The sequence below is a fragment of the Podarcis tiliguerta genome (genome assembly GCF_965153285.1).
Source record: "Podarcis tiliguerta genome assembly, chromosome: 14".
NCBI classification, from domain to species: Eukaryota; Metazoa; Chordata; class Lepidosauria; order Squamata; family Lacertidae; genus Podarcis; species Podarcis tiliguerta.
In genome coordinates, this window is record NC_139547.1 from 41,799,454 (window position 1) to 41,943,632 (window position 144,179).

The 144,179-nt window shown below is 46.0% G+C and overlaps 1 protein-coding gene across 2 annotated transcripts; it reads right to left on the bottom strand.

Annotated features, from left to right (window-relative positions):
• Window positions 1–9,087: 9,087 nt before the first annotated feature.
• Window positions 9,088–116,433, bottom strand: FAM20C (FAM20C golgi associated secretory pathway kinase). Of its 2 annotated transcripts, XM_083413535.1 has the most exons (12): window positions 114,277–116,432; window positions 95,598–95,776; window positions 71,115–71,193; window positions 28,147–28,239; window positions 25,512–25,627; window positions 20,900–21,080; window positions 17,921–18,030; window positions 17,191–17,272; window positions 16,144–16,203; window positions 11,402–12,173; window positions 10,511–11,365; window positions 9,088–10,338 (listed from the first exon to the last, which is right to left on the bottom strand). In XM_083413535.1, exons 1-10 carry the CDS (start codon window positions 115,074–115,076, stop codon window positions 11,921–11,923), a joined length of 1,953 nt encoding a protein of 650 aa, XP_083269661.1. In that variant the 5' UTR covers window positions 115,077–116,432; the 3' UTR covers window positions 9,088–10,338; window positions 10,511–11,365; window positions 11,402–11,920. The 2 variants fall into 2 exon arrangements, with proteins under 2 accessions (XP_083269661.1, XP_083269660.1); XM_083413534.1 differs by having other exon boundaries at window positions 10,511–12,173; window positions 114,277–116,433.
• Window positions 116,434–144,179: the final 27,746 nt, after the last annotated feature.

Below are 144,179 nucleotides of genomic sequence, written 5' to 3' on the forward strand. Positions count from 1 at the left end.
ATTTCCACCACATGTGTGGGGGGGGGGGGCGTATTTTCCTTTCAGACATTTCCAACATGTGAGGGAATATTTATTTATTTATTTATTTGGATAAATAATAGACCACTTGCACATTATTTTATAACAATTTCCCCCTCCTCCCTGAATGCAGGGAGAACTGTGCAATTATCTGCAGCTTCTCCCAAACCTCCATTGGTATATTTCCCCCAACTTTATATATATATATATATATATATATATATATATATATATATATATGCAATTTCAACATAACAACTTATCAAAACATATCATATTCATTATTTTTCCCCACCCCCTCAAACCTTCCCTCCCCCAGAGACTTCCCTCAGCTCCTCCCTCTTGATTTCTCAACACTTATTATTCTCTGCATGTTATAAAATTATGCAGATCCTTACATTATCTATCTAAAATATTATCAATCAATAAATTTGTGTATGTTTATTCAAAACCTGCCAAGGAGTCCAATTCATTTTGTTGTCTTTTTAAGTAATTTGTGAAAAGTTCCCATTCTTCACAGTTGTCCTTATCTCGCAGTTTATATGTCAATTTAGCCAGTTCTGCATAATTCACCAGTTTCTCTTGCCACTGTTCTTTTGTCGGGATTTCCTCATTCTTCCAACTTTCTGAGCCCATTAAACCATATATACAGTAATCTTTAACCTGATCTGCTCTGTGTCATATTTCAGCAGCAAGTTGTATATTTTCACTGATCAATGCTTACCTGAGACCATTTCTTTTGTGCCCCTGCCAGTTCAGTGGGTGGCTATCTGAGAGGAGTACTTTTTCCAGGATGGCATGGAATGCCCTTCCCAGAGGTTCACCTGGCACATAAGCTGCAGTCTTTTCTATGCCAGGGGCAAATGTTTTTCATTTTCCTGGGCTTTCAGATCTGGAAAATGCTTTCTGTATCTCTTGGGAGTTTAAAGAGCTGTTGAAACTTTGAGGCAGGGGTTGGGGGCTGTTGGGAGTTTTGCTATATTGCTATTATCCTCTGTTGCTGCTTGTATACTGTAATGTGCTATGTTAGTCTTTTATGGTTTGGGCAACTTGTCGTTTCCTTGAATTTTCATAGCCCATAATGCATAAAACATGAAACAATGATCCCCCTTACTTCCCTGAAAATAACAAAAATAATTATAATTACCCTCCCCAGTTGCAAACTTTTATTTGGGTTCACTTAGCGTAAAACAAACCAAAAGCAATTTCTTCAGAGGCAATTAGTACAAATATATCATGCGCTCCTTGTTTCCTCGTCCCAGTTCATAGGCTCTGTTTCAAAATATGTGATTGCTCACCAACTTTCTTCCATAAAACGATCCCTTTTGGAGTCCTAATTTGCCGTGCTAATTTATCTGTCCTGAATAAACCCCAGATTTTTTTTAAAAAAACCCAATCTAATTCTGTAGGTGTTTTGATAGATTTCAATTTGCCGTGCTATCTGCACTGATCGGGCAGCTGCTAGCAAAGTATCAATTACACTTTTATGGTTTGGGTATCTGGCAGTTCGTACTTCTGTTGTAAGCCGTCCAAAGAACTGCCTTTATTGGGAAACATATACAAGCCATAAATAGAATCCATAAATTTGTGTGTGTGTGTTGTATTATTTATTTAGCAGACTTCTATCCCATCTTTCTTCCATTGTGGAACTCAAGGTGAGATACTAGATGTTATAGTTACTCTATGTTTATCCATCACTTCTTGCCCTCCATAGGGTCCTTGGAGAGCTAATATAATCCTACTGGATGAGACTTTTTCCACAAGAGCTCACACATCCCTTTTCATCCCTGGACTCCTCCTCTGGGCTTGTCCTTTCCCCATTTTCCTTCCCCTACTTCCATGCCCCACAGTTCCCTCAAATAATAAACACATGGACACAAATATTTTAGGTTAATGGGATAAATTAGGCCACAACTTTATTGGTTACAGATGTGAGCAGTTTGGCTTAGGCATTGGGTGAACCCCGGCTATATCCCGACTCCTGCCAGTCTTCAGGGAGTCTCATTAAGGGTAAACCACCAGTAGGACAGCCTTGCCGCAGGATCACATTCCTTCAGTGCATTACCAACTGCACTGGCTCCCGGTGGAGTATAGGGTCAGGTTTAAGGTGCTGGTTTTGACCTTTAAAGCTCTATGTACATATGGGACCACCTCTCCTGGTATGCCTCATGGAGGACCTTAAGGTCCACAAATGACAACATTTTGGAGGTCCCAAGTCACAAGGTGGTTAGGTTGGTCTCAACTGGGGTCAGGGCCTTTTCAGTACTGGCCCCAACTTGGTGGAATGCTCTGTCACAAGAGACTAGGGCCCTGCGGGACTTGACATCTTTTCGCAGGGCCTGCAAGACAGAGCTGGTCTGCCTGGCCTTTGGTTTGGACTCAGTCTGACCCTTATGTTCCCCTCCCCTTATGGTTTTGATTTTTAAAATGACGCTGCATTTTAAATTGCATTTTAACCTGTACAGTGGTACCTCGGGTTAAGAACTTAATTCGTTCCGGAGGTCCGTTCTTAACCTGAAACTGTTCTTAACCTGAAGACCACTTTAGCTAATGAGGCCTCCCGCTGCTGCCGCACCACTGGATCACATTTTCTTTTCTCATCCTGAAGCAAAGTTCTAAACCCGAGGTAGTATTTCTGGGTTAGGGGACTCTGTAACCTAAAGCATCTGTAACCTGAAGCATATGTAACCCGAGGTACCACTGTATTTTAAATTTTCTTTTTCTTTTTTTCTTATTATGTTTTTACTGAAATTTAATTGGTGTTAGCTGCCCTGAGCCTGGCTCTGGCTGGGGAGGGCAGGGTATAAATAAATTATTATTATTATTATTATTATTATTATTATTATTATTATTATTATTATTATTACATATGTAAAATTGGGGCATCTCATGGGGTCCCCATTGGGTTCGTGGCATGGCCCTAGCCAATGCCCAGGCTTCGGACGGGATCCACACCCCCAGATCCCTTTAACAGGATACCCTTATTGGGGAGGGGCTGGCGGAAGCTACAACCTCCTCGCCCATAAACAAAGGCTAACCCAATGTCTGACCTTACAAAGTTGTGGCGATTGCTACAAGGGTGTGACACGGCCGGGAGTCAGTATGACACGGGCGGCATCCCTCCACCCCACAGCCGGGTCACTGAAGGTCCTGGATGCCCCGCCGCAACACCGCCCACTGTGGAAGGTGGGCAGAGTTTCCTTATGTTCTATCTCCTGTTAGAGGCTCACCACAGGGACTTTGGGTCCCAGACCCTGACTCCAATGGCACTATTTCTTGTTCCCTAATTATTTGCTCTAAAGTGTGAGGGCTCTCCCCTCCAAATATATTTTCTCCTTTCTATCTTGGCCGGCACAAACGGGGTGGTGTGTGTGTGTGGGGGGGGGGGGTTGGTGACTCTTTCCCCACAGATTTTCCCTCTCCCCCACACTAATAGGATTACTCTGCCCAACACCTCTTTCAAAAAGCTGCCCAACTTTGAGAAACCTCTGATGTTGAGAGGTTTATAAAGAAGCATAGCTTCTTTATAAGGAAAGAATAAATATATATATATATAAATTAAAGGAGTAAGATGAATGTCAAGGCATATCACAATAATATATTTTTTTTGAACAGCATTAAGTAAGGAACCCAGAGAAACGGTAAAACCATTCAGCGGTGAATAGGACAGTCAGAGAAATATAATGGACTTAATCTGGCTTTTATAAAACTGCCACTGACTTTGCTGATTAATAAGAATTATTTAAAAATCAACAGAATGGGCTATTTATAGTGGGAATTATGCCTGAGACAGTGAGAGAGACGTTCAGCTTATTTATTTATCAAAGGCTCACAATAGCAGGCTTTGAGGGCTAGGGGAAAAAAAGATTTTAAGTGCCTCTTAGCTTTCTGGGGAATTGTTAACACTGATTATACGGAGAGTCTGGAGAGAGTTCTCTTTGCAGTTTAGAACGGAACCTGTCAAAAGGCCTTGCCTTGGATGTGACCCGTTGATCTGGCATCTGCCAGCCTCTGGTTTTTAAAAATAAAATAAATACTGGCCTTCTGGTGAGTTGAGGGGATGGAGCTGAGTTAGGGAGGAACTTGAAAAGTCAGGGGTTTGGGCTCTGAAGAATCAGAAGTCAGGGCTGGATGCATCTGATCAATAACTGATTATGAAGGTAGTCCTTTTGTGGGCTTGGCAAGCTCTTATTTGACCAAGAACTGCAAGGCAGGAGGGGTATGAATGTTGTTCCTTGGTTGGTCCTTAGCTTTGGGTCTGCTTTGCTTCCTGACTCCAGCTGCATGGAAGATGGGCAAACTAATGTCAGTGTAAGGTAAAGGTAAAGAGACCCCTGACCATTAGGTCCAGTCGTGACCGACTCTGGGGTTGCAGCACTCATCTTGCTTTATTGGCCGAGGGAGCTGGCGTACAGCTTCCGGGTCATGGGGCCAGCATGACTAAGCTGCTTCTGGTGAACCAGAGCAGCGCACGGAAATGCCGTTTACCTTCCCGCTGCAGCGGTACCTATTTATCTACTTGCACTTGACGTGCTTCCGAACTGCTAGGCTGGCAGGAGCAGGGACCAAGCAATGGGCGCTCACCACATCGCGGGGATTCGAACCGCTGACCTTCTGATCGGCAAGTCCTAGGCTCTGTGGTTTAATCCACAGCGCCACCTGCATCCCTAATGTACTTGAAGCAGTGTACTTGAAGCAAAGATAAGCGGTGGAAGATGCTTGGACACCTGGGGCGGCACGCCCAGGGGTGGTGAGAGTCGTTCATAGGGGCTGGGCGAGCTGTCCATAGGCAGGGTGTGCTGTGGGGGCTCCAGAGTCTGCCTGCCTCCTCCCACTCAGCTGCCCCACAGCTGGTGGGGGGGAGGCAGCGGAAGGACCGTTTGGGCAGCACAGAGCCTGAGCGCACCTAAGCCACCAGATATCTCCCAGGAGAGACGTGTGGCTCGGGCGTGCTGCAGGCCCCATGGTGAGTGCCGCCTGGCATTTTGTCACCCCCTTTAGTGGTGACACCCAGGACAGCCCACAGCCACTGCACCCCCTTCCTCCACCCCTGGCAAAGATCACCAGTGTCAAAACAATGATTCTTCAACATCAACTTCGTTGGACTGGCCATGCTGTTCAGGTGCCTGATTATTGTCTTCCAAAGCAACTACTCTATTCCCAACTTAAGAATGGAAAGCGAAATATTGGTGGACAACAAAAGAGGTTTAAAGACGCTCTCAAGCCAATCTCCAAATGGGTCCAAACTTCAATGTCTAAAACTCCTGGTAGAGGACAAGGATCTAGAGATCACGCTAAGGGTGGCCAAATTCTGTGCGACTGCCATAAAACTTAGGGAACAAGCTGTACTACCAAAATGATTAAGGTTTTAAATGACAATTTCAGGTTATATTTTAGTGATCAAGATTTAATATATATTTTAACTGCCGCTATAATCTGAATTGTCTCTGTTATACCCAATTGCAATTCAATGTATTCCTGTTGTGTTTTATGATTTTCATGATATTGTAAGTGAGCCAGAACTGGTCTGTGACCGTAATAATAAAATTAAAAAACACTCGCAAGCCAAATCTTTAAAAAATGCAGTATAAACACTGATAACTGGGAAACACTGGCTTGCGAGTGCTCCAGTTGGAGAATAGTCTCTACCAAAGGCATCATAGACTTTGAAGAAGCATGAACTCAAGACCAAAGGGTAAGATGAGCTAAGAGGAAGACATGTTTGGCAAACCTTCACCGTGATCAACTCCTGCCCAGAAACCAATGTCCCCACTGTGGAAGGATGTGTGGATCCAGAATTGGCCTCCACAGTTACTTATGGACTCACCGTTACGACCGTGTTCATGGAAGACAATCTTACTCAGCTACAAGCGATCACCAAATAAGAAGATGCAACTCCCAGTTTGTCCCCCCCAGTTTGTCTCTTGCCTTCTTGCTTTTTGTCCCAAGCCTCACTCCCTTTTAAGGAGGCTGCAGGCAGTTCACACAGTGGCTTGCTAAACCACTGAGTGAAGCACTTCCCTTCTCCGTTAAAACTCACTAGGTAAAGGTAAAGGGACGCCTGACCATTAGGTCCAGTTGTGACCGACTCTGGGGTTGTGGCGCTCATCTCGCTTTATTGGCCGAGGGAGCCGGCGTACAGCTTCTGGGCCATGTAGCCGGCATGACTAAGCTAAACCAGAGCAGCACTCGGAAACGCCGTTTACCTTCCCGCCGGAGCGATACCTATTTATCTACTTGTACTGGTGTGCTTTTGAACTGCTAGGTTGGCAGGAGCAGGGACCGAGCAACGGGAGCTCACCCCGTCGCGGGGATTCGAACCGCCGACCTTCTGATCAGCAACTCCTAGGCTCTGTGATTTAACCCACAGCGCCACCCCCGTCCCTTAAAACCTCACTATAGGCACATTAAACATCTCACCTGGCCCTGCCTGCCATTTCTCATGCTGTGGTTAGCTTGGCTGCCAGAACATGACGACACCTTACATTTTCACATGTATTGGAAGATATTCTTAGAATATCATCTCTGCAATTGACATTGTATATGATATTTGATTTTCCGATTTGATATTGGGACAGCAGGCATGCAATGCTCTTTAGCCTTTAATCCCGACATGCAATGGCAGCAGCCTGGCAGTGTTTGACTTGATGGCATTGCAATGATATTTAGCACTGGAGACAGTATTTCTTAGCTGATGTACAATGGATCTTAGTATCTGACAGCATCTGAAGGTCGGTGTGCAATAGTGTTTAATATTCAAATGTTATTTGACAGCTCTGTGAAATATTTAATAACTGACAGTGTTGGACAGCTTATGGAGGTTTCATATTTGATGTCTGCCAAAACACAAAGCCATAAAGCCAAAACCACTCTGGGAAAGAACCACTGCTTAATGTCAGAGCATCTACTTTGCACGTAGAAAGGCCCAGGATCAACCCCTCACATTTCTAGATAGGTCTGGGAAAAGACTCAATTTTTTGAGACCCTGCAAAACCACTGCGTGTCGGTGTAGACAATACTGAGTTAGGACAAATGCTTTTGACTCGGAATATGGGCAGAGACATCTTTTTTTTATTGTGCGTTCATGATTATTTGTGTTCAGGATGGTATTGGGGCAGTTATACTCAATCCCACTTTCCACTGTTTTGCCTGCAAATGTTTCAGGGCACAGATTTCACTTCTCTTCCTTTCAGTGCAAATCTCGCAGCTGCCTGCTGAAATTCTGTAGAATTGTTTGCACTGCAAAACCTTCCATCGCAGAACAACTAACAGAGCCTCAATGGCATGTTGCCGACATTTCACATTTGAAGTGTAAATTCAGATTTTGAATCTGAAGAGGCACATCTAAAACTCAAGCAGCGACACCAGAACATTTGCCGAATTTGAAAGAACTGTGAATCCCAACTTTCGCTTTATTGTGTGCTGGTATGTGGAGGAAATTTTTCACCTCTATAATAATAATAATAATAATGATTTATTATTTATACCCCAACCATCTGGCTGAGTTTCCCCAGCCACTCTGGGCGGCTCCCAATCAAGTGTTAAAAACAGTACGGCATTAAATATTAAAAACTTCCCTAAACAGGGCTGCCTTCAGATGTCTTTTAAAGATAGGATAGCTGCTTATTTCCTTCACATCTGAAGGGAGGGTGTTCCACAGGGCGGGCGCCACTACTGAGAAGGCCCTCTGTCTGGTTCCCTCACTTCTCGCAATGAGGGAACCGCCAGAAGGCCCTTGGCGCTGGATCTCAGTGTCCGGGCCGAAGGATGGGGGTGGAGATGCTCCTTCAGGTATACTGGACCGAGGCTGTTTAGGGCTTTAATGGTCAGCACCAACACTTTGAATTGTGCTCGGAAAAGTACTGGGAGCCAATGCAGATCTCTCAGGACTGGTGTTATGTGGTTCTTGATCTGAACAACTAACAAGCAACTGTACTCACGTTTTGTGATAGCACACCTTATTGAGAAGCAGTGTGGTGTAGTGGTTGGAGTAGGACCTGGGTTCGAATCCTCCCACTCAGTCATGAAGCTCTCTGGGTGACCTTGCAACAGTCACAGTCTCTCAGCATTAACCTACCTCACAGGGTTTTTGTGAGGATAAAACAGAGAGGGGATGCATGCCCCCTGGAGCAAAGGTGGGGTGTAATTAGAAATAACCAGTTCTATTTTTCTAGAAAAATAGCTGCCAGAATTCACCATGAATGCCTTCCTTGTTCTCTTAGAATGGCAATGGCACCCACCTGAAAGCTCCAGTCAGTTCTGGCTGGAAAAATGCCCTGTAAATAACAATAACCATTGAAGCCCTGCACCTTTTCTTCTTCCTATGGAAATTTCCTCCCCCTGATTTAAGGTGCACTCAAGCAACCGTCCCCCTCCTTTGGAAGGATGTGTGCTGAGCTTCCAAGAGGACATTGCGCTTCGTCATGTTAATTCCCCTGAGCTCTCGGATTCCTGATCTAATAAACAGTGACACCCTTTCAGAGCCGCTGAATCTTCTTCTGCTAATCTGGCTGTCACACAAGCAGAAAAAGGTGTTTCGACCTCCCAGCCATGCACGCACGCATGCAATGCCCTCAGCATGAAGTGCCGCTGCCAGAGAACACTTAAGGTGAAATTCAACCCTGAATGCAGTCCCGGGACTTTGCACCTGTGACTGAGGGCTCCGTTTGCACCCAAGCTGTCAGGGCTGAGCTGTAGGTAGCTGTCGGAGGAGAGACGATAAGTAGGAACCCAGAGAGGAGCCAAGAAGTCACAGCCAAGAGAGGCAGAGCCAAGAAGAGAATCTCATTGCTGGGACAAGTTCCCAGTCCAACAGGAAGCCCTTCCTGTCCAATGGGGACACTGGCTGGGCAGGGCCAGCTCAGAGCCTGTATCCATAGGGATATCTCTCTGATTATACAGCAGGGTGGAGACCCTGGAGCTCTCCAGATGTGGTTGGCTGGGGTGATGGGAGCTGTGGTCTAGCCACATCTGGAGGGGGGAAGCCCTACTACACAGTGAGTTCGTTCTCCCGAGTTTTCGTTCTCCCTTATTTCGTTCTGCTGAAATGGACAAAATAAGCATCGCATAGACTTTCTGGCTACACATTTGCCATATCTTTATTGCACTGGGACCACATTGCAAACAAATCCACCAAAAAAAAAAAAAATTGCTGCAAAAGTAAGTCTATCACTGCCAAAAGCAGCCTCTTTTTTTTTGTCTGTTTTTTTAATCTTCAGGTTGTTGTTTTTTTTAAACTCGTATATGTATATATTTACACAAAAACTATCAAAAGCAAAGTCTGGAAAGCAGCTGCTCTGCTATGACAGTCTAGAAAGATAAGAGCCGCTACTTTTCCTTATGGATAAATAGTACAATTTGTCATATATCTTTTTTTACATCACTTTGTAAAACCACATTCAAGTATTCCTGTCAATGCACAAATTATCAAAATCCGCTTCTTGACTATGTTGCTGTAGCTTTGACTATGTCTAGGCCGGTTGCCGTTTATCGAGTGGGGCTTTCTGCCTTTGAAAACAGTTTCTGAGATGTCTCCATCCTTGAAGCGCTGAGCAGACATGGGTGGGGTTGGGGCGGAAGCAATTTAAATAAAGTGAAGGAAACAACCCGAACACAAGAATCTTAATGGCACATTGAGAAATAAACGCAGAAGGCATAGCTAGGGATGGGCGGATCTCTCAATTTCGGTTTCTCCTCATTTCTCATTTCTGCCAGTGCTGAGTTCATTTCTTCACATTTCCACACCAGTTTGCAATTTTTAAAAAATAAGTCCTCATGAAAATCCACCAGCATCTTAGTGCAAAATTCTTCCTAGTATGCACATTCTGGTTTGCAATTTTACTTAATGCACATGTTTTCCCAAGCGATTTGGACCAATAAAATGCTAGACTAAGGTGTTCATTCTGACCCAAGCTTTATGGGAGCATACGTATGTTTTTTTGCACATTTTGCACTTGCTTAGAGGACTGCCCTGCAAAATGCAGAATTTCGAAGGATGGCTGCATTTTGGTTCGTGTAGCATTGTGGTAAGTAGGTTCACCTTCAAATATCAGCTGAACCAAATTTCTTCCCCATCAAGACAAGTAAATAATAGTACCATTCTAGTCTGCCTTGGTCAGACCACACCCAGAGTACTGTGTGCAGTTCTGGCGCCACAATTTAAAAAGCTGGAACATGTGCAAAGGGGGATGGCCAAGATGAACAAGGGTCTGGAAACCAAGCCTTATGAGGAATGGTTGAGGCAACTGGGTATGTTTAGCCTGGTCAAGAGCAGACTGAGAGGAGATATTATAGCCATCTTTATATGGAAGATGGAGCAAGCTCCAGCAGTGGCGTAGCGTGGGTTGTCAGCACCCGGGGCAAGGCAAGTAATTTGCGCCCCCTAACCCGTGGATTTGCGCCCCCTAACCCGTGGATTTGCGCCCCCTAACCCTAACCCCCAGATATTGCGGCCGGTGCGGCCGGCCCCCCTGCACCCCCCACGCTACGCCACTGAGCTCCAGATGGTAGGACCCAAACTAACAGATTCAAGTCACAAGGAGATTCAGGAATAGCTATCTGACAGTAAGAGCTGTTTGACAATGGAACGTACTGCTTCAGAAAGTGGTGGACTCTCCTTCAATGGAGGTTTTTAAGCAGAGGTTGGATGGCCACATGTCATGGATGATTTTAGTTGAGATTCCTGCATTGAAGGGGGTTGGACTAGCTGATCCATGGGGTCCCTTCCAACTCTGCAATTCTCTGATTCTTTGATTCCTAAGCATGTTCTTCTATAAGACTGTACCATTTAAATATGCGTCTGTGGGTGTGGAGGGGGAGGAGAAAGCTTTTTCCATGTCGCCAATTCTTTTGCACTTTGAAAGCTAGCATGCCAGGGACAATATTTATAGGCCAAACCTTCCCCTTGACATGTTACATTTCCTATGTACATGCAGTTTTGAACTTGGGGAGCACATAATGGTTCGATTCTCTCCCTGCTTGGGATTCCTAAGTGGAAAGGAATCCCAGGATAGTTGCAAACAGTGTTGAATTATTTCTGTATGGCCCTTCTTTGACAGTAAATCGTGAGCTGTGAACATGAGGCGGTTGCTTTCTCCTTCCCTCCCTCAGGCTTGCATTTTTTTAAAAAAAACAAAACAAAACAAAAAGGACAACTTTTCCCATATATAAATACAAAATATTAAATAAAGATCTGCTTTCTGTACAAACAAAATAAGCTCAAAAGGAAAGGAAAGAAGTGCATTTTGCCACCAGGCAATTCGTGTTCTCAAAATATTTTTCCAAATCACGTTTTGGGGATCGGCTCTTTTTAAAAGTGTGGCAATGAGTGCATTTCTTTTTCTAATCACTTAATCCGGAGATAGACAACTATTCCTTTACCCACCTCAAAATTTCCCGCAAGCCCTTCCCCACATTGCTGGTATGCTTCGCCCATGTGCCCCGCATGCCTGTATGTCTTGTGTCTGCGCATAGGTTGGAGGGGGCTTGGCCACAACCACATCGCAGGATCTACAGCAACACCACACAAGGCGGGGCTTGCCAGAAGCTCCGCCCACAAGGTGTAACCCTTGCGCCGCCACGGGCAACGGGAAGAAATAATTTAGGGCTGAAGGGAAGAAGGACTGCATGGAGGCCGTGGCAACTGGGAGGCCGCATCTGCCAAAAAACTTGTAGATTCCCCAAGGGGCATCCAAATTGGTCCATCTGGTTGCGCCCGAGCCCCAGGGCTAAATCCTCTGCAGAGTCAACGCCTTAGCTACTTTGAGAATGGTTATTATCGCAATTTCTGAATTCACTGAATTCACATAGCGGCATACACAGTCCCTCGCAAGACTGTTCCTCCCTCCCCGGCTCCGGTTCTTTCTTTCACGGAACCAATAAAAACGTGGTCCTGCGATCTCCACTACCTCTTGGTAGCCATCGTGTTCACGTCGGAAACAAAGTCATTTTCGACGACATTGCTGTAGCCATCTTTCTCTATACAGTCACTGACGGCCTTGAGGACTATCCGGAGCCTTCTGTCCATTGCTTCCAGGTGCAGCTTGTACAAGATGGGCGCGATCTTGTCCATCAGCAAGGATTCTTCCATCAGGTGGCTGAGCTTGTATTCCTCCTTGGCTAGCAGCTGCAACCGCAGGTAGGTGGACTTCCGTATTCTAAGGAAAGGAAGAGGCAAGGTGAGGAAAAAGGACCGCATTTAAGGTTTGCCTTGGCGAGTGGTAAATGGAGTTCTGCCAGCGCTGCTGGCTCTGGCGGTAGCAGGGGAAGAGAGGCATTGCGGTGGATTGGTTAGAGCAGCAGTTCCCAAAGTTTTTCAAGCCACCTCCCCATGAGTTCCATAAACTCATCCCCTGGCCACCCTACCTGATAAAAACATTACAGTGGTGCCTTGGTTCTCAAATGACTTGGTTCCCAAACGGCGAAAAGCCGGAAGTAAGTGTTCTGGTTTTTGAACGTTTTTCAGAAGCGGAATGTCTCTTGGCTACTGCTTCTGGGGCACCTGCACTAATCAGAAGCTGCACCTTGGTTTTCAAACATTTCAGAACCAAACAGACTTCCGGAACGTATTAAGTTTGGCGCTTTTGTTTTTGCTATTTATTTGCATTTTTGTTTGCGAGGCTTTTTCGGTTAGTTTCTTTTTGTGACTGTTTGGAACCCAGTTCAGCTACTGATTGATGGTGTGACTGCGGAAATGGATAACAATGACTATCATCAGTGCAGTTAACGAAATAATTAATTTGGATTTTTTATCATCTGCAATACTGTCTTATTTCTTTTATAGTACAGTACATTGTTTATTACTTTAATTTTATGGATCAATGGTCTTGTTAGATAGTAAAATTCATGTTAAATTGCTGTTTTAGGGTTTGTTTTTAAAAATCTGGAACAGATTAATATTTGTTTTGCATTACTTTCTATGGGAAAGCACGCCTTGGTTTTGGAACACTTTGGTTTTGGAACGGACTTCTGGAACGGATTAAGTTTGAGAACCAAGGTACCACTGTATTCAGAACAGGGGTCTGTATGACTCACTAAGGACGATCACAACACAATAAAATGCAAGTTTTGTTGGCATCTGTCTGTCTCGAAGGACAATGGAGTGCACCTCCAGGGGTGAAGTCAAACGGCTGGAGAATCACAGCGCCTGCTGTGGCTGAAGACCGGTAGCTTGTAACTGCTGCACATTCATTTGAAATTCAATTAAAACACTTTAATTTAATTAATTCAACAAAATGAATACAGGCTTGAGGCTGAAAAAGCTTCCCCATTCTGATCTGATCCCAGAAAGCAGCAGAGGCCTTGAAGTGGCAGCTGCAGGCAGTTGTGGTCTCTGGAGAGCAACCAAGCCACCAGCATAGTCTGGGATCCAGAGCTTCTGTGTCAACGGCACCCAAACATTTCTGAGAACTGCTGATAGCCGTAATGATTTTTCTGCCTGTGACAGATGCCGCACAATTTTTAATTGCATTTTTATGGTTTCTCTTATTTCTTATGCTGTGTTGCAATTATTTGCATGCGGCAGAATTGAAACTGCAGCGCTGTGAAATGCAATAGAAGAAACGGAAGAAGCAATAAAAATGCAATTTCAAAATGATCCGGGTGTTTACTGTGAACATGCCACGGGCCACCGGAGTGAAGCTTGCAGATCACTGGTGGTCCATTTTGGAAGCCCCTGCTCTGTGCTGTATGCCACTGAATACTAAACAGCTTAGGAGCAACAGCAGGAAAGAGCTGTTTTTGTTCCAGTCTCCGCTTGTGGCTCTCCTGAAAGCCTCTGGTTAACCACTGTGGGAACAAAATGCTGGACCTTTGGTTTCAGCCAACAGGGTTTTTCTTACATTCTTCGCTTACGGACCTCTTTCTCCCTCACCCTTGTGCTCTGTTCTGTAAAAGCCAGATTTAATTAAATGTCAAGTACTAGTCATCTAATTCCGGGGACTGGAATGCACTGAATCCAAGGTACATTTTGTGCCCTCAGAAAGAATCAGGTAACCTGAGATCTCAAAGGGCTGTTTCATTTCTCAGTAGGCATCACCTTGGTTTTCTAACGGCTGGGCCAGGAAGGACAACACAATGGAAATTGGGGGACGCTGCAAGGGTAAGGAGGGAGGGAGGGGAGGATAAACTAGGCATGGAGCTGGAACAGCTCCAAAATACCAAATGGATATGAGTTTCTACAGGGCAGAGAGAAAGAGGGGCTTTCACAAACGTGCTTCTCCCCCCCCCCAACAGATTCTCCGGGCCATGAGTCTCTGACAAAGTTTAGATTTCCATGGTGGGTGAAAACTCCTCCTCCATCATTGGGTGCAAGCCAAGTTTGCTGCTTTGATGGAGCGATGTACAAAGGCCCTATTTTGCAATTTTTCTCTGGTCAGTATAACTCTAGGTTGGGAACCTATGGCCCCTCTAGACGTTCCTGGACGACACAGACTATTGGCCATGCTATTTGAGCCAACATCTCTATTCCAGCTGAAGGGCATTTTAGTATCCCTGTAGGATAGGCTTGTACCTTAAAGGTAAAGGTACCCCTGCCCGTACGGGCCAGTCTTGACAGACTCTAGGGTTGTGCGCCCATCTCACTCAAGAGGCCGGGGGCCAGCGCTGTCCGGAGACACTTCCGGGTCACGTGGCCAGCGTGACATCGCTGCTCTGGCGAGCCAGCACCAGCGCAGCACACGGAAACACCGTTTACCTTCCCGCTAGTAAGCGGTCCCTATTTATCTACTTGCACCCGGGAGTGCTTTCAAACTGCTAGGTTGGCAGGTGCTGGGACCGAACAACGGGAGCGCACCCCGCCGCGGGGATTCGAACCGCCGACCTTTCAATCGGCAAGCCCTAGGCGCTGAGGCTTTTACCCACAGCGCCACCCGCGTCCCATTAGGCTTGTACCTTAGAAGGGGGCCAAATATGAGAGAACGGCCTACCCAGTGACTTGACGCCTGAGCAGATATTTCTAGGGGTGACTTGAAACATAGAAACAATGGCTTGCGTCTGATGTGGTGCTAAGTAACCATGCTGCACTGACAGGACGGTTACCTAAGTGTTTTTGTTTCTATTATGTATTTTTTTTTATCTTGTATTTTTATGTTATGACCCAACCTAAGATCTGTGGATAATCAGAAGTTTATTTTATTTATTTCATCTTTTATCTTTTATTTTCTTCTTTTTCGTCTCTTCTCTTCTTTTCTTTTTCTGTAAAGTATGTGTATGTATAAAGGTAAAGGGTAAAGGGACCCCTGACCATTAGGTTCAGTCGTGACCGACTCTGGGGTTGCGGCGCTCATCTCTCTTTATTGGCCGAGGGAGCCGAGGTACAGCTTCCGGGTCATGTGGCCAGCATGACAAAGCCGCTTCTGGCGAACCAGAGCAGCACACGGAAACACCATTTACCTTCCCGCCGGAGCGGTACCTATTTATCTACTTGCACTTTGATGTGCTTTCAAACTGCTAGGTTGGCAAGAGCAGGGACCGAACAACAGGAGCTCACCCCGTCACAGGAATTTGAACCGCTGACCTTCTGATCGGCAAGCCCTAGGCTCTGTGGTTTAACCTTTGTATATATTGTACTATTGTGTATTGTTGTGTAAGTTAATGTTGAATGTTTAATAAGGATTTTTTTTTTTTTAAAAAAAAGAGAGATCTGTGGATAAAGGGCAGTACAGTGGTACCTTGGGTTACAGACACTTCAGGTTACACACTCTGCTAACCCAGAAATAGTACCTCGGGTTAAGAACTTTACCTCAGGATGAGAACAGAAATTGCACGGCAGTGGGAGGCCCCATTAGCTAAAGTGGTACCTCAAGTTAAGAACAGTTTCAGGTTAAGAACGAACCTCCAGAATGAATTAAGTTTTTGACCCGAGGTACCACTGTATATAAATTTAATAAATAACAACAACTACTTTCCCCTGGTGAAATTAAAATGGCTTTTGGGCACGTGGTTCATGCCTCTATTACTCCCAGGTGTTTGGGGAGGTCCAGTTGTTTCTTCAGTGCCTTAGAGACCTCCCACCACCACAGACCAATCCTCAAAACACTTACAGTGTTTCTTGAGACATTGCCCACCCCGGTAAATCATTCCCCATGAGGCTGCCACAGGGCTCATGACTGACAAGGGAAGGCTTACCTGCAGCACTGATTTAAAGGCACCAAGATGGATAGCTCGTCGTGGGAATATTTTCCAAACCTATCACAGAGACAGAAACAAGAGAAGAGAGTGTCAGGAGGGCATCTTGAGGCATCAGTTTTGCAACTGAGTTTTGTTTCACCGGGATAAACGTAGGCGTGCAGTGCTGGGTTTGGAAAACTGCACCTCTTTCTAATGATGCCCCCTGATGGTGGGTGGCTGGAATAAGCTACCACTTCTGTGGGCACAACATCAAAGTGTGTTTTAACAGCCTGTGAGGAAGAAGAGTCTGCCACCTTCTGAGGGGGTCAAACAGTCCTTGCCCTCAGAAAGTTCTTCCTGATGTTTAGTTGGAATCTGCTTTCTTGCCATGTGAATTCACTGGTTTGAGTCCTGCCCTCTGGAGCAACAGAAAACAAGCTTGCTCCATCTTCCATGTGAAAGCCCTTCAGATATTTGAAGACAGCTATCTATCCCATGCGCTCCAAGTCTTCTCTTCTCCAGGCTAAACATGTCCGACACCCCCAAGCATTCCTTGTAACTCTTGGTTTCCAGATCCTTTATCATCTTGGTTGCCCTCCTCTGCAAATGAGTCCTTCTCAGCACTCATTGGAGATGCTCTGAATACAAAGTATATGCCCTACCACTGAGCTATGGTCTTTTGCCAGCGCAAAAATCTAAGAAGGCCCTGTAGCTTTAAGGGCAGCTTTTGCTGTGGGAAATCTGTAGTAAGCAGAGTTCCCCCTCCTGTGCAATTCTTAAAGTGACAAGAACTTTCTCAAGATCTACGGCATGGCCAGTTTATACGCTGGTCTGCAGGAATGATAAGGTGACTGGTTGTGGACTTACTTATTTATTGTGACTCCTTACGCCTCAGCTTTTAAGGAAAAGGTGGCAAATAAGTAACTTAATATTAATAATAATCATCAGAACCCTTCCCACGGGGCAGATGGCGTCAGATGGTTCTGTGAGGGGAGGTGGGTAAAAATGTTGGAGGAAATTAAACAAATATATTGGTTTAAAAGGGAAAGAAACACCAGCAATTACCCTCTTCCGTTGTCTAAGTGGATAATAAATGTCTCATTTCCAAACTTCTCGAAGGTTTCATAATGATGGCGATCCATATTGCCTATAAAGGGGTAAAAAACGCAGGAGGGATAAACACAAATGCATACCAAATACTTATTAAATGGCTCGGAAAAGCAACACAGCACATATTTCCATCAAACTTTGGTTGCATTCACACATGACAGTAAACCATGGATAGGTAATGGATCCCTAACTCCGCTGCCCCCCACAGGAACATCCACCTGTCAATCACAAGACACCATAATGATATCAGGTGATTGGCACCTTTCACAGTTGAGAGGAGGTTGTGTGCAAACACCAGTCTGGTGGGCTCCCTTCCAAGTCCATATTTCTAGTCTATGATTTATGGAAGATCATCTTTGCAGAGGGGGAAAGGCTCTTTCTGGAGTCGAAAAGGAACATTTCCCCCTCTGCTGAGAAAGCCCTTTGCATTTGAGCCGCTTGCTCCAAATAGAGCACCATTCCCTCCACAGCAAGCCCGTTGCCTTGCCCCACGATTGATGGGGCCGCAAATCAGAAGAGTAATTACATGCCAATCTATGTATCAGTGCAGGCTGTGTATGTGCGTGTGTTTGCTTAAAAATGAAATGAATTTTTCCTCCATCCACCCCAAAGGCCTGCTAACATGTGCAGGATTGAGTTGGGATTCACACAGTGCCATTTTTATTTCGAGATCTAGGAAACCTACCCATGAGAAAGTCAAAAATGGTCATGTCCATTATATCCAGCACTCTGGTTCCCCTGTCGTAGGGCGGTGTTTGCTTGACCTCTTCGCAATAGTCCGGGTCAACTTCCCACCTGGGAAAAGCAACAGCGTTAGGAGAATGTAGATGGAAAAACACACCGCTCTTATCTTTTCAATATTAAAGTCAGCAGGAGCTTTCTCCTTGAGTTCAAAATAAACAGGAGAAAATCTTCAGGGCTTTCTGGCATGCGTCCCAATTTTATTTCTCTCTCTCTCTTTGTGTGTGTATTACAGTCACCCTTACAAGAAGCTGACAGCCAGTGTGGTGTAGGGAACAGTTTTAGACTTATTTATTTAGCAAGATCTGAAGGAGAAGGAACTGATTAGTCATCTTTTCACAGTGAGAACGACAATAGCTAAATACTGAGGCAGGAGAGTTAAGTTCAAGAATCTACAGTATTGGTACTTTATAGAGTTTGGCAAATAGTTATATTGGAGACATCATCTCACAGACTTCAAGTAATGAAAGGTCAAAGGAAGATGGATGTACTTTTGACAGGGGTGGCATTTGCCTATTTATTCTATAAATAGCCAGGAATCTAAAAGATCACTTCCAATGACATATAAAATGGTTCGGGACTTTGGTACCAGAATCAGCTCCCTAGGTGGGGCAGAGTCACTATACTGGGTTCCCAGCAGGCAGAAGGCTGTTGCTTTCTGGGAGACAGATGAGGTGATGAGGAGGTCAGCATGGTGCAAACACAACGGAGGGAGGATCCAATCCAGCACTCCTGCTCCTGCTTTTCCACCACACTGACCTCCCTGCTCACCTCTTGCTCCAGGTAAGCAAGCGAACCACCTGCTGGTAAGGTAGCGTAGGAGAATGTCCCCATTTTATTTCATCTCCGAATTCATTTTGTGCATTCAGAACTTTGCAGTCTGAAATCTGTGCATGAGCTTTACTAACAAACTGGCTGCTTTTAAGGAGACGTACGGGCAAGCTGTGGTTCTTTTATAGTTCCTACCCCAACTGGAAGGGATAGAATACAATCTGGGAAGATGTGACACGAAGAACTAAACACTAGGAGGTTGGCTGAGCAGAGTAAATACACTAAATTTTAGGTCAAGAAGAGACCCCAAATGTCAACATAGATAACTGACAGCAGACATTTGCTGACAGATAATACACAGAGCTATTAGAGGACAACAAAGAAAGACGTTTAAAGATGGTTATGTGTATTCACATATTAAAATGAGAAGGTTGGGGTAGGCTAGTCAGAAGGGTCTAATGATCACTGAGTGGTTTAAGAATGACAACAATGTGTTGTAACTGTTTAACTGTGGTGAAGACAACTGCTGTGATAACTGTCTGATTGTTTAAGTGGTAATCACTTGTGCAGCTGGATATATACGGTGGTACCTCCGGTTGTGCATGGGATTCGTTCCAGAGCTCTGGTTGGATCCTGAGGAATTTGCAACTGGAGGTGCCTGTTCTGCGCATGTGCATGGCACAGTAGAGCGCTTCTGTGCATGCATGCATGCATGCATGGTGAAACCCGGAAAAATACTTCCGGGTTTGCCGCGTTCGCATCCTGAAGGATATGTGACCAGAGGTGTGCGTATCCAGAGGTAAAAGTAAAGGTAAAGGGACCCCTGACCATTAGGTCCAGTCGTGGCTGACTCTGGGGTTGTGGCGCTCATCTCGCTTTATTGGCCAAGGGAGCCGGCATACAGCTTCCAGGTCATGTGGCCAGCATGACTAAGCCGCTTCTGGAGAACCAGAGCAATGCACGGAAACACCATTTACCTTCCCGCCAGACCGGTACCTATTTATCTACTTGCACTTTGATGTGCTTTTGAACTGCTAGGTTGGCAGGAGAAGGGACCGAGCAACGGGAGCTTACCCCATCGCGGGGATTCGAACCGCTGACCTTCTGATTGGCAAGCCCTAGGTTCTGTGGTTTAAACCACAGTGCCACCCATGTCCAGAGGTACCACTGTATAAAGGTGATGCCTGGCAGTAGTAAAGGACAACCCCTTTCTGATTTTTTTTTAGGATTTATAAAGGCCTAAGTTTTCACTTAAAACCTGTGTCTATTGGTGCTCCTCTTGGAAACCCCAGTAAAGGTGCACTGTTTACTAATTTCCCCAATACTAGCTTTGTGGCCCCACTTCACCTAGAAAGACACAGCTGTTTGATATAGATTTACTGACGCTTGCACTCATTAGAGTCCTTCTGCACCACAATGCAGGTGTACAGAGATGTGAATGTCTGGGTGGCACGGGGAGAAATCTGGGAGGAAGAAACAGAATACCTAGAAAAAGCAGTGTGGGGCAGGGACACACAGATTTCTCCCTTTCACATCTCCGTTTTGGTACAGCTGCATGTTGGTGTAGAAGGAGGCAGATTCTTTGTCATTTCTAAAGAATGCAAGGGAAAAGGCTGCAGCTCAGTGGTAGAACATGTGCTTTGCATACAGAAGGTCCTGGGTTCAATCCCCGGCATCTCCAGGAAAAGCTGGGAAATATCCCTGCCTGAAACCCTGGAGAGATGCTGCCAGTCAGTGTAGACAATACAGAGGTAGATGGACCAATGATCTGAATCAGTATAAGGTACCTTCCTAAGTTTGTAATTCAGTACAGCTGCAATAGAGTCCAGAAGGTTTGATTTTGAAGCTTTTCAAGCAGACTCTCCTATGGAGACTATGACATCGGCAGGGGGGAAAAGAAGATCACTTAATTGAATTAAATAAAAGTGGTGTCCAGATGGGTGAACATGGGTTGGAACGGTTTATGGCTTTGCTCTCCTCAAGAGAGCCAACTGAAGCCGATGGAAATGTGCCAGTCATTCTCAGCAGGTTTTGAATCAAAGTCTGGCTACGAAACCACGGAAAACTAATTGCCTGCTGCTCCTAAGCAGCCCAGCAAAAACAGCCGCCGGGGTGCCAGGAAGCCTTTTGCCTAAATGGGAGGAGGACTCACTCAGCTTTCTTGCGCTTGTGGTAGGAACGTCTCCATGGATTCCTCCATGTTTTCCTTTTGGCCAAGGACAGGTCTGGCAGAAAGGCAGCGAGGGAGCCTTCGATCTGGTCTGGTTTCCCGCAAAGAGCATGCTCCGTGGAGCAGTAGTAAGAGCACTCGCCGTAGAAACAGATGTTGTTGGCTGAGAAGAGAGAGAGAGAGAAAGAGAGAGGTGGTGAGGGAGCATCTTCCATGTATTTGATGTTAAAAGAGAGCAACGGAATGACTAGCCAATACAAGTGGGACCTGCTACAAAATGTTGCGGTGAATCCTCAGCTCCTAGCCAGGCAGACGTGTCCTTATCCAGAATACTCCATTCCGTTCACCACCTGCTTTCCTGTTTTTATGGCTACTGAGCACATATCTTCAGCTCCTAAGAGGAACGTTCGGCTTCAGGGTTCCTGCTAGCTGGCCAGCCAAGCTCCTTTTCCAGGCTATGCCATTCCAACCACCTCCCATTTCCTTGTTTTTATTTTCCAAACTGACAATCAACACCCCAGTACTCATGTTCGGCTTGCTCAGTCCTCAGTGAGCTAGGTTTTTCCTTCTTTTGTCTCACCATATATATATATATATATATATATATATATATATATATATATACACACACACACACACCAGCCTCAACATCTCCCTGAGCATGCCGATAACTTCCTCATATTTTTCAGTGGCCCCATTTTGGCTACAAATCCTAATCAGCACTCACCGACTGAGTTTGCCATTAGAGGGAATTATATATATTTAGGCAGTTGTAAGGACTGAAAGTCCCCGCTTTCCTGCAACTGCCTAAGTCCCCTCTTCTGCAGGGCTTTCCTCAAGCAACTGGGAGACTGCATCTGCACAGAAGCATTCTCTGCTCTGCTCTCTTCATTTCTCTGTGGGTTCTGGGAGACATGGGGGCATAGCTGTCAACGTTTCCCTTTTTTAAAGAGAAATTCCCTTATTCCGAATAGGATTCCTCGCAAGAAAAGGGAAAAGTTGACAGCTATGCGAGGGGTGAGCTGGCTGCAGCAGGAGGGGGAGACTCCCTGGCTTCTTCAGCAGCCTTCCTCATCTGTGTCTCCCACCCCCTCTCCTACCTCTGAGTCTGGACTGCTCTCTGCCACAGCCTCTCCCTGCTCACTAAACCCCGTTGCCTCTTCAGCTTCCAACACCTCCTCTTCCTAGTCTGCTCCCTCTTCTCCGTCTGCCCACTCATTGTCATCCCACCACCAATCCCCAGGCTCCGAACCTTCTTCCCCTGGGGGTTCCCCAACCGTAGCCTCCCACCAGTCCTCTGCATCTAGCCAGTCCATGACAGTAGCCATCAACAGCCCTCTCTTCCTGGAATTTGTCTCCTCCTCTTTTAAAGCCACCCAAGTTGGTGACCATCATTGCCTCCAGTGGCAGGTAGTTCCAACTTTCATTTATCTGTCCCAAATCTTCCAACATTCAGCTTCACTGCATGCCCTTGAGCTCTACTGTTAATGGGAGAGGAAGGAAAAAAGCTTTTCTCTATCCACTTTATCTTGCAGAATGGAGAGGGAGGCATCATCTTATATTTTGCCTCAGGCAGTCATATTTTAGGCTTGCCACAGGCTGTGGTGCCCCGTTGGGTAGCTGGGAGAAAACCCTGGGCCTCTTGCTGTGTAATCTGTGGAGAGAGTCCTCTGTGTCTTGGTAGGGTTAGAAATATGGTCTGCACAGTTAGTCATTTATCCTTCTGCACGTTCAAAATCCTGGAGAGCGATACTCATCTAACACACATTCAAAGGAAACACAGAGAGATCTTAATCTATCTCTCCTGGGTAACAGGAGCAGATATGCTATTGTTTGCTTACTCGGAGGGAGGGGTGGAAATCCATAATCCCCTGTGATTGGTTAACATGAACAAAAGCCCCAGCACTTACTAACTATGTAACATTGATTTCGGTAAACTGCCACTTCAATTACTGTGGAAACTATGGCAGACATTGTTAATATGTCTCTTTTTGCTGCTAAATTACCACTCATTCGTCCAGGGCCTGGAGTTATAGCAGTCGGCCCAACTGCAAAAGGACGTATCAGTGCATTTAAATAATTACTGACCTATTTCCATTCCTCACATTTAGTCTAAAGTGCTCCAGTCCTCTTTTTCTTTCCAAACGTAGCATTGTGTTATCGACTTCCCGCCTCCCCCCCCCCCCGCCACTTTCAGGCAGGTTTCTTCGAACAAAAGGCTGGTGCTTTCGATGGAGAGTAATTCTTGAACAAAACTGCGATGGCCATTTTTCAGCCCCAAACACCCTGTAGAAACTCCAAAACAGCTGTGTGTGTGTTTGTGTGTGTTTAAGAGATGAGGATGAGGAACCGCTTGCCTGTGGGGCAGCCTCAGGCCCATAAAGGAACTTCTAGCTTGTCAGGGGATCCAGTTTGATGCATGAGGTCATCTTCCACAAATGGAGTCCAACTGTCAATCAGCTGGAGGAGGTGGGTTTTCATCCTGCTGGGTGCTCCAGTTCATGCATTGTTTTGGAATTCAATAGGTTTGCCTTTAAATGCAACTCAATCAAATTTCTTTCTCATCCTTACAACCAACCTTCAGCAAAGGTTGCAAAAGCTCTGCCATTATTATAACAACCCTGGTTATATATTGAAGCCTAAGGAACAACCTGAGTAATTTCCAAAAGTAAAACTGCAGAGGCAACTTGGGAACTTAAAACAACAGAAGCCCAGGAACTCACTGTTCAGGCTGCCAGCTAAGATAACAGTCTCCTTACAATCCTTATATAATTCTAGACGTTCATAGAACGGTGCAGCCTCTGTCTATTTTTGTTAGCGAGAGGAGTCCAGTTAAGAATTTAAAATATCTGCAAATCGCTTGAAATATTTACGTGGAGGTGATCGAGCTCCCCCTGCCCATTTCTTTGCCAGTCAGCTGTTATTAACAAAACGTCACCAGGGGTCTTTCTCTGTGAATGCTGAAGTTCATTAAGCCTCACCAGTGTAAGCAGATAAATGCGTTTTGATGAACGCTGGCATCAAATGGCAGCGATTCAGGGAACAGGATGGACACAAAAGGTTTGGACCCTGCAGGAAACGGAGAGCCGTAAACTCCATCCTGCATGAAACGTAAGAAGAGCCTGCAGGATCAGGCCAAGGGCCCATGTGCTGGGCCTGGGGGTAACCCAAGTAACGCGGTCCAGGTCCGGTCCCGAATCCAAGAGTTCCGCGAGGAGTCAGTCCGACAGGGCCAAGGCAGGACACAAGGAAAACCAGGCAAAGTCAGCCACAGGATCACAGGCAGGTTCTGGCAAACAGCAACGTTGCTCCCGCAACCTGGGGCGGGGTCCAGCAGCCTTTTATCTCTGTCGGGGTAACGGCCGGTCGCGATCCCCTTGATCCCCCTGTCTCGCCCAAAGGTGAGCACTCCTCCTGCAAGTACTCAGGTCTCTCCTTCTCTCAGACCTCAGTCTCTGCAGCTCAGGAGATGTCGGTGGGTTACTAGACCCAGAGGCCGCCTCAGCCTCTCCTGACCCAACTGGTAGTGGAGCAGCTGTAAGTGATGGCCCAGCTGAAGGCAACAAGGTAATCCCCGCATCTGGAGCCAGGGCGGGCTCAGGCCCCTGACTCGGCCCAGCTGGTCTTGTTGCAGGGGAACCTGTGCAAACTGGGGCTCTTCAGAATCAAGTCCCAGACTAGGTTCAGATGCCGCCTAAGGCAAAGGATCTGGTGCGGACTGAGACTCCTCTGGCTCCGAGTCTGAGCCTGAGTCCCAGGCCATCACAGCCCACCTAGTCTAGCATCCTGTTCCCACAGTGGCCAACCAGATGCATGTGGGAAACCAGGTAGCAGAATATGAACACCCTCTCCCCTCCTGTGGTTTCAGGAATCATTGATGCCTCCAACTGTAGAGGCAGATCATAGCCATCACAGCCAGTAGCCAGGGATGATCCTCTCCTCCATGAATTTATCCAATTCTCTTTTAAAGCCATCCGAGTTGGTGGCCATCACTGCTTCCTGGGGGAATGAGCCACCATAGTTTGAATAGAACATCCACACCATACATTTACAAATCATGGCTTTCCTGCAAAGAATCCTGGGAACTGTAGTTTACCTCCCGCAAAGCTTGGCACCCTTAAAAAATGGTGGTCCCCAGGATTCTTTGGGGTAAGCCATGTGCTTCAAATATAAGGAGACCTTAGGGGAGATTAACCAACTCTGGGCAGAAAGATGTATTTGCAATGTATTTATGTTGTAGTCCACTATATCTGGAAGGCTGAAGATTTGGTTTCCCTCTTCTAAAAGATGCAGGACTCGGTGGGAACCATCAGCCTGACCTGCGCCATGTTAAAATAAGACCTGTTTTTATGGCAGTAAGAAAAATATTCCCTCCCCTGAGAGGCTCGATTGGCGCCAACCTTGCTTTATTTTCCACGTATGGCAAAAAAGCTTATTTTAAATATTGTAGGTTTTATCTGTGCTGCTAGATGGTTGATTGCTTTATCCAGTTTGTAATTTTACTTGCTGTATTGCTGCAAAGCCCTCTGGAATATATTGTCATAAAGATTTTTTAATAAGAAAGCGAACTACATTTCAGAACGGAAGTACATACCTGGTGAGATGAAAAACGTCCTCCATAGTTTCTTGTCACGCGTAACGTCCCTTATTTCTCTTGTCATGTTAACTAATCTGCCTGCGACTGGTGGGACACGCCGGAAATCCAGGATTCTGAGCGGCAGGGTGGGGAGGAGGAAAAACAGAGAGACAGTATGGCATTGAAATGACAGTCCTGGACATTTCAAGTTTCCCATTTTTCCTGTCTTGAAATCTGTTTGACCCACTTCTGTACCAGTCTGCATGAAGAAGAAGAAGAGTTTGGATTTGATATCCCGCCTTTCACTCCCCTTCAGGAGTCTCAAAGTGGCTCACATTCTCCTTTCCCTTCCTCCCCCACAACAAACACTCTGTGAGGTGAGTGGGGCTGAGAGACTTCAGAGAAGTGTGACTGGCCCAAGGTCACCCAGCAGCTGCATGTGGAGGAGCGGAGATGCGAACCCGGTTCCCCAGATTACGAGACTACAGCTCTTAACCACTACACCACACTGGCTCTCAAGTTCTAGGTGTTTGGGCAGGCAGTTCTTTCAATAGATGCACTTTTGCAAGCCATTTCCCCATATGTAGTGCATTTTTGGTATACAGTGGTACCTTGGTTCTCAAACGCTTTGTACTCAAACAACTTGGAACCCAAACACTGCAAACCAGGAAGTAAGTGTTCTGGTTTGTGAACTTTTTCCAGAAGCCAAATATACTCCATTTTGAGTGTCACGCTTCTGTTTTGAGTGCCACACTTCCGTTTTGAGTGTTAAGCTGAGGTCAGTCTGATTTATTTTGTGTTTTTGTTTTTGTGACTGTGTGGAACCCAGTTCAGCTACTGATTGATTGATTGATTGATTGATCGTGTGACTGCAGTACATTGTTTCTTGCTTTCCTTTTATGGATCAATGGTCTCATTAGATGGTAAAATTCATGTTAATTTGCTGGTTGTTTTTAAAAGTCTGGAACGGATTAATCCATTTTGCATTACTTTCTATGGGAAAGAGCACCTTGGTTTCGGAATGCTTTGGTTTTGGAACGGACTTCTGGAATGGATTAAGTTTGAGAACAAAGGTATCCCTGTATCACTATCCCAAATACATACACTTTTGGGCACATTCCCCCCCCCCTCAAAAAAAAATAATATATGTGCTTTTTAAACACATGTTGTTTGCTCATTTGAAGCACTGAATGCAAACATTCGGAGAAGTGTTTTGAAGGATTGCTATGCTCTGGTTTGCGGATTGCTTAGGAAATGTAAAATAGGTTTGCATGAATGTGCGAACTAAACAAACTCACTGCCCTCAAGCATTGTACATACTACTGAATTCAAAGGCAGCTTTTTTGCTTGTGTTGTTTATAGATCTCAGCAAGAGGGCAATCTGGTGCCCTGCTTTACAATGGACAGTACTATATCTGAATGTGTCATCTGTTTGAAAGGTTGCCTGGCCCAAGTCTTGTTTATTTATTTAATTTATACCCCATTCCTTTTCTCCATGGAGCTCAAGGTGGTGTACATGGTTCATCCCCTCCTCAGGTAAATCCCCACAGCAACCCTGTGAGGGAGGTTAGGCTGAGAGGCACTGACTGCCCCGCTCCCAGGGCCGGATTTAGGTTTGATGAGGCTCTAAGCTACCGAAGGTAATGGGGCCCTTCATATGTCCAGCTGTCCTTTTGTCAACAACAAATTGTCACTGTTTTTCATGTTGAATATATGCTACATGGTAATTTATGGACCTAATAGGTGTCTAAAGTCGCATAACAAACAGGAGCCTACATGACACAAAACATTGTTGCTGTATGTGGGTTTTATTTTATTTGTTTTTTTTTATCCTATATTTTAGAAGTGTACATCCAGGTTTTTTTCCTTTAATTTTTTTGGGGGCCCCCAAGAGAGTGGGGCCCTAAGCTAGAGCTTTTTTAGCCAGTGTGGTGTAGTGGTTGAGAGCGGTAGTCTTGTAATCTGGGGAACCGGGTTCGCGTCTCCGCTCCTCCACATGCAGCTGCTGGGTGACCTTGGGCCAGTCACACTTCTCTGAAGTCTCTCAGCCCCACTCACCTCACAGAGTGTTTGTTGTGGGGGAGGAAGGGAAGGGAGAATGTTAGCCGCTTTGAGACTCCTTAAAGAGAGTGAAAGGAGGGATATCAAATCCAAACTCTTCTTCTTCTTCTTCTTCTTCTCTTCTTATATGTAAATATGGCACTGCCCCCCGCAACGAGCTTCATGGCCCAGTGGGGATTCGAACCCTTGTCACCCAAGTCCTAATCCAGCACTCTAACCACTACACCACACTGGCTCTCAAAGAAAAGGAAAGAGAGCAGACGGGGGCTTGAAGTTACCCAACAGCTCGGGCATAGGCAAACTCTGGCCCTCCAGATGTTTGGGACTACAATTCCCATCACCCCTAGCTAACAGGACCAGTGGTCAGGAATGATGGGAATTGTAGTCCCAAACATCTGGAGGCCTGGAGCTTCCTATCCTTGCAAAAGCTGTTAGCACCTCAGACAGTGGACTGAGCAGGCACACAGTTCACCGAGTCAGACTTCACAAGGGTTTTAAAAAATATATATATACATGCAACATACAAACCTAAAACTCAGTAGGTGATTCCCTGTCATTTTTTTTGTTTTAATTATTGCTGCGTGCTCCTTACCTGTCCAGGTGAAATGCTGCAATTTCCGCATTGTGCCGCTCGTAGTCCGAGAAATAGAAAAAGTCTGGGGGAGTTTCTTGCTCTCTTGTTTGCCTGTAAAAAGAAAGACAGGAGAAGATTTCACACTTGAGGCTAAGCAAAAAAAAGGGTTAGTAAGTCTCTGTGGTGGGTTTCCTGATGAGAAGCCCTTGGAGCCTTTTAAGCAGGGATGCTTGAGGTACATGTTAAGTTGTGGGTGAACATATCAGACGACACAGCGATTCTTCAACAGCTCTTGTTTATTCACAGGCCCAGAACAGAACTGAGCTGAAGGTTTCAGCCAACCTGCTTATATAGAGCTCAACTACAAAGCAACAGTAACAACTTTCTGTAACTATCCAATCACTGAACGTCACTTTCATTTCCTTATTTGCATATGTGGACCTGAGTGAAAACTATCTACAGTATCCCCCTGCTGGCGCAGGGTGAGAACTTCAGTACATAACAGTACATGATTCCTGTGACTGCTGGTGCAAACTTACCTTAGCCAGGCTCCCAGGTTAAAGACCCATCTGGTCTTTACATTGAAAGCATTATGGACATGGCTTCTCGCAAAGAATCCTGGGAGCTGTAGTTTCTAAAAGGTGCTGAGAACCCTATTAGGAGACCCCTATCCCACTCACAGAGGGACGCGGGTGGCGCTGTGGGTTAAAGCCTCAGCGCCTAGGGCTTGCCGATCGAAAGGTTGGCGGTTCGAATCCCCGTGGCGGGGTGCGCTCCCGCTGTTCGGTCCCAGCGCCTGCCAACCTAGCAGTTCGAAAGCACTCTTGGGTGCAAGTAGATAAATAGGGACCGCTTACTAGCAGGAAGGTAAACGGCGTTTCTGTGTGCGGCTCTGGCTCGCCAGAGCAGCGATGTCACGCTGGCCACGTGACCCGGAAGTGTCTTCGGACAGCGCTGGCCCCCGGCCTCTTTGAGTGAGATGGGCGCATAACCCTAGAGTCTGTCAAGACTGGCCCGTACGGGCAGGGGTACCTTTACCTTTACCTTTATCCCACTCACAGAGCTACAGTTCTTGGAGCGATTTAACAACCAATCTCTCTTTCTATGGAACTCTGGGAATTGTAGCTCTGTGAGGGGAATAGAGGTCTCCTAATAGGGTTCTCAGCACCTTTTAGAAACTACAACTCCCAGGGTTCTTTGGGAGAAGCTATGGCTGTTTAAAGTGGCAAGATACTGCTTTAAATGTAGAGTGCAGATGGGGCCTAATTTGAGGGTGACAAACATTTCTCCTTCAACATTTGCATTTCCTCAAAATCTGCAATACAGTAAGCTCGCAACTTGCACAAGGGTTACATTCTGGGGGTCGTGCCTAGAGCCAAAATTTCATATACAGTTGTACCTCAGAAGTTGAACGGAATCCATTCCAGAAGTCCGTTCAACTTCCGAAACGTTCAGAAACCACAAAAGCCCCAGTGGACATTTGGCTTCCAAAAGAACGTTTGAAAACTGAAACACTCACTTCCGGTTTTTGATCATTTGGGAGCAGGAACGTTTGACTCTGAAGGCATTTGGGAGCCGAGGTACGACTGTAGACACAACCTACTGGGTTCAATGGTAAGTGGGATTGCCAAAGTCATTTTCCCCGGAACCCTGCCTCCTTCCCACTCCCTTTTTAATTTTAATGTATATTTTTTTTGCCACGAGCAAAAGTTTGAATGCACACAAGTTAATGCACATAAGTTGCAGGCTTCCTGCAAAATTATTAGCTCGAAAGCTGCTACGAAATATGGGTCTTGGGCTAAAATACATATAGAAATGCATATATTAAGCTAAAATGGATTTGCTATGTATTTTGAGACGAGATACTACTTAAATCTGAATTTCTGTGCGATTGATATTAAAAAGCTGCAAATTAATTTATATTAGTAAAAAGCAGCAAATTAATTTTTATTTATTTAAAAGCATTAAATAAAAACCAGTTAATATTTTTAAAAAATCTCTAAGTGGTGCTCAGTCTAAAAAATAAAAATTAAAACATCAAACAGAAAGGCATCCTAGAAGACTCAAACACATGAAACAGGGTCCCTGTTCAAAGTGGAAAAAAACGTGGAATAGGCTTAAGAATCAACACATGGAAAATGGGGCTGGAAGTAGACAGTCCCATTCATTCCTAATTCAGAGTGGCTTTGAACACATTATTTCAGTAATCTTACAACAGCCCTGCGAGATAGTCCAATATGACCACCCTCATACTGCTGATGGAGTTGCAACTTCAGTTACGTCAAATGTGCCATATGACTGCATTGTACATCATTCTCACATCTACAACTGTGCAAACAAGGCCTAATTATGAGAAAATTCCAGGTTCCAAGCGACGGATGTGTATGGAAAACTTCCCCCCCACAAACCGTCCCTTCTCAACACACAAACACTCTGTCAAACAACATCTAAGAAGAGCAGCAGCAAAGATGGTTGCTTTATTAGACCCTTGTGAATCCCAATTATAACGTTTCCGAAAGTCATCGTGCTTCTCTTTCAACTTTGGCTGCTGCACTGCTTCCGCTGTAAAACATGACAGTTCCGTTTTACATCTGAGCTCCACCAATGTTCTCTCCATCTCCGCATTTATAGTCACTTGGCATGTGCAGTGCTCTCCTGCATATTAACAAGCTCAAGAGAGGGATGCATTGTAAGAACCTGTAGTTCCTTCATCTCGGGTGCATTTGGGGGCAGGATCGATCCGGAATTACTATTATTATTTGCTTAAAATCAAAAGCTTATGTGCGTTCGAAGAGGGGTGTGTGGGTCGGTGAAGGCTCATCCCACTCCTAGCATTACTGTGCCCTGAAGCTCTGCCCCACAGCCTGTGGGTACCCAGAAGAAGACGCTTTATGTCATGTTCAGGTCCCTTCCAGAAGGAGTCACTACTAAGCTGAAGTATTGCCAATGTGGATGGAGAAATGGCCAAGCTTTGGCTACTAACTTTTTGGGGTCCATGGGCCCAAACCAACAGGAGGGGCTGTTGTGGGCTCCATTTGCATACAGACTGCAACGGGCCACCAGGAGCCACCTAGGGCAGCTGTGGGGCTAGCTGATGGAGAATTTCTGAGAGAAAAGTCTGCAGCTAGACCATTTCTCCTTTCTGGAGTGGGGCCAGATAAGGAAGAACTGGGGAGAGATGCAGAGTTCTAGTAAAGCAAAAGCCCAGCAGGGAGAAGGTGCTGGGAAGGATCTCAAGGGGTTCCACAGGGCCTGTGGTGATATCTCCAACTGTAGATAAAGGTAAAGGACCATTAAGTCCAGTCAAAGGCGACTATGGGGTTGTGGCGCTCATCTCACTTTTAGGCAGAGGGTGCCGGCGTTTGTCCACAGACAGCTTTCCAGGTCATGTGGCCAGCATGACTAAACTGTTTCTGGCGCAACAGAACTCTGTGATGGAAACCAGAGCACACGGAAATGCCATTCACCTTCCCGCTACAGTGGTACCTATTTATTTACTTGCAGTGGCGTGCTTTCAAACTGCTAGGTTGGCAGTTGCTGGGACAAAGCAATGGGAGTTCACCCCATCGCAGAGATTCAAACTGCCGACCTTCTGATTGGCAAACCCAAGAGGCTCAGTGGTTTAGACCATATCGCCACCCGCATCCAAGTATACCCAACAAAGAGCCAGTGTGGTGTAGTGGTTAAGTGCGGTAGATTTGTAATCTGGGGAACTGGGTTCGCGTCCCCGCTCCTCCACATGCAGCTGCTGGGTGACCTTGGGCCAGTCACACTTCTCTGAAGTCTCTCAGCCCCACTCACCTCACAGAGTGTTTGTTGTGGGGAAGGAAGGGAAAGGAGAATGTTAGCTGCTTTGCGACTCCTTCGGGTAGTGATAAAGCGGGATATCAAATCCAAACTCTTCTATCATGAGAGTAGAGCTATCTACCGAAAACATTAATTTTTCTTTGCTGCTGCCTCTCGGACATTGGGAGTGGTCATTACAGCACTGCTGGAATAATATACTCTTGGAAATGTTACTTTTCTATTAACTCCCCACAGCTCTACGCAACAATATAGATGGCTATTACTAATCTTGACAACCCCGCAACCCACTGCCACCTGTGCCTTAGTTTTGCATTTTTATGTGTATTGTATTTAAGAATACAATATACATAAATTCAGAGGAGTCACATGGAAGTTAATGCACTAAGATAGCCCCAGCTAACTTGTGACCTTCCACCATCCCTGACCATGTATATAATAGAAAACAGAATTATATATACATTCTATAATTTCCCCCCTTACATATCACTCTCTTACATTTTCTAGAGTTGGTCCTGCTTTTGCATATGCAACAGAATCCCTCCTGTGAGGGAGGCTCAGAGGAGGATGACAGGAGACAGGGCCTTTTCAGTTGTGGCTCCCCATTTGTGGAACACCCTCCCCAGTGAGGCCTGCCTGGAGCTTCCACTGACACCTTTTCCATGCCAGATGAAAAACTCACTTTCTGGCCTGCCCATTGTTGGATTGCAATTTTATTGTTTGCTCTTAGTTGTGATGCCAAAGCAATTTCATGTGTTCTCTTTCCTTAAATGTATTTTTTTACCTATGCTTGTGCTCTTAAACATGTTTTACATTGCTTGGGCACATTTTGTTTGTGTAACAAGCAACAAACGAGCTGTAGCAACAACAGCAACCATTTCTTAGCACCTGAAAGGAAGGCTGCCAATGTCTTCCAAGCTATTTCCCTGCATTCCCTGATGTTGACTCTGACTGTGCAGAGACTGAATCGAGATTGCCCCAAGGTAGTGTAAACCTGATTTATCCTAAATGAAAGAGGCAGCCTGTAGACAAAAGGAATGCCTCTGAGGCTGTCGCGCCATTGTCCCTTGCACCAAGCTTAATAAATTTTGCACATAGATTAGAATCACTTGCAAGATTCTTTACTAACACCACTTGGCATGCATTTCGGGGGCTTAGTGCGTCCTTGGGAAAATGAATGGTACTTGCTGTACTAATGCATCAATGGGTACACGGTGCCAAAATGACCCAACGCCTTTCTCTAGCACCGCTGGAATCTGGGTGCTTGAATTCTTTGGCGCAGGCAGGGGCATATCTGGTTACACACCAGCCATTTCTAAGAACAGGATGTCACCGACAAATGTAATAAGGAAGGGAGGCCAAGTCAATGGGTTAGATTTGACATGGACAAGGTGTAGAAGTCAAGCTCACACAATGGAGCTTTCTACTTCCCTCCTCCTGCCATCAAGAGAGTTGGTGCAGCCAATGAAGCAGACCAGCCACAGCAGACTGTGTTGAAGGGGCTGCATGGAGAGTCGAGAATCCACTGATATTAGGCAAAGGAGACTTTTGCTCCACTGACCTAAGATTGGAGACCTTTAGATTGGAACAACCTATGGACAACCACCTCCAAAAATTAACATCAACCTGCATTAGAGAAAATTCTTTTAAGTTAATACATAGATGGAAGCGGGTGGCGATGTGGTCTAAACCACTGAGCCTCTTGGGCTTGCGGATTGGAAGGTTGGTGGTTTGAATCCGCAAGATGGAGTGAGCTCCTGTTGCTCCGTCCCAGCTTCTGCCAACCTAGCAGTTCGAAAGCATACCAGTGCAAGTAGATAAATAGGTACCACTGTGGCGGGAAGGTGAATGGCATTTCTGTGCGCTCTGGCTTCCGTCACAGTGTCCTGTTGTGCCAGAAGCGGTTTAGTCCTGCTGGCCACATGACCTGGAAAGCTGTTTGTGGACAAATGCCGGCTCATTCATCCTGAAAGCGAGATGAGCGCCGCAACCCCATAGTCACCTTTGACTGGACTTAACCGCCCAGGGGTCCTTTACCTTTTACCTAGATGGCATCTAACATCTGTAAGACTCAGCTATATGGACAAAGCCATCCTCTTCCACATGGTGGAGAGGGGACAAGGTAACTGGCACAACTTTCCACATGTGGTGGACATGTGACTTGGTACAACCATTTCTTGTCTACACATCACACAATGGAAACAGAATGTATTGGGAATTGCTTTATCTGAGAAACTAAGTACCTGCCCTGAATGATGCCTATGATACAGACGAGTTTGTTGAACTATGGTATTCTTTTATAAAATACTCAAATGAACACCTTTGTGACTGGCACTCACCAGCTATGTATATAGGTTTATGGGGAAAATTGATGCATTAGTCTTCTGTTCTGGGGGAAGGGATGGGAGCGGCAGGAAACCAATTGTTTTGATAATGTTTATGTTCATGCTTAAATCTTTTTTCTGGAAAATGAATAAAATATTTAACTTTTTAAAAAGAGACCGGCGACCTTTGTCCTGTTCTCCCTGAGCTCCTGAGTCAGTAGTGGACTTGCCAGAAGCAACAGGGTAGCAACCGAAGCAGCATTCAAGGGCAGGTCCAAGGTCAAAGTCCAATCCAACAGATTCCACAACAAAGGATCAAGTGAGAGGCAAAATCTGAGCAGCCTGCAGTCAGGTTTGGTGCAGGCAGATGATCCAGTAGCAGGCAAAGCCCAGAAGTTGTTCCAGGAGCAAGTCCAGCCCAGGACTGGGGTTTCTCAGCTGGAGCTGCTCGAACCCCACAAAACCTCAGCTGACTCCTATCCCTTGTCTTCTGAGAGGAGGAGTTTACTTCTAAAGAGTCCTTTCCTGATGAGGAATAGGACTGGGCGGTATATTGTTTTCAACATCGTGATATATCACCAGCTAAACATCATGGTATACTGATATAGCACGATGTCTGAAATAAGGATGGAACTATAAAGACTAAGGGCATTGTTTTTCCTGCATGATGGCTATTGCATAGCACACACACGCACACAACATGATTTGCAATATGTATTGCCAGGACAAAAATTATGAAACTGATATCATGATACGGACTTTAAACCAGTTTCGGACGATATGTAACCCAGTGCAGACACGCATCATGATTCACAATATATTGACAAGTCAAAAATTATAAAGCCGATATTGCAATACGGATTTCAAACCAGTTTTGGATGAGATATTAATATATCACCCAGCCCTAATGAGGAGTCTTTGCCTGTCGTTGGGTGCTCCTCTGGATTGGCTGGGTTTCCACCTGGAGCTAAAGGGTTTCCCTCAAACTTGAGTCCCATTCCTCCTCGATGTCAGAGGCCAAACTCGCCCTGGGTGCAGATGGCCCATCCTCAGCCTTGTCAAAGGATCCCAGCTCCTCACCTCCGTATGGAGCTTGATCTAGGGCTTGGTGTAAGCTGGGACCTTCTGGCCTCCTCTGATGAGGAATCTCCCAACTGAAACGGGACAACTTTCCACTGCAGCCCCGGAAGACAAATCCTACCATGTTTGGTTGCCCCCTCCCCAACTTGTGGAAAACATTTTTTTGGGGAAAGGGTATTGGAGGACTGCGGGGAAATGAAAGATCCATTGCACGTGCATTGTTCAATATAGCCGAATATATCAACCATGCACTAAATGGATGTTCTATTTATGCATGAGGAGGGCCCACAGAACAAAGCCAGAATTCTGTACTATACATTTAAAGCAGTCTCACTTTAAGTAGTCTTGGCTTCACCCCCAAAGAATCCTAGGAACTGTAGCTTGTTCAGGGTGCTGAGAGTGGCTAGGAGACCCCATTCCCTTCATACAGCTACAACTTGCAGAACAGAATAGCTGTTTCTTCCCAGGGAATTCTGGGAACTGTGCCTCTGTAAGGGGAACAGAAACCTCTCTATTTTTTAAAAAAAGAGAGTTCATTTGCCTTCAATATTCTCAAAAAGGCACCTACACTGCTGCTTTGGTCATGCAGCAATTTATTTAAACTGCGCTGATTTAATTGAAAGCCGGTTGATGAATCAACTAAATAATCTTTAATCGGCTGACAGCCTGACTATATATAATTCCCAAGTCAACCATTTCCAATGTACATTGCTTTCTCTCTCCCGATATAAAATTGAAAATCTGCTGACACCAGTGTCATCCAAATGGGCTTCTGTATTCCAATAAGGGAATCAGTTTGGCGGAAAATTTATTGACAGATGAAGACTTCTTTTTCCCTTTCCCTTTTTTTTTTAAAAAAAGAAGAGGATAAAAAAAGCTTTTATCTACCCCGAAATAAAGTGATGTTCAAAAGGGAAATGACATAAGCCGCAGAAGCAATTAAATCAAAGTAGCAACAAGAAAAACAACACTGCAGTAATTTGGGGGGGCTCCTAACTGAATGGTTCCCCCCCCCCCCCGTATTCTGCAACCTGTTCTTAGCACCACAACGGTGCAAGTGGCGGATCTATACTGGGTGGTCCCCATGCCATCCTACTTTATTAGCATTGTGATGTTCCACCAACCTCACTGAATTATTGCTATCTGGATGTGAACTCTTGCACTCAAAGTGCAATAAAAGTGGGTCAAAACAAACAAACTGAGACATTTGGTGATAAGAACAAGAGCCTCCTGGGTCCAGCCAATGGCCCATCTAGTCCAGCATCCTGATCTCACTGGGGCCAAGCAGATGATTTAGAGCAGCGGTACTCAACTGTGGGTCCCCAGAGGTTGTTGGATTACAACTCCCATCATCCCTGAGCTCTGGCCTTGCTAGCTAGGGGTGCTGGGAGTTGTAGTCCAACAACATCTGGGGACCCACAGATTGAGAACCGCTGACTTAGAGCATGAGTCGGCAAACTAAGGCTCAATTGCCTTCTGGATCTGGCCCGTGGACGGTCCATGAATCGCTGCGTGAATCGCCAGCATTCTTTCCCTCTTTCTCCCTCCCTCAGTGGCGTTGCCTCCTCCTCCTCCCTCCCTCCTCCTGGCTTCTCCCTGCCCTGCCTAGAGGAGGAAGGGGACTGGGCTTTGTTGGTGCCAGCAGCAGCAGCAGCACTTGAGCGGCCACCATTTTAAGCAGCCCCTCTCCAGAGCCTTTCCGCGCACTGCTCATCTTCCCTCTGCCACCGCCAGCCCCTGCCGCTTGCAAGATGTAGGTAAGCAACCACTGGGACTCGTGGTGCTCTTACATCACCCCCCCCCCAGAATATACCGAATTTTTCGCCCGATAGGACGCACCGCCCTATAGGACGTACCTAGGTTATTGGGGGGGGGGGAATAAAGGGGAAAAAAATATTCCCCCCCCCCCAGGCATGGGGCTGGCGCGGGGGAAGCCCAAGCTTCCCGCAACCCCAGCCCCCAGAACAACCTGCTATCCGCAAGCCTAGGGAGCCGTGCCGGTCTCCCCAGGCTTGCGGACAGCTGTGCGAAGCCCGGGCACGCTGAAGAGGCTTCGAAATGCAGGCAGCTCTGCGCAACCCTCCGGAGGCCGGCGCAGCTTGGCGCCAGCTCCGGAGGGTCGTGTGGAGCCTGGGAGCGCAGGCAGCTCTGCGCGACCCTCTGGAGGCCGGCGCAGCTTGGCGCCAGGCTCCAGAGGGTCACACAGAATTGTGCGGACCCCGGGAGGGCAGGCAGCTCTGCGCGACCTTCTGGAAGCCTGCACGGTTTGGCGCCGGGCTCCGGAGGGTTGCGCAGAGCTGCGTGGAGCCCGGGAGTGCAGGCAGCTCTGTGTGACCCTTCAGAGGCCGGCGCGGCTTGGTGCCGGGCTCCGGAGGGTCGCGCAGAGCTGCGTGGAGCCCGGGAGCGCAAGCAGCTCTGTGCGACCCTTCGGAGGCTGGCGCGGCTTGGTGCCGGGCTCCGAAGGGTTGTGCAGAGCTTCCTGAAGCCTGTATTCGCCCCATAGGATGCACCCACATTTCCCCTTCATTTTTGGAGGGGGAAAAAGTGCGTCCTATAGGGCAAAAAATACGGTAATCTGGCCCCCCACAAGTTCTAAGGGTCAGTGGATTGGCCCCCTGCTGAAAAGGTTTGCTGACCCCTGACTTAGAGAAACCTGCAACACAAACCATGCTCCCCTCCTGTGGCTTTTCAGAAACATTACTTTCAGAAACATTACTGCCTCCAAATGTGGAGGCAGAACATAGTAGCCATCGTGGCCTGTAGCCGTTGACAGCTTTATCGCACTTTGCACATGCGCAGAAGCACTGCTCTGGCTATGGACTTTTCGGGGTGCGAAGGGCACTCTGGAATGGATTGTATCCACAACCAGAGGTACCACTGTATTGGTTATGTCCAGGAAAGCAGAGCTCATGGGTCCCTGCCCCACTCAGCCCCCTTTGCCTGCATGATGGCACCATAGGGAGGGGAGGAGGGTGGTAAGAATGGCAGGCAGCTGATTTGATTCATTTTCATGCTGCTTTTCAGTCGAATGAATCACAAAGTGGCTTCCAAACAATAGCTAACAACAGTGTGATTGAACGCAATAAAACATCACAAATACAGCATAAATCATATTGAATAATTAATTGAATAATTAACAAATCACCAGAGAAGGAATTAGCATCTATAAAACACAAAGCAACAGAGCAACAAAACTGAGAACTCAAAAATCCAGGGAGGAATTTCACGCAAGCCTCCCGACCACAGACCCAAGAGTTCATGTACTCATGCACCACATCAAATGCAATGCTCTTTCTATGGCAGCTTGCCATAGGCTGGTTCAGGTATGCATGCTCCCAACAGATATACTTGCAATGCTTCTATATCAGCATCCAATATGTATTCACCAAAACTATTTTTTCCTTCCTTCCTTCCTTCCTTCCTTCCTTCCTCTCCCCCCTCTTTCTTTCTTTCTTTCTTTCTTTCTTTCTTTTTCAAAAACGACGACTCACAAAGCAGTTTACACACACACACACACACACACACACAACAGGAAGAAAACTGTCCTGTAGTTTATTTTTCACAAGACCTGAATAGCTCAGCTGGTTAGAGCATGGTGCTGATAACGCCACGGTTGCAGGTTCGATCCTCGTAAGGGACAGCTGCATATTCCTGCATTGCAGCGGGTTGGACTAGATGATCCTCAGGGTCCCTTCCAACTCTACAATTCTATGATTCATGTGTGAAATTTGGTGGCTTTGGGTTTTTTTGGGGGGTGGGGTGGGTTGTTTTTTTTTTAGCACAGGCAGATTGACAGTGCAATCCTAGGCTTAAACTTCCCCACTGAGTTCAACTGGGCTTACTCGCAAGTAAGTGTGCATGTGATACAGAACCCTTTTAGAAAAGGAAGAAGGCAAAACCAATATTATATAATATTCAACATCATCTACTGAAGCACAGGTAGAGAGCCTGTATCCCTCCACATGTTGCTGGACTCGACTCCCACCAGCCACTGACAGAACAGCCAATTGGATTTGTAGTCCAAGAATATCAGGAACGCCACAGGTTTCCCATCTGTGTTCAAGCATTTTCTGGACTATACTTCATCAAGCTCTAGTTGGGGGGGGGGGGGTTTGCATGTCTGAATGCTCCACAAACCGCAGGGGGTTCAGTGGGCTAGGGGGACTAGGCTAGCCTCGTAAATGTTCACATGGCACCTCTTTCTCAAAGCTTGGGGAACTTCTGCCTGGCTTAGAGAGGGAGGTGCGATGCTCACACATCACCCCCTAGCCCAATCACCCTCGTGAGCTGTTCCCCTATGAAAAATTTCACTGCACTCCACTTCGGGGGTTGGTCACCATGCAGCAAGCTAGCAAGGCAAGGCAAGGCAAGGCAAGGCAAGGCAAGGGTCCTTCTGAGAGAAGCAGAAAAATGCAGGAACCCAGTGAGAGCCAGTGTGGTGTAGTGGTTAAGAGCGGTAGTCACATAATCTGGGGAACCGGGTTTGCGTCTCCACTCCTCCACATGCAGCTGCTGGGTGACCTTGGGCCAGTCACACTTCTCTGAAGTCTCTCAGCCCCACTCACCTCACAGAGTGTTTGTTGTGGGGGAGGAAGGGAAAGGAGATTGTTAGCCGCTTTGAGACTCCTGAAGGGGAGTGAAAGGCGGAATATCAAATCCAAACTCTTCTTTCCCACTCAAACAGGCCCATTGGTTGGAAGCCACTGACTGATGAGTTGCTGAGTCATTAGCTATTAAAGGGAGTACATGGATGTATAAATTGTTCTTCAGAACTTGTGGATGAGCCATACGTTCTTTTCATTTTAATACTTTTAATGCATTTTTACATTTCCACGTCTTTCGATTACTTTGTTTTATCTGCTGCTGCTTGTCCTAAGCCGTTGGGAACAAGGAGAGTGGAAAAACCCGAATAAAAATGTTTCGTTTTTCTCTCACTCTCCCGCCCCTCCATTTTAGCACAGGGAAGACAAAGAGGTTTGATAAAATGATGTGCAGAAGAGAGGAAATTGATAAGAGTGGTTTCTATCCCTTTCATAACGCTAGAATTCAAGGAGTGTGTGTCCGCCAATGAAACAGATTGGCAGGAGATGTAAATCAGACAGAGAAGTGCTTCTTCACACAATGCAAAATTAATTTATGAAATCAGCTACTATAAGATGAGGCTGCCAACTCAGATAGCTTCAGAGGGGGAGTAGACAAATTGGTGGAGAATAATGCTACACGCAGCTCCTCATCAGGATGGAGATATACTGTCTCCAGGACAAAAAAGCTACAAAGTGTTATGACAATGTTACATGCTCTCACTCGCATGACTCTAGCCAAAAGGAATCACAGTGGTACCTTGGTTTACAAACTTAATCCGTTCCAGAAGTCCGTTCTTAAACCAAAGCGTTCTTAAACCAAGGCATGCTTTCCCATAGCAGCGGGGGACTCAATTTACAAATGGAACATGCTCAACAGGAAGCAGAACATGTTCTGCTTCCAAGGCAAAGTTCCCAAACCAAAACACCTACTTCCGGGTTTGCAGCGTTCTTAATCCAAGTTGTTCATAAACTAAGCTGTTCTTAAACCAAGGTACCACTGTAAGGCTTTGCAAACAAACAGGGAAGAAGGTAAAGGTAAAGGACCCCTGGACGGTTAGGTCCAGTCAAAGGCGACTATGGGGTGTGGCGCTCATCTTGCTTTCAGGCCAAGGGAGCCGGCATTTGTCCACAGACAGCTTTCTGGGTCATGTGGCCAACATGACTAAACCGCCTCTGGTGCAACGGGACACTGTGACGGAAACCAGAGTGCACGGAAACGACGTTTACCTTCCCGCCGCAACGGTACCTATTTATCTACTTGCACTGGCATGCTTTTGAACTGCTAGTTTGGCAGGAGTTGGGACAGAGCAATGGGAGCTCACCCCGTTATGTGTATTCGAACTGCCGATCTTCTGATTGGGAAGCCCAAGAGGCTCAGTAGTTTAGACCACAGTGCCACCCGCATCCCTATATAAACAAACATAGGGAAAGAGAAGAAAAGGAACTACAGCAAACAACTCAAACCAGCAAAAATTCTTTTTTTTGGGGGGGGGGATATATTGCCCTTTAATGCAGTACAGTGGTACCTCGGGTTAAGTACTTAATTCGTTCCAGAGGTCCGTACTTAACCTGAAACTGTTCTTAACCTGTGGCACCACTTTAGCTAACGGGGCCTCCTGCTGCCGCCGCGCCTGATTTCTGTTCTCATCCTGAAGCAAAGTTCTTAACCTGAAGCACTATTTCTGGGTTAGCGGAGTGTGTAACCTGAAGCATATGTAACCCTGAAAATCAGCAGACATTTGGCCCAGTGCTAGCCTATCGGCAGGCAAGGTGCAGCAGCTTTTTTGCACAGACCACTGTTTTATCTAGCTCAATATAGCTGACACTGACTGGCAGCAGCTCTCCAGGTCTCAGGCAGGAATTCTTCCCAGCCCTAATTGGCGAGACCAGTGACCGAACCTGGAAACTTTTGCAATCAAGGCAGATGTTCAGCCCCTGAGCTGCGTCCCTGAAAAAGAGTGCACCTCCTCTCCCAGACTGTCTCTGCTCAAAATCCCAAAGATATTTAATAATTATCCTGGCCGTGATAGGAGGCATGTGGTTACAGCGCTATAATCACACCCTAGGGCTAAAAGTGTCTGAATCTTCAGAAGTGCCATTTCCTAATAAAGAACACACACCCTTGAACTTGTTTTACTGCTGCAATTAACATTCTTTAATGCACAGCAAAGGGCGAGGTGCCTCCAAGAGCCTGGTGGGGCGAGAGTTTTAATTGTTTCAGGTTCTGTTTTGCAAGGGGGGGGGGATAAATGTAATGGGATTCGCTCTGATACAATATGGTATTTTATTATGTTTCTTGTGCTGCAAAGTTTCCTTTCTCGTTTTCCAGGCCTTTTGCCTACTAATTGCAAACAAGGTTGCAGAACGTTCCGAATTGTAATCATAGAATGATAAGAGTTGGAAGGGACCCTGGGGTCATCTAGTCCAACCCTGCAATGCAGGAATCTTTTGCCTACTATGGGGTTCAAACCCACAACCATGAGATTAAGAGTCTTTTGCCCACTGTGGGGTTCAAACCCACCACCAAGAGATTAAGAGTCTTTTGCCCACTGTGGGGTTCGAACCCACAACCATGAGATTAAGAGTCTCATGCTCTACCAATTGAGCTATGTTGGAGAAGGAGTCTCGCGTTGCTAGAATAGCCAGGTTCAAGCCCTACAAAGCAGAGGTGGGGAAGTTAATTTTTCTACCCACCTCTGGTTGATTTCGACAGGTGTCCAGGACCACCCACCTGCCAATTACCTGATGTCACAATGACACCAGGCAACTGACAGCTGTCAGAATTCGGGAAGCACCAATCCAGTGAATCCCCGCCCCCGCCCCCCATCCATAGTTGTGAGGCAAGGGAAATTGATGCATGTGGCCTGCTGAATGGACCCTCCTTTCCTCTTGCCGTGTGCTCTCAACAATCAGAAAGCTATGTCTATATAAACACTTGCCATCCAGCAAGGAACACATCTGGAATGCAGTCATTCCCACAGAGCAGAGATGCGGCCACAGGGAACCAGGATCTTACAGCAGACCCAGATATCAACTCTTCCCCTGTGTCTACTCTGGCAGACCTTTCACAGGGCCTAATGATGTCACCTACAACACTAGGGATTCAAGTCATTTGCGGGTCATTCCATCAAATCAACACAAAAAACAAGGGTTTCGCCACCCACTGTCTTGGATTTTGGTGAAACTTTGTGTACACCCTTCCCTTATGGTTGAAAGAAACCCCCTTAAATTTCCCCCCTCTATCTCAAACGGTTTAAATTTTATAGCACTTCAAAGGTTCGTGAAATCTGTGTTTCTGTCCCTCTTGAGATTCCTGGCCTTGTGTGCATTTTATTTTTTTTCCTCCATAACCAATGATCAGATCTCTTTGAAATTTTACAGAGAGATCAATAACATGATGAGGATTTCAGGAAAAAATACACCAGCACTCAAAAGATTTTATAAATGCCTTAAAAATGTATACATGTAGCTTTCTTCGGTGGAAAAACTAGGTTTAGGAAACCTAAATTTTCAGCGTTAGTGAACGATGCAATCAAAAGTTTTTGATGGTGAAAATTATTGCAAAGACATGCTCTTTCTCAACAAAGAATAAAATTTATGGGTCTCTTATGTCTTGTAACAAAATTTTTCGTTTCTTTGACATCGTGGGGGGAAAATGGCTACTGGGTACAACTTTCCTACAAGCCATAGCTGTAAAAGAAAAAAATAATGAAACAAAGTTGTTCATCTTAAAATCTAAAATAATATTGATTACAGGGTTGTTGTTTTTCAAAAGTGCAGACTTGTTTTTCAGTTTTGGGGTATTTAAAATTGGCTATATTGTGAAATCAATCTAAATCTAAATCAATCTTAAAAAAAAAATCGGTCAGAAACTTTAAATGCTGACATTTATTTTGTTTAGATTGATTTTATGATATAGCCAATTTTCATAGTTTTAAATACCCCAAAAACTGAAAAGCAGGCCAGTCTCTACACAAAAAGGGTGGTGGTAGACACAAATCTGGATATCAGAAGGGGGAAATACAGAAAAACCAGGAGGAGGAGGCATGTTGACCTTCTAGGGTACTCTGCAAGTGACTTTAAGGTAGGCAACCTCAAGCAAAAAGACGTCCAAAGGGAGACTGTAATGTGAAAGCGCTGAATGACAAATATAAGAAGTTCATTGCTATCACTTCTCCTCTGAGTTTATATTATTTTATAAAAACCCAACCATAGTCATATTCATATTTGTCTAAACCAGGGTTTCCCAAACTTAGGTCTCCAGCTGTTTTTGGACTACAACTCCCATCATCCCTAGCTAGCAGGACCAGTGCTCAGGGAGGATGGGAACTATAGTCCAAAACCAAAATCAACCAAGTTTGAGAAACCCTGGTCTAAACTGAAGGAGCGTCTCCACCCCCATCCTTCAGCCCAGACACTGAGGTCCAGCGCCAAGGGCCTTCTGGTGGTTCCCTCATTGTGAGAAGTGAGGTTACAAACAGGGAACCAGGCAGAGGGCCTTCTCGGTAGTGGCACCCTCCCATCAGATGTCAAGGCAATAAACAACTATTTTACTTTTAAAAGTCAACTGAAGGTGACCCTGTTTAGGGAAGTTTTTAATGTCTGACGCTGTATTGTTTTTAATATTTGGTTGCAAGCTGCCCAGTGTGGCTGGTGAAACCAAGCCAGATGTGCAGGGTATAAATAATAAATTATTATTATTATTATTATTATTATTATTATTATTATTATTAACCTCCTCTCCCCCTTCCCAAAGGATGACCTGCTTGAACATTCTGAGTCTTGCATTCAAAGTCCCATAGCAGGTAGAGAAACGGAAGCACTCAGGATAGCTGACGAAAGTGCGGGCCATGATAACTGTGCGAGCCTTCAAGGTGCCCCAAGGCTGTTTGGCGTTTTTGCTGTGAGAGGTTAACAAAGGTGCCCTCCTGGAAAAGCGAACATCCCAACCTTGAGACATGCACAGCGTCACCGGGAGGAGCAACCAAGGGATGTGTAGACTAGGAGAGGGATGATGCATGAGGAAGGGCAGAGGGTACCACTTTTGATGCACTGTGTTAGCTTTAAGCAGCCCTTGGAGAAGTTATGCTGTCTCCAGGAAGGCTTGCAGTGCTGTTTATCAGCAAGAGGTGGTGACAGCAGAGGCGGGTTAAGAGGGACAAGGAAACAGTCACTTAAATAAAGCTAGATGCAGCCTGGTGGTGGCATCTGGAGGCGGTAGGAAAAAGTGGTCCTATATTTTTGACAGGAAAGCATAGGGGGGACAGTTTAGCATGTCAGTGGCATCGCAGCCTGCTGTGCGAAGGGGCCTGCAAGGCATGCAGCCATCAGTGCAGGATGTGGCCTTGCAATGCTTTAGCACAGAACCAGAGGGAGGTGGGGTACAAGGAAGAGCAATACATGCAAGTCCTGCTTACCAGACAAAATAGGTTCCCTGGAAATTGTTTGTTAGGTGTGTGTTTGCATAATGAGTCCATGATTCCCACTGATTCTGAGGCAAGGAAGAAGGGCTACCCCTATGCTATCCATATAATCAGTTATCAGTAATCAATATATTCATATATGCTCACACATAATCAGGGCTTACAGTATTTTATAATCCATTTTGAATCAAAGGGAAGCTGTGCCTTAGCTAACTGCATACTGCTTGAAACAGCAAAATTAGGAGCCAACCTTTCCCCTACAAACATCCGTGTACCCTGGACAAGGGGGAGACGTGAATCAGAGATTCTGGTACAAAATCCCCTCAGATACAGGCTAAATTAATCCACAGAACAGGAAGAGCAAAACCACAAAATCTCCAAACTCCCTCTCCTGTCATAACTAGGGGAGAGGTTAGACAGAGCGTCACTGCAAGCGACGGAAAGCAGAACTAGAACTCTGTGCTTGACCAGGAGCTGGAAGCATGGCAAGGAGCTTGCTAATTGGCTAATTTCGCTGGCGATATTGTGACTGCCTCATGGTTGTCTCATGATTTGCTGTGATCTGTTCAGGTATAAAGACCTCTGGATTTCTGTCAATCGGGGTCCCAGTTCCTTTTGGAAGAGATTCCAAACTGGGTCCTTATTGCCTGGCAATAAACTTCACCTTCTAATTCTCCATTTGCTGAGTCTGCCTGATCCTTATTGACGCCAAGAGGGTACCTGCTTATGTTCATTGCTTCAATTCCTATGGGAATGTTTCCAATTTGTGATTTCCCCCCTGTCTCTCTCTCCCACCTAAAATGGCTGCTTTTAGCATCCAGGTCTACGGTTCACTGCGGTATCGAGTTCAGTCCGGATTTTGTAACTGGTTGGATCTGTAACTGGTTGGTTTGCACGCTGACCAGAGATGGGGAACCTGTGGCCCTCCAGATATTGTTAGCCATCCATGGCTAAGGATTGGGGATGACAGGAACTAACAGAATTGGGAGAGCTTTGAGTTTCCCCATCCCGGGCACCTACAAGCAGCACATGGTGGCAATACTGATTTGCCACAAGTGTGCACAGCTAATTAAGGGCTGTAAAATTGTCGCCGCAAAGCACACTTTCAATTAAAATAGCCAATCGATACTTGAATGTCAGCCCGGATTGGCACAGATGGCAGCTACATCCCTTGGCAGGTCGGTTGTAGCCTGTTGAAAACTGCCCTGTCCATATCTTCTTGGTTTGGAGCTTCCAGAGCAAGGATCTCATGAAAGGCCTGGAGTCTAATCAATCATTCATCCATTCATTCTTCCTTTTTCATTCATCTGAATGACTTATACAGTGGTACTTCAGGTTAAGTACTTAATTCGTTCCGGAGGTCCGTACTTAACCTGAAACTGTTCTTAACCTGCAGCACCACTTTAGCTAATGGGGCATCCTGCTGCTGCCGTGCTGCAGAGCACGATTTCTGTTCTCATCCTGAAGCAAAGTTCTTAACCTGAAGCACTATTTCTGGGTTAGCGGAGTCTTTAACCTGAAGCGTATATAACCTGAAGCATATGTAACCTGAAGCGTATGTAACCTGAAGCATATGTAACCTGAGGTACCATTGTATACTGCTTAACAGTCCACGCCGACTGCAACCATAAAACCGCAAGCAAAAAGATAGAAACCGTGACTGAAACCCACCAAAAGGTTCAGTAAGACATCAAAACAGAAACACTGAAATTATGTCTGTGGGCTGTTGCAACACTCCAAAGGCAAGACATAACAAGAACTTAAAGAGTATTTGCAGTGCTAGGCCAGGTGCACTGCTCGAGACTTTTGGCTTCTGCTGCTGGTTTCAAAAACTGCATCAAAAACTGCACATTTCCAGGGCAAAAACAACCTGTCCCACTCCAACTTTCCCTACTCAGCAGAGGCAAGTTTTCCTGACCCTCAAGAATCACTGCAAGTTGTGGACCTGCTGTTCTTCTCTCCCATTCAATGCTCCCAGATTCTGGGGATGTTAATGCGCTGCCCCTCCTCCCATTTATATATAAAAGCCTTTCTATACCGCCATTTTAAAAAATATAGATTAAAACACAGATAATCACTATAGTGACTGGCTAATCAATATAAAAAATTGCAGAGCTGCAAAGGCACCCCTGCTTTTAATAATAATAATAATAATAATAATAATAATAATGAGTTCTACTAACCTATACTCAAATTACAGGGGAAGGGCAGGAGATTCCAGACTCCTACCAATTGATTTGAATGCTTTTTTTTGGGGGGGGATACAAAGAGCATTATTTTGTTAAAAATTGTTGGGGGTCGGGAGGTGGGGCTTGTGCAAAGCCTTCTACTTCCTTTCCCCTCCCATATTCTGAGCACTGCCCTGATCCTTAACCCAATTTGTTGGAGAACAAAGCCCTCAAGTGTGAAGGCGGCTTCTCTATGGATCTTTGTGCAACATGGATGGATGCTTGGGGGGGTGGAGTTAGAGTGTGTGATGCTGGGGCAAGTGCTAGGCAACATGCCCCATCTCCTGAATAGGGCTTAATTTCCCTTGATTTCCAAGGACTTTACTTCAGCTAATCTTTCAGCTTCAATTTTCAGCTTTCCACTTGCAGGGGGTTGGACTAGATGACCCTCGGGTTCCCTCCTGACTTTACAATTCTATGAGTTTTCACCAGCTATGAGTCAGTGCGGTAATTAACACCAGCAATTGCCAGTAAAACTACCTGACTTGGCACTTGCAGATACAGGCATCAACTTTTCCCTGCTTCCAGGGCTGCTGATCACTGAAAACAATCTCTCAAATCTCTTTTCATGCCGCATGTCCCTAGCTGAAAGAACAGCAGGAGATTTTTTAAAAATGGCATAATAGATGTGGAAAAGCTGGGCGGTGGGGGTGGGGGAGAGATTACCCACCCCCCATCACGCTTTGCATTATTTATACGCGGAGATCTACTGGCACAACAGCCAGAAAATATTGTGGGCTTCTACGATGATAAATATATTCATTATGAGGAAGACATTCAGAAAATACACCGCGTGTCACCGAAGGAATTTAATCACCACCTGGAAGATGTATGCATGCGCCCAGATTTACGGGAAGAAAAAATCGGTTATGATGAGATGTTTCCTCCGATAAATTCAACTTATAAAACAATCCCGATGCATCTCCAATTACGAAAATACCTGTGTTGACTGATCCGTCGGTAGAGGCGGAATTGGAGCTTGCTAATCGGGAGAAAATGCCTGCCTTTTTTTTGCTTTGGTTTTAACGGCATCAAATAAATCACAGGCCAACGTTGAATCTAAAAGACTAGCTATATAAAGCATTCGGGAACAGCAATTAAAAACAGAAAAGGGTAAGGAGCAGTATGTTATAGGTCAGCGGAAATACAGAAAGGAAGAGCCAGTAGCGAAGTACCGTATTTTTCGCCCTATAAGACGCACATTTCCTCCTCCAAAAATGAAGGGGAAATGTAGGTGCGTCTTATGGGGCGAATGCAGGCTCCTTGGCTTCAGCGATAGCAACGCGAAGCCTCCGAAGCCTGCGCTCCGGAGGCTTTGCGTTGCTTCCGCTGAAGCCAGGAGAGTCTGCTCTTTGAGGCTGGCCGTGGGGGAAAGCAACGCTTCCCCCCTCGTCAGCCCCAAAGGATGGGGGGCAGCAGGAAGGCGCGCAACGCCTTCCTGCTACTCTCCATCCCGGCATTGAGGCTGGCGGGGGGGAAAGCAGCGCTTCCCCCCTCGCCAGCCCCAGAGGATGGGGGGCAGCAGGAAGGCACGCGACGCCTTCCTGCTACTCTCCATCCCGGCATTGAGGCTGGCGGGGGGGAAAGCAGCGCTTCCCCGCTCGCCAGCCCCAAAGGATGGGGAGCAGCAGGAAGGCGCGCGACGCCTTCCTGCTGCTCTCTGACCCGGGTTGGAGGCTGGCGGGGGGGGAAAGCAGCGCTTCCCCCCTCGCCAGCCCCAGAGGATGGGGGGCAGCAGGAAGGCGCGCAACGCCTTCCTGCTACTCTCCATCCCGGCATTGAGGCTGGCGGGGGGGGAAAGCAGCGCTTCCCCCCTCGCCAGCCCCAGAGGATGGGGGGCAGCAGGAAGGCGCGCAACGCCTTCCTGCTACTCTCCATCCCAGCATTGAGGCTGGCGGGGGGGAAAGCAGCGCTTCCCCCCTCGCCAGCCCCAGAGGATGGGGGGCAGCAGGAAGGCGCACGACGCCTTCCTGCTACTCTCCATCCCGGCATTGAGGCTGGCGGGGGGGGGAAAGCAGCGCTTCCCCCCTCGCCAGCCCCAGAGGATGGGGGGCAGCAGGAAGGCGCGCGACGCCATCCCGCTACTCTCCAACCATCCTGTGGGCTTTTGCGGGAGATGGGGGAATTCCCCCACCTCCCACAAAAGCAGGCAAAAGCCGTGCGCTCTTTAAAGGGGCTCCGCGGCTTCTGCTGGCTTTTCTAGGAGGTGGGGGAATTCCCCCACCTCGTAGAAAAGCCCGTAGGAGCCGTGCAGCCTTTAAAGAGCGCGCCGCTCTTGGGGGCTTTTCCCTGAGGAGGGAGAAGGGACTGACTGGCCGAGTCCGTCCCTTCTCCCTCCTGTGGGCTTTTGCAGGAGATGGGGGAATTCCCCCACCTCCCGCAAAAGCAGGCAAAAGCCGCGCACTCTTTAAAGGGGCTCCGCGGCTTCTGCGGGCTTTTCTAGGAGCCCGCAGGAGCCGCACACCCTTTGAAGAGCGCCCCTCTTGGGGGCTTTTCCCCGAGGAGGGAGAAGGGGACTGACTGGCCAAGTCCGTCCCTTTTCCCTCCTGGTCGAAAAGCCAGTAGGAGTCGCACACGGCTCCTGTGAGCTTTTGCAGGAGGTGGGGGAATTCCGCCACCTCCCGCAAAAGCAGGGAGAAGGTCTTGGAGTAGCGCACAGGCTGCGTGCAGCCTGTCCGCTGCTCCCAGAGCTGCGGGGGGGAAATCATATTTTTTTCCTTGATTTCCCCCCCTGAAAACTAGGTGGGTCCTATGGGCCGGTGCGTCCAATAGGGCGAAAAATACGGTACCTTACATGCAGAGGGTCCTAAATTCAATCCTCAATGGTATTTCCAGGCAGGGCTGGGAGAAGATAACTGCCTGAAACCTTGGAGAGCTGCTGCCAGTCAGTGTAGACAATACTGGCCTCGATGGACCAATGGTCTGACTATGGATAAGGTAAGCTTCCTATGCTCCCAACTGCGGGTGCCTTAACCATACAGAAACTACGGGAATGATAATGTGTGACTTGGAAACTGGGACTAATCCAGAATGTGGCTGCCAGACTGGTGACTGGGAGCGGCCAAGGGGACCATATAACTAGGGCCAGGGCCTTTTCAGTACTGGCCCCGACTTGGTGGAACGCTCTGTCACAAGAGACTAGGGGCCTGTGGGACTTGACATCTTTCCGCAGGGCCTGCAAGACAGAGCTGTTCTGCCTGGCCTTTAGTTTGGACTTAGTCTGACCCTTATGTTTCCCTCCCCTTATGGTTTTGATCTATGGGCTACTTTTAAAATGAGGCTGCATTTTAAATTGCATTTTAACCTGTATTTTAAATTGGTTTTTTTCCCCTATTATGTTTTTACTGTAATTTTACTGGTATTAGCCGCCCTGAGCCCGGCTCTGGCTGGGGAGGGCGGGGTATGGTATAAATAAAATTATTATTGTTATTGTTGTTGTTGTTGTTGTTGTTATTTATTATGCAGGCTCAATGTGGGATTTGCGGTTAGTTCATACATAAGGGATGTGGGGCAAAATGTGGCATTATGGAGCACCTCTGTGCAGTGGGAGACTGGTCCCAGATTCAATCCTCAGCATCTCCAGGCATGGCTAGGAGAGGTTCCCCACCACGAATCCCTATTTTTAAAATGAGGCTGCATTTTAAATTGCATTTTAACCTGTATTTTAAATTGGGTTTTTTCCCTATTATGTTTTTACTGTAATTTTACTGGTATTAGCCACCCTGAGCCCGGCTCTGGCTGGGGAGGGTAGGATACAAATAAAATTTATTATTATTATTACTATTATTACCACTGGCCCTAAAAGATCTACATCGGCTCCCAGTATGTTTCCGAGCACAATTCAAAGTGTTGGTGCTGACCTTTAAAGCCCTCAGTGGCTTTGGCCTTGTATACCTGAAAGAGTGTCCCCACTCCCATCATCCAGCCCGGACACTGAGGTCCAGCTTTGAGGGCCTTCTGGCGGTTCCCTCACTGCGAGAAGTGAAGTGGCAAGGAACCAAGCAGAGGACCTTCTCAGTTGTGGCACTCATATTGTGGCATGCCCTCCTATGGGCTGTCAAACAAACAAATAACTTTATGACTTTTAGAAGACATCTGAAGGCAGCGCTGTACAAGGAGGTTTAAATGTCAGCTGCTAGCTAGGCTCGATGAGGAGCCCTCACTCATGCAATTGTATTCAGCCAGTCCTTTCCTCAACTTGTGTTTGAGTCATCTCCCAGCTTCTTTCCTCGACCTAAGACATGGAGTACAGTGGTACCTCGGGTTAAGTACTTAATTCGTTCCGGAGGTCCGTTCTTAACCTGAAACTGTTCTTAACCTGAAGCACCACTTTAGCTAATGGGGCCTCCTGCTGCTGCCACACCACAGGAGCACAATTTCTGTTCTCATCCTGAAGCAAAGTTCTTAACCCAAGGTACTATTTCTGGGTTAGTGGAGTCTGTAACCTGAAGCGTATGTAACTCGAGGTACCACTGTATACTAAGGAGCCAAATAGGCTCCACGAAGTAGGAGAGGGTGCTCAGGGGAGATCGTTTCAACATCTTGAGTCTTTGGGATGTTGGCCAGGTCTTCAACAGGAGCGTCAGTCATATCAGCCGGAAAATCCCCCAGAGCTGTCTGAAAACCCACTGGACCCATTTGCAAAGGGGGAAAGGTGCTGAAAGCCGGAATCGCAACAGGAAAGGATCTGACCATGCGAAGGGGCTGATTTGAATATCCCCCCCTTTCAGACCACCCTCTTCCTGGCTAGTTGGGAAAACGAAGTCCGAAGTGTGGACTGGTACATCCATTGGCCAATGACATGTTGGGACAGCTCCATGGTCGTCAGGGCAGCTACAAACCCCTCAGCCACCACAGAAGAGGTTCTCAGTGTTTGTATATAACAACATAAAAGCTTATTTTGGCATCAAGAAGCCTATAAATTAGTAATAAATATCATCACCACAATCATTTCATGCAAAAACACCTATAAAAGTCAAACATGAATAAGCTACCATGGACCGAGGTTTGCTATCACCACATGCTGCTGTTAAAAGCACTAAATAAATTGACTCATTGTCAGGTTCGGGCCTTTATAATGCAAGCAAAATCAATTTCTTTAAAGAGCCGAGCCGAGTCTGAAACTCTTAACAAGAACCTTCAGCTTTAAATTGGAGGGATAGCATAATTGCAAGCACCCCAATTCATCCACCTGCACCCCGAAGCAACTGAAGGCAGACGTGAAATTCATCAAAGTTGCAACAGATGGCTTGGGCTTCCCCTGGTGATGGCATAATGAATCCCTTGCTGTTTGTGTTTCGTTAGCTGTTCATTGGAAGCTGCCTTGTATTGGGAACAGGCTGTAGCTCAGCAGTAGAGCATCTCAGTCGCAGGTTCAATCCCTGGCAACTCCAAGATAGAACTGGGGAAAGTTTCCTGCTCTGGAAGCTGCTAAGAGTCCCCCCAAAAACCCCACCGCCATGGTAAGCCCTAATACCATATTTGTTGTTGTTGTTTAGTCGTTTAGTTGTGTCCGATTCTTCGTGACCCCATGGACCAGAGCACTCCAGGCACTTCTGTCTTCCACTGCCTCCCACAGTTTGGTCAAACTCATGCTGGTAGCTTCGAGAACACTATCCAAGCATCTTGTCCTCTGTTGTCCCCTTCTACTTGTGCCCTCTATCTTTCCCAACATCAGGGTCTTTTCCAGGGAGTCTTCTCTTCTCATGAGGTGGCCAAAGTATTGGAGCCCCAGCTTCAGGATCTGTCCTTCCAGTGAGCACTCAGGGCTGACTTCCTTCAGAATGGAGAGGTTTGATCTTCTTGCAGTCCATGGGACTCTCAAGAGTCTCCTCCAGCACCAGAATTCAAAAGCATCAATTCTTCGGCGATCAGCCTTCTTTATGGTCCAGCTCTCACTTCCATACATCACTACTGGGAAAACCATAGCTTTTACTATCCGGACCTTTGTTGGCAAGGTGATGTCTCTACACTTTAAAAAAAATGTGTGCCCCCCCCCCCCAAATAGCTGGATTTTATGGTTAATGGGGTGGGGAAAAGTTTCTGCATGGTCCTTAAAAAACAGTATTTTTTCCTACTGTTGTGCAGGATGCAGGGAGGGCGGGATCAAGAAACTTATTTTGGGGACTGGGCTTCTCCGTTTGCGAGTTACAATCATGTAAGAGCAGTGAGATTTGGCAATCAAAGTGAATCTCACTCCGCTGTGCCAAAAGGAATCATTACTATTGAGCTGACAGCACTGCAGCCAAAGAGCACTTCCCTAATGATGCCAGCATTTCGATGACAAATCAAGCTATTTAAATGGCTCTGGCAAGCACATCCTTTATAGCAAGGTATCTAGGTAACCATCCCCGATCCAGCTTCAAGGGTAGGAGGGAGAAGGGAATGGTGAGCTTCTTCATCTAGGTGAAAAATTAATTCCAAGGAGATTTATTGTTGCCTGCCTGCAGAGGCCAAGTATGAAAAGCAAATAAATTTGTATGTGTTAATTAAACATGTACTTCTAAGTGTAGCTCCGCAAGAAGAGTGTAATCAATTATAAGATTACCCTGCTAGGTTACATTCAAAAGCATATGAAAGTTGCACAGACGCATGAGAAGTTGCTCAGAAAGGTTTAATCATCAATCCATCTTCCCAGGGAACTCTGGGAACTGTAGTCCTGAGAGGGGAAAAGGGGGGGTCTCCTAACAACCCTCAGCACCCTTGACAAACTACAGGTCCCAGAATTCTCTGGGGGAAGCCATGACTGTTTATGGTGGTATGATACTGCTTTAAATATATAGTGCAGATGGGGCCTTAGAGAGGTCAAAGCCCTATATATGTTTAAGAGGCTCTGTACCTTGAACCACATCTCACACGCCACCTATTTGACCGCTTATGGACACCTGGTCTGATAAAATTTAGGTAAAGTTATGCCATTAGGGAGCTTTTTGTCATATCACAATGATAACGTCTTGTTTTAAAGTCAGGTTTCCCCGTTCCATCTAAGGATATGAAACTCAAAATTTAGGCTGCATAAGAACCACACATTCCCAGCATGTAACCTCCCCCAAAGAATTCTGGGAATGGTAGTTTCCCCACTTGCAGAGCTACAGTTCCCAGTGCCCTTAACAAACTACAGTTCCCATGATTCCTTGGGGGACGTTATATGCTTTAAATGTATGGTGAAGAAGCAGGCTTTGTAATTGTTTTTTGTATTCAGAGGCCTTGGACAGTCCTAAACTGTACCTTATTGGGCTTGTGCATGGGTAGGCAAACTAAGGCCCGGGGGCCGGATCTGGCCCAATTGCTTTCTAAATCCGGCCCATGGACGGTCCGGGAAACAGCGTGTTTTTACATGAGTAGAATGTGTCCTTTTATTTAAAATGCATCTCTGGGTTATTTGTGGGGCATAGGAATTCGTTCTTTTTCTTCTTCTTAATATAGTCTGGCCCCCCACAAGGTCTGAGGGACAGTGGACCGGCCCCTTGCTGAAAAAGTTTGCTGACCCCTGGGCTTGTGCATTAATCCAGCACTGGCGGCAGTGCTTGGTTCCAAAAGTACATGGGGCGACCACTTTGCTAAGGCTAAGCAGGTCTAGTTCTGGTCAATCTCTGGATGGGAGACTGCCTACGAAACATATACGCACCTCCCTGCGACAGAAGGAAGGTGGAATATAAGCAAAATGTTATTTTCTTGCACATCCAACCTGTACAAAACCCTCCTGGGGGGACCTCCTCACAATCACAGCAATGTGCTTGAATCGGTGGAGAGATGCCAGGAAAGGGGTGGGGGACGGGGTAGCCCCTCTCCCAAGAAAGACATTTTATATGGCTTCAACAGAGCTTTTCAGCAGTGAGCTTATTAAATTCCAGGCTCCTAATGATGGTTTCATCTGCTCGCACAATGATGCTAGTATTTGAAAATGAGGGCCAAAGCAAGGGCGGGAAAACAACACCCCAACCCAACATTGCTTAGCTCTGCAAAACAAAACAAAACGGCAAAAAACAGCCCCTAGTACGTGCTTAAAGGTTTTGGCAGTCGCAACGTCCCTTAATTGAGACGTAACGATCCTGCTGTTTAATGAAACATCAGCGCCTTTCAACCTTTGGCCTAGCATGACTCACGTTGTGTGTGAATGCACAGAAGAGCTAATTTAATGCAGCTGCAGGAACAAACCTCTTGACTATGACACTGATTATGTATCATCATGACCATCACCACTACTATGCACCTCGCTTTTCCTCCAACGAGCTGATGGAGGCATACACAGCTTTCCCCAAAATTTAATTTTCACAACAACCCTGCAAAGTCAGGTCCTTTGTCCATTGAGCTCAGTATCATCCACACTGGCTGGCAGAAGCATTCTAGGGTTTCAGACAGCAGCCTCTCCCAGTGTTCAGAATTAGACAGGCGCGGGGTACATTCTGTGACCAGGGATTAGCAGATCGCGAGCAGCTAGCTCAGTCAGTAGAGAACGAGGCTCCTAAAACTCATGGTTGTGGGAATAGACCCACGCCGGGCAAACTATTCCTGCAGGGAGTTGGACTCTACAGTTCTATGATTATACGATGTCTTGGTGCCTCGTGTGGCGACTGAGACTCAAGAAGAAAATGGCCGCCGCTGACCACTGAGGGCATGGAAATGCACGGAAGTTAGTTCGCTGGCTGCTCCCTTCTGTGTGACGCTTTGCCTCTTCTCCCCCACACCAAACATGCAAGTTCAAATCTGGCAAAATACTTTATATAACACACACATATACACTCAGATAACAATATCACATTTTAAAATAAGAGTTTTGAAAAAATCAATAGAAAGTGTGACTGAATGATATGGGGGTGTGACTAGACATCCTGTTGTTGCACCTGCAACCTAGGTTCCAGGAGCCATGTGGCAAATAGTTTTTCTGTCCCAGTTTAGAACACTAGTAATAATAATAATAATAATTTTATTTATACCCCGCCCATCTGGATGGGTTTCCCCAGCCACTCTGGGCGGCTTCCAATAGAACACTAAAATACAATAACCTATTAAACATTAAAAGCTTCCCTAAACAGGGCTGCCTTCAGACTTTCTCCCAGCCCGACCTGGGGATTGAACCTGGAACCTTCTGCATGCAAAGCAAATGTTCTACCGCTGAGCTATATGGCTCTTCCTCAAAGGGACAACAACCTTCACAGCTGAATGCAGATTGGCTACTAGTGTAGATTTGGGAATGAGGCATATCTCAAGAGGCGGGGAGGGGTCTTAGAAATTTTAATCTGATATATCAGGGCTAGGAAACCTGTGGCCCTGCAGATCTTGTTGCCTGCAATTCGCATCACCCCGATCACTGGTCATGCTGGCTGCGGCTGATGAGAGCTGGAGTCCAGCAACATCTGGAAGCCAAATGTTCAAGGCTCTCAGGCAAAAAAAAAAAAGGGGGGGGTCACTGCATTTTTCCTGTAATTTGTGGATTTGCTCTTCTCCCACCCAGTTTCCAGAAGAGAGAAATGTTCAAAACTCAACTAAAAATGAGAGAAGACGGAGAAGGGGTGGGCAAATAGGTCCTCGACAGTTCTGACCCCTCCAGCTTCTATTCCTCTGCATTTCACTTCCAAGGCATATCAATGAATCTTTCTACAAAGGATCCCACTTATTAACAATGGAGCGGTGAAAGATCACCCCAAGACAGATGGTGGGTTCAGTCATGGCCCAATGATCAAAATTCTTCAGCAACAGACCTAAAGTCTTCCTGCTCCCCCTTGCATTCCTCATCAGCTTATAATAGCCTCCAGAAACAGAGAGAGAGAGAGAAAGAAAGAGAGAGAGAGAGAGAGAGAGAGAGAGAGAGAGAGAGAGATCCATTTTGGCAATTTACAGACCAGCCGGGCACTTCTGCCCTTGACACCCGCAAGGGACAGCCAGCCAGGCATCTTTGCCTGCCAGACGAATGGCATCCATCTGCCCGGATGGCACTGAGCCTGCACACGAGTTGTCAGACAACATCCTGTGTGCCAGAATGGCAGGGGTTTGAGCAGGCAGCTTGGCCACACTGCAAGAACTTTCCTTTCTGCATGGATTCCCTCTTCTCTTGGGCAGCACCAACGCTAGATCCTTTCCTGGCTCACTCTTGCACGGTAATAGCGGTTCCGGCTTCGCTATCTCAGTAAGCAACTCCTTATCTCCCTTGTAACCACAGAGAGTGGAGGCTGCATTGCAGGCTGCAGCATGGTTCAGGGGACAATGTGGTGGAGTGGTTAGAGCAGGGAAGGGGAACCTCTGGGTCTCATCGGACTCCAACTCCTATCAGACCCATGCTCAGGAATGATGGGAGCAACATCTGAAAGGCCACCAGTTCCCCATGTGTGGGTTAGAGTGTTGGACCAGGACCTGGCAGAGCCGGGTTCGAATCCCCACTCAGCCATAAAGCTCACCTTGGGCCAGTCACTGTCTCTCAGCCTTGCGGTGAGAATAAAAAATGGGGACGCAGAAGGCCAGCTGGAGCTACTAGGAGGAAAGGTATGGCCATAAGAAGAGACCTGCTGGATCAGACCTGTGGCCCATTTAGCATCCTGGTCTCACAATGGCCAAGCAGATGCTCCAATGAAGAAGAAGAGGAGTTTGGATTTGATATCCTGCTTTATCACTACCCGAAGGAGTCTCAAAGTGGCTAACATTCTCCTTTCCCCTTCTTCCCCCACAACAAACACTGTGGTGAGTGAGGCTGAGAGACTTCAGAGAAGTGTGACTGGCCCAAGGTCACCCAGCAGCTGCATGTGGAGGAGTGGAGACGTGAACCCGGTTCCCCAGATTATGAGTCTACCGTTCTTAACCACTACACCACACTGGCTCTCTATGAGAAGCCCATAAGCAGGTCCCAAGCAGAAGATCACTCCCTGCCTCCCGAGCTTTCCAGCATTACTGTCTCTGGACGTGGAGGCAGAACGTAGCCATCGTGGCTAGTAGCCAAGGTGCGATACAAATGCAATAATAAACAGATGAACTAAATTACACCAGTCCAGCCCTCCTGAGCCTGCTGCCTGCCACATGGTTCAGACCACACCTCCCATCAGGCCCAGCGACTACGGCCAATGGTGAGGGAATGATGGGGTCTGTATTCCAAAACATCTGGAGCACCAGGATACTGCACTAGCTAGGCCAGCGTTTCCCAAACTTGAGTCTCCAGCTGTTTTTTGGACTACAACTCCCATCATCCTTAGCTAGCAGGACCAGTGGTCAGGGATGATGGGAACTGTAGTCCAAAAACAGCTGGAAACTCAAGTTTGGGAAACACTGAGCTAAGCCTTTGGTTTGATCCAACAGGTTCGCCCCATGTCCTTTTAATTGAGATGAGGAAGGTTTCTTTTCCTTGAAAACATTATTCCGTAAAGTTTAGCCAAGTTAGCTTCCCTTAATGCTAGGACAGCACGAGCAGCACAGCTTTCTCGAGTCCTGTTAGAATTAAAGAATTGCCAAACAGTCCTAGAGCCTCGGTCTACAACACCCTGTAATTTCTGCCTGAGCTTTTTCCTCAGCAGAGCTCAGCCACAATTGCAGGGTGGGCATTATGGTACAAGGAAGCTGGAGAAAACATCATCTTCTCCTTCTCCTCTGGCTTCTTGATCCTCAACAGTACCCTGCTAGCCAAAACGCTTTCTTCACTACATAGGGGTGTGGATTGTTTGCACCCGACCAGTGCTTTGAGGACTGCAGCCTAGTCATTCAGCCTTTAGCCAGGCTTGAACCCAGGGATCCGGAAACCTCTATATTGGTTTTGCCGTCTCCGCAAGAGTTCCTGCTGTTTATATATTTACCTTTGATTTTTAGACATGTCCACAGGCAGGAAGCTGAGGGTTACTAAATAGGCCCTACGGAAAGGATGAGCTGGTCAGAGGCCTTAAGGGTGGGGGCGGAGAGGTGGGATTGACAGTAAATACTGACTGCCAGAGCCAAAACTGCCCACTTCCGTGAATTCAGAGCTGGACCTTTACCTACGCCTGACCTGGTGTGGGCAGGACTTGGAAAAGAAACAGGACAACACAGTAAAAATGTGCTTTAGTTTTTGTTTTTTTAAGAGAGAGGGTGAGAAGCAGTTTTATAGTAAACACATCTGCATAACAGGAAGCAACAAGCTCGATTTCGATGGGGAAGATGGGCTGTTATTTTTTTCCCCAAATTTCTGTGAAGAACTTAAGAAAAGCCTTGCTGGCTCCACACCAAAGGCCTAGCTACTCCAGCATCTTTGTTCTCACAAGCCACATTCACACTACAGTGGTACCTCAGGTTAAGTACTTAATTCTTTCCGGAGGTCCGTTCTTAACCTGAAACTGTTCTTAACCTGAAGCACCACTTTATCTAATGGGGCCTCCTGCTGCCACCGCGCTGCCAGAGCACGATTTCTGTTCTCATCCTGAAGCAAAGTTCTTAATCCGAGGTACTATTTCTGGGTTAGGGGAGTCTGTAACCTGAAGCGTATGTAACCTGAGGTACCACTGTACACATTTAAAGCTGTGTCACCAAAGAATCATGGGAACTGTAGTTTGTTAAGGATGTTGGGTGTTGTTAGGAGGTGCCTATTCCCGTCACAGAGCTACAGTTCCTAGAGTGGTTTAAAATCAATCCCTCTTCAAGGGAACTCTGGAAATTGTAGCCCTGTGGAACAGACATGCCTTTGTTCCTCTTGGTGCCCTCCCAGCCTGGTGATATGTGGTAGAAGATACCCAGACCTGGCTTCCCATCTGGTGCCACTGCAGTCCCCGAATCTGTGTCCAGGTCACTGCTGCACACAGGAGCCATGACAGCAGCTCCCCTTGCAAGCATGCGCACACCCTGCGTTTGAACCACAGGCTGGATTGTTCTGCTAAATTGCAAGCATGCTTAGCAAGGAATGTTGGGGGATTCTGGTGAAAACGGAAATGGGAATGGATAATGCCAATATCTGCTCGTTCATCCCATGTCCAGAGCAGAAATCAATCCGGTGAATATAATCGGTATTTGCTGTTATTGTTGTTTTTAGTCTGCAAACAATATGCAGCCACCACTCCCTCCAATTTCCACTTTGTCGCTTTTTCATGGAAATGAGTGGTGTGGGATAACACCATGGCAAGGCAACTTACGCAATTAATTGCGCAAATTACGTAAGTTGTGTATTTTCGCCATGACGAAACAAATAGCATGATTCAGGGCAGGAGGCAAATTGAAGGGAGACAGTGCTGTACATGACGAATACAGGGCAGACTAGAAAACAGTGATGCTTCTCTGTCAAAATATATGCTCACAACAGAGAGAGAGAGAAGCATTTCCTGTTTCCTATCTTCAGACACAAGGCGCTTCTCAGTTCTAAACATGCACGGCAGTCCTGAATGTTTTGATTATCAGCTTCTGCCCTTCAGATCAGCTTGTCGCATCACAAATCTGGAATATCAGCCTCTTGTGCACAGAAGGATTGCAACAGCGACATCCTCATGGGAAATTGCTTTAAGCTGTTTCTCCAGCCAGAGTGGCGTTCTCTGCGCATCCACTGTGGCTCCTTCAGCAGAGCGTGTCACAGAGCAATCCCAGTGTTTTTAGAAGCACGGTTACTGAACGCATCTTGCATCTAGGAGGATGCTGGAGTGAAGGTGGGGAGCCGCTGCAATTTGAATTAATTGCTACGTTGACTCTGGAGCGGTGTGTTTATGCTGGAAGCCAAGTGTGCCGAATTAATTCCGGCTCCCCCCACCCCCATCCCCGGAGTCAGAAATGCATGCAATGTTATTTTATTTTCCTTTTCAAATGAATCTTTTTCAAAGGGTTTGGGATTCTTACAGGCTGATGTTAGGCTCCATCTAAGATGTCTGCCACTTAACACCAGCCATCGCCCATGCAAGCTAGCAGGGGAACAAAGCAGGCATTTCATGGCAAACCCAGATCTCTAAAACAAGGTCTGCACAAAGTATTTCAGTTATAGAGGCATGCTGGTGGTGAACAGTTTAAAACAACCTGCTGAAAACACCGAAAAATTCCTTAAACCATCACCTGCTGTCAAAATGAATTAATTTCAGGGTGGCCAGGGACACGTTTTTCAGCCTTCAAATTCCTGGGTAAAAAGATATGTTTTCAAATTTCTTCTAAAAGTTAACAATGAAGGAGACTGACACATCTCACTAGGAAGGCATCTGTAAATTGGGAACTACCACTGAGAAGGTCCTGTCACAGGTGACTGTTCCCCCCCCACCCAATCTCAGCTGACTATGACTATTCACAAGAACCATATAACATTAAGTATTTGGTGTCTGAGCATTCTTGATTTCCTCTTCCCTCTCCATTCCCCTTTCCTCTTGTGTCATGTCTGCAAGGGCTATGCTGGTTTGATTGATCCGCAAGCTGCTGTGGGTGATCTTTTGGGTGATGAATGAGGTACAAATGTTAGGAAAAAGGAAGGAGGGAGGATTGTGAATCCCGTTAAGGGTAGGTAGCCACGTTTATGCAAATCTGCAGACTGCGCAGTTGTGTTGCAAACAGCATAGACATCAAGCACGTCTTGTTTGAATCCAGCTGTCGGTTCAGCCACAACTTGCTTGGGCTGTTCTCAGGCCCTGGCAACTGTACACCAATTTCGGGCCCTTTGAAAGCAGGAGACACCAATAAATTATTGGACTGTCATTTCTATGTTGTTGTTGTTTTAGTTCTGCATTGCCTTGAGCACGTTTGGTAGAAAGGCAATTCAAAAATAACTGTGAAGATGGCCACACCCTCGCCATGATAAATGGAAGGAATGCCCTGCAGCTTCTCCAAGTAATTTTATTTGTCTTTTCCTGGCACGGGTTGAGGAGATACCAACTGAAAACTGAGAAAGTGGGGAGGGTAACACATTGTTTGGGGAATCTGGGGAACATAGTGTTACAAAAGTTGGTTCCCTCATCCTCCCTCTGCTGGCAAGAGCCCATGGGATTTCAGGCACTCACCCCGGGTCTGTAGAGCTTTGGAGAATTGAGACACAGTGGCGACTGCCGTAGCTTTGAGAAATATGGTCTATTCACCCATTTACACCTTCAGTCTTCATGGAGGGAGTCCAGATCTTACAGCATGGTCATTTCAAGAAGCACTTGCCCCTCAAAGCAGTGCAGCCCTGGAGTCCAAGGCATCTCTCCCAGCCAGCCTTCAGCCTTCCTGCCCAATATGGATCCCCATCTTTCTTCCTCCGTCTTCCTCCCTGCTAAAAGCTCTCTTTTCCTGTCACTTCACACACCCCATTACCTTGGCAACATCTGTCTCCCCAGGCCAAATGATTCCTTTTAGATGGCTCATCAGCACATTTTGTCATGTTAACAGATTTGCTCTTTGCTAGGCCAGCCAGGTTGGTTTGCATAAGCCAGCCCAAGGATTCCCTGTCTTGCACAGCTCTGCAGCTTGCGCCTTGGTTTTGGAACACTTTGGTTTTGAAACGGACTTCTGGAACGGATTAAGTTTGAGAACCAAGGTACCACTGTAATAAAAAGCCACTTGGTGTTACTAACCATCCAGCATTTGGCTGGGCTGGCTTTGGGTGGCTTCCTACCCGGTGTATCGAGCCGTTTAAGAAAGCCTGGAACGAGAAATCTCAATATGTGGGGAATATTGCAGTATATTAAGCAAAGCTCCACGCTAATTGTTTGTTAGATACATTTCAGCTATGCTCAGAACTCCCTTGGTGTTTCCTGGAAGCATTCTCATTTGGGGTTGATTCATGCAGAATTAGCAACAGAATTTGCATTGGGCAATAAGGATTTGTAAATAGAGCTGGCTAACCCTGCAACCTTTTATGGGCAATTAGTTCAGGATGGAGGATGTAGATCTTCAAATAAATGAAATAATTGTTGCACGGTGGGCTCCGCTCACGCAAGGGCATTCTTTCAGCCTTCCTTCCCTGCCTTTCATTTGATTTAAGAGGTCGGAGAATAAAGCAATTAGAAGCCTACAGTCCCAGAGCAGTCTGGTTGGCTCAAATCAATAAGTAAATCTGCCCCTTATCTTATTAACCCCACCATGCGCCCCAGTTTCTTCAAGCCTCCTCCTCCTTCATTTACCCTTCTTGTTTCCAGTCCTGTTACCTTTCCTGTATCTTCTACTCAACAACTGAGCTTGCTGCTTGTCAGTTTCTCTACCACCTGGAAATTATTTCCACTACTCAACCTGCCCTTCAAAAGGTAATATTCCCAGGCTGTGCCTGAGGTTTCTACCCCAGCCAAAATTACCACTGCCCTTCTGCTAACAGAAACATAACTGCAAATATTCCGACAGCTTTATTCCCTGAACATTTAGAAACATTCCGAGCAGATCAGACCATTGAGTGTTGTTGCTTCGCTATCACACACATGTTCTTTATTTCTTGTTTGTTTAAAACTTTTGTATCTCCCTCTCACACAAAAACCTCAAGATGGCTAGTGAAAAAAGAGATCCACATATGCTTTAAAAATAAATAAATACAAACCTATTTTTTCAATTTAAAAAGTCCTAAAAACCTAATTGTCAGAAAGAAACAAGCAGCAGCAGTCCAGAAAATTAAAAATAATAAGAGCAGCATTTTAAAGCAGCTGGACAGGCTACAATGAAGTCGCTAAGACTGAACAATGTGCTTAAAAGGAAGATTTGAAGACCACCTAGGAAAGGGGTGAGGTGGACTCTCCTGGGAAGAGAGATTTAAAGCTTGGGTGTCACCACAAAAACAGCATTCTCTTTCCTCTTAGGTCCTCAACGCACTATAGATACCATTTTAAACAGTCATGGCATCCCCACCAAAATCCTGGGTAGTGTTACCTTGTTATGGATGCTGAGAGTTGTGGGTGCTGAGGGTTGTTCTTACTCTCTCTCACAGATCTAGAGTCCTCAAGAGTGGTTTAGCAGTCAATGTTTCTTCCCAGAGAACTCTGGGAATTGTAGTTCTATGAGGGGGTCTCTTAACTTCTCTCAGCACTCTTAGCAAACTACACTTCCCAGGGTTCTTTGGTGGTGGGGGAGGCCATGGCTTTAAAGCAGTATGATACTGTCTGAAATATATAGCATGGATGCAGCCTTAGTCAGACATTAATTTGAAGGATACAAGCGTACCCTCAACCTGACAGGAACTCCATAGCCCAGGGATCGTGGTGGTAAATGTCTGTCTTCCTAAGTGAACCTTTGCCTCCGCTACCACAGTGGTCTCCAAAATGCTTCTTTATGCATTGATCTTATTAGGTAGATTAATAACAGGCAAGAAGAAACGAACAACTTGCTTCAAATTCTATCTGATGCCTTGCGCACAATGGCATCAAACTGTCCACGTCATAAAACACAGGAAAGGTACAAAACAAGATCACTGGAATAAAAGCAAAGGCAAGGCAGCTCAGTTCAAGAGATAAAAGACTCTTCAAAGGTCATCATCATCGTAGTCCCTGGCAAATGCCAGAAAGATAACCTTGTAGGGTCACGTAGTCCAGCCACCTGCAATGCCGGAATCTCAGCTAAAGTATCCCTGTCTGATGGCCATCCAATCTCTGCTTCAAAACCTTCAAGGAAGGAATGTTCACCACCTCCTGAGTGAGTCCGTTCCACTGTGGAACAGCTCCTACTGTCAAAAACTTCTTCCTTCCATCGGAAGTTCTTCCATCGGAATATCCCTTTTTGTAACTGGAATCCATTGGATTGGGTCCTACCTTCCAGAGCTGGAGAAAACAAACTTACTCAATTTCCCATGTGACAGCCTTTCCAATATTTGAAGGTGGCTATCACATCTCCTCTCAGGCTCCATTTTTCCATGCTGAACATAGCCAACTCCCTCAAGTAGACAAAATATCATTATAATACTGTATATCATTATAATTTTGGACACTCGCACTAGTATTATCCTTCTGGAATCAAGTAACGTCTCTGGAGAGATAAACATTCCTGGAGCCCTCCCATTTGTGAAAACTACAGACAGGGCTTCAAAAGGTTTTTGAGCTTTATTCATATCTGAGGAAGATCTTTGAAACAGGACTTTGTCCAGAAGCCTTGTAGTCTGCTGCTTAAAGTATTCTTTGATATAATTATTATTTATTTTGTGCTTTATGGTTCCTCGTAAAGGCTAGTGGAAATGTACACTTTGCAACTGCAATGATACTTTGTCTCCTTTACTGCAAACTTTTTCTCAATATTGCAGAAGTATATTGTTGCTACAGATATAATAATAGCAATTATTTATTATTTATTTGCCGCCCATCTAACTGAGTTGTCCCAGCCACTCTTGGGCACCTTCCAACAAATGAAAACATCAAGCACAGTAAAACGTCAAACATTAAAAACTTCCCTATAGAGGGCTGCCTTCAAATGTTTCCTAAAAGATAGTTGTTTATTTCTACAGGGCATGTGCCACTACTGAGAAGGTCCTCTGCCTGGTTTCCTGTAACCTCATTTGTTGCCATGAGAAAAACACCAGAAGGCTCTTGGAGCTAGATAGGGGGCCACCACTGAGAAGGCCCTCTCCCCAAGTGCCAACCACTATAACCCAGTTGGCAGGAGCAAAAAAAAACCCAGAGCCTTGGTGATGTGGGGCATGGGTATCTGGCCTATACAGAATCAGACTCAATGGTCCATCTAGCTCAGCATTGTCTTATATGGTCCAACAGTGGCTTTCCAAGGTTTCAGGCAGTGGACATTCCCAGCCTCAACAGTAGATGTTGGGGATTGAACCTGGGACCTTTGCATGCCAATTATTATTATTATTATTATTATTATTATTATTATTATTATTATTTTATTTATTTATACCCCGCCCATCTGGCTGAGCTTCCCAAGCCACTCTGGGCAGCTCCCAATCAAGTGTTAAAAACAATAAAGCAGTAAATATTAAAAATTTCCCTAAACAGGGCCGCCTTCAGATGTCTTTTAAAGATAAGATAGCTGCTTATTTCCTTCACATCTGAAGGGAGGGTGTTTCACAGGGAGGGCGCCACTACCGATAAGGCCCTCTGTCTGGTTCCCTGTAATCGCACTTCTTGTGATGAGGGAACCAAAACAGCAGATGCTCTACTACTGAGAACCAGGTGATCCTTTGGGCAGCCTGGTTCCATCATCCCTAACCACTGGCCATGCTGGGTGGTGCTGATGAGAGCGGGAGTTCCAACAACATCTTTAGGGATGCAAGTTTCCCTATCCCTGAAATAGTGGGCTGTCCTCCATCAAGCAAAGCACATGTCCCCCTCCCCACAAAAGAACTGAGACGGAGAGGAAAAAGCCACCAGGCCAGAAAACATGATTTGTGATCCCCGCTGATTCTCATTTGAAAAATTAAGTACTGCAGCCTTCTGAAGGCTTCATACAGGAAACCTGATGTTTAGCATGGATGTGAGGAATACTAAATAGATACTCAAAGCCACTTATCCTCCCCGACTCTCCTGCTTTACGGACCCACTTGGAGGGAACTAATAATTGAACTTCTATACCAGGGAAACAAAGGAAGGAAATGAGCCTATGATTGCGGCAAGGCCCCAACACGGATGCTGAACGGCTTTGTTAAACCTTCGGTGGCCCCAAGCGACTTTGCGAAACCCAGTGTAATAAACACACCACGCTTCCACTTTAGTGCTGACCTCCTTCGAGTGTGCCCCTGCCTTTATTCAAATTTCCTTACCTCTGCTTTTGATTTCCACCCTCGTCCCTAATTTGAAAGTCCAATCCCTCCTGGGTTAAGAAAACGAAGCCTACAATATTTATCGCCCCAGGTGCCCTTCTGCTTTCCTCGGCTTGCTTTAGGTTCCTAGAATCCCCTCCCCAAACAGAAATCCTGATGGGTGCATTATCATCCTTCAGAATGACAACCACAGGGCTCGCCTCCAACACAAGTCGCTAATATGGAACCAGACATTCTGTTGCACATTCTCCCAACAAAGGAAAGGGCAGCAACTCGAGGGCAGAGCACCTGGTCTGCAGGTAAAGGGTGCCAAATTTAAGCCCCAGTTAACCTCTAGTTAGGGACGCGGGTGGCGCTGTGGGTTAAACCACAGAGCCTAGGACTTGCCGATCAGAAGGTCAGCGGTTCGAATCCCCACAATGGGGTGAGCTCCCGTTGCTCGGTCCCTGCTCCTGCCAACCTAGCAGTTCAAAAGCACGCCAGTGCAAATAGATAAATAGGTACCGCTCCGGTGGGAAGGTAAACGGCATTTCCGTGCACTGCTCTGGTTCGCCAGATGTGGCTTAGTCATGCTGGCCACATGACCCGGAAGCTGTACGCCGGCTCCCTCGGCCAATAAAGCGAGATGAGCGCCACAACCCCAGAGTCGGTCACGACTCGACCTAATGGTCAGGGGTCCCTTTGCCTTTACCTAACCTCTAGTTAAAGGATCCGAGATGAGAAAGGCCTAGATCCGAGGCCCTGGAGAGCTGTGGCCGGTCAGAGAAGTTTTGTTTACTACAAAACACAGCCTGTACCGGGCACAATCCTGCATTGCACAGGTTGGACTGATCAAGCATCCTCAAATTCTGCCTTCCAGATTATTTTTGGCCTACAACTCCCATGATCCCTAGCGAGCAGGACCAGTGGTCAGGGATGATGGGAATTGTAGTCTCAAAACATCTGGAGGACGGAGTTTGAGGAAGCCTGGACTGGATGATCCTGGGTGCCCCATCCGACTCTACAATTCTATGATCAGAACATAAGAAAAGCCCTGCTGGATCAGGCCAAAGGCCTATCCAGTCCACCTTTCCGTCACAAAAGCCAACCAGATGCTTATGGAAAACCCATGAGCAGAACACAGCGCAGGATCTCTCTCCTAACGTTGTTCCCAGCAAGTGGAATTCAGAGGCACAACCCTGCCTTTTCCAGACCTGCAGCACATCTTCATTTTAACCCTAGCATCCAGGTCTGCTGCTGTTCTTCAATCTGATCGCCTTTTGGGTAAGCAAAGATCTGTGAACCACCATAAGACCCCCAGGCGGAACTGTAGTTTCCCCATAAACTAGGGCTGCTATACAGTGGTGCCTCGCAAGACGAAATTAATTCGTTCCGCGAGTTCTTTTGTTGAGCGAGTTTTCTCGTCTTGCGAAGCACCACTGCAGTTAAACACTAACAACGGCGGGGAGGGGCGGGGAGAAGCAGGGCAGCTGCCGCAGCCAGTACCTCGGACTCACCCGCGCCTTGTGGCCACCATGCGACGCGGCTGCTGGAGGGTGGCGGGGCTCAGGAGCGCGACTCCGGCTGCAGCGCTGGCTGCTGGCGGCAACGGCTCCTGAGGGGAGCGCGAGAGGGCGGTGGGCAGCAGCGCGAGGCAGCCGGAAGGTCGGAGGGAACCGGAGGAGTCGGCAGCCGGAAGGTGGGAGGGAGCCGGAGGAGCGGGGAAGCGAGCATGCGTGCGTGCGTGCGTGCAGTGACCGTCGCCATGACAGGAGAGGCAGGGCTGTTTCATCTAGCAAAGCTAGCCCTTAGGAAAATCTGTCTTGCGAAAACGAAAAACCCTTTCGTCTAGCGAGTTTTTCGTCTTCCGAGGCATTCGTCTTGCGGGGTACCACTGTACATCCAGATGTTTCTGGACATTGCCGGGATTTCAAAGGCGGGATTGAAAAATTGAAAGGTGGTGCTTGGGGGCCTTCCTTAAAAAGACAACAACACCTCAACAACATTCGGGGTGTCCTGGTTTTTACTTTTTGGAAATATGGTAATCCTCAAAATTACAGTTCCCAGGATTCCTTGAAAAGAGTCGCCTGTTTCAAATGCATAGTGCATACGTAGCCTAGGAGAATACAGAAGCCTGACTGGCCACTGACTGCAGCTGCTTCGTTTGATACAGGACAAATCATAAGAGGTCTCTGCCCCGAGGGGCCTCCAGATGTTATTCTTATCATTCCTGAACACTGGGCATGCTGGCTGAGTCTTTTGGAGTCCAAACAGCCTCAGGAGGGCCACACGTTCCCTATTCCTGCACAGGACTGGACTGTTTGTGACTGAGACTGTTCCTTGCAGGGACAGGTTAGGGCAGGAAGAGAGGGAAAGGTTGTTGATGGCACCAGGTAAATGGTAGAGATTATCAGAGATTATCACAAGGCCCCAAAAGGTTTTAACTAACACAGATTGGAGGATTAGCTCCAATCCAAAAGGTGCGGAGATGTGAGCAACTGGGTAAGTCTGTCTGTAGGAGAACGTTTTTTCCATTATCTTTTCATCTGCTCTGTTAATCAGAACCAGCAGGGGATTCGGGTTTTGTGAAGGGAGATTGGAGTAGCTATGCACAAAATAACTTTCAAGCCACCCATAAAATATCCCCAAGCAGGCAGCCAAGTGGTGCTGGGAGCTTAAGAAACCCAGGCGCTTTGGTGCATTTTCTCGACCACCTCGCAGCTTATTGCAAATTCAGAGATCTAAATCAGAGCAGTCAGCCTGTTCCCCCAGGTTTAGCTTGATCTGGGGCCAAGAAGACACTTAAATATCTGGCATGTGCAGGATCCCAGCAGCTTGTAGGCAGCTGGTTGCATGCAGGTTGTGTGTGTGTATGTGTACACATATATACACACATATGCTGGTTTTAATGTATGTAGGCAAATTTTTTTTTGCTTAAAATACTGCACATCACTTTGAGTTGCCATAGCAAAAAAGCAACTAACAAATTTAATTAATTAATAAATAATATAATAATTTGGATTTATTTTTTTTAACTTACTGATGCAATCACGAGCACAAATCACAAATGAATATACAACCAAAGGGAAATCAGGGAGCGGCAGGGCAGGGGGATGCGTTTGGCTATTACCATAAACGTGAATCAGTTTTCCTACCATCTGAAGATGAATTATTTTCTAAGCTCTTCCACGCAATGAATCCAAGGTAAATCTGGAATCTTAAACCCAAATCTAACTCATGAGCCTTGACCCATATTTGACCTTCCCTGAGTTCGTTAATGTCTGGCAGAGGTTCATACAGAAGGCAAGTTGAAAGCAGTAAGACATCTGCAAAGCAAACGAGCTTTTCTGGTTAGTGCATGCTTGCCTTACCAACCTGAGTTGAGCTTATGCCTCTGGTCGTGAATGTATCCGCAGCACAAAATATTATTTCGTGCTATGTCCCCATCCCCAATGCAAATATCATCTACACCTGGCTGGGGGTGGGGGTTGATTGGGACCAAAGTAGGGGAAAGCATTAAAAGTCCATTTTCCTTATGCTGTAGTCTGCACCAGATTCCACCCCCTCCCAGGCCTCCCTTTAATTTAAAAACAGTTAAAGTAAAAGTAAAGGAACCCCTGACTATTAGGTCCAGTTGTGGCCGACTCTGGGGTTGTGGCACTCATCTCGCTTTATTGGCCAAGGGAGCCGGCATACAGCTTCTGGGTCATGTGGCTAGCATGACTAAGCCACTTCTGGCGAACCAGAGCAGCGCACGGAAACGCCGTTTACCTTCCTGCCAGAGCGATACCTCTTTATCTACTTGCACTTTGACGTGCTTTTGAACTGCTAAGTTGGCAGGATAAAAACAGGAAGGGGCACCCAAACAATCATTGCTCCTTGTGTCATTACTTTCTGCCACAAGCTTGGCTGCGGACAAGAATGCCCATTAGTGATCTCTTCGCAGGCATCAGAAATTTTGTAAACTTGGTTTTTAAAAAAAGGAATTCCCCACTTACTTCATTGGCTTAAACAAGGCTTGCCCGTAATTCTGGAATGTCATTATCAGCTTGAGCTGGGTGCCTCCTGATTTCATTGCTGTAGAGGAAGGGGAAAGCAGAAGGGGAGAAAGAAAGAGAAAAATAGTTAAACCATGCCCGTACAGTTCAATAGACAACCAGCAAATTTTTAATACTGAAATGTCACAGTTAACCACCTGCAGCGAGAAAGAAGGGTTATTTATAGGGCAGTCAGCATCAAAAACACAGCAGTGCCATTTTTAACACTGGGAAGTTTTTTTTAATGTGTGGTCTCCTTGAGAGCTGGATGAGCTTGTCAGTTTCGATTTCACCCAGTTGCTCAGTTTTCAGTCTCAACTTCACCAGATTTCCACATCAGTTTGTGAATTATTAGTACTGTTATTTTAAAAAGCCCTCATGAAAATTCATCAGCCTTTTAGCACACATTTTCCTAGCACATGCAAGCAGACTTCCCTTGCAAGCATTAAAGCACATGATTTCCGCAAATACATGCATTTCTGTGCATATAGTATATGAATACTCCCCTAATATATGCAATATAGGCAAACTTCCCTTGCAAGCATCTTAGCACATGATTTCCGCAAATACACACATTTCTGTGCATATAGTATATGCATACTCCCCTAATATATGCAATATAGGCAAACTTCCCTTGCAAGCATCTTAGCACATGATTTCCACAAATACATGCATTTCTGTGCATATAGTATATGCATGTTCCCCTAATATATGCATTCTTATTCTCTTTTGCTGTTGTTGGGAGAACTGGATTGCAAAATCTGGAAAAGGGGAAATTTGTAAGGCAATGCGCACTTTGGTCTGCATATTGGATAGGTTCACATTGAAGCAAGAAGTGAACCAATATTTATCCCCCATTCCTAGCTTCCCCTCAAGGCAAGGTTAAGAACAGAAGAATAGCCAGTTGAACTATGCCATTGACCCATCTAGTCCAGCATCTTGTTCTCACAAAAGTAAACCCCAGATGCCTGTGGGAAACCAGGACACAGAACCAGAGTACCCTTCCCATCCTATGTTTTCCAACAACTGGTACTGTATTGAGAGCATTGCTGCCTCTAGCTGAGGAGGTAGACCATAACCATCATGGCTGGCAGCCACTGGCAGCCCTTTCCTCCATGAATTTACAAAAGTAGGGCCACAGTGCCACTTGGTAAGGACATGTCTAGCAGTGTCTTCAGGAAGGAGGGTCATGCTAAGCAAAGTCCAGATCCAGGAGAATGTGGCTTGGCAAGGTATATTCGGAGCCAGACAAGTCTCATCAGGACCACGGATAGCTCCCAGTGGGTTCTTCTGCTGGCTCTATTGCAGGTAATGGGGGGAATGTTGCCTTAGCAAAGAGCTGTATCCATTGGAAGCCCCATGAAGGCTAGAACTGGGTCTACCTCCCTGGAGAAGCTTTGCTCCTCAAAGAACCATTGCCTGCTTCTGGAACCACTGGCTTCTACAAGACAGAGGTTAAAGGGGTAGTCCTCAGAGCCTGAAGAAGGAAAAGGGGGTGTTGTGCCTAAGCTGGGAGAGTACAGGAGATGCTGAAAATCTCCCCCGAAAAACCCCACACAGACCAACGGGGTTAAGCATCTTGTGACTCTTAAGAATATTAATAAGAGCCTATCTAGTGGAGTATCCTCTTTTCACTGGCAGGACCCAACTCTCCCCACTTGTGATTCTCACCAACTGATTTCCAGAGGCAAACTGCCTCCAGCAGTGAGGTTAAACATAGCTACGATGGCTAGTAGCCACTAGCCTCATCTCCCGATTTTTCTTCCTTATTTGGATTATCTTTGGAGGCATTGCAGGTGGGGCTGGGTTCAGGGGTCGTAACACATATACACAAACACACAAGTCATCACACCAGCAGCAGACAACATGCAAGAAGCTGCACCTTAGCTTTTGAAAGCACTATTTTCAAAGCTGAATCTGTTAGGCAGCTTAGTGTGTGCAATTTCGTCCTTTCTTTAAATAAATAAAATAAAAAAAACCCTTCCTTCCAAAGGTCAGATAACCCACATCTTTTGGAGAGCTGACAAAAAAATAATCCAGATTTATTTTTGGGGGTATGCGTGTGTAAATAAATGTCACATTATTCTACTTCAGATCTGTTGTCCTTCAGCTTCATTGGCCTTGTGCGTTTTCTCTCCCTGAACCAATGATATTAGCTACACGTCCTTTTAATTACTCCTCTTGGTGCTCTGTTACTGATAGGTCACCAGCTTGTAATCTGTCCTTTTCCCTCCTCCTTTCTTTTCTGTGCTACAAAATGTTATGCAAATCCGGTCAGTTTAATTACTCTTCGGCTGGAGCAAAAACAGTCCCTCCAGCCTCGCTGTTTTCTGCTGACCCTAGCCTTCTCTTGCATTACCGACCCATCCCACAGGAACAAATAAATAATTAGAAATTAAAGTGCATTAAGCAATTTGCACCGAATAGGCAGAGCAGGAACGCACAGGTTTCACATATTAGATTAAGTTGGTGGTGCTGAGTAGGCCAAAACTCGGAATGCATTTAAGGGGAGAAAAGCATGCTGTCATTTTAAAGAAAGCAAAACCTCATTTCCAGTCCTTGAAGCAGCTGCCTGAAGTCAGATCTGTTGCAAATGCACAGCACATTGTAGCAAAATTTCGCCATACATTGTCAAGGCTGCTTGAGAACACGCCGTGTGTCCTCATTTCAACTCTCTTCACTTGTTTATAAAACAAATGGCACCTGAAACAAAATATTTCTTGGTGGGCTACTTCTGTTCAGGGGTCCTTCTAGGTAGCCAACCAGCCAGCCAGCCAGCCAGCCAGCCAGTAATTGCCTTTCCAGAATACAGTGGTACCTCAGGTTACATACGCTTCAGGTTACATACACTTCAGGTTACAGACTCCGCTAACCCAGAAATAATACCTCGGGTTAAGAACTTTGCTTCATGATGAGAACAGAAATCGTGCGGTGGCAAAAGGAGGCCCCATTAGCTAAAAGTGGTGCCTCAGGTTAAGAACAGTTTCAGGTTAAGAACGGACCTCCGGAACGAATTAAGTACTTAACCTGAGGTACCACTGTACTCCATTCCCTTTCATTCTTCCTCTCTGGTTTCTCATGTCCCTCTTGATGATCAATCAGTCAGCATTTCACAGCGACTACCAATTCTCAGTCCCCATCTGGACTGGGGTTATTGGGGAAGGGTTGCCCTAGGGTCTGTCAAAGGTTTTTTTGACTGCAAAATTTGGGGTTTCTCCAAGCCTGCTTATGCGTCCCTATTGCCTTTGGGTGATTCTGTGCTGGCTTTATCAATATCCAAACTCAAAGAATGAGTCTGCTGCCAGTGTATAAAGATTATCAGCTTGTGGTACCATGCAGGCGGGCTTTTTCACTGATGGCGCCAGTGTTGCAGAATGCCCCCACTACTGAAATCAAAGAATCATAGAACTGTAGAAGTGGAAATGACCCTGAGGATCATCTAGTCCAACCCCACGCAATGCAGAAATATGCAGCTGCCCCTTATGGGGATTGAACCTGCAACCTTGCCATTATCAGCACCATGCTCTAACCAACTGAGCTATCCAGGGAGTAAATACAAGAGGCATTGTTAATGTTGGTATTCCACCTCATCCCGAAGGCACACCTGTTTGGGCAAACAGTCCCCTGAAGTAAACTTCTGGTTTTTATTTTATTTTATTTTATTTTATTATTTTATTATTTATTTATTAAATTTGTACACTGCCCCTTCATTCACAGATTTCAGAGCAGTTCAGCTTTCTTTAAACCTTTTTAACTGCTATGCTTTTTAATTGTGGATTTCACTGTTGTAAACTGCTTAGAAGCCATTTTGGCAGTATATAAATTAATGAAGAAGAAGAAGAAGAAGAAGAAGAAGAAGAAGAAGAAGAAGAAGAAGAAGAAGAAGAATTATGCAGAACAGGAGTGAGAAACCTTTTTGGGACTAATGACCACATTCATTACTGGGCAATCCTTTAAGTGCTACATATCAGTGGCAAAATGAGACAGGCAATTGATGCAAATTTTGTACACTAGGGTTGTTTTTTACACACATGCAAGAAACCCCCTCTAGCCTCCATCCAGACCAGGGGTCAGCAAACTTTTTTAGCAGGGGGCCAGTCCACTGTCCCTCAGACCTTGTGAGGGGCCAGACTATATTTTTTGGGGGAGGGGGGAGAACAAATTCCTATGCCCCACAAATAACCCAGAGATGCATTTTAAATAAAAGCACACATTCTACTCATGTAAAAACACCAGGCAGGCCCCACAAATAACCCAGAGATGCATTTTAAATAAAAGGACACATTCTACTCTTGTAAAAACACGCTGATTCCCAGACCGTCCGTGGGCTGGATTGAGAAAGTGATTGGGCCAAATCTGGCCCCTGGACCTTAGTTTGTCTACCCATGATCCAGACAAGCAAAAGGCATTATCACTGCCAATATGACCATAGTGATTCATTTTTTGGCACTTACAGGCTCTTGACTATTCCTTCACTATGAAAACACTTGCAGAATCATCCATTCTACTGGGTCGATTTTGGACTTTCCCCAGCAAACAGAACTGATACCTTGAGTAATCATCCACCCAGCAGCTTAGCATTCTCCTGGGGAGTTTGACAAAAGAACTAAAGCGACCAGTCCCTGCCTAAACCTCCTGCCAGCAACAAAATACAAAACCATTAACCCAACTACAAATACATCCAGAAAAAAAGGCAAATATATAGCTGTAAGAACCTAAGCCACAAGAGATAAGCTCAGGTCAATGTCAGAAAGTCCTTTGGCATTTGGCCATGCACAGCCCAATAAATGGGACACGCGTGGTGCTGTGGTCTAAGCCACAGAGCCTCTTGGGCTTGCCGATTGGAAGGTCAGTGGTTTGAATCCCTGCAACAGGATGAGCTCCCATTGCCCTGTCCCAGCTCCTGCCAGTTTGAAAGCACGCCAGTGCAAGTAGATAAATAGATACTGCTCTGGTGGGAAGGTAAACAGTGTTTCCATGCGCTGCTCTGGTTTCGGTGTTCCATTGCGCCAGAGCAGCTTAGTCATGCTGGCCACATGACCTGGAAAAACTGTAATTGGGCAAACGCCAGCTCCCTCAGCCTGTAAAGCGAGATGAGCACCGCAACCCCAGAGTCGTCTGTGACTGGACTTAACTGTCAGGGGTCCTTTAGCTTTTTTACCTTTTTTGACCGATAAATACAGGTACACTCATTTTAAGGTAAAGGTAAAGGTACCCCTGCCCGTACGGGCCAGTCTTGCCAGACTCTAGGGTTGTGCGCTCATCTCACTCTATAGGCCGGGAGCCAGCGCTGTCCGCAGACACTTCCGGGTCACGTGGCCAGCGTGACAAGCTGCATCTGGCGAGCCAGCGCAGCACACGGAAACGCCGTTTACCTTCCCGCTAGTAAGCGGTCCCTATTTATCTACTTGCACCCGGGGGTGCTTTCGAACTGCTAGGTTGGCAGGCGCTTGAAATGAGCAACGGGAGCGCACCCCCGCCGCGGGGATTCGAACCGCCGACCTGATGATCGGCAAGTCCTAGGCGCTGAGGTTTTACCCACAGCGCTACCCGCGTCATTTTACATCATGCAATTGGGGGAGGAGGGGTTCCTTCCTACAAAGGGAGCTGACATATAGCAGGAGCAAGCGTCAAGCTGGAATTTATCCTTTTGGTAAATTAGTTGTGGCGTTATACTCTTTTAAGTTTGACAAAGAGATTTTCAAACTCTCAGTGTTCCAAACTGCAATCGTTTCCTAACAACTCTCTGCACCCTTAGAAAACTACAGTTCCCAGGATTGTGTGTGTGTGTGTATTTGAATATTTGCCCCACTCCAGCCCCAGGAAAAAAATCATGCAGACTGACAGCATCCCCTAAAAAAACCTCAAAAAGAAAAAACCCTACAGGAAATAAGAAGAATCTGTGCAGACATATTTTCAACTAAGCATTATGTATGGCAGGGGTAACCAACGTGGTGCTCTCAAGCCGTTGTTCATGTTGGCTGCGGCTGATGGGGGTTGGAGGAATGGCACAACAACGGGAGGATGCTACATTGTCAATCCCTGACATTATGGTGCTCAGAGAACTGAGAAGTCCATGCAAGCCTGAAGCCTGCCAGGGTCTGTGTACGTCATCCAAATCGACTCAAATATATGCCCAGCCCACCCACGCGTTCCCAACCACACTGAGTTTCATGTTCCTGTTTCCGGTCCTATTTTTATGAACGACACATGGCAATTTTGCTTTGCATTCCTGTGTCAGACCAACCAACATTCCCCCCCCCTTTCCTTTCCTCCCCCCCCCCCTTTTACAAGAAAGCCACTCACGTTTCCAAGACTCTGTTTGCACATTTGGAGATGACAACTCGAGACTCTCGTTTCTGTCCAAACAACGTTGTCATAAGGATTTACAGCAGGCAGAACTGTGTCAACAGTTTTCAAGGAAGCCACATGATAATGACACTAAGTCATTGCTGCCAGTAATGGCCTTGGAACGGCATGCTAACGAGGCCTCAAAATGGGAGGCCAATTTGGCTCCCACCAGAATTTCCAGCTCTCTTTAGCAGCAAAAAGACTACCGAGTTTTTTGTTTGTTTGTTTTGTTATAAGAAAAACTGCTCCCCTTCCCTTATGGGGTATTCCGGAGCCTGTACAGAGTCCTTAAGTGGGCTCCTTATCGGTAGGAGAAAATAACAGAGGCCAACCAGAGTAAATTGAAAAGCAAAGCGGATAGTAAGCCTGATCTTTATTCAAGGAACTGTTGCAACAGGGTCTCCACTCACCACACACAGGAGGGAGGAGGACCCTGAACAATGGTGCACAAGCCCTTATATAGACTTTAGAAACTGCGCACCCTGTAGTTCAAGACCACTCACCTAAAATCATACATATATCACAGAAGGAGGTGGTCTACAGCAGAGGAGTCAATCCTTTCTGCCGGGAGACCTGATAATGGTCGCTGATTGCATTACCTGGGCAGCCTGGCCATCCTTTTGTGATGGTTAATACTTTAGTACCTGAATCCAGGTCACAGGCTCACCCTATTCATACACAAATACACCCTTAAGACAGGATTTGCAAGTGAAAAGACAATGGGAAGGCTTTCCCCATTTGTCTCCCTTACTGCAGAGGAATATTTGAGGTCATTGGGAGAGTCTAAATGGCCCCAGGATTGCTCTCCCATACTATTTCAGACACATGGTTCATATATTTAGATATATTTGTTCTATATTTGAGACCCAGAAATTCTTATAACAGTTTACTTCTGCTTTCTGCCTTGCAATAGTCTCATGTGCAGGAATGCAAAAAGGCCTTGTTTCCCTTTCAAACCCTGTATTTGTGGCACACACCACTTTTCCCCATCTGCTGCAGTTTCTCTTCCACCAGAACATCTCTGTCAGGTGGGGTGGGTGTAGTTTGGCCAAAGCAGCCCCCTGGGCCATATAAGAAAGCCTGTTTGCACCCAGGGGCTGGAGGTTCCACACCAGCTTTTAGTTGGTCTTGATAAAAGTATGACTCCATTAAGACACTGGATTTTCCCCACCCAACAGATCCACAAGGTTCTCTGAAAAGCCTCAAAACGAATATAAAACCAGAGGTGTGATTTTTTAAAAGTTTCCTCTAATCACAGTCATCATCACCCTTTCCCCCAGAAGCCCTTAGGTATGTATGAATGCTGGAAGCAGAGATTTTATTTTCGTCATAGCCTTTACAACTCCCCAAGGTATATATCGTTAACTCTGGCAAAGATTACCCAGAGCGTTTACATAGTGTTGAAAGCGCATTCAAATGCAAATGTTACATTTAATCTTTCAGCATCTGAAAAAACACACCCCAAATAATGGAAAGCAAAGAGTAAGTTAGGTAATCTTATATAAAGATTAACAAACAAACAGAAAGACCAGCAATCACCTTGACCCCAAAGTCAAGGGAGAAGGGCACAGCCAATTTGAAAGAGCTAGAATTTCAGTTTACTTTTACTTTCAGGTAAAAGAGGGGGGAAACTGGAGGAGTTTCAGGACTGCACTCAGGAAAGTGTTCCATGACTATTTGGCTGTCGATCAAACCTTTAATTATATTATCCTGCCCTGACCTCCTTCTCATGTCATCTTCCCTTTGGATCACCCACCTTTCCATTTCCCAAAAACTTTCTACTTTACTGGAACATTTTAGATGACAGCTTGTATGCTGGAGAACAATTTCATATTGCAAAGGTTTCTGGGGGATCTTCTCAGATGCATGTTCCAGGGCAGGACTCCAGTTCCCATCAGCCCCAGCCACCATGACCAATAGTCCTGAGATGATGGGAGTTGTAGTCCAACAGTATCCAGAAGGTAGCACATTGGCTGTTCTGGATTTAGGCTTTCCTTAAGGTGGTCCTTAGGAGAGTTATTCAGCCTGGCCCCAATAGATGCAATAGTTACAGAAGAAGAGACATGTACAATTCTGTCCATTCAGCACCTATGGTGAGATGAAGCCAGGAGTGGAGACCCTTTGGCCTTCCAGATGTTGTTGGACTCCAACTCCCATCATTCCCAACCAGCTTGGTCGATGGTCAGGGATGATGGGAATTGTTGTCCAGCAACCTCTGGAGGACCACTGGGTCCTCATCCCTGATGTAGGATCAAATCAATGGATTCTAGCTAGACCTTTGGGGCGGGTTCTTGCTCTGTATCAGCTGACAGTGTGCTCCAGAAGATGTCCAACAGCTGCACATTGCAGGGGAAAAGCAGTTGTGTTCGATAAGACTAAGACATTTATACCATGCATCTGAAGCACTGTGATACCACTTTAAGCAGTCATGGCTTCCCCCAAAGACTTATGGGAGCTGTAGTTTGTTAAGGGTGCTGAGAGTTATCACGAGGCCCCTACTACCCTCCCAGAGCTACAATTCCCAGAATTCCCTGTGAAGAGAGTGAAGTGACATTTGAAGCGAGTGGTCTGAGAGCTTCGCAGTTAATACTCATAATCTCAATGTCATGCCCACATGCTCTAGACTGGAGATGAAAAGTCGCAGTCGAAAGGGGAACCTTGCCTAAGAGGACATCTCATGGTCACGGGGTGGGCTTAATATTGCTCAACACACACCCCAGGCCTTTTTCCATACCGTCAGTTATTTATTTATTTTAATTTCCTAAAAAAATCGTACACCGCTTGATTGTACAAGCAAAACAAAACCCAAGCAGCTAACCAAAATAAAAGCAATAAAATAATTGCTAAAAGCAGTTAAAAACAATTATTTAAATATCTTTAAAAAAATTTAAATCAGTGATAAAACAAAAACAGTTTAAAATACAAGTCAATAGTCAACATATCTGGGTAGGCTTGTCTAACCAAAAATGTTTTTTAGCAGGCGCTGAAAATACAGTGAAGGCACTTGCTTGACGTCAATAAGCAGGGAGTTCCGAAGGGTCCTGCCACACTAAAAGATTGATTTCTTACAGAACCAGGAAAGGCGTTACGTGGCACCTGTAACCATTGCCAGTTCTGCTGTTCAAAGCAACCGAGTGGGTGTACATAGGGTAAGGTGATCTCGGAGGTCCCAAGTTGTTAAGGGCTTCATATACTAACTGTGGGACGCGGGTGGCACTGTGGGTTAAACCACAGAGCCTAGGACTTGCCGATCAGAAGGTCGGCGGTTCAAATCCCCGCGATGGGGTGAGTTCCTGTTGCTCAGTCCCTGCTCCTACCAACCTAGCAGTTCGCAAGCACGTCAAAGTGCAAGTAGATAAATAGGTACCGCTCTGGCGGGAAGGTAAGTGGCGTTTCTGTGCACTGTTCTGGTTCGCCAGAAGCAGCTTAGTCATGCTGGCCACATGACCCGGAAGCTGTATGCCGGCTCCCTTGGCCAATAAAGCGAGGTGAGCGCTGCAACCCCAGAGTTGGTCATGACTGGACCTAATAGCCAGGGGTCCCTTAACCTTTATACTAACTGTAGCACATTGAACTTGGTGCGCTAGCAATTCAGCAGCAGTGCAGATCTCGGAGCACAGGTGTTATATTCTGACAAGGTCTCCCTCCTGCCAGAAATCGCCCTGCATTCTGCACTAACTGCAGCTTGTGGATCAAGCGCAAGGGAAGCCCCATAGTTTGGTTACATCCCTATTAGCCACCTCCACACTGCAGCACACAATCTGACCCTTTCCTTGAACCCTCTGTCTATGCAAAGGAAGCCACAAAGCCCCCAACAGCCAAGACCAACCCAGTTCCCTTCCCCCAGCAGTGCTTGCCCAGCCTCCTCTACTATCGCATCTCCAGAGAAAGCAATCCTGCTGATGTATCTCATTCCATTACCAAACTGCAATAAACCTGCCTGGACAAGAAATCTCCTTCCCTGTCGTTTAACCTTACTGATTGCCTGGGTTGGGTAACAGGCTGTTACTTCACAGCCGTCCTAAAAGTCAGACTTTCCCTCTATTCCTTTCGAAACTCAATGCAGCTGCAAGTTATCAAGGAAGCCAGTGGTTTATGGAACCTGCAGAGTCATCCTGCTCCGCAGTCATCCTCAAATGGTCATGAGGTCCTCATCGGTGGGGGAGCTGCCAAACGTCCAAAAACAGCAAAGGCAGCACAGATGTACTTCTCAAGCTGCCTTCTCTCATGGTTAAAGGACAGCCCCGGTTTGAAACACTGGAGGCTGTCCCTGGAACTCTTGATCCTCAACCACCATGTTTTCCTGTTTCTTCCAGACTATAACTGTGCCTCTAATGCTAAGTAGGACCCATTTCTGTGCCCATCTATCTATACGTATCTGCAAATGAATAGCATGTGACAATCCTTTCCTGGCCGCCTTTCCTCAATCTGTTTCAACTCAATTTGCAGGCAAGGCACTGAATCCCAGTAAACATCATTAAGAAACTCCCGAAGCATACTTCTGGAGCAGGAGAAAAGGCCATCTAGTCAAGCATTCTGCTCCTGCAGTAGAGAACAAGCAAGACATGGCCCTCTCTCCATAGAATCATAGAATTGTAGTGTTCTGCAGCAACCAGCTATCTCTGATGGTAAAGGTAAAGGGACCCCTGACCATTAGGTCCAGTCGTGGCCGACTCTGGGGTTGCGGCGCTCATCTCACTTTATTGGTTGAGGGAGCCGGAGTGCAGCTTCCGGGTCATGTGGCCAGCATGACTAAGTGAACCAGAGCAGCGCACGGAAACGCTGTTTACTTTTCTGCCGGAGCAGTACCTATTTATCTACTTTCGTGCTTTCGAACTGCTAAGTTGGCAGGAGCAGGGACCGAGCAACGGGAGCTCAACCCGTCATGGGGATTCAAACCGCCCACCTTCTGATCAGCAAGTCCTAGGCTCTGTGGTTTAACCCACAGCGGCACCCGCGTCCCTGATTGCCCCATATATACATCACGACTTTGTAGCTATTGCTAGCCTTATCCTCCATGTGCTTGTCTAATCCCCTGACAAAGTTGTCTCAAATTGTGCTGCAATCACCACGTCTCCAGATACAAAATGTCACTGTTTCACGATACACCATGGTTGGGAGAACTCTTATTCCTATCATGGAATCACAGAATTGTAGAGCTGCAAGGGACCCTGTGAGTCATCTATTCCAACCCTCTGCAATGCAAGAATCTCAGCTAAAGCATCCATGACAGGTGGGCATCCAACCTCTGCTTAAAACCCTCCAATGAAGAAGAGTTCACCATCTCCCGAGGGAGACCGTTCCACTGTCAAACAGCTCTTATTGTCAGAAAGTTCTTCCTGATGCTTAGAAGAAGAGGAGGAGGAGCTTGGATTTGATATCCCGCTTTATCACTACCCGAAGGAGTCTCAAAGTGGCTAACAATCTCCTTTCCCTTCCTCCCCCACAACAAACACTCTGTGAGGTGAGTGCGGCTGAGAAGCTGAGAGAAGTATGACTAGCCCAAGGTCACCCAGCAGCTGCATGTGGAAGAGTGGGGAAGTGAACCTGGTTGACCAGATTACGAGTCCACCACTCTTAACCACTACACCACAGAATTTCCTTTCTTGTAACTTAAATCCATTGGTTTGGGTCCTATCCTCCAGAGCAGGAGAAAACAAGCTTGTTCCCTCTTCCATGTTACAACCCTTGAGCTTTTTGAAGATGACTATTGTATCTCCTCTCAGTCTCCTCTTATCCAGGGCTAGACATAACCCAGTTCCTTCAACCATTCCTCATAAGGCTTGGTTTCCAGACTTTTGATCATCTTGGTTGCCTTCTTCTGCACACGTCCCAGCATGTCAACATCCCTCTTAAATTGTGGTGTCCAGAATTGGACACAGTACTCCAGTTGTGGTCAGACCAAGGCAGAATATAGTGCCACTCTTATTTCACTTGACCAGGACACTATACTTCTGTTGATCACGTAGTTACCATTTCCAGAGTGGTTTATCTAACATCAGTCCCTCTTCCTGGGGAATTCTAGGAACTGTAACTCTGTGAAGGGAATAGGGGTCTTCTAACAACACTCAGCACCATTCACAAACTACAGTCCCCATGATCCTTTGTTGGGGAAGCCATGGCTGCTTAAGGTGGTAGGATACTGCTTTAAATCTATAGCGCAGATGAGGCCTTTAATGTAAAGTTCAGATGCCAGAGTAAGGCACTGTATTAGATAACTCTAGATATCTCGAGAAAGGATACCAAACAATGGGGGAAGTCCGTAGGTCTGGATCAGTCATGTCTTTGACTTGGCATGTGATTTATTTTTTCCCATCACCAGAATATCATTTACTTTTTTTAAAATCCGCTGACAGATGGAAATACCAGCTTTTTGTTTTTTCCTCCATTTCCAAGCCAATGACCAATTCATCAGTCACAGATAGAAATAGATTTGGTTCTTTATGGGGCAAACAGTGTGTGGGATGTCTCCCCACAACCAATTTAAAATAAGCAGGAACAAATTGCAATTCTGTTACTCCCAGGCAAAATAATCCATGCACAGGGAAATCTAGCATTTCAAGGAATGGAGAGTTAGGGTGATAGTTCAGAGTGTGGGCACTAGATGAGCCATTCGCCTGATACAAGAAGACTTTTCTTACCCTCTTATGAATAACAGAGCAGGAAGACTGTTGCCTTTGTGCCCTGCCTGTGGTATTCCTGCAGCAATTGGACTGGCCAGGGTGCTGGACAAGACGGGCCCCTTTCTGACTTATTCAGAGTCAGAACATGAACTTTGACCCTCAAGCTGCATCTCTAAGTCAGTGGGGCTGACCCCTGGGTAAATACACATAGGATCTCACACACAGCCAAATATTTAACTGAAGGCAACTTTCTCTGGGCTGAACTCTGAACTCATTTTCATTTCACCAGTGCCCAGATTACTTATCGGTCCCACTTGCTAATTGCTTCCATAACTGCCTGCACCTCTTTAATTACTTTGCCCACCCAGGCAAGACGCATTGTAGATTTCAGAAATGAACTGACTCGAGTTATGCACTCGTTTCTTCAGGCAGGGAAATAAAACAAACCACCTTGAGGCCTACCTTCTTCCCTAAGAAATCAAGCTCAAGCCGCCCGTTAATTTTAACTCGGGGAAGGAAAAAGCCCAATGTTATTAGCAAGTTGCATCTAACCATTCTACACCATGCCGCGTTTCTAATTAAACAACTCTTTGGCTCATGCAGGTGGCATTATTGCAGATGTAAATTTCAAATTGCACAAAGAAATGGCTAATTATGGTCATTTTTGAGTCTCGATTCAGATAATTATGTTTCTGAGCCTATGAGCTCAGAATGCTCACCTTTCCCAGAAAATGTACTGCCAGAGTTCAGTTCAAAATAATATTAAGGATCTAATTATCCTTTAAGAGCATAGCATGGAATGAATGGGGGAGGAGGAGATAACATAAAAAAAGAAACATTAATGGGCCAAACTCTCAACTGCAGTTTCTCATTTCTCCAACCTTGAATTTGGTTCTGCACATTAGTTTGTGATTACTTTTTTTAAAAAAGTCCACATGAAAAATCAGCAGCGTTCGACTGCCAATTTCTCCAAATATACACCTATCTGTGTGCAATTTTGCCTAATATATACTTCCTCTTTTTGCAAAGCAACGTTTCCTAATATAATGGTGAAGGCTCAGCAGACATTTGGGCCTGGGGCACTGGTGAGCCACGCAGATGTTGTTGAACTAGAACTCCCACCATCCCTACCTATTGACCATTGTTGGCTCAGGCTGATAGAATCCAACAGTACCAGGTATCACGAGGTCCTAATGCCTAGGGCCAGAGAAAATGGAGGAGGTAGAGAAAAGATGTGCATTGCCTGGAGCTCCATAGAAAACAAAAGGGAAATCTGTGGCCCTCCACAGCTTGTTGTACTGCAATTCCCATTTGGTGTCTCCCACGCTGAAGGGGGCAGGAGCTCAACATGAATGCCCCCGTCGTTCTCTTATAATGGTGATGGCACTCCCCAGAGAGGTGCCGGAACTGAGTTTTGTTGAGTTCTGGCAGAAAAAAAAGCAGACTTCAGGTCTTTTTTCAGGTCAACTTGGTGGATTGAAAGGTTGAGGAGATATTTGAGCCAGTCCAAGTTTCTCTGGCCCAAGGATTAGGACCTTGTGGCACTGTTGGATTCCATTAAGGTAAAGGCACAGAAGCCCTAGATGGTTAAGTCCAGTCAAAGGCAACTATGGGGTTGCTCATCTCGCTTTCAGGCCGAGGGAGCCAGCATTTGTCCACAGGCAGCTTTCCAGTCCATGTGGCCAGCATGACTAAACAGCTTCTGGCGCAACGGAACACCGTGACGGAAACCAGAGTGCACGGAAATGCTGTTTACCTTCCCGCTGCAGCGGTACCTATTTATCTACTTGCACTGGTATGCTTTCGAACTGCTAGGTTGGCAGGAGCTGGGACAGAGCAACAGGAGCTCACTCTGTCATGGGGATTCGAGCCGCTGACCTTCTGATTGGCAAGCCCATGGCCAATAGTTAGGGATGGTGGGAGTTCTAGTTCAACAACATCTGTCTGACTCCCAGGTGTCCCATCCTTGCCCCAAACAAATCAAAGTAGTGTATGTCTGGGGTATTCCATATAGTTCAACCAGTTTTACTGTCATGGGGGCCCTTCCCCATTGCAGGACTCTTTGGGATTGTAGTTATGTGAATGGAATTATCAAATAACTTCACAAAACTACAATTCTCAGGGTTCTCCAGGGGGCAGGGGAAGTCACCGCAGCTCAACCAGATTAACTTTCGTCTGACGACCTTCAGATTGTCACAGTCATTTTAAAGCACCAGTATCTCATGATTAGCAACCACCCTGTAGGGATGGAGGATAAATATGGTTCAATTAGACTTATAATGCAAACTTCTCTAATTCTCTAATTTGCACTTTTTGGAACAACATGCAAGCCAAAACACAGCTATCCCTGCAAATTCACACTTCTCCCAATTTTGCAATGCCATTCTCCAGCTAAATGCATGCAGTATATTAGGGGAAAGTGTGCATTAAAATAGGTATTTCTGTATAACTTTGAAAATTAGATAAATAGATAAGATAGTGAAAGCTCTACATACAGTGCATAATATCAGGGGAAACAGCTTGCAAAAAATTGGCTTTCACTAAAAAGCAAAGGCATTTTCATGGGGGGGGGTTATTTTAAAAAAATGAATAAATTGCAAACTGATTGATACGTGGAGGACTGAAGAGAAGACTGGGAAGCTGAGAAATGCAGAGAAACCGAAAATGACAGGCTATCCCTCCCAGCCGGTCACGACTTGCGTTCTGCAGAAGCATCTGGTCTTCTTTTTGGCTTTTGTTTTCATGGCACTCTTTAATTGCTTGAAAATTACACCATATGTAGCAGTGTTAAGTGTAAATATTTAGTAAAACATTACCTTGCACTGCTATGGCAACTTTCTCTCACAAATACAAGCACCCCCCTTTCCTCAGCTTTAAAAACTCTGTGTAACTGAATTTGAATAGATAGGTGGTACATTGCTGGCTGGCAATCCAAGAATTCAGCAGATCCGTAAATCCAATCCTGAACACTGGGTATGGGGAACCTTTGGCCCTCCAGATGTTGCTGAACTACAACTCCCATCAGTCCCAGCAAGCATGGCTAGTGGCCGGGGAGCTGTAGTTCACCAACATCTGGAGGGCCAAAGCTTTTTCCTCTTCTGCTTGAGGAAATCCATATCTATGAATAAATACATAATTTTCATCCCTAAAAATTGTTAATGCGGCCAACTGTGGCCATACCTGAAACTGCTGTGCGATCCAATTTCTTTCCTGAAAAAGTGCAGTCCAAAATGATCAACATTTTGTGCAAATCCAAGTCTCCCAGGGTGGGAGACTGGGAGAAGAGATAGACACCCAGGTGAAAGCTGATATGTGTGTGTGTCCATACCCTCCAACATTTCTCCAATGAAAATAAGGACACCTTATTCCACAATAATCATAAAATATACGTTTAGTACCTTGCCCATCTGACTGGGTTGCCCCAGCCACTTGGAGCAGCTTTCAATATATATATATATATATAAAACATAATGAAACCTTAAACATTAAAAAGCTCCCTATACAGGGCTGACTTCAGATGTCTTCTAAAGGTTGTATAGTTACTTATCTCCTTGGCTCAGGGGGTCACATAACTCCATACCCTCCTACATTTCTCAGATGAGAATAGGGACGTCCTAAAAGAGCTGGACCATAAAGAAGGCTGATCGCCGAAGAATTGATGCTTTTGAATTATGGTGCTAAAGGAGACTCTTGAGAGTCCCATGGACTACAAGAAGATCAAGCCTATCCATTCTGACGGAAATCAGCCCTGAGTGCTCGCTGGAGGGACAGATCCTGAAGCTGAGGCTCCAGTACTTTGGCCACCTCCTGAGAAGAGAAGACTCCCTGGAAAAGACCCTGATATTGGGAAAGATGGAGAAGGGGACGACAGAGGACGAGATGGTTGGACAGTGTTCTCGAAGCTACGAACACGAGTTTGACCAAACTGTGGGAGGCAGTGGAAGACAGGAGTGCCTGTCTGCTCTGGTCCAGGGGGTCACGAAGAGTCGGACACGACTAAACAACAACAACAAAGAAAAAGTGGGACATTCCAGGATCAAATCAGAAACTAGGACAGCTTCTGTATCCGGGACTGTCCCTGGAAAATAGGTACTCACGGAGGGCCTGATATAATAATCTAGAAAGTTACAGGTTCCCCTCATCTCTCCCATACTAAAACGAACAGCATTTTGCAAATCTGAATAATTATTAGAGGTGCTCTGTTAATTTTGACACCACTAGATTATACTGTCCGTCTGACATGCTACCAAACATTCTGTCCCATTATTAATTTCAGAAGGTCTTGCTTCTGAAAGGAGTTGGCGAAAGTAGTTGGCGAAATATGACCCCACCAAACTCTTGCCTGCCTAAGTCAGCCACCAATATTCTGTATCTTGAAAGCAATGAGACAGAAACACAGCTGTATGAGATTTCCACCCCTGCCTTTGTTCAAACGTATTTTGAAAGATGCTTTGTGGGCTGCTGACGCACACACATTTTCACATATGAAAAGTAAAACACTCAGGTGCCTCAAACAGAAACTCTTCAAAGAAACATACACTGCCCAGGAGCTACGCAAGATAAAAGATCTTGAAACTAACGCTACAGCATGTGAGGGTGGTAATAAAAATCAGAATCACAATTCTGCCGGAGCGCCGAAAAGAGGTGCTTGCATTTGATAGCAATAGGCCCAGAATTCACCCTCCTGCTGAGCTCAAAACTTAAACCAAGGTTCTAGTCCTTGTGACTGTGAAGATTTATTAATTTATTAATTGCATTTATCTACCACCTTTTCCTTTAAGGAGCAAAAAGTGCTGCACATCCTAACTCAACAGGAGAGTTCCCAGGGTGTGGGTGGTGATTCTGGTAGATGTTTGGGTGCCGGGCACCAATTTGAATCACGACACTAAGCCAAAATGTCACTTTACGTGACTTTGCCTGTTTTTCGGCATAGGTCCCCCTGCCTCTCGAGATATCATCGACAAACTCCGCATGAGGGTTCCCAATATGACAGTTTTCATTGCCATTTGGACGCCGGGTGCCATTTTGAATTAAGATGGCAGACCAAAACACGACTTAGGCATGACTTCACCCGATATTTGGTGTGATGGATCCAAACTCACAAATTACACTACCCATTTTTTAAAAAATCAACCAAATTAATGGGAGGGGGAGAGGTGTTGCTACAAATTTACAGGCAATACCTGTAACTCCCCACTAGTATATAAATAAATAAAGCATCTCAATAAAGCGAGAGTGAGTGGGGAACCAGAGACCCTCTCAGAGGCCTTGTTTGACTCCAGCTCCCAGAAGCCCCAGCCAGTAGAGCAAATGGTCAAGCATGATGGGAGTTGTAATCCAGCAACAACTGGAGGACACTAGGCACCCCGGAGTATGCATTTTAACAGAAAAAAGGACCGAGCAACATTAAGTCAGCAAAGAACCAAGTAGCTGAAGCTGGTTATACTCTCAAAGCAAGTTGTCTGACCTAGTTCAGCTGTGTCTCCCATTCTTTTGTTTGGTTTTGTGTTTAATGAGGAAGTAAGTGGGGCACACTTGACTTATTTTGGCCTACTGGCTTCCATTTTATCCACTCCCCAAAGGTCACATTGTCTGCTTGAGGGTTATGTAGAGTTCTTCTTTTTTCCTGTCGCCATGGCGACGAGGCCTGCCTAATCCCCTTCATCCTTCTGTAGTCTACTTCCCCACAAAGGAAAGTCCTAATCTTCGATCAGTTGCCTCAGCAATGTCAAACGTGGTTCAAGATGGGGCAGAGAGGCACCTGTGGTCTCCAGGTGTTCACCTCCTATCAGCCCCCAGAAAACAATGGATTGCAAAGATTCCCCAGCGACATCATTAGGATCCTCCATAAAAAATTGAGTAAAACATGTGTGGGGAACCCCTGGCTTCCCTGAACTTCCCTGAACTCCCATGAGCTCCATCCAGCATAGCCAACGGTTCAAGGGCAGTGTTCGAAATTCCCCAGGCGCCAGGTGTGTTTTGCTCCTGGTGTGGGTCCAATCTGACTACGTAGAGATTTCCAGGTGCCAGGTTCATAACAGCATTTTAAAAACCTCTGCCTTGGTCCATAGTTAGTACCATCTCCATTGCCGCCATGTGTGTTTCTCCTTCTTGAATACTGGGGCAAGTGAATTGTTTTAAGAGCAAACTACAGTCAAGCAATGTAGTTGAGACCATAGAGTCGAAGAACTGTAGCACTGGAAGGGATCCTGGGGGTCATCTAGTCCAACCCCCTGGCAAACAGACATTCTGTTGTGATGATCGTAACCTAGGTTTGGCACCTAGCTTTTATATTTGAGTTTCTAATATGATTCAAGGGTAATGGGACTGGTAGTCCAGGAGAATCCGGAAGGGCATAAGTTCCCTATTTCTGTTTTAAGAGCTTGTTCAACACTTATGGGGTCCCTGCTGTGAGATCACATTCACCCGGTGCTATACCAGCTGCACTGGCTCCCAGTGGAGTACAGGATCAGGTTTAAGGGGCTGTTTTTAACCTCTAAAGCCCTATACAGCCTAGGACCCTCGTACGTACGGGACCGCCTCTCCTGATACGTCCCACGGAGGAACTTACGATCTTCAAACAAAAACATTTTGGAGGTCCCAGGCCACAGAGAGGCTAGGCTGGCCTCAACCAGAGCCAGGGCTTTTTCGGCTGTGGCCCCGATCTGGTAAAACGCTCTGTCACAAGAGACTAGGGCCCTGCAGGACTTGACATCTTTCCTCAGGGCCTGCAAGACAGAGCTGTTCCACCAGGCCTTTGGCGAGGGCACAGCCTGACTCCCTCCTTTGGCAATCTTCACAGAACTCTAGCCCAATGGTTGCCATCAATTTGAGTCGAATTAATTTTATAATTAAATGATTTTAGAATGTTGTATTATTTTATTGTTGTTAGCCGCCCTGAGCCCGGCTTCGGCTGGGGAGGGCGGGATATAATAATAATAATAATAATAATAATAATAATAATAATAATAATAATAATATTGCCATCCTATTCAAGCTTACTTGCAAGTAGGTGACATTGATCTCAGCAAAACATGCTTCTGAGCAGATTAATGCATATTGCACCTTTTCTATCCTGCAAGGAGCTGAACATGGCATATACATGGTTCTTCTGCTCCTCATTTTGTCCTCACAACAACCCTGTGAGGTAGGTTAGGCTGAGAATTAGTGACCATCTCAAGGTCACCTGGGAGCTTTGCAGCTGAATAGGGATGCAAAACCTGGTCTCCTATGTCCTGGTCCAGCGCTCTAACCACTACACCAGCCTGATTCTGATTTTGCTGCCGACATTTCTAGCTGCTATTTTACAGGGTGTGCTGTATGAATTGAGTATTTTTATTATTGTATTATGATTCATTCTTTTCTCCCAGTTTTATGCTATGCTTCATTTATTGTTTTTCATTTGGCTGCTCCCTTTCCAAGACTGCTTATGCTGCAAGTGATTAATAAATTAAAACAACAGCAGCAACCACAGTTAAGTTATTAAGATTGCACTTTTAGGTTGTCACCCTACCCCCTCAACCTGGAAGTAAGTGTCTGTGAACTCAGTGTTGTTTGCTGCTGAGAAGTTGCATTCAGGGTTTTGTCACTGACTAATCCTAACTAGAATATTCAAAGGCTTGTGCAAATATAATATACTAGGCCGTTCCTTAACAGTGCCGAAAATGTGGAGACGTGCCAAAGTTGAATCACACGTCAGAATTCCTGCGGAAAACACTTTCACCTGTTATATGCGCTAATCTCTTGGTTGCCAATTGATAATTGGTGCTAAATTCTAGAGTACATTCTGTAATCTGTACACCGTACTCCTAGGTGTTAAGCCAATGACACCTTGTCAGGTCATGATATTAAACTATGAGAATCAACCCAGGTAAGTTTGTGGGGGAACTATCCATCTTTGCAGTGCTGGATGAAACCAGAAAACTAAAGATCTGTGAGAAATAAATTCCCTGGCTCTGGCCTGCATCTCTGTGGAGTCCTCATCAAACCAAACCGTAAGTCCTTGCAGGACCAAGGCCATACTTCACACATTCCTTGTGGTTTTTGCCTGGCTAGAATATGGCCTTGAACTGTGGCAATGGCTCTTGCTTTCCTGCATGGAGGATGGAGAAAGAGATATGTTTGCATATATGAACCTCTGATTCTTGTACCCCACTGTACCAAGGGAAGAATCGTCTCTGTTGCTCCACCCATGTTTGCCATTGGTCCTGCCCTACACAGTAAGAGGCCCTCCAGAATGTGGCCTATGAACAAATGTGGCCCTAATACCCCCTTCACATTTATTCCCACCAGGAAACCACTTTTACTGGATTTTTCTCCAAAGGACATGTACATGTTTGAATCCTTTGTCCCTCCTCCATTGCCTGGGTGGCACCCTGAGACAGAAGCAAGAAGGGTGACCCAGTATAGAGGGCTTGGGTCCTTTGAGTCCTCTGCCCAGTATACCTGAAGGAGCGTCTCCACCCCCATCATTCAGCCCTGAGGTCCAGTACCAAGGGCCTTCTGGCAATTCCCTCACTGCGAGGAGTGAGGTTACAGTGGCACCTCGGGTTAAGTACTTAATTTGTTCCGGAGGTCCGTTCTTAACCTGAAACTGTTCTTAACCTGAAGCACCACTTTAGCTAATGGGGCAGTCATGCTGCTGTCGCACCGCCGGAGCACGATTTCTGTTCTCATCCTCAAGCAAAGTTCTTAACCTGAAGCACTATTTCTGGGTTAGCAGAGTCTGTAACCTGAAGCATATGTAACCCGAGGTACCACTGTACTGGGAACTAGGCAGAGGGCCTTCTCAGTGGTGGCGCCTGCCCTGTGGAATGCCCTCCCATCAGATGTAAAGAAGAGAAACAACTATCTGACTTTTAGAAGACATCTGAAGGCAGCCCCTGTTCAGGGAAATCTTTTGTTTGATGCTTTATTGTGTTTTTAATATTCTGTTTGGAGCCGCTCAGAGTGGCTGGGAAAGCCCAGCCAGATGGGTGGGGTATAAATAAATTATTATTATTATTATTATTATTATTATTATATAGGAATGTTGGTAGGTTCAGCTGGTAAGGGAAGGCTGAGAGCTGCCGCATCTGCCAAAACTGTACAGGACTAGCAAAGATGCCAAGAGACAGGTTTGCTTTTCCACAGAGCCCGCTGGTTCCGAACTTCACAGCTCCCATCTGTGGTGACAATGCGCACTGTGCATTTAAAGCACTATTGCATCACTGTAGCAGTCATGGCTCCTGCTCCTGCCCCACCCCCACATCCTGGGAACTGTAGTTTAAGGGTGCCGAGAGTGATCATAGAATCATAGAATCATAGAGGTGGAAGAGACCACAAGGGCCATCGAGTCCAACCCCCTGCCAAGAAGGAAACACCATCAGAGCACTCCTGACATATGGTTGTCAAGCCTCTGCTTAAAGACCTCCAAAGAAGGAGACTCCACCACACTCCTTGGCAGCAAATTCCACTGTCGAACAGCTCTTACTGTCAGGAAGTTCTTCCTAATGTTTAGGTGGAATCTTCTCTCTTGTAGTTTGGATCCATTGCTCCGTGTCCGCTTCTCTGGAGCCGCAGAAAACAACCTTTCTCCCTCCTCTATGTGACATCCTTTTATATATTTGAACATGGCTATCATATCACCCCTTAACCTCCTCTTCTCCAGGCTAAACATGCCCAGCTCCCTTAGCCATTCCTCATAAGGCATCGTTTCCAGGCCTTTGACCATTTTGGTTGCCCTCCTCTGGACACGTTCCAGTTTGTCAGTGTCCTTCTTGAACTGTGGTGCCCAGAACCGGACACAGTACTCCACGTGAGGTCTGACCAGAGCAGAATACAGTGGCACTATTACTTCCCTTGATCTAGATGCTATACTCCGCAGGGCAACCAAAATGGTCAAAGGACTGTTCCCCTCAAACACCTACAAACTCCAGAGTGGTTTAACAATCAACTCCTCTTCCTCATAATTGTATTTCTCTGTGAGGGAAATACAGGTCTCCTAGCAAATCTCTTAACAAACTGCAGTTCCCAGGATGCTTCAGGGGATACCGTTGAAGTGGTATAAGAGCGCTTTAAATGTCCAGTGCGGATGTGAACAGATTAGTCAAGGAGTACATTCTTCAAAACATGCAAAAGTAGGGAGGCATAATAGATCAAATTTAGGTGGCGAGATGGATCAATGAAACATATTAACCACATGAGTCAAACGTGTCTAACCGACTCATCATAAACTAGCACAAATGCATCTGAGAAAGGTGCAAGATAGTGAGACCCCATCTGTCAGCTCAGGGGGCCCCTCCTCTGCCAGAGCTGCCTGCACCAGCTCTATCATTCCATCCACCCATGTCTAAGAAAGACCCTTCCATTGGCTCAGCTGAAAGCCACCCACTACCTGGACTTTCCCTTCTGCACTTAATTATTTATTAAATTGGATACCGCTCTTCATCTCAGGAGCGTTTCACAACATAAAAATACAAGATAGAAAATGCATAATACTTAATAAAAACAGGAACAAGAAACAAACCAATAACCACTGGCCATTCCGGCCGGGGCAACATGTAACTTCATTACGTAAAAGCAACAAAAGAATTAGCATCTGGCCTTATTTCTTCTCTACCCTCCTCATCCGTTTTTCCTTTAGTAGCACGTCTCTTAGATTGCACGTCATTGTTATCAAATGAAAAGCACCTTCACTAACAGAAACAGGCAGTACATAAAAGGAACCTATACGCAGACAATAAATATATAGATTTTTTAAAAAAAATGGGGGAAGAGAGAAAATCTTGAGGACCAGTAGGGTGTGACTGGGACATATACCAGCGGCAGTGGGATTCTCCTCTATTTAATGTAGTTCTAACACTATCAACAGCAGCCATTCCCTCCAGCATGCCCTCCTTTAGAATAATACTAAATAGGGTCATTCCAAGGTGGGCATTGTGGGCCAGGCATGAGGACTGGCAGCAAACTACATTTGAAAGAAGAATGGAAAAAGCTAGTGCTCTTTGTCCATGAAGGCCCCTATCCCTGAGAAGTTCTAGATTTTCTCACGTGTCGCCACCACCAAAGAGGCCCCATAAGGTTTCTGCCTCTCAGCTCAACACTATGGCTGCATTTTGCCACTAGACTCCTCTAAGGGTTGTTCTTAGGAATTGCTTTTAAAGCCAATACAGAGTTGGCAGAAACTTTGCTTTAAAGCCAATTCAGAGCTAGCAGCAAGTTCGCTCTAAAGCCAATACAGAGCCAGCAGCAGATTCATTTTAAATCCAATTCGGAGCCAGCAGCAGGTTTGCTGTAAAGCCAATTCATAGCTAGCAGTGGCTTCTCTTTACAGCCTCCCGAAGCAGAAAGCAAACCTTATTGGAGCCATCTTTTAGGAGCAGCCAGTATAAACCCAAATAAAATATCCCTCGTCCACAAGCAGAAACAAAAAGAAGGAACGAACGATTTGCACAGTCTGCTGTTAGGAACTGCGTGTTCATCAACCTACCGACACTTGTTATTTTCTGAGAGGCCAGGTCCTGAAGCAAGGCTCCGATTGCTGGGTTGTGTCTGGAATACAGTTCATATCGATTAATGCCAATGTGGAATTTGAGCCAGTTTGGATAGGAATCAATTGACGTTTCTCCAGTGGGTAGAAACTCTTCGTCTTCGTTGCCTTCATTTTGCCTACCAAAATAAAATTGAACGAGAGACGGGAGAAGATTAGGTTTCCTTAAAATGCCAGCAATGCACTTTGCAACATGTCAGTGAGGGAGAGGGGAAATTGGGGAGGGGAGCAAATGGGACGGATTCCAAGCCTGGGGAGGTGCCAAGAAAAGCAATAGGTCAGGGCAGCAATTCTTAAACTCTGTTGTACTGCAGATGAGTGTTCTGGCTTGCTTGTGTTGGAAGTGCAATGGCAGAGATCATTCAATGTGTAACTCACGTGCTGATTCTGTTAGTGTTATAGTCAACTAGCCAAGAGGGGGATGAGTGGGGGTGTTGCTTAGCAACCAGGCAGAGTGGCATGATGTTTGCTGAGATAGCAGGTGCTGTACTCTGATTGGCCATATAGTTCTGAGGGAGCTTTTCCTCCGTGTGTTTGGTTTCATGTCTCCCTGCTATGTACAAGGCCTGAAGTTAAGTTGCCAGTGCGCAAAAGCTCTCTGCTTGTTTCTCCTAAAATTATACACTAAACAATGCACTAAATGGTTTCCTCATTAAAGTCTTATCAGAGTATTTTTCTTTTCTCTCTGGACTACATCTGCATTACTTAAAGAGACTTTGCTAACAACCCTCATTGCGTGTTATCAATCTGGACCAAGTGAAGTTTCAAAACTGTCTTCAAAGACACCTCTACATAAAGCGCATAATCCTATAGCACCTCACAAAGCAAAATGAAAACACTGCCAAAAATGGTCCTAAACATTAATATTTGCCAGACCTACATAAGCAAACTCTAGGTCTTGCTTTCCTGAGTCACCTTCCCTAATAAAACAACAATCAACAGGTGCCATGCTCTAGTTTTGCAAGGGAGAGGGGGAAAGCGGGTACAGTGGTACCTCGGGTTACAGGCGCTTCAGGTTACAGGCGCTTCAGGTTACAGACTCCGCTAACCGAGAAATAGTACCTCGGGTAAAGAACTTTGCTTCAGGATGAGAACAGAAATCGTGCCGCGCCAACAGGAGGCCCCATTAGCTAAAGTGGTGCTTCAGGTTAAGAACAGTTTCAGGTTAAGAACGGACCTCCAGAACGAATTAAGTTTTAACCCGAGGTACCACTGTATCTCCCTCACCACTTCATGAGCAGAGGAGCAGAGTGTAGGCGGAGGGAGCTGAAAGTCTTAGCTGGCACCAGGGGAAGACTTCAAGGGCACCACTGTGTCCATGGGTGTCACGCTGGCAACCCCTAAGTCAACCCCCAAATAAATGTGAAAGAACTTAGAAACTTCCACCTGTTGTAAATAAAAATCTGCCCTTTTTCCCTTATGGGGTATCCAAGAGCCCATATAGAGTCTTTGCATAGGTTCCCTATTGGTAGAAGAAAATAACAGAGGCCAACCAGAGAATATTGAGAAGCAACGCAGCTAGTAAGCTTGATCTGTATTGATCTGTTGCAACAGGGTGCTCCCCTCACCCACAGGAAAGGAGGAGGAAACCAGAACAATGGCGTGCAAGGCCTTATATGGACTTTTGAAATTGCCACCCTGTAGATCAAGACCACCCCCAGATACATCATACCTACATCACAGAAAAGGCAGTCTAAAACAGAAATTTGAATGTTGTTTTTCTCCTGTCTGGCAGATTACTTGATTGGATTGACTGGGGAGCCTGGCTAGTCTTTTGGTAATGATAAATACTTAGTTCCTGGGCCATGACACAGGCTCACACCCTATTCAAACACAGACATACCCTTAAGACAGGATTTGTGAAGGAAAAGACAATGGGGAGGCTTTTCCATTTTCCTTTACCTTGCAGAGAAAACATTTGGTCAGTTTGGGAATCAAAATGGTTCCAGGTCGGTCTTCCTGTGCTGATCTATGTGCGTGCTTGGTTGGTACACTTATGTACATTTAACATATATCTAAGACTTCAAAAGGGATGCGGGTGGCGCTGTGGGTTAAACCACGGAGCCTAGGACTTGCAGATCAGAAGGTTGGTGGTTCGAATCCCCACAACGGGGTGAGCTCCCATTGCTCAGTCCGTGCTCCTGCCCACCTAGCAGTTCAAAAGCACGTCAAAGTGCAAGTAGATAAATAGGTACTGCTTCAGTGGGAAGGTAAACGGCATTTCCGTGTGCTGCTCTGGTTTGCCAGAAGCAGCTTAGTCATGCTTGCCACATGACCCGGAAGCTGTACGCCGGCTTCCTTGGCCAGTAAAGCGAGATGAGCGCCACAACCCCAGAGTCGGCCACGACTGGACCTAATGGTCAGGGGTCCCTTTACCTTTACCTAAGACTTCAAAATTCTTATCACACACACCCCATCATTGGTTTGGTCATCAGGAGATGTTCTTTCTCCACCCCTCATGACATGCCCCCCCACAAACTGATTTACCTATCTCAGGGGTGTCCAAACTTTTTTCAAAGAGGGCCAGATTTGATGAAGTGAACATGCGTGAAGACCTTTTTTTAGGATTGCAGTTGTTGATCTTTTTTTAGGATTGAAGTTGTTGAGCTTTTCCTCTTTTTTTAGGATTTTACCCCAGGAAATAAACGGATTAAATAAACAGATTAAACCAGCCAGTGGGCCGGATTAGGCCCCCCCAAATGGACTTTGGACATGCCTGACCTATCTCATTCCAATATGAATTGATCCCAAGGAAGGAAGACTTTTTAAAAAAGAGGGATGTGAAGTTACAAAAACCACCCATCTTGGTTGTCTGCCAGAGCAGGTATAACATACCACAATGCAACACGACTGTGTCAGTACATTGGGAAGGGGGGTGCAGCTGGGTTAAGAATCATCTGCTCATGTTGGCAAGTGTGGCATCCAGAGAGGAAATCCAAAACGCCTTTTCAGTATTGTTACGGAAATTACGGGGGGCGGGGCACATCTTTAGAGTTGTTAAATGTTACAGATTATGCTTAAATGTATCCTTTCGACTTGGAAGCTCAGGGAAGTTACCTAGCTTTAACAACCATATAAAATCAACTCCTTTGCCAGTTTCCTCCATTCCAACACTATTTTGCCCTTGAAAAATAGGGACTCCAGGAAGTGCCCAGAGGTGACAATTGCTGAGCTGATTGTTGGCCAAGGAAAGCCTAATCCTTGGGTGGTGGGACTTCAGAGGTCTTTGCCTATGATTCACAACTTCAGGCAATACCAATGAGACGGAAACATGGAAGGTGCCTAAAGAAGCCAGGGTGGCTATCTAAAGAACTTTTAACTGAGTTAAGATTAAAAAAGGATGTGTACAAAAAATGGAAAAGGGGGGAAACCACCAAAGAGGAATTCAAACAAATAGCCAGCACGTGTAGACACAAAGTCAGAAAAGCTAAAGCACAGAATGAACTCAGGCTTGCTAGAGAGGTTAAAAGCAACAAAAAAGGCTTTTATGGGTATGTTCGTAGCAAAAGGAAGAACAAAGAAACAGTGGGGTCACTCAGAGGAGAAGATGGTGAAATGCAAACAGGGGACACAGAAAGGGCTGAACTCCTCAATGCCTTCTTTGCCTCAGTCTTCTCCGATAAAGAAAACAATGCCCGACCTGAAGAATTTGGAGCAAATGATTCAGTAGAGAAAACACAGCCCAGAATAACTAAGGAGATAGTACAAGAATACTTGGCTAGTTTAGATGTATTCAAGTCTCCAGGGCCAGATGAACTGCATCCAAGAGTATTAAAAGAACTGGCAGATGTGATCTCAGAACCACTGGCAATCATCTTTGAGAATTCCTGGAGAACAGGCGAAGTCCCAGCAGACTGGAGGAGGGCAAATGTTGTCCCTATTTTCAAAAAGGGGAAAAGAGAGGACCCAAATAATTACCGCCCAGTCAGTCTGACATCAATACCAGGGAAGATTCTGGAGCAGATCATCAAGCAAACAATCTGTGAGCACCTAGAAAGGAATGCTGTGATCACCAATAGTCAGCATGGATTTCTGAAAAATAAGTCATGTCAGACTAACCTGATCTCGTTTTTTGACAGAATTACAAGCCTGGTAGATGAAGGGAACGCAGTGGATGTAGCCTACCTTGATTTCAGCAAGGCATTTGACAAGGTGCCCCATGATATTCTTGTAAAGAAGCTGGTAAAATGCGGTCTTGACTATGCTACCACTCAGTGGATTTGTAACTGGCTGACTGACCGGACCCAAAGGGTGCTAATCAATGGTTCCTCTTCATCCTGGAGAAGAGTGACTAGTGGGGTGCCACAGGGTTCTGTCTTGGGCCCGGTCTTATTCAACATCTTTATCAACGACTTGGATGATGGACTCAAGGGCATCCTGATCAAATTTGCAGATGACACCAAACTGGGAGGGGTGGCTAACACCCCAGAGGACAGGATCACACTTCAAAACGACCTTGACAGATTAGAGAACTGGGCCAAAACAAACAAGATGAATTTTAACAGGGAGAAATGTAAAGTATTGCACTTGGGCAAAAAAAATGAGAGGCACAAATACAAGATGGGTGACACCTGGCTTGAGAGCTGTACATGTGAAAAGGATCTAGGAGTCTTGGTTGACCACAAACTTGACATGAGCCAACAGTGTGACGCGGCAGCTAAAAAAGCCAATGCAATTCTGGGCTGCATCAATAGGAGTATAGCATCTAGATCAAGGGAAGTTATAGTGCCACTGTATTCTGCTCTGGTCAGACCTCACCTGGAGTACTGTGTCCAGTTCTGGGCACCACAGTTCAAGAAGGACACTGACAAACTGGAACGTGTCCAGAGGAGGGCAACCAAAATGGTCAAAGGCCTGGAAACGATGCCTTATGAGGAACGGCTAAGGGAGCTGGGCATGTTTAGCCTGGAGAAGAGGAGGTTAAGGGGGGATATGATAGCCATGTTCAAATATATAAAAGGATGTCACATAGAGGAGGGAGAAAGGTTGTTTTCTGCTGCTCCAGAGAAGCGGACACGGAGCAATGGATGCAAACTACAAGAAAGAAGATTCCACCTAAACATTAGGAAGAACTTCCTGACAGTAAGAGCTGTTCGACAGTGGAATTTGCTGCCAAGGAGTGTGGTGGAGTCTCCTTCTTTGGAGGTCTTTAAGCAGAGGCTTGACAACCATATGTCAGGAGTGCTCTGATGGTGTTTCCTGCTTGGCAGGGGGTTGGACTCGATGGCCCTTGTGGTCTCTTCCAACTCTATGATTCTATGATTCTATGATTCTAATCCCATCACCAGACTTGCCAAGGGGTCCAGACATGCAAAGGGAGTTCTATCTTTGGGTGGTGGGACTTCAGAGGTCTTTGCCTATGCTAATGTTATACCTGCATCTTGCCCTGACATGTTTGCCAAGGTTAAACTAATGTAACCCCTGTCTACCCCTCACCTTTTGTGACATGTCAGTGATGTAGAAATGATGTACAGTGGTACCTCTGGATACGAACGGGATCCGTTCCGGATCCCCATTCACATCCTGAAGCGAATGTAACCCACATCTGTGCATCATGATTCGCCACTTCCGCGCATGACATCATTTTGAGTGTCTGCGCATGCGCAAGCAGTGAAACCCAGAAGTAATGTGTTCCGTTACTTCCGGGTCGCCGCGGAGCACAACCCGAAAGCACTCAACCTGAAGCATATTTAACATTGACTGTATCAATGATGCTGTATGAACTGTATTCTGGGATATGGTGGGGAAGTTTTAAAAGTCATTGTCACCCCATCCCTGGGGTTCAAAATTCCTCTTTGAACCTGTTGAACAATAAACTTTGGTCTACAGCTATTTGCTCCGGTTGGTGGCTGGACTCCTTCCTTTATTCTGCAGGGAACCAAAGGCTCTGCCCAACGAGCTGGGTGACTGAGCAGCCTCGCACCTAGATTTTTCCGTAACAGCATGAAGGAGAAGCTGAAGACTGCAGAGTTATCAAGCTGCCATTTAAGGCATGAAGATAACCCAAAACTCTCAGGGATAGAGGGGGAAAATCCCCATTAAGCAATCCATACTTGCAAATGGTTTTTCTTTGTGACCTTTGATGCTGATTCTCCTGTTTGCAAGAGGAGTTAATATTCTACAGTACTGCTCTCACATCCCTTTTTCCACTTTATATGTGTGTTTAACTTTGTTAGCTTTCAGGAGGGGGAGAGGATCTGGCATTTGCAGTTTCGACATTTCATTTTATTCCCTGGGAAAGCTCCACCCCGCTTCCGCCTTGCCAAAGGCTCTCCAAGGCAGCTTATGGGCAAATTTTGAAACTGACAAAATATGCCATCAAGACAACAACAGACTAACATGAAAAGTGTAAAACACTTGATAGCAAGTAGCATCTTGGCAGCAGAACGTGCAGCAAATGACCAGAGCAAATTCATTGGTCTTCCTCTGTTTAGCTCCTGCTGCCATTTCCCTCCCATCTCCAATTTTAGATTGTAAGCTCAGCGGGGCAGTGACCTAGCCTCTTGTATGGTGCAAAGCACAATGCACATTGAAGGTGCTGGGCAGATCAATAATAATTACAATAAATGTCTGCTTAACTTTCATCCAATCTCAAAACAAACAAACAGCAATGTTTTGGAGCTGTTTTTAGTACTTCCATGAGATTTCCAGTGTATGTTGGGGGAGACTTTGGGCTCCAGAAAACATTTTGTGTCTTGTGCTTTCAGATCAAGTTTGCATGACAAAGCACTTGTTCAGCGGAGACAGAATTGTTCTGTGCAGTAAATGGTTGCCTCTGCTCTGCCCCTGGATCTGAGTAAGCAACCCAATTTCAGATCCTTTAATAAGCCATTACAGTGGCACCTCGGGTTAAGTACTTAATTCGTTCCAGAGGTCCATACTTAACCTGAAATTGTTCTTAACCTGAAGCACCACTTTAGCTAATGGGGCCTCCTGCTGTCACCGGGCCGCTGGAGCACGATTTCTGTTCTCATCCTGAAGCAAAGTTCTTAACCTGAAGCACTATTTCTGGGTTAGCGGAGTCTGCAACCTGAAGCGTATGTAACCTGAGGTACCACTGTATTTTCATTTTCAATTACAAACAACGAAAGGTTAAAAGTGTTACGAAGAGAGTGTAAAATACTGTAAACTGTCTAGGAAAAAGAAACTACATTTCAAGAGAAAACTAACATTAACGTTTTTTTGGGGGGGGAGGGTGTTTCTCAGTCCATTAAGAAACCTGAAACATAACTGTCCTTGTTCTTCAAACAATATTATATGGTTTATGCCAAGTTGTGTAAGAGCTTGCCTGCTTAATTCAGCTAAGCCACAATTCATGAAACCCACGGGCCAAATGCAGTCCTTTGGCCCTTCCTCCCTGACCCACAGGTCTCTCCCCAGGTCACACACACCGCAAACCACACCTCTCACCAGCTTTGTTTTGCAGCCTCACGTGTTTTTGCCTGGCTGGAATTTGCCTGGCTGGAATTTGCCTGGATAGAATAGAGAGGTGTGTGTGTGTGTGTGTGTGTGTGTGTGTGTGTAAATTAGCCTACAAGACAAAGGTAGAAATAACAGTAGTTGCTCCGCCCACTTTTGCCTCTGACCCCACCCACCCCTGGCATGTGGCCCCTGAAAGGTTGCTCGGGCAGGAATGTGGCCCTCGGGCTGCTACAGTTCCCCACTTCTGCCTGAGGTGCAAGAACCTTGTTCTGTCCTGTGACGCAGTCTCAGATTACCGATACACATATGCAGGGAGACAGGCTGTCTGGTCAGAAGGTTTTGGAAGGCAATTGTGCTACTTTATTGTTTGTTCTTACTACAAGGCAGAGCGAGAGCAAGATAGGTATTTCAGATAGATGCATAGTCGAAAGGGAATTTCTCCATTCATCGCAGCAGCTCCTGTTTATTCCTATAGGTTCAGGCCAGAGCAATCCCTAGTAAATTGTTGCCTTTATTTACAGAGTTTCAAATTTTGCAAATCCATAGGCAACACAAAGCAATGAACGTCTCCTAAGAAGTCAATTCCATTGAACTCAGTGGGACTTACTCCCTGGTGTGTGGTGGCAGCCCAAGTACAGGCATAAAGAATAAATATTTTTTAAAAAAACAAAACAAAAACAGGGAATTAGTTTAATAATAAAAAGCACCTTGCATACTGTCAGTTAACACACAAATACACACACATCAATTCTGTGTTCAGATTTAAAAGTGCAGGTAAATAACTTATAACGTTATCTTGTTTCAGCCCCTCTTGGCACACTAGTAAGCCCTTTCTCAACTGCTGAGAAAATCAAACAGTTCCCTGAATGACAGCATTTCAAAGCTTAGAAGCAACAATGTCATAACCTTTAAAAAGTAAGCTGAATTGCAGATGCTCTAGATGGGAAAGTGTGACAGGAATTCTCTCGCACAACTAAACCAGCACATTTTCTATACAATATATTGAAAACACACACACACACACTCCCACAACTGTGATAGAAAACTTGCTAAAAGAAGATGTGTTCGCTATGATCTATATAACTGGAGCCCCCGATGTTAAAAGATATTTGACTGAATATAAGGAATACAAGTGGACTTGTAAAAAAATGTTCCTGTTCAGGATGCTGGTCCATTTCCAGGCTACTCCATTGCGTTCTATTCCAATCCCTTCCTAGAACAGCCAGTCAGCATTCTGTAGCCACTAAGCTTGATTAACCTTCAATGAGGTGTTGGTCTCAGGGTCTCTGTCTGTCTGTCTGTCTGTCTGTCTGTGTCTCTCTCTCTCTCTCTCTCTCTCTCACACACACACACACACACACATACACACACATCTTTGCCATATTGGTCCAAATACAAGCTACCCCTGAATATATGCCCTTAACATGCGATTGCTTTGAAAAGAAATATATACATATAATCAATCTCCAGAATCATCCATTGGTTTTTGCAATATAAAAACAACATGGGCAACTCCTGACTTGTCTCACAATGAATAACTCACCCAGCGCCACCCAGGTTAATCCTTTTACTAAAACTACCAAAGTATACAAAAGTTCCTCATGGTTCCTGGGGTCTCATCTTAAATCACAGCTTCTCCACCTGGAAGAACTCAGGTTCCATAATACCCAGGTTTGGTGCCTATATGTAGACATGCATACCCCTAAAAGGGTTTTGTTGGTGGTGATGATATGGAAAATATTGGGGTTCCCCTTGACCATGCTGACACCCCCACTTTTTGCATTGGGAAGGATGCCTTGGGAAGGATGCCTTGAAGAAAGAGTTCTCCACCAGGGAGAAGTTGATTTGGTATCCCTGCCAAAATTGACTCTGATCTAATTCTTCAGTGGTGCACTTTTGGGGTGATATAAGTAAAAAAACCTGCTCCTTTTCCCTTATGGGGTACCCAAGAGCCCAGATAGAGTCCTTTTGTAGGTTCTCTATCGGTAGGAGAAAATGACAGAGACCAACCAGAGAATATTGAGAAGCAAAGGAGCTAGTAAGCCTGATCTTTATTATACTGTTGCAACAGGGTGCTCCCCCACACGCAGGAGGGAGGAGAAGGACCCAGAGCCATGCCTGCAAGCCCTTATACTGTATAGACATTTTAAATTGCCCACCCTGGAGTCCAAGACCACCCCCAGAAACATCATACATACATCACAGAAGGGGTGTAGCCCAAGACCACCGCCCAGATACATCATTCCCATATCACAGAAAAGGCGGTCTACCTCAGAAATCTGAAAGCGTTGTTTATCTCCTGTCTGGCAAGTTACCTGATTGCATTATCTGGGTTTCGGCCACTCTTTTGTTATTATAACTACTTAATTCCTGAATCTAGGTCAGAGGTCACAGGCTCACACCCTGTTCGTATCTTGAATGTGCCCTTAAGACAGGATTTGTGAGGAAAGAGACAATGGGGAGGTTTCCCACCTTGACCTTGCAGAGAAATATTTGAGGTCAATTTGTTCAGGACCTAATCTGTGGGGTTTCAGACATGTGGTTTATATATACAGTTATGAACACACACACGCTTAAAATTCTTATAACGGGATAATGAAGTCTTAAAGGTGTCTTTCGTCCAGTTCTGAACTTTCAGGCTGAACTGGTTACAATTCTACCCATGAATACTCACAAGTAAGTCCTACCAGATTCAACAGGGCTCGCTCCCAGAGATAAGTGGTGTTCAGACTGCAGCATTCACTAGCAACAGGCCTTTTGAGGAACATGAAAATAGAAGGAGAACTCTGCTGGATCATGCCAGAGCCCATCCCATCCAGCAGTCTGTTTCCACAATGTCCAACCCCTGGGAAGCCAGCAGGCAGAATCTGAGTGCCATATCGTTCTCTCCCTATTTGCAATTCCCAGAAGCTGTAATTCAGAAGCCAGCAGAGGTAGAGCATGGCCCTCCTGGTCCAATTGGAGGATCCCTAGATCCCTTTTCATGTGTGATGAGAGAAAAAGGGAGAAGAACAGGGTTCAGCGCCTTCATCCTGCCCTTCCTGAGGGAGTCTGCCTAGAGACCTCATTACTATCATTTAGGCGCCAGGCAAAAAACATTCCTGTTTTCCCAGGCTTTGAAGAACTGCTAATGTAAGCGTTCCGAAACTCAGAGCCGTTTGATTTTACCATCTGCTTAAATTGGCTGTTGCTGCTTTAGGTTTGTTTTTAATTTGCTGCATTAGGTTTTTTTGAAGGCTTTCTGTTATATTATGCCGGGTGTTTGGGTGCGACCCAGCTTGCAGAAGAGGGGTTTTGAATGGGGTTAAAACAGACAAAAGAGTCGGGGACCTCCACAGACCCAGACTATCCCTGTACTCTTAATCCCTCTCTCTTTGATATTAGAACGATATGCTCAGGTAGCACCCTGTTTTCCTCCTCCTCCTCTCTCTCTCTCCCCTCCCTGAGAGAACGAAGGAGTATGCATGGTTGCCTTGTTCTTGTCTAGTTCAAGGAATTGTAGAGTTGGAAGAGACCCTAGGGGTCATCAAGTCAACCCCCTGCAATGCAGGAATCTCAACTAAAACATCCAAGAGAGATGGCCACCCAACCTCTAAAACTAGACACCTTTTCTGTCCAAGTTATTTATTTCCTACAATAAGCAACTTTATTTCACTTTTTACGTGCAGGCATTTATGTGTATGTGTGTGACCGCAATGAAAAAATCTACTCTCTAACCAAGATTCACTAGTTTAAATGCTACTCTGTGTACTAAAAGGGTTCCAATAGGTAATAAACCTTTTTATCCTATTAAATCGTTTATTTTCAATGGTACTTTTTTTTTCTGTAGACCAGCCTGGGAACAACAAACAAACAGGAAGAAGGTACAGGATATAAATGATGAAAATAAATAAATAGGGTCCAGATGACAAGGCAACAATGGTTTTTGCGAGTTGCAAAGCAAAGGGATGGGAGTGGGGAATATCCATTGCAGTTGGTATCAACACACATACCAACCACAAAGAATTATGATGGGCAAAGCCACACCAGGCAAAATCCTCCCATCTGGCCATCATCTCAGGCTGCATGCACTTGGGGGGATGCCTTCTTGAAATCAGCTGGATCTAAGTAGACATGTTTAGGCTTGCATCTTTAAAGGCCTTCTCAGCTGTAATACTTCACCTATTAACACTGCCTTAAACAGACCATTGGGTCCACATCCAATGACCAGCCCGGCTCTCCAGAATTTCAGAGGGGGGCATTTCTAGCCCTACCTGGAGATGCCAGAGACTGGATCTGGGGGGTTTCTACATGCAAAGCAGTTGCTGTACAGCTGATCTGGGGCTGAAAGAGGGTTGGGAGAAGGGCCAGATTTAGGTTTCATGAGGCCCTAAGCTACTGAAGGTAATGGGGCCCTTTATATGTCCAGCTGTCCTTTGTCAACAACAAATTGTCACTTTTTTCCATGTTGAATATATGCAGTATGGTAATTTATGGACCTAATAGGTATCTAAAGCCATCTGCACATGTTGCCATGCAACCAGTCCATGCAAAATGTAGGCACCCTATATATAGAAATGAGCAAGCCAGCGATATTTTAGGGAGCAGGCTAGTAGGCGGGACCCATGACTTACATTATAGGAGCCTACACAACACAAAGCACTGTTGCTGTATGTAGATTGGATTTTATTTGTTTTTTCTCTTATATTTGGGAAATGTACATTCAGGGTTTTTTCCTTTAAATTTGTTTGGGGTCCCCAAAGACAGTGGGGCCCTAAACTATAGCTTGTTTAAAGTAAAGGTAAAGGGGCCCCTGACCATTAGGTCCAGTCATGGCCAACTGTGGGGTTGCGGCACTCATCTCGCTTTATTGGCCAAGGAAGCCGGCGTACAGCTTCTGGGTCATGTGGCTGGAGTGGTACCTATCTATCTACTTGAACGTTGATGTGCTTTTGAACTGCTAGGTTGGCAGGAGCAGGGACCGAGCAACAGGAGCTCACCCCATCACAGGGATTCAAACTGCTGACCTTCTGATTGGCAAGTCCTAGGCTCTGTGGTTTAACCCGCAGCGCCACCCGCATCCCTTAGCTTATGTAAATCCCTTAGATGTAAATCCGGCACTGGTTGGGAGCCTCATCTAGTGGGCACCAGGCTGAGGAAAGCTGCTGTAAAAGGGTGGAGGGGCATGCTTGGGACTTTGCATCCAATGTGGATGGGGAGAGGAAATAAATAAGCAAGCTGCCTCAATATATAATGCACCTACAAGAACAGGGACATGCAGTGAAATAAGAAATGTATATGACACCACCTTGAGCTCCTTGGAGGACAGATGGGAAAGATATGTAACAGATGCATGTATCAAAGGCCCTGCCATTTTAAGGGAGAATATGAGGAGAGCAGGGGTCCAGAGACAAGTTAAGAAAAGAGCCTGCCTACCTGGCCTTCTATATCCAAGAAGTCATCCCTCTGTATTGAGGGAAAGGGGGACTAGTTCAATCAGAAAAAAAGGACCCAGGAATTGCTCCTAGCAATATAAAAAGAAAATAAAAAATTCCTTCCAGTAGCACCTTAGAGACCAACTAAGTTAGTTACTGGCATGAGCTTTCGTGTGCATGCACGAAATATATAAAAGGATGTCACATAGAGGAGGGAGAAAGGTTGTTTTCTGCTGCTCCAGAGAAGCGGACACGGAGCAATGGATCCAAACTACAAGAAAGAAGATTCCACCTAAACATTAGGAAGAACTTCCTGACAGTAAGAGCTGTTCGACAGTGGAATTTGCTGCCAAGGAGTGTGGTGGAGTCTCCTTCTTTGGAGGTCTTTAAGCAGAGGCTTGACAACCATATGTCAGGAGTGCTCTGATGGTGTTTCCTGCTTGGCAGGGGGTTGGACTCGATGGCCCTTGTGATCTATTCCAACTCTATGATTCTATGATTCTTCAGATACACTGAAACAGAAGTCACCAGACCCATATATATAGTGAGAGGGTGGGGAGGGGTATTACTCAGAAGGGTGGTGGGAATGGGTGATTGGCTGACAGGTGTGGTAAACCTGTAGCTGTCTTCTTACAAAAGAATTTCAGAAATAGACTGGAAAGAGAAGTTGCTGAATTGCAACTTATTACCAAACTTAAAACCATGGAGAGACCTGGTCCGAATAGAGACATTGGATTCTTATCTCATAATACATGATAAAGATGTGTTTAGCCATCTCACCCCTTGCTTTTTCCTGTAAGACCAACTAACAGTCGTCAACAGGTTTCCCACATCTATCAGCCAATCACCCATTCCCACCACCCTTCTGAGTAATACCCCTCCTCACCCTCTCACCATATATAGGGGTCTGGTGACTTCTGTTTCAGTGTATCTGAAGAGTGTGCATGCACACGAAAGCTTATACCAATAACAAACTTAGTTGGTCTCTAAGGTGCTACTGGAAGGATTTTTTTTTATTTACTTTTGACTACGGCAGACCAACACGGCTACCTACCTGTACAATAAAAATATTATCCACCCGTATTCATTTTTTATGAATGCATTGTTTAACAGCAGGGAAGGGACAATCCTGAATGAGGCTACAAAGGAGGAAGGATACAGCTTGCACCTTTTGTTATATATCTATGGCTTTGGGGCTACAATTTAGCACATGACATTTACATATACAAAAAGGGTGTCTTTGTTGGGTGGAGTGTAAATGGACAAATTGCTTTTGTCGGGAGAGGGAATGGAAACTTGCACCTTACCCAGTAGGATCTCTGACTCTTTCAGGGACAATAAAAAAGAGAGCCTGTGTGGTATTGTGGTTAGAGTGTCCGACTAGCATATGAGACCAAGGTTCGAATCTCCACTCGGCTATGAAGCTCACTGGGTGAGCTTGGGCCAGTCACTCACCCTCAGCCTAACCTACCTCACAGGGTTGTTGTGAGAAGGAAACGGGGAGGTGGAGATCTAAAGGCATCACGTTGAGCTCCTTGGAGGAACAAGTGGGTTTTAAATGCAGTAAGCAAAGCATCAAATGGATGTCTGAATACCAACCTCTAGAAATCACAAAGGGGGCTGGGAGAGTGTTCTTTCACTCAGCTCTCAGGCTTCCCATAGGTTTCTGGCTGGCCACAGTGAGAACAGGATGTGACTTTGGCCTGATCCAGCTCCTAATACTCTTACTCAGATATGAACCCTAGGGATTTGCTCATGCACTTGCTTTTATCTTTATAACAACAACTCCTACAATGGTATCCTAAGGGGTGGGAAGAGTTTTTGCAAACAGTGTTTAGACCACCTGCAATTCTTTCAGCTTTGGAAGTTAGCAGTGCAGCCCTACACACGTCTATCCAAAGGGCCTCACTCTCAGTGAGTATAGGAATACAGTAGTGGTGTCCAAACCTTTTTCAAAGAGGGCCAGATTTGATGAAGTGGAGGCCTGTGAGGGCCGACCAGAGGGCTGACCAAAGTTGTTGTTGACCTTTTTTTAGGGTTGAAGGTTTTTTGGGATTTTACCCAGGAAATAAACTGCCACAGGGGACAGATTAAAACAACCAGCGGGCCGGGTTAAGCCCCCAAAATGGACTTTGGACATGCCTGGACTACAGGATCAATCGGCAAATGACCAGAGCGTGAAAGGTAAGAACATAAGAGCTCTGCTGCTGGATCAAACCAATGGCCCACCTAGTCCAGCATCCTGTTCTCAAAGTGGCCACCCAGATGTCTGTGGAAAACTCACAAGTGGGACCAGAGCTCAAGAGCACTTTCTCTACTCCTGTGGTTTCCAACAACTGGTATTCAGAAGCATTAATGTCTCTGACTGTGGTGGCAGAGTATAACCGTCTTGGCCAGTGGCCATCAATAGCCGTCCTCTCCATGGACTCGTCTAATCCTCTTTGAAAGCCACCCAAATCGGTGGCCATCACTGCTTCCTGTGGGAACAATATCTAGTGCTGTCACCAAACATCTGGAAAACGGAATCTAGTATAGGTCAGTGTGAGAAACTGTGATATGAAAGCTAGGAGCTGAATGGCACCTTAAACCTAGGTTATGGGCGAAACAACGGAATGTCTAGGCGCTCTTTTTTATAAGAATACAGAGCTGAAAAATGAATGAACTGCAGCTAAAATATTATGTTGATTTTTCACATGATTTTTCACTAATATTCTTCAAGAGGGTCTCTTCTCCAGTCTTCAGAGGGTAGCTGGAAGTGGGGAGGCAGAAAAAAGGACCTTCTTTCGTTCCACTCTGAAGTTTTAATCTGAAATCTTAGGTGCAATACTGCACCCAGGGCTCATGAAATTCCCTGTTGCGAAATGCGCCTAGAACAATGGGAGTTTCGAACACTGGAAGTGGTAGCGAGGATGTCAGCATGGTTATCTCAAATTCTCTGCATCCTGCCAGGGTGTGTCTGGGCTTAAATCTGCAGGAGCTCCCTCAGCATTTCAAATTATTGGACGATATACTAAGATCTTCATCTCTGGGTTTTTTTAAAAAAAGAGAAAGCGGGAAGACAGAAGCCTGAAAAGATGGGGGGAAGGAGAAAGACACACCTTTTTTCTAACATACCTGGTTCTCTTCAGGAACCCACTACTAGCACAATCCTGTACATGTCTACTCAGAAGTAAATCCCACTATGGTTGATGGGGCTTATTTCCAGGTAAAACGGCCGTTTAAGCTAGAGATACATCCTATATCATTAAAAGTAAGCAATTCATTCAGCAGTTCCAGCAAAGGGTTGGAGGTGAGTAGATTATACACTGACAAAGGCAGTGGAAGAACGAGATGGGATTGGACATACTTCCTATTTCACCATCACCGCTTCATCTTTGGTGGATGAGATTAGCAGGCTTCATTCACAAAACTCTAACAATTGTGTTTTTTAAGAAAGGTTCCTGGAAAGGGAAGGCTGGCTGTGGTGGAAGTCAGAACATCTATCCAGTTCCTCTTCCTGTGGTGAATTAAATCTAGCACTTCCACTGAAATAAAATCCTCCAAATTCTATTTTCTCAACCTAACAAGGGATAAACATGGGCTGAGGGATCACTGACAGGTGGGAAGACCATGAATTGTCCATCTCCTCCTTCTGACTCCGAGTTATTTGTCTTTTGGGTAGATTAACTCTGCAAACCCATTTCAGCTCAGATGAAACAATCTAACAACCTTCTTCTCAATGACAGGATTCCTAAAAACACTGTATCTCACCTTCCTTTTTTGGGGAGAGGGGGTAACAATTCTGATTGCACATAGGCAGAGAGACACAGGAGACCAATCAGGAAGTTCAAAGTGGTATTTTAAAAGACATTGTGTTATTTTTGAAAGACCCACTATCCATTATCTGTTTTTTGAAGGGGGGGGGGCAGTGGGAGAATCATTAAGAGTGAAAAGAAGACATGGCAATTCTGCCTATTCAGTTTTTGGTTGGGTGGGCAAGACATCTCCAGGTGCTATCTTTAAAGGAAAGCATTGCCTTTTTGCCCCTGAGATCCTTATCTATTTCCACAGTGGAGGCGGGGTGGGTGGGTGGGTGGGAATCAAAGAAGGGGTTTAACATAAACCAAAGCTACCTTTCACAACACACAGTGCTCTCTTAGAAACATTATCTCTGCATTATTTATTTGGGGGGAGGGGAGGTCAACCAAGACTCCTTCATTTTTACAACAGCTGGAGAAGAGAAATATCTTTCACAGGAGCAACTTACTGAGAAAGCAGCGTCATAGAATGCACTCTGGTTTGTTTGTTTTTTGGAAGGGTGACAGTCAGTAAAATATTTGTATTCATTAATGTTAGCCTTGGCATCAATGACTGCAAAACCAGGGGCAGGGGAGAAGTGGGGGAGAGACACCAGCCATTGCTATCTCAGGATATCTTATCTAGTTTAAGAAGGGAGTGTCAATCACTGTAAGACTCTTATGGGGGGGCATTAACTACTGCAAGACGCTTACCTATATATTTTAGTTTTGAAGGGAGGAGAAAATCAGAAGGGGTGGCATCAGCTGATGCTGTTACAGAACTGATGCTGTTACAGAACTCGGCTGTCTCTTATATTTTTGTAGGGTGTGTGAGGCCTTTTAAAAAAATATATTAAGGGGAGCTGGTGGTAGCCAATGCAAGACTTGTCCATTTTTTTTCCCATAAGGGAGGAAGATTTCTGAAATGTTCTCACTGCTACTATGACTTCTGCACTGTATTCTTGGGTTGGGGGCGGGGAGAGCAGTAAAAGTCAAGAGGAGACTTGTATCCATTTTTGTTAAGGAAGGAGCTGATAATTTTTGGAAGGAGCTGAAGATTCCTAGGGGGCAACATCAGTCGAAGCTCTCTTAGAAAGCCCCATTCCCTGTTTTATTTACAGGGTGAGTGGGCAGGCTGTCAATGTAAGAGTCTCTTTTTCCTCTCCTTAAGAAGGGAAGGCAAGAACCAGCAAGGTGGTACCGCCAACATCAGCTAATACTTTCTGCCCTCTACGCCGCTGCTACTGAAGTATATTGGGGGGGGGGCTTGTCAGCCCATGCAAGTTTCTCTTCCAGTCTTCAGGTAGGGAGATATTAAACTCTGAGGGTGGAGAAGGGGCAGTAGCACCAGCTGACTCCCTCCCTATTGTAAGACAGACTCCCTCCCGATTGTAATTTTAGGGGAAAGAAGAGAATCAGCCAGCGCTGCCTGTTCTTCAGGAGAGAACCAGAAGGGGCAAAGACTCCCCCCTCTATTTAATTGGGGGGGGGGGCAGAGAATCACTCAATGCAAGAATCTGAACGGGCAAAGAAAGACACCGGTGCGGAAGGGGTGGGGGGCGCAGAGAATCAATTAGGACAAGGCTCTTTAAGGATTGCTCCTAAGCCGAGAATCCGAAAGGGCCGCTTCAGGCAACGCTCCCTTAGACACCCCCCCCCCAACTCCTCTATTTTGGACGGCGCGGTGGGGCGTTACCTAAAGCCGAAGCCACTTCTCTCCTCCCCATCCCCCAGCAGCCCCCAACCCCAATTCAGTGGGGAAGCTAGCCGGGGATTTTTTTTTGCCCCGGGTGAAGCCTCCAAAGGGGCGCTATTGAGACTCCCAGCCTGTGTGTGCGTGCGCGCAAATACGCACGGGGAGTGTGCCAACCTGGGTCTTTGCCCCGGGTGAAAGAAAGCCTAGTTTTACTCCTACCCTAGACCCCCCCATCTCTATTTTCGACGGCGGGGCGGGGCGTTTTCCAAAGCCTCTTTTCTCTCCCCCACCCCAGCAATCCCCTAACTCACCATTCCTGATTCTCCGCCGCTTTGGGGTTGAATCGGATGTCGCTGTTGACGCTGAACAGGACGTCCTGGTCTCCCAGCGGCGGGACGGGCAGCTTGTACAGCGGGTGCTCGAAAAGAGCCGCCAGCTTGGAGAAATACGCGCCTTCCTCGTCCTCCTCCTCCTCGTAGCCCGGCTGCTGGCGAGGCCGGTGGCCTCCCAAGCGGTTCCCCAGCTGCTGCTGCTGCCTCCTCTTGCTCGGCTGGCCGTGGCGCAGCTCCCCATCTTGGATGAGCGCTTTCTGGGTCAGATCCGGCCCCTTTGGCTGCTGCTTCTCCTGCTGCGCGCGCTTGAAGGCTTCGGCCCGCTCCGAGGCGCCTTTCTCCAGCGAGTGCGAGCTCACGTTGGAGCTGGGGTCGCTGCTGAAGTCCTGCAGGATCCGCAGCGTGTGCTTGCTAGGCCAGCCCGCGGCTGCAGCGGCAGCCTCCGAGGCGCCGGCCCTCTCCGCCGGCGCTGCAGCTGCCGCTTGCTGCTGCTGTTGCTCGGGCAGCTCCGGAGCCGGCGCCCAGCCCCGCGCGCCTTCCTTCTCCCCGGCTCGGCTGGCTGCAGCGGCGGCGGCCGCGGCGTGCGAGCAGGAGCAGCCCGCGTTGGCGCTGCCTCCTCCGGCTCCGCCAGCGCCTCCTCTGCCGTCTCCAGCTCCGTCGGCGCCCGCCGCCCGCTTCTCCAGCTTGGGCAGCAGGTCGATCATGATATGCATGGTGCAGGCGATGAGGAACACCATCAGGATAAGGATCCGGAATTTGCGCACCAAAATCATCTTCATGGCTCGGTTGGAAAGGAGGAGGGAATAAATAAATATATATATATTGGGTGTTAATTTGGAAATAAATATATGAAGGGACCCCAGCCAGGTGGGAAGAAAAGCTGGCTGGAGTTGGGTGGGCTTTTTCACAGAAAAAGAAACACAAAAGCGTCGGGACTTCCCGGTCCGGTCCAGCCAGTCATTTCCAGAAATAAATAAATCGGTTTTTCTTTACCCCCGCACCAGGCAAGTCTTTTTAAAACCGAGGAGCAGCCGGCGACGGAAGCAGCAGCAGCATCGCGATCTGTAGAGTTGCAAATTAAATCTTTTTTTAAAAAAAAAAGTCCTCGGAGCACCCCACGATCGGACGGGTTTAATGCAGGAAGGGGTCAAAACAGATGCAAAAAATAAAGAGAGAGTCGGATGTTGGACGTGACCTCCCCGAATGCACACAACATCGGCCTCTTTTTGCCTTTGGGGGAAAAGGGGAGGGAGAAAGAAGCCAAGGGAAATAAAGGCAAAGAAATCAGGAGCATTTAAAAAGAATTAAATTAAATTAAAAAGGTAAAAGGGGGGTGGTGGATGACGAGATTTCAGAAAAGGACCATAAGAGAGGGGGATGATGGTGGAGAAAGAATCAGCCCATTATTTTTCTGGTCCTCTGTTCGAGCTTCTCTTTTCCTACCCGGTTCTCTGCAAAACGAGCGAGGCGGCTGCTGGAAAAAGGCAGGAGGCGAAAATCTTCCTGCCTTCTCTCTCTCCTCTGGCCGTTTTCTCTTCGCTCTCTCTCTCGCTCTCTCCCTCTCTGCGCGACTGTTTCAAAACATTGGCTGGACGCTGGTTTTTTTCTTTAACATGTTTCTTTCCGGAGCTTCCTTCCAGCGCTTGGGCGAGAGCGATCGGCTCATCCAGGAATTGGGTAGCGGGAGGAGGGGGGTTTGAAAGGACAGAGGTTTTCTCTTAAAAAAATAAATCAGTGCAGGAGAGAAAAGAAAACCCGCACTATATATAAGAAAAATGCAATACTGTCATTTCCTCCAAAGAGGGAGGGAGGGGGAGAGATAAAGAAAGAATAACCTCCCAGATGACCCAAAATAGAGAATTTAAATAGGGTGGTGCGGGGGGGGGGAGGCGAATTAGAAGGGAAAAATAAAAGATCTATAGAAGCATCACATTCAATAGCGGTCCTTCTTGGAGCGAGGCAGCAGCTGGGGTTGTATCCGCGCTGGGCTGTGCGGATCTGCTTTTCGTGGGGAAGGAGAGGAAGGGGGTAAATAAATGTGAAAAGGCAAAAAGGGAAAGGGGGGAGGAGGGAGAGAGCGCGCGCTCGGAGGGAGCGTTTGGCAGGTGCAGCGCGGTTCCCCCCTCGGAGCCACACTGAATGCAGCAGATTGGCTGGCCGAGAGAGGAGGAGGCAGCGCCGGCCTTCGGTGGGTGTGTTAAAATATTATGAGCAAGCCATCCACCCAGACGTCATAGTTAAGAGATTGGCTAAATAAATGCTACAGTGATAGTAACAGGAAAACCTCAGCCCAAAAGCTGTCTCTCTCTCTCTCTCCTTTCCCCCCAGTATCTCTCTCATTTTTACTGCAGATCCAACTAGGGCAAAAAGAGGGCGTCTTTTTCTCAAAGGTTTGAGGAGGGGAAGGCGCTGGTAGCAGGGGAGAAAGAGAGAGAGAGAGGAAAGGAAGAAAATCTATGATTGCAAAGTATGAGGGCAGTCTGGCTGCGCCGGATCAGAGGGGCTTGAATTATTATTTTAATATTTTTTTTTTGCTGTTGTCATCGTCTGCATTACACAGAGCACATTTCGCAAATGAAACGCAAAGTGCATCTGGCTCCTTTTGCAAGGTCATTATTTTGGTTTGGGTTTTGTTTTTTTACAGAGGAATGAGAGATGCACACGAATAGTCTAGGGTGCGCGCGCGATTAATGCAAAAATAATCAATCCATAAATGCACACGTAATTGCTCCCAGAGCAGCTCTCCAGGGTTAAGTAGGCACACCAGGCCAGATTTTATTGCGGTTTCTGTATGCGATGACTGCAAGACGAATCCAAAAGCCACCGGAATGAAACTGACTGTTGGGTCAGGAATAGCCAACGTGGTGCACTCCTGATGTTGTTGGACCCTGATTCCCATCTCAGACCCTCCAAGTGTCCCTGTTCCCCAGTGGCATCCCCAGATTTACAGAAGCATTCCCAGTTTCTGATTTGATCCCAGAACATCCCACATTTCCTTAGGACGTCCCTATTTTGATCAGAGGAATGTTGGAGGGTATGGAGTTATCTGACCCCCCCAGCTGCCTGATGGCAGCCCTGTGTAGGGAATCTTTTTGATGTTTGATGTTTTATTGTGTTATTATATATGTTGGAAGCCGCCCAGAGTGCCTGCGGCAACCCATTCAGAGGGGTGCGGTATAAATAGTATAATAATAATAATAATAATAATAATAATAATAATAGAATACAGTGGTACCTCGGGTTAAGTACTTAATTCATCCTGGAGGTCCATACTTAACCTGAAACTGTTCTTAACCAGAAGCACCACTTTAGCTAATGGGGCCTCCTGCTGCCACCGTGCCGCCGGAGCACAATTTCTGTTCTCATCCTGAAGCAAAGTTCTTAACCTGAAGCACTATTTTTGGGTTAGCGGAGTCTGTAACCTGAAGCGTATGTAACCTGAAGCATATGTAATCCGAGGTACCACGGTAAAGGTAAAAGTAAAGGGACCCCTGACCATTAGGTCCAGTTATGGCCAACTCTGGGGTTGTGGCGCTCATCTCGCTTTATTGGCCAAGGGAGCCGCCGTACAGCTTCTGGGTCATGTGGCAAGCATGACTAAGCCGCTTCTGGCAAACCAGAGCAGCACATGGAAATGCCGTTTACCTTCCCGCCGGAGCGGTACCTATTTATCTACTTGCACTTTGACGTGCTTTCGAACTGCTAGGTTGGCAGGAGCAAGGACCGAGCAACGGGAGCTCACCCCGTCGCGGGGATGCGAACCACTGACCTTCTGATCGGCAAGTCCTAGGCTCTGTGGTTTAACCCACAGTGCCACCTGCATCCCAATAATAGAATAGGATGTCCCTCTTTTCATCACAGAAATGTTGGGGGGTATGTCATCTGCTCCAGCAAGCATGCCCAATGCTCAAGGGCAATGGGAAGTGCAGTCCAGAATTTGCACATTCACCCTCTCCTGTCTAACAGCCAGGCAAAAACCTTCAAGGAGGCTGTGATGCAAGGCCAGGGAGGGGTGTGGCTTGGGGAAAGAGGGTGTGGCCAGCAGAAAGCCCCAAGGACCAGATAGAGAGGCTTGGAGGGCTGCAATCAAACCCCAAGGCTTAGGTTCTCCAACCATGCAATAAATGAAGATAACGTTGCAGAATAACTAATCTTATGTTTTCCAATATTCCCCCAATAATAGCTGAATTATAACAATATCAATTAATTGTAGCATAGTGGTTTAATGCCTGCAGGTCCTCGGTTGAAATGTCGGTTTAGTCTTCGACACACTGGGTTGGTCTCCCTCTGCAATGTGCGGCTAAAATAAATTGCCTACTTTAATTTGTTACGGGGATTACTGAGACAATAATATATACATGGCATTTATATAGATGCCTCTGCGCCCCCATCCCTTCCGATGAAGGTTTGATATGCTTTTGATGAGCAGAACTCAGTTGGGGGAGGCGGAACATAACTATTTCTTTTTAGGAATTAAGCTCAACGTCTTCTCCTGTGACTTTCCCAAACTGTTTCACGCTCTCAGTTTCTGCTGTGTCAGATGAATATTACCCTTGATAATGCTTCCCCTATTATAAACACAAGGAAATAATGAGCTCTTAATGGAATTGCTTGCCATTAATATGGGTTTTTTGCTGGCTGATAAATGTAATAAAATGAACTCTTTCGTATATGGTGGCACCTATTGTGATTTATCATCATTTTTTGCCTGGAAACAGTTCCTGTTCTCTCTCTTTCTCTCTTCCTCTTTCTCCTCTGCCCCCGCATTATTGATATGAGCAGCTAATATCAGCAAGTCTGGTGTATGATCTTGTGACTGAACAACAAATATAATTATAGAAATGTAACACAGACAACCGTTTGCAACTGACCGTTGTGTGTAAGACTGACAATCAGTGTTCTTTTAAGGAGCAGAAGTTTTTTTGTGGCATGTACCTAGTACAGGGGTCAGCAACCCGCGGCTCCGGAGCCACATGTGGCTCTTTTACACCTTTGCCCCGGCTCCGGGGCGGATACTAGCGAGGAGAGGAGGCGTATTGTGCGCCCCGACACTCCCCACTGTGGCGGGCACTGTACTGGCTGTGACGTCGCATGGGGGCAGTGTGTGCGTTAGTCACGCACTGTCCCGACATCACCTTCCCGCCCGCTGTCAGATCGGAGGGCAGCGGCGCGCATGTTTGCGGCTCCCAGTTTTTTTTCCCTTCGGAAACGGGTCCAAGTGGCTCTTTTTGTCTTAAAGGTTGCAGACCCCTGACCTAGTAGGTACAGTGGTACCTCGCAAGACAAATGCCTCGCAAGACGAAAAACTCGCAAGACGAAAGAGTTTTTTGTTTTTTGAGTTGCTCCGCAAGACGAATTTCCCTATGGGCTTGCTTAGCAAGACGAAAACGTCTTGCGCCTTTTTCTTAAAACCGTCAATGCATTCATATGGGAAACCGTCAATGCATTTCCTATGGGAAACCGTGCTTCGCAAGACGAAAAATTCACAAGACGAAAAAACTCGCAGAACGAATTAATTTCATCTTGCGAGGCACCACTGTACCTTATTTTGGCAGAAGTGGATGGTAGTTGCAGGAATCTTCTGTAACTTTTATTTTATTGGGGGAGGGCAGAGTTGAATGAAATTCACAGGCAACGTTGCCCCTTCTGAGTCGAAGAATCCTGCCAAATTCCAAAAAGATAATTGTCATGGTTTTTCTGCTGGGGCAGCCACCACCTTGGGGAGGGAAGAATTAATCACTTAATCTTCCATGGTATTTTCAGGACAATTGGTCTGAAATTTTCAGCTATGAAAGAGGTTCCCCTGGGCAAGAAACCTGCTACGTTTCAGACAAATCAGCCCAGTGACTTTTTTACTAGGTACCTTTAATGTGGTTTTTCTTGGGGCGGGGGCGGGGAGAGGAAGACTAGAAAGGATTCACTTCAGGATAACATCTTTCCCTCTGACTGCAAGCTATACTTGTCAGTTACCACAGAGCTATCCCTTTACGTACTCCACATTCTGATGTTCTCTCTTTCTTCACCATGGTGAGATTGCTCAGATGATAGGCTTGGAGAAATTGCTTTTAGCGGGTACTTGTCTGCAGCATTTTTGGATACCTGGATCATCGAGGCACCATGAAACAGTTCAGCGGGTGCCTGCTTTGACACACAGCCTGGTGCAGTGGCATAGCGTGGGTTGTCAGCACCCGGGGCAAGGCAAGTAATTTGCGCCCCCCGCTGCACTGTCCCTCCCCCAGATAGTCCCTCGCTCTCTCTCCGCACCGCACCGCACGCCTGGCACCCTCCCCTCCACAGTGGGCGGCGACCCGGCCGCTCGGATCGGATTCGCACAGCCAGCACTGCAGTGAGAGAGAGTGAGTGAGCCAGGTAGGGGCAGAGAGCTGCGAGTGCGAGCGCGCGCCCCCCCAGATGTTGCGCCCGGTGTGGCCGCCCCCCCTGCACCCCCCACGCTACGCCACTGGCCTGGTGTGTCCTGCTTCACATCTAACAAGCCCAAAATCTCACTGAGGCACCTCACCTCTGCTTGACATTTAACCCCCTCCCCACCAAATCTGATGCACACTCCTAGCAATGAGCATTTGGGGGTGAGGCAGCCAGTTGATTCTCCTAGGTTCGGGCTAACTCCACCTATAATTCATCAAGATTCAACTCCAGCTCTCCTTTCTGATTCAAGACCACCTGCCTAGTATGCTCCCTTCAGAATTCAGAACTCAGTCTTGGATCAGCCCATGACCTCATTGATGCTGTTTTGCCTGCATTGATTTCTAAATTGACTTCTGTCCAAACCTTATTGATTCTGATCCCTACCCCTACCCCAAAGACTAATGTTGACAACTTGGATGATCATGGAGTAGATGAAACCTGCCCCATTTTAGACTCTCTCTTTGCCCAGTTTGATCGCTATGAATGAGCAGTCAGGGGCTATACTGGGGTGCAATTTATTTATTTATTTCTCCATGGGCAGGTATTATTATTATCATCATTCTTATTATAGTTTATATACTGCCCTATACCCAGAGGTCTCAGGGCGGTTCACAGAAAAGATCGCAACATATATAATCAGAATAAAAGTAACCCAATAACACACACAGAGAGAGACAGAAAAGAGCCACTTTTAAAAAGGTATAGGATGTCAAACAGATCTGCTAAAGGCCTGGTTAAAAAGGAACGTTTTTGCCTGGTGCCTAAAGGTGTGTAATGAAGGCACCAGGCGAACTTCCCTGGGGAGAGCATTCCACAAATGGGGAGCCACTGCAGAGAAGGCCCGTTCTCGTGATGCCACCCTCCAGACCTCTCGAGGAGGAGGCACATGAAGGAGGGCCTCAGAAGATGATCTCTCTCTTCTTCTTTTTTTTAAACACAATTTTTATTAACAGGCCAATCCAATCACATTATTTCCAAATCATATTACATCCAAATTATACAGCCAAATTTTTAAATTTTGTTGGGGGTACCCATACATCAAGCTCCGAACAAGGATCAAAACATCACTTCTGTTACTGCTTTTATCAAACAGTTCTATCCAGATCTGTCCAGATAGTCTCTTTATTACTTTCTTCATCTTCTTGTTGTTATCATGTATTCCTTTCTTTGCAATCTCTGATAGTCTTCACAAGCAGGTTAGGAACAAACAACATCTGCGTGGGTTTTGCACACTCCAAGAGTCATATCTCATAAGGACAGCCGCCACTCCTCCCCTTCTTCAAAAATTTATCCTCGGTCTGTCCTATTAATTTTCCCAAGCTTACCATGTATATCACAAAGGGGCTCTGCCAGGTTATCACATTCAATCCATCATTCACATTCCAATGACCCTGGTCCTCCTCCCCTCGTCTTTCTTCGAAAAGCCTGTCTTAGCAAGACACCATTAAAAACTGCGTCATAGAATTTTTCCTCCGCTCTCCAATATTTACCAGTCCTCTCTTCAATCAATAATTCACTCCACACAGCTCTTAAATTCTTGCTTGCGATTAGTAAAAGGCAACGATTCGTCTCTCTGGGGTGGAGGTTTACAAATACAGTACTCACATAAGGCAAAAAAAAAAAAAAAAGTTTTTTCCTCCACCCCCCCTCTTTTTTTCGCTCCGTACCAGTCTCGTAATGGTGGTTCATCGCTTGATTTATTTGTCTCCTCCCGTCGCTCCAATCACAGAGATGCATTAATCAGCAGCTTTATCTCTCGAACTTTGCTTGATGTATGTGCTTCAGCTTCATTCCAATTATATATTTCCAATTATATTTTCGAGCTGAAGTGAACCAGGGCGCTGATTGGAGAAGCGTCAGGAAGAGCCGAGCTCACCGAGGGCTGGTGCCAAATGTCCTGCACCCCCTTCTTTCGAATCCGGGGGTGCATTATGGACATCGCTGGCAAGGCTGTCCCCCCCATCTCCTGGGGGGGGGGGGCAGGAAGACTGCATACTTCCCATAGCAGCCTCTTTATTACCTTGTGTGGGTCGGAGAGATGTTATTGTCGGCCATCTTCCAATGCACCAGCTGGTGCCCCCCCCCCGATGATCTCAGGGTCCAGGTAGGTTCCAAAGGAAAGAGGCTTCCAGGGATCACAGCCAATATGGTCTCTTGGATAAAATGGTGGCGAGAGAACGATGGACACCACCTTGAGCAAGGTAGGATAAAAATGCACAAACGGACAAATTTAACCCTACCCTACCACCCATCGGATGATGTCACAAGTGATATCAGCTGAGGAGTGTGGATTGACTGGAGATGGCCCTGTGGGCCAGCTTGGACTCCCCCTGGTGGGCCAAGATTGCCCTGCAGGCTGGAGGTTCTCCACTCCTTGACTATATGAATGAATAGGGAATCTCTGGCACTGGACAACAGCTCCCATCATCGCTGACTATTGTCCATGTTGTCTAAGGCTGGCAGGGGCTGGCGGGATGTTAAATGGGGATAGGCCAAAGAATGGATCTGGAGGTGTGGAAGTCCACTCATATAATGGGGCTTTTCCGTCCCCTCTATCTCCACATTACAGTCCCTGAGCCCCTCCAAAATCAGTCCTGAGGATCTGGCATTCTCCAGAAAGAGGCTTTTGCGATACAGGAAACACTGGAGAGATAGGGTCAATGAGACAAGGAATCATTCAAATGCAGGCAGAGAGACACATTGTACCAGCAGTTTTTTTGGAAATCTATTGGATATGATGCCTATAACTGTCCTATTAGGCTGCTGGAAACCCAACGTTAAATTGACCCTCTAGGCATCTCCTTGCAAATCTCTTAACCACAGGTACGATTTTAATGGCTTCACTCTCCAAATAAGGACATTTTCCAGCAATTGAGATATTAAAAATAATTGGAGCACTATTTTAATGCATAAGGTGACTTGTTTCAAACCTCTCTGGGGTGGGAAAAGTAAATTAAAAGAAGCCTCGCTGAGACAATGGAGCCCATTCATTCAGTACTGGAACAGGGTGATGCCACATGAAAGCATTCATTAGAAATTATTGGCTTTAGAAGCTTATTATGAAGAGGTCCAAGACAAATGTGGAGTGTTTTCCCACAGGCTTCCAGACACTCCATTTTACTCCCCCTTCCTTGTGGTTTTCTGACTTCACCCCATCACACAGATTCGAACCGCCGACCTTCTGATCGGCAAGCCCAAGAGGCTCAGTGGTTTAGACCACAGAGCCACCTGCGTTCCACATTCTATGGTATGATGTCAATAGGCAGGGAGTTCCAGAGTGTAGGTGCTGCCATGCTAAAAGATTACCGTATTTTTCGCTCTATAAGACGCACCAGACCACAAGACGCACCTAGTTTTTGGAGGAGGAAAACAGGGGAAAAAATATTCTGAATCTCAGAAGCCAGAACAGCAAGCAGGATCGCAGTGCAGTGAAAGCAGCGATCCCTCTTGCTGTTCTGGCTTCTGGGATAGCTGCGCAGCCTGCATTCGCTCCATAAGACGCGCACACATTTCCCCTTACTTTTTAGGAGGGGAAAAGTGAGTCTTATAGAGCAAAAAATACGGTAATTTATTACATGGTAGAAGAGGAAATTATGTGGCATATGTAAGAGTCATCTTGCCAGCCCATCTTGCAGGTAAACAGTTCTCAATTTATTAAGTGCTTTATATACTAATAAAAAAGTAAAGGTAAAGGACCCCTGGGCGGTTATGTCCAGTCAAAGGTGACTCATCTCACTTTCCGGCCGGGGGAGCCAGCGTTTGTCTACAGACAGCTTTCCAGGTCATGTGGCCAGCATGACTAAACCGCTTCTGATGCAACGGGACACCGTGACGGAAACCAGAGTGCACGGGAATGCTGTTTACCTTCCCGCTGCAGTGGTACCTATTTATCTACTTGCACTGGCATGCTTTCGAACTGCTTGGCTGGCAGGAGCTGGGACAGAGCAACGGGAGCTCACTCTGTTGCGGGGATTTGAACTGCTGACCTTCCGATCGGCACACCCAGGAGGCTCAGTGGTTTAGACCACAACGCCACCCGCGTCCCGATATATATATATATATATATATATATATATATATATATATATCTCACCTTGAACCTGTATCAGCAGCAAATCAGCAACCAGGTTAGGTGTCTGAGCACAGCTACTATATGCTGACATGGTCTGATTCCCCAGGTGTGTGATCCTCCATCACTGCTCTACCCCTGTGTGTGTACCCAGTGGGAGCAAGGTGGGCACAATGCTTGATGTTTTAGACAGGTCTCCCTGAGAGTCAGCAGTAATGTGAAGTGAAGAAGGTGGAGCTGACCTGTGGCACAAATCCCGCATCTCACGCCTCTGTTGCATCCTTCCCTCTGTATTGTATTTTAAGGATTGGCAATTGCGTGGTAACTCTTATCGCTTGTACACGCTTATGATACGGTTTGCTGGAAAAGGCAGGTTTGCCAGATCTCTCCCCCAGATTTATCTATTTGCCTTCGCAGTCACGTTGGCAATGGTGGGAATTTGCGTGATTTGTTTAAATTAAATGAGTCTGGGTTCTCCTGAGTACACATATTAAGCGACTGAAATTTGTTTTCAGCTGGCTTCTGGACAACACGCATGTCTGCACAAACACAATAGGCCCAGCTGGGAATTTTACTACGATTCGCGCTTAGAGCTACTGTGTAATAGAGACTATTTATATAGTGGCATCGGTGTTATCGGCACAGCACGATGCGTGGGGAGCACATGCAAACCAAACCCAAGGGTTTTCGGCCCCCAAGGGCTCGCTAACCTGGCAACGGAACACTATGTAAGTTCAATTAATCGAAGGTCCTGCTGTGTTCAGTGGAGGCTGCTCCCCTTAGAGCAAATGGGGCACTGCCCCACCAACCTCAGTCTAGATTCCAGCAGCCCCACTTGCTTTTGTACAATCAGAGCGGGGTCCTGGCTCTCAGCTTCTTCCTCCTCAGTCTTGGTGTTGCCCTTGTTGAACTCACCACAGAGGAAGAGGATGGGGAGATAACTAGAATTAGTGGGTTCTGCCTGTCATTGGCTCTGGCTCCACCTAGTGTTGGACTCCCCACTTTCTGCCCTACCAGACCCCATAGGTACCAGCCACCCCTGCAGGCGAGTAAGCACAAGACTGCAACTTCGGAATGGCCAGGAACGAAAACCATGAAGGGCAGAGAGAGAAGAGATTGGAGGGTGTATTTGGAGAAATGCTGTTATGCAAACTTACGCTTCACTTTGGGATCCAGCTAGATGGGGCATCTTGGTGACTTAAGGGGGAAATTGTATGTGTGTATCTATTTCAGGGGTCCGGTCCCCAAGTTTGCGGGTTGGCTAGGGCCCACCTGGAAATCTGTACTTTGTTTTTTTGTCTTGTTTTCTATATATAATTTTTATTAAATTTTCTGTTTTACAGTTTAGAATATTCATTTATACAACCTTAAAATGTCAATGATACCCTTCTTCTCTTTCCTTTGTTCATTTTACACAGCATAAATCCCTGCATATTTTATTCTGTTTTTAATATTCTGTTGGGAGCTGCCCAGAGCGGCTGGGGAAACCCAGCCATATGGGTGGGGTAATAATAATAATAATAATAATAATAATAATAATAATTATCTAAACTAAACCATTCAGTAATCCATTATTACTTCCATCAAAACTTATTTACACTGTTGAATTTATCTTAATGCTGCCAACGTTTTCAAGTGTACACAATTTCCCCCCATATATTCAATAAACATTTTCCAATCTTCTTTAAATGAATGTTCTTCTTGTTCTCTTATTCTGTAAGTTAGATCTGCAAGCTGTGCATATTCCATCAGTTCATGCCACATGCATAAATAACATTTTTTTTGACACCTGGGAATTTCCATCTGAATTATCCACCCCCCCCCCCAAGGACCTAACAGTCCTTTCTTAATGGGTGCCAGAAAATGCCCATCTTCACAGAAGAAAATTTCTCAGGGCTCAGACCTCCCCCTGGTTGCAGGAAACAGGCAAAACACCTAAACACAACTTTAAACATAGACAAGAAAGCAGGCTGATTCCCACCAACTCCCAAAAGCCAGAAAAGAAAAAGAAAAAACTTTTAAGAGAGTGGACAGAGGGTTTTGATGGACACCTAGCGCTGTATCCATTGAAATGAATGGACCTTAGTTAGTCACATCCAGGGCTTTTTTTTTCAGCTGCAACATGCCAGAACTCAGTTCCGGCACCTCTCAGGGGGGCACCATTGCCGTTCTAAGAGAATGAGATTCATGGAATGTTTCGGCACCTGTTTTTCTGGAAAAATAGCACTGGTCACATTCATTGTAGGATTAGCATTGAGTAGGGCTATCTTTGTCCAGGGAAACTGCTTGACCCACAGGTGCCATATTGGGAACCTCAGATCAATTTATCCATTTATCTATGCATCGAAAATCCAAAAATCCAGTTCATGTTCTTTCCCCTCTCTGTTTCTCTCAGGGAGCAGGAACCTGTCTGCTGCAGTTGCCATCCTGTTCGCATCACCTCTTGCCAGCTGCCGCCTCTCCGCCTCCCCCCCCCCCACAAAAAAAGCAGCTCTGCTTGTCTGGTTAGTCATCCCTTTCCCTTCATCGTTTCGCTAAGGTTCATTGGAGCTGCATTGAGCTAGTAAGCTCTGGCTAGATAATGAAAATAAAAGGAGCAGCACAAGATAGGGCTCCATTGTGGAGGGGAGGGACTTCAAAAGGCAGGCTGCTGTGTGTGTGGCATGCCGAGCCAGCTAGAAAATATATCACTGCCTCTCCTTTCAGCAGATCAGCTTTTTCAAGAAGCTGCTCTCTTTCCTTTGCATGTGTTGGCCATGTTCCCTTTATTTGTGTGGGCTAGTCACCTTGAGGACTAGTGCAACGACCTTTTTAAAAGACAGACAGACAGGCAGGCAGACAGACAGACAGACAGGGTGCACAATGAAATAATAATAATAATAATAATAATAATAATAATAATAATAAAATTTATTATTTATACTCTGCCCATCTGGCTGGGTTTCGCCAGCCACTCTGGGCGGCTCCCAACAGAATATTAAAATCATGATAAAACATTAAACATTAAAAACTTCCCTAAACAGGGCTGCCTTCAGATGTCTTCTAAAAGTCAGATAGTTGTTTATTTCATTGACATCTGATGGGAGGGCTTTCCACAGGGCAGGCACCACCACCTAGAAGGCCCTCTGCCTGGTTCCCTGTAACCTCACTTCTCGCAGTGAGGGAACCGCCAGAAAGCCCTCGGTGCTGGACCTCAGTGTCTGGGCTGAACGATGGTGGTGGAGACGCTCCTTCAGGTATACTGGGCCGAGGCCGTTTAGGGCTTTAAAGGTCAGCACCAACACTTTGAATTGTGCTCGGAAATGTACTGGGAGCCCATGTAAGGTCTTTCAGGACTGGTGTGTTGAAAGCACACTGACGTTGGTGGAGCATTGCCCATTCACTCTAATGGATCATCCTCCATTGCTGAGACAGAGTCTTCCATTTCTAGGTCAGCACTTCACAGTCTTCCCGCTGAGGCAAGAATTAGTGTTGTGTATTGGTTAGTGGGCTGAACTAGAACCTAGGGTGCCAGGGTTCGAATCTCCACTCAGCCATGAAGCTCAATGCCGTTCCACACGATGCCTTTAGTGTGGTGGCACCTGTTCTTTGGAACAAACTCCTGTGACTTATCAGACTGGTCTTGTCTTGATTGTCTTGTTGCCTGCTGAAGACTTTCTTCCCCCAGAAAGAAGAAGAAGAAGAAGAGTTTGGATTTGATATCCCGCTTTATCACTACCTTAAGGAGTCTCAAAGCGGCTAACATTCTCCTTTCCCTTCCTCCCCCACAACAAACACTCTGTGAGGTGAGTGGGGCTGAGAGACTTCAAAGAAGTGTGACTGGCCCAAGGTCACCCAGCAGCTGCATGTGGAGGAGCGGAGACACAAACCAGGTTCCCCAGATTACAAGACTACCGCTCTTAACCACTACACCACACTGGCTCTCAGCCTTCTAAATGGAGATTTCTTTTATGACAGTCAGTATCTCTATGGAATCTGAAACTGTTTCGTATATGCAACTCCCTTCACCAGTGTGGCGCAATGGTTAGTGTGTTGGACTCTGACCTGGGAGACCGGGGTTCGAATCCCCACTCAGCTGTGAAGCTCACTGGGTGACCTTGGGCCAGTCACCATCTCTCAGCCTCACAAGGTTGTTGGGAGAATGAAGAGAACCATAAAGAACTTGAGCTGCTTGGAGGAAAATACATGTCATAGATAATACATGTCATAGATAATGTGCAACTGTTTTTAATATGCAGTTGTTTAAACTGATTTTCATACATGTGCTTCTTTAGATATACTTTTATCGTGTTGAGAAATCGCTTCGAAAATCTTCATAGGAACTGATTCTGAAATGGAATGACACCTAAAAGGGTTTGTGGGAAGCTCTGCTTTCAGAGGACCAAGTTGCCTGCTCCCTGTCCCCTGTCCGGGGTCCTGAAAGACCTGTTCCAGCTCCCCTTTGTTACTGGATCCCTGATTTAGGACTGAACCCTGCCTGCCTGCCTTCCCTCTATCTCTCCACACTGGACTGTTGGGCTGGAACTGCATTCCCCAAACGTGCAAGCAGAGGCGACTGACTAGTGAAGGCCCGGTTCCCGGCTGTGCAGAGAGAGACCCTCTCGGATGTACCCTTGTACACATGGAGGGTCTCTTCTGACACTCAAGCGAATGCATGCAGGGATGTGGGAGGTCACTAACTAATGGTCACTAACTTATTCAGACACCTCTGGTCTGAGTGAGTCCTGCATATATCAGCACACTTGCTTTTGTTTTGGCCATTTGTGAAATGTTGGATTTAAACCTTGCTAATTATATGGCATCTGAGAGAAAAATGCATAAACTATAACTTGGTATCTCTGTCTGTATTGAATCTGAAAGGGTGTGTGTGTGTGTGTGTGAGAGAGAGAGAGAGAGAGAGAGAGAGGGAGAGAGAGAGAGATAGATTTAAATTGCCATATATAATGTTTTACCTGTTTTTAATATGCATATGTTTGGTATGCCTCATGGGAAGCAATTCATGAATAAAATATAATGATGATGATGATGAAGAAGAAAATATAATAATAATAATAATAATAATAATAATAATAATAATAATAATAATAATAATAATAAATAATTTATTTATACACTGCCCATCTGGCTGGGTTTCCCCAGCCACTCTGGGCAGCCCCCAGCAAAATATTACAATAAAATACAATAAAAGATTATGGTAAAGATGAATAAATAAAACGGTTAACCCCCTTGCAATACTATTTATTTGCAGCATTTTATAGGCATGGGCAAGTAAAGCTATTTTTTTAAAATATAAAGTTAAATGCATTATTGTATGTATCTGCTTAAGTGCTGGTTATTTGAGGAAACTGGGGGTGTTTGTAATACGATATGTCTTATAATGCATTTGAGAGTTTGTACTTTCAGTGGCACTGGTAAAAGAATAAAGAATGGGAAAAACTTGCTTTGCATCAATATCAAGGAGCAAGACATGAATTAGTGGGGTGGAATTCATGCGGGTAAGCATGACGACAATATTTTCAGAAAAAACCCATCCCTAAATGTATGGAGATCAAGAGTGGAGCCTAATATTCCTGTGCTGTTTTACACAATCTTCCTTCTGCACTGATCAAAGTGTACAGAGGGGTTGTTTCTCTGCACGTCCGAGTGTCATATAAGAGGCTGACCTCCAAGCCCTCTGAAAACTAGGGAATTCCTGAGGTCATTTGATCACCTTGTATCAGGCGGAGAGATACTTGGGAGCATGGAGAACTGCCTTATGCCTGATCAAACCATTAGTTCATCTATCCTGGTATTGCCCATTCTGACTGGTTGTGAGTCTCAGGAGCCTCAGGCAGGGGTTCTGCACCCCATGCCACTCAACTACAGTTCCCAGGAATTGAGCCTGGCACCTTCTGCATGCAGAGAATGTGCAGTGCCACTCAGGAAGTGGCGAGAGAGATTTAAGCAACTTCTCCCAGAAGCTGCTATCTCCTGTGAACTCTTCTTTCTTCTGCCTTACAAAGGTAGGGGGTCTTGCCATTGTGCAAATATGCCCTTATGCATTCATCTCCCCATCGTACCCCAGATCAGGAGTGATGACCATTTTCCAAAACAGTTTGTGAACCAAAACTTAGCTATCCTTCAATAACCACACTTGGGCAAATTTTGTGGTGCCGTCCAAATCATGTGTACGAAAATGCTTCTATTGTGGAGGATAATGTGTAGACGAAATGCCTATATTTGATGAAAGTGTGCATTAAAATGTCTTCTGTTAGTGAAAATAACAAACAAAAACAGCATTATATCAGGAGAAATTTCAGGGCTGTGTATGGGTCCACCTTCAATCAGATTTGGGGCCTGATCTGATACTTCCAATCTAATCCTGACCCTGTTCTTTTTTTTTTTTTTTAATAAGATTTTTATTGGGTATTTTATACTTATAACAAAAAAGACAATAAAAAATAAACAAAAGAGAAAAAAAGCAGCAATACATAAATTCAACAAACAATACATCCACAATAGAAACTGAAATAAAAACAATACAACAGTACAACATAAAAAAAGAAACAAAAGTAAAAACACACATCCAAATTTTATATCCATATCTTTCATTAGCTTATTTCCTCGACTTCCTCACACCTCCTTTTTTTGTATTCTAGTTCAAGTTATCTAATTCAACAAATCCTTTCCCTCTTCTTCAATTTAATATTTAATTTATCATAATACAATTAAATTTTCAATTTCCCAATTTAACACATTAACACTTAATGTTCATATCATTCTTAATAACCCTTCTGCTAAAACCATGTAACTTCATTCCACTATACTTCTAACATTCATTTATTTTACAGTATTTTTGTAAATATACTTTAAATTTTTTCCAATCTTCTTCCATCGACTCTTCTCCCTGGTCTCGGATTCTGCCGGTCATTTCCGCCATTTCCATGTAGTCCATCAGTTTCATCTGCCATTCTTCCCGAGTGGGTAGTTCTTGTGTCTTCCAGTACTTTGCGATGAGTATTCTTGCTGTAATCCTGACCCTGTTCTGGGCCTGATTTGGGATCTTTGCACATCTAAAACCCCAATTAAACAAGCAGCCAGATTTTATGGGGAAGGAGACATACACCTTCTTCTCCCCCTGATTGGATGTTGAATCAGGGTTGAAACCCCTAATTAAAGATGCAGTTAATGCATAGCTGTCAACTTTTCCCTTTTTAAAAGGGAAATTCCCTTATTCCGAATAGAATTCCTCGGAAGAAAAGGGAAAAGTTGACAGCTATGAGTTAATGGGGGGGGGGGGGGGGGAGAAAGAGACCCACAAAGGCTACTCCGGCTGCCCTCCTTTCCTCACTGCCAGACTACCACCCCTTTTGACAGATTCGAGTTATTCCAGATGGATACAATCTGACTTGTGGCAATCCTGGGTTGCTTCAATCAGATCCGGCTGAATCCTGGGTCAACTTGAACCTGTTATCTGGGATTCTGCCAAGTCTGGTGCACGGCCCTCGAAAATTGCTTGGCAAAATTGTGTGTTTTAGAGAAATTCACGCTGAAATGCTGGTGAAGTTTAAGAAGGACTTGTTTAAAAATGGCAGACTGCTGTAGAACTGAAGAGAGAGAAACAGAGAGAAATCAAAATTGAGAGAGTCACCCATCTTGACCCCACATACAGTCATTGTACCCCGATGAAATTCTGTATATAATAAGTATCAGACAATTTGTCCCCCAGGGCTCCTTTGGGAGGGAGGAAGGGATATAAATTTAATTATTAACTATGACAAATTCCAGCTCTTGTCCAACCTCAGAGACTCACCTTTCTCCACCCATGAGGTCTCTGGGCAAACCAGAGGACTTAAGGAAGGACTTGGGAGGTCAACAATGGTCACAACGCCTGCCAAAGCTTCCAGGTGTCTTCCCACAAAGTTCTTTTTAAAGCTTCAAACTTATGCTTCCTGTGCCCTCTTCCATCGGTCAACTCTTGGCTGATCTAGTTAAGGTTACCATGGAAATTATGACACAGAAGGAGATAGTGGTGGGTTTTGTGCTTTGTTCTGGCTTCTTGGAGTGTACCGTAAGCTGCTCTGTCAACAGAGCTGTTCAGTGACCTTTGTTTTGTGTTAATTTTTGGTTTGGTTTCCCTCCACTCCTACCCTCCTCGAGAGAAAAAACATCTTGACTGAAGCAGTGATTCACTGGTTGGAAGCCAAGCTTCCTGAGTCACGAGCTCAAGACAGGAAGGAAGGCATAAATCGGGAGCGTGGTGAGGTGAAGAAACTCTTGACCACAGAACTCCTCCTTGCTTCCTTCCACAGCCTTCTTTGTTCATTGTGCTTCTCGGCAACTTGCTGTGGGCGAAGATAAGGACACTGAAGATGTCAGAAGCCACATGGCCTCCACTTCAGGTGCTGGGACAGTGCACTGTCTCAAATCCCTTCGTTTTAAATGGTTTCCATCTTTTCCTCTCTTCCTTTAATGGCATTCTTTTGATAATTGAAGCTGTGTCTGCAATCCCCCTCCCCACACAATTAAAAAGCATAGGTCAGAGGAGGCAGATCCTAGATTTGAGGTCCTGTAGAGAATTCAGAATGGCTGCTCATAGTTGTGCTGCCACCACCACCAGGTAAGCCTGAGGTAGGGGTGGGGTGGAGGATTTGATTTAGTTCACATTTAAAGGAGAGTGCCCCTAAGTCACACTTTCTGAATAATAAATTGATTGATTGATTAACTTTATATAATGCCCTATACCCAGGGGTCCAGGGCTGGATTTAGGTTTGATATGGCCCTAAGCTACTGAAGGTAATGGAACCCTTTATATGCCCAGCTGTCCTTTGTCAACAACAAATTGTTGCAGCGTTCTATATGGTAATTTATGGACCTAATAGGTATCTAAAGACATTTGCACGTAACAAATTACTTTATTTGTTAACAAATTAATTACTTTATTTCTATATTTAATTACTTTATTAAAGTAATTGATACAGAAATCAGCAAACCACTGATATTTTAGGGAGCAGGGTAGCAGGCTTACTTACATCACTGGAGCCTACGCAATAGAAAACACTGTTGCTGTATGTAGGTTTTATTTTATTTGTTTTTTCTCTTATATTTGGGAAATGTACATCCAGTTTTTTCCCTTTAATTTTTTTGGGGGCCCCCAGGATAGTGGGACCCTAAGCTATAGCTTGTTTAGCTTATACGTAAATCCGGCACTGCAGGGGTCTCAGGGCGGTTCACAAAATATCATTATTAGCATTATTATTTAAATGTATATACTTCATCCAAAGATTACAGGGTGGTTTACAGCATAAAAATGTAAATTAACTGAACCGAAACGCGAGACAAGTATTTTTCAGTGCAATTCTCTTGCCAAGGAATATGTACAAAGATGCCTACTATACTATTGTGAAGTGTGCATATAAATGCATAGATTCATGAAAGCGACACTGAAAACGCATCATATATCAGGGAAAACAGCGTTGCACAAAATGGGACAAAATTCCGTACTGAATTTCCACAAGGACTTTAAAAATTGCAAACCAGTGGGGAAATGTGGAGAACTGAACATGAGGCTGGAAAAATGAGAGAACAAGAGAAAAACAAAATGGACAGATTTACCCATTTCTATCTACATAGAGAGGGACACAGGTGGCGCTGTGGGTTAAACCACTGAGCCTAGGGCTTGCCAATCAGAAGGTTGGCGGTTCGAATCCCCGTGACGGGGTGAGCTCCTGTTGCTCGGTCCCTGCTCCTGCCAACCTAGCAGTTCGAAAGCACATCAAAGTGCAAGTAGATAAATAGGTACCGCTCCAGTGGGAAGGTAAACAGCGTTTCTGTGCGCTGCTCTGGTTCGCCAGAAGCGGCTTAGTCATGCTGGCCACATGACCCGGAAGCTGTACACCGGCTCCCTCTGCCAATAAAGAGAGATGAGCGCCGCAACCCAAGAGTCGGTCACGACTGGACCTAATGGTCAGGGGTCCCTTTACCTTTTTATCTACATAGAAGAGGCCCCACCAGAGGTCGCTTTGCTGAAGGTCTCCTCAAACCTGGAGGCAGTCATGGCCCAAACAACCCTGATTTCACACCTGGCATTTCACCCTTCACTGGGTTAGAGCTGGAAATGGAAGGCTCTGTCCACTTTGGAAAAATGAGAAATGAAGAGAACCAATCTTAAATTCAATTCCTTACATTTTTTCCTGCCATTTTAAAAAAATTCTCATGAAAATTCATTAGCATTTTAGAGTGTTTCCCCTCCCCAATAAACTCATTTTTTTGCATGCAGATTGATTAATGTGCACATTTCTGTGTGCTAGGTCTCTAATATATGTATTTCTGTAAACATTCCTCAGTTGGAGAACTGCATTGCAAAATGAGTTGAGATCTTTGAAGGATTTGTTTTATTTATTTAATATATTTCTATTCTCCCAAGCTGGGAATTCAAGGCACCTCACAACATTTAAAAGCACAGGTTGCAAGATGCAGAATAATAAAAGCAAACTAGTTAAAATGCAATGATTAAAATTCATCACAGCACATTTTAAACTAGCAATTAAAATGCAATTTGCTCTGGTTTGGTAATCAGCATCGCCTGCACCTTAGGATGGCTGTGTTTCAGTTCTCATATTGTTTTAGAAAGATTTGGCTTTAAATGCAAACTGAATCAAATTTCTCCCCTGTCCCTAATTGGAACATTTGCGGACTCCCCTTCCTTGTTTGGCGCATGAGCCAGCCCATTGAGAGTGATTGCAGATTGATATGAGAAGGAGCCCGAACGCTTGTGTCTGATCATTCTCGCATTAAAAAAAAACCACCTCTTTGTCTTTCGGCTGATTCTTCACGTGTGGTTTCAAAAAGATGAGAGGGGAATTGGAACAAGAGAAGCAGCCTTCATTGGAGAGCCAATAATTGAAGAGCAAACATTTGTTCTGGCCCATTTGAACTTATGCAAATGGCACTCAGAGTGAGCATCCATCACTCTTTATTCCTCTCTTGTCTCATTATTTCATTAGGGTTTTTTTGTTTTTTAAAAAACTAAATTCAGATGGTCTTATCAAACTCCTTGTTCTTTTAACTTCATTGTTTTTCTCTTTAATTCACTTGGCTTTTGTTCTTTCTTTGATGCTTGTCATTTTCATGCTTCTCTTCCACCTTTTCTCTCTCTATGCGCCAGATTTTCAGCAGAACAATATTCCCGTGCACCAGATTTTCAGCAAAACGCTATTCTGCCCTTGAGTCACTGGTATTTTGAAGATCCACATATCTACACAAGTGGATGAATCAACAAGGTGTTATAAGAATCTCAAGGTCTCAAATATAGAATAAATATTCATAAATGCACACATATCTAAATATATGAACCATGTGTCTGAAATAGTATGGGAGAGCAATCCTGGGGCCATTTAGACTCTCCCAATGACCTCAGATAGTCCTCTGCAGTAAGGGAGGCAAATGGTGAAATCCTTGCCATTGTCTTTTCGCTTGCAAATCCTGCCTTAAGGGTGTCTTTGTGTATGAATAGGGTGAGCCTGTGACCTGGATTCAGGAACTAAAGTACTAACCATCACAAAAGAATGCCCAGGCTGCCCAGGTAATGCAATCAGTGACCATTATCAGATATCCTGGTAGACAGGATTTCTGCTGTAGACCGCCTTCTCTGCTGTAGACTGCCCTCTTCTGTGAGGTATGTATGATGTTTTGGGTGGCGGTCTTGGGCTACAGGGTGGGAAGTTTCAAAAGTCTATATAAGGACTTGTGCACCATTGTTCAGGGTTCTCCTCCCTCCTGTGTGTGGTGAGTGGAGACCCTGTTGCAAAAGTTCCCTGAATAAAGATCAGGCTTACTAGCTGCTTTGCTTTTCAATTTACTCTGGTTGGCCTCTGTTATTTTCTCCTACCGATAGGGAACCCACTTAAGGTCTCTATATGGGCTCTGGAATTCCCCATAAGGGAAAAGGAGCAGTTTTTTCTTATAACAAAGGGATCATAATATATACATGTCACAGAATGGTAGCGCTTCAAGGTACATTGAGGGTCATCTAGTCCAACCCACTACAATGCAGGAATCACAGCTGATATGTTTGAATAGGTACCTCAGGTGTTTTATTAATGCTGTGGCAGCTATCAGTTGGCTTATGTCTAAAAGAATATTTAGAAAGAAACTCTCAAGGGGGGAAACTACACACACATAAAGTGACCAAGGAGACTAAGCATGCTTGGTGGACGTTTAAAGCTTTGGGGAGGTGAAGAGGATGGAAAACCAGGAGAAGGAGGAATGAAGCATCTGGAATCCTGAAGAGAAGCCTGCCATGCTGCAACACTTTGTTGCAGGTCCCACCGGCACTGCCTGAAAGAGAGTGCCAGGGGTTAATAACAGTCGTATTAACACACCCACCTGGCCAGTCCAGCTGTAAATGCTAGGAGGTATTTTAGAGTATAAATTGCAGTCAACCAAGCTCACCTGTCATGAGCAGCCTGTTTGACTCTGATGGTGTCACCAAACATAAACGAGGCCCGAGAGGTTTCCAAGGTCAAGTGCCTTCTCCATAATTAACTTACAGAGCTTGTTTTATTTTCCAGATGCGCCTCATTTCCAGATAGTAAATCCCCCCCCCCCCATTATTATATACTGTGTGGTGTAGTGGTTAAGAGCGGTGGACTCATAATCTGGTGAACCGGGTTTGATTCCCCGCTCCTCCACATGCAGCTGCTGGGAGACCTTGGGCCAGTCACACTTCTCTGAAGTCTCTCAACCCCACTCACCTCACAGAGTGTTTGTTGTGGGGGAGGAAGGGAAAGGAGATTGTTAGCCGCTTTGAGACTCCTTCGGGTAGTGATAAAGCGGGATATCAAATCCAAACTCCTCCTCTTCTTCTACGTAGAAACCAAAAGACAAGACAAAACAGGATGCCATCAAATTGACAAACACCAGAAGAAAATAGATATCCATGACTAAAAACATACAAAACAGATTTAGAATCTGTTGTAGAATCATAGTCTCACCGGATTATAAATTGGGAGGCACACCAAGGGCTATCTAGACCAACCCCCTACAATGAAAAGTCAAATATGGCAGGACAAAAACATGGTTCTGATGAATACAGATGGCTTCATGTCATCATGAACCTTATTACTTCCATAAATTATGAAAAGATTCCATTTTCTCACAAAGAAGTTATTTGACTGTGTACCTTCCCTGGTTCTCCCCATATTTGTAAGTTTAGCAGTAAAGATGACCTCCCCCCCATTTGGGTTATCTATTATTTCATGGAGGGTGTCCTTATTTTCTACCAGTTTTGGCAAATAACCAACCTGGCAGCAGTCAGCAGATGCTGTATGAATTCCCTGTCTTCTGTTAGTGCAATATAATGATAATGATGATGATGATGATGATGATGATAATAATAATAATAACCATCGTTAGCAAATAGTAAAATTAGACGATCCACAGATATAATGTAGCCTACAATCCCTTCAATTTCAGCTAGTTTATCCTCCCAGAATGTTATGATTTTAGAACACGTCCAGTAGATTTCTAAAAAATATCCAGCATGGCAGAGAGGTCAGAGTAGAGGGACCCTCTTTCCAATCCGCACTCAGTCATGAAACTCACATGTTGACCTGGATGCAGTCATGACCACTCAGCCCAACCTGCAACACAGGGCGTCTGAGAGAATCAAGTTTTCCAATGGGTGGAGGAGAGCCAGGCACTCTGCCTTGAGCTCATTGGAGGCCAGACGGTATAAAAATGAAATAAATAAAAGAGAGGATAATTTGCCCGTCTCTAAAAACACACCGAGGTAAATTCATATGATTTATTCTGGTTGCGGAATATGGCTTTAGTGCTGCGGAATGTGGCTCATGTTAGCTTCAAGTACCCAGAATTCTGCCAACATGGAACTGGCTTGGTGGGCAACTAACTCTTTCCGTACTACTACAACTTTTTAATGTTTATTTAAAAGGGAAAAAAGGGGGGAGTTTTTACTTTGAAAAACTGAGGCCTTTTATGTACATATTTTTGGTCTGTTCCCTGGGGTGAAACACCAACTTCCTGTGAGATTTCTGTCAGACAGCAAGGTCTTTATAAGGCCCCAGACTTCAAATGGATAATCCCAGGTGTTGGTGGGAAGAGCAGTGGTTTTGATATTGCCCGCCAGCGGCAGCAGGTCTGACTCCTTTCCAAAATGTTTCAAGATCACGTTTCTCTGCAGTGATACTTGCACATCTCTTGACAGGCACACCTCCCCCCTTCCCCCCCATTCATAACAGCAAGGGATGCAATTGCGCTTTGCTTGCTACCATGTGGTAGGTGATACCTGAAGCCATTTGTTCCCTTGTGAGGTGTCACCCGCTGAGCTGCAGTGCCAGGGAGTCAAGGCAAGAAAGCAGAGCCATGGGGGAGAAAGGAGCCAGGCCTGGAGGTGGGAAATCAGGAGGACATAACCATGTTGTAAGAGGGGGAAACCCGCCAAACGGAAACTGCTTTTTCATAGAAAGCTTCCTTCCTTCCTTCCTTCCTTCCTTCCTTCCTTTCTTTCTATAAAATTTATACCCAAATTTAATGGTTGGGGGGACTCTTAAAGTGCTTTGCAAAAAAAGGATAAAACAATGAAAATTATCAACAAAAACAATTACCGTATTTTCCCGTGTATAACACGACCCCTATTCGGGGGGGGGGGGGGGACTCCAATTTGCGGTCCCATCCAACTCTACAGTTTGATGATTCTATTTGTGAGAGAGGGATTGGCTGTCAGAGAATTCCAGTGGAAATGTGAGTGGAAATAGTGCAGCTGATTTGAGGTGCGGGTAATACGCCTGAAGCCTATTGCCCCTACCCTCATTCTTGGCACAGCATTTTTCACAATTAGCAATTCCTGGTGTGTCTTCGAGGGCAGCCCCAAATAGAATACATGGCAGTAATCTAGCCTGGACTACTTTTTCTCTCACCCCTAAGCAGTGGTGGAGCAGTGGAGGGGGGGGGAGCCACAATGGCACCCCACCAGGATCGCGCTGCCGGGGGCGGTACGCTCCCCACCCCCACTCCTCTTCCTCCGCCTCTGCCCCTAATAGCTTTCTATTCTGAGCAAGAAACCTTCAAAGAAATTCCCTCTCAGCTCTAACCTTGGAAACAACTGCTACACAAAATGGCCTGGTCCCCCCTACCCCACTCTTAGTACTGCAGCAGCCAGTCGTCTCCTGTCCTCCAGAGTTCACCCAGGTCCTAACGAAGCACATGCAAATGAGTGCTCTGAAAAGAGTCACCGCAGCGATATACCATAATTTTGTTTTGTTTCCCCACCCCGCCTTCAGTAGGCTCCTGTGGTTCAAGGAAACATGCATACGCCACAATTTATTTTGTTTTGCTCTATGAGTAGAAAGTTTAAAAAAACAGAAGGCCTTGGGAAGACAACAGTGGCCCAGTGATGGGCCAGGCTGAGAATTTCTGATGTTGCATCTTGTCTAGAGTTGGTGCCAAACCCCTGGTAGATCAAGCCACAGAAATACACCCTTGTGAGTCACATAGTGTTTTTATTTTATTTGTTATGCCAAGCTAATCTGAGGCTACAGCAGTCTAAACCATCTTACCCTGACCTGGTGCTCTCCAGATGTTTAGAAGTGAACAGAGCAAGCCTGACTCTCTACTGCTGGGGCTCTGTGGAGTGGGGGGGGGGTCCACCACTGCACCCCAACCCATCTATTCATGGCAGCAGTGGCAGAAGCAGAAGGGGACCCAGGCAGACTGGGTCCAGCCCTGTGCCAGGTCCAGGCTGGTGCAGTGATCAGGCCTGAAGTTGGCCACATTTGAGACCAGATCAGGATCTGGTGGTTGGCTCAGGCCGGCCCCCTCGCCACCTTTATGATGGCCTCTCTTGGAGCTTTCCACCAGACTCCGCTGGCAGGGATGCCACCAGGCAGCCTTCCAACCACCCACACGTTTGGCAGCTGGCGGAGACCAGCGAAGCTGGAAGAAATAAGCAGATAGACACCTCTGACGAATCCACACACATTTGGACTGGCTTAAGGGTGGTTAGGGTGGCGGCCAGTAACTCCCACCTGACCCAGTTAGGGATGGCAAGGTGCGATTCTGAAGAAGCACTTGATTTGATCTGCCTAGACGTGTGTGGGCTTCTGGCAGTTGCACACTCCAGATTCGCACACTGTTATGGAGTGGCATCAGAGGTTGTCTTCCTGCCCGTTCCCTCTTTTCGGTGTTTGTTTAAAAAGTAATTTGACTCTCTTGGCCTGGCTAGGATTTATTACTGAAGTCTGATAATGCTCAGAGGCAGTTCTAAGGTAGTGCATCCTGTTTGGCTCCAGGGGGTGCTGCAACAATGGTGTAGAACGGAGTGCGAGAGGCAGGGGAGGGGGTACCGGATTTTAGCATCGCACAAGGCGCCACTGAGATTTGAGAACCCACGGTCTGCCACTGCAATGCTCCTTGCTTATATAAAGGTAAAGGGACCCCTGACCATTAGGTCCAGTCGTGGCCGACTCTGGGGTTGTGGCACTCATCTCGCTTTATTGGCCAAGGGAGCCGGCGTACAGCTTCCGGGTCATGTGGCCAGCATGACTAAGCAGCTTCTGGCGAACCAGAGCAGCACACGGAAACGCCTTTTACCTTCCCGCTGGAGCGGTACCTATTTATCTACCTGCACTTTGATGTGCTTTCGAACTGCTAGGTTAGCAGGTGCAGGGACCGAGCAACAGGAGCTCACCCTGTCGCGGGGATTCGAACCGCCGACCTTCTGATCGGCAAGTTCTAGGCTCTGTGGTTTAACCCACAGCGCCACCCGCATCCCACTCCTTGCTTACCTTGGTGGAAAATAGAGTGTGATATAATAATACCACAAACTTTTGCTTCTGGCCATTCTTATAACTCGCATGTGGCCCTCAGAAATTTACCTGGAAAGGAATGTGGCCTCTGGAAAAGGTTTCCCACCCCTATTCCGAAGACCCCAGACTGCAAACTGTCTCGGAGCAGGCTCTGAACCAAAGGAGCGGAAAGCCTTGGTGAAACTGCGTACGCAAATAAAATTGGTAAATTGGAAGGAAAGCAGGGGGGAAGGAGAACAGTAAAATTTCTAGTGCATTTGTTGCAGGCTAGAAGAAAAAACTCAGGAGAGATTTGAATGAGGAAAATGCATCAGTGGTAGTACCAAGGGGTGGGCTGTGACCATTTGTCCACCTAGCTCAGGATTGCCTACACTGGCTAACAGCACCTCTCCAAAGTCTCAGGCAAGGATCTTGTCCCAGTTCTACCTGGAGATCCTGGGGATTGAACCTGTGGCCTTCTGCATGCACAGCAGATGCTCTTCCATTTAGTTGCAGCCATTCCCCAGTCTGAGGGGAGCCCTGGGCAACTGAGGACCAGAGGACAAGCCAGGAGATGGGGCTGAGGAAGGAAGTCAGGATGAAAGAATCAACAAGGAGACACACTTGGACTCAGAATTACCAGGTTGCTGAAGCGAGGCTCAGCTGAAGCAAGAAGAACAGCCCAGGTAGGTCCAATGGCCAGCTTAGGTGAGTGGAAGCAGCCCAGGGTCAGAAGGTTCTTCAGGGGGTGAGGAGCCACAGCCTGCAGTGATTCACCACACAGATTCAGTAGCAGGTGCTGAAAGGCAGATCAAGAATTAGACTGTGCTGGGCCCGGGGGTAACCCGAGCAATGTGGTCCAGGTCCAGTCCTGAATCCAAGGGTTCTGCGAGGACTCAGTCCGACAGGGCCAAGGCAGGACGCAAGGCACGAAACTAGGCAAGGTCAGACGCAGGTTCTGGCAAAAAGCAACATTGCTCCCACAACCCGGGGCAGGGTCCAGCAGCCTTTTATCTGTTGGAATAATGGCCAGTCCTGATCCCCTGGTGACTCACCTCCCTGTCTCACCCAAAGGCGAGCACTCCTCCTGCGAGTACTCAGGTCTCTCCTTCTCTCAGACCTCAGTCTCTGCAGCTCGGGAGATGTCGGTGGGTTACTAGACCCAGAGGCAGCCTCAGCCTCTCCTGACCCAACTGGTAGTGGAGCAGCTGTAAGTGATGGCCCAGCTGAAGGCAACGAGGTAATCCCCGCATCTGGTGTTTGTTGAAAGCTCAGGCCCCTGACTCGGCCCAGCTGGTGCTTGTTGCAGGGGAACCTGTGCAGACTGGGGCTCTTCAGAATCAGGCAGTGGCGTAGCGTGGGGGGTGCAGGGGGGCCGGCCGTACCGGGCGCAACATCTGGGGGTTAGGGTTAGGGGGCGCAAATCCACGGGTTAGGGGGCGCAAATTACTTGCCTTGCCCCGGGTGCTGACAACCCACGCTACGCCACTGGAATCAGGCCCCAGACTAGGTTCAGCTGCCACCTGAGGCAAAGGATCCGGTGTGGACTGAGACCATACCTGTCAACTTTTCCCTTTTCTTGCGAGGAATCCTATTTGGAATAAGGGAATTTCCCTTAAAAAAAGGAAAATGTTGACAGCTATGACTGAGACTCCTCTGGCTCTGAGTCCGAGCCCGAGTCCCAGGCCATCACAGAGACTTGCAAGAATGAGACCATAAGAGCACCTTTGCTTGCATTGTCATAACATCCTGCAAGACTCCCCACCAGCTCTTTTTTGTGTCTATACATGCTCTTTGCATTCACATCCCACATTTCCTCCCAGGAGCTCAAGGAGGAGGTCCTTCCCTTCCTCAGTTAACCCCACAACAACCCTGTAAAGTAGTTTAGGCTGAGCGGCAGTGACTGGCCCCGGAGGTGACCCTGTGAGCTTCATGGCTGAATGAGTATTTGAGCCCTGGTTTCCCAGGTCCTAGTCCAACATCCTAAGCAGCACACCACATTGGGTCTACTTTCAGCTGCTGTTTCCAAAGCCATAAGGTATAAAACTGGAGCCCATAAATCTCACAGTGTACAATTTCAGAAAGATTCTTCTTTCTTTCTTTCTTTTACAACACACGTTATTGACCTCATCTTCCATTAAAACTCTTAAAACTTGCGATTGCAATTTGCGGCAACGAGGCCTCAGAGACATTTATATATGGAGATTATTGACACAGCAGCACGCGAGAAAGCTCTGGGAGCACGTGAAATACAGTACCTCAAAGTAGCTGACGCACTTTAGGGTGCCCTATTAGTTGCATTGACGCACGGGAGCGTAGGAAGGCCAGGCAATAATAATAAAAAACCAATTAAGTTGTGAATTGTAGCATATTTTCCAACAGCATAACACACACCGGCCATTGTCAATTGTACAATAACTCGGTATATATCTTCCTAAGTACTTAGAAATGCTACCCATTCAAGGTCTTCGCTAAGTTTTAAGGAGTCAAGTCTCACTTCCTAAAATGGAATCTGGAGGTGCATGAAGCACATACTCAGTAAGGTGAGCCATCAATCCATATAAGGTCCAGCTGATGGGCTGATATGGCCTTCACCCAGAGCA

Excerpts from the sequence above, each read along its gene's own strand:
- FAM20C (XM_083413534.1), bottom strand. The coding sequence starts at position 115,076 with ATGAAGATGATTTTGGTGCGCAAATTCCGGATCCTTATCCTGATGGTG. Across the intron at positions 28,240-71,114 it reads GCCTTGTTTAAGCCAATGAA|GCAAACAAGAGAGCAAGAAA; the intron begins GTAAGTGGGGAA and ends TTCTTTTTACAG. Across the intron at positions 17,273-17,920 it reads CATTTTTGACTTTCTCATGG|GCAATATGGATCGCCATCAT; the intron begins GTAGGTTTCCTA and ends ACCCCTTTATAG.